Genomic DNA, 126709 nt, shown 5'->3' on the forward strand with positions numbered 1-126709 from the left:
TCTTTTAAAAATTCTATATACTATATTATATATATTCTACCTAGGGTTTTATTTTTAAACATTTTTATTTATATCTAATATGTGTATTTCTATAGTTTATTTAGTTATAGGGTAGCTGTTGCTGTGCATACGTTTAGTGTACTTACTGAGTGACTTAACTGCCCCACTTACAGCACCCCTTGTCGGTACGCGGCCCACCGGGGCCAATTTGGCCGGATACCTCGTATGCCGCCCTGTGCCTGTACAGCTCAGAACAACCCAGACAATTGGGTGCCTGACACGTGGGTGGACCTGCAAGGGTTTGTCGACTTTGATTGCGTCTCTGCCTGGCCTGTTGCGGTCACGAATTATTATGGGAGGGGTGTGAAGGAGGAAAAGGAAGAGTCAAGTACATGGACTCAAGGTATCTCCAAGGGAGCTTACACAGTGACGGGCAGTGTTGTGGAATCGCAACTATACCTCGAGGCCGAGTACAAGACGTGTGTTTTCGGAACCAGTTGATGCCATTGAGATAAGGATGGGGACAGGAGTCGCAGCTCTGCTCGAGTGCTCGAGGCTCGAGCTGTCGTCAGACCTGGGCTGGGGCCCCTGATGACTCTTCCATTGCTTGCAAGAAGCAAAGTTTGCGTAGCGGTATAAAAGGGAAGCCGTATTCCTGCCGCTTCTCCCCGACCTTTTCTTTGAAAGTTTTGGTCAAATGCCCAACCGCCTTTGCTGCAGGCACCATACCTATGATATGGATGTGTACCGAACCCCCCTCCCAGCGAATGCAGTGGCAGGGTGACCTTGTTCGGCTTCACAGCAAATCCTCCTACCGGCCGCTGCCACTCGTACATGCGACGACTAATACCGAGCTCCGTCCGCCCTTCCGTCCATCATACCTCCCGGTCCTCGACCAAGTGTCCGGTACAGGCATCGACGCACGATGATGAGACAACCCTGGATAATGGATCACGATAACAGATGAACAAAACTGCAGGCCGAATGCCACGGTTGAATGCAACGGTACCGGCTACAAGGCGACACGCGGTATTCCGCAGCATGCTCTGGAACGCTGACTGCCGAACCTTGCCGCACCTTGGCCGCTGCTACGGTGCAGTATGACGTTGCCCTGGGAAGCTGAGGTCTCAATCAATATCGCTGTGCCCTTTCCAGCGTCACGGTGTGTCCAATGAGAGCGAGATGCCCAACACCCTCTTCCAGCGCTATTGCCGCCGCTATTCTCGCCGCCGCGTTACATTGACGACGCAATAGCAGGGGGTGGATGTCTGGCGGTGACCGACCAATGGCCCGGCTGCTCGGCCCAAATTTTACGGAGCACAAAGCCGATGGCGGATGCGAAAATTTTTTCCATGATCCCGAGCCTCGCTCAGCTGGCAAATCAGGGTCCACTCTAGCCCGGCTCAGCAATTGACTTGGAACCCTTGAAGAGGCGGCATTATCGCATTTGCTCAGGGACCGAAGGAATGTCGCAAAATACCGCATTTGAGCAGATAACACGGCTTGCTATGGGACGGGCGGATCTGGTCACGCACGAGCATTTGCAGCTGCGTATCGTACAGAGCCGAACCCTGCAGCGAGAAACTGTGCGGTAACGTGCACGAAATACGGATGTGCGCTTGAGTTTTGGTCGCCCAACGAGTCAGTCGAGCTGTTGGCGAAACGCTGCAATGACTCTTACAACTCCAAGGACGAACAGCTGCAATGTCAGGAAACAGTTGTCGGCTCACTTGCATATTCAACTTGATGCAGATTGATATACCAAGTTACCCGAACAGGAATCTTGCGCGCAACCGACAGGTTGTCAGAAAGCTCACCATGCATCAGGGCGAGGTTGCCTTAGGCTCAAGACCAACCAGATGGATCTGTCAATCTGCCGCCTCACCTTTTGCTTTTTTTCCCACACCCCCCTTGTCCTCAGGCATGCATTCATCCCACGCAGCGCGTCTGTCGCAAGGGTCTAGCTTTCCCACTCGCACTTGGCCTTGTTGCAACGTAGCGGCTCTCTTTTTGCTCCGATGTGGAAATTGGCAAGGATGTGCGACAGGCTGGCAGGGGGTCTTGTCTTGTCTCTTTGTTCTGCCTGGCTCCTATCTGACGAGAATTATTCGGGTCCTAAAACTATGGAGAATGATGCGTAGATTTTCTGCCCTCGTGAGATGTTCTATATCGCGCATTGCTGTAGGAGTACATGTTGTATGACCCGAGGCAAGGTCTTTTGTTTCTTGGTCTGACACGATGCGGACTCGTAGTACTTCTTCTTCTCCTTTCTCACATGGTGTCTAACTGAAGGCGGGTGCCCAAGTTGTCACCAAGCCGGCGCGAGAGACTTGAAGAGCCTCCTCGGAAGCCATCTCTGCTCCGTCGATGCGCTTGATTTCCTATTTGAGCGAGTCACAGAGCAATAGGGTTGTATCTGTAGACGTGTCCAGACCTAATTCGGCTTGTTGTGCAACCCTCTCGGGATAGAGCTAGGATCCGGCTGCCGTCTACTACCTCCTATAACATCGGATGGCCAAAGACGATAGTCTATAGAGTGGCATCCAGTTCTTAAGGAGAAGCACGGTAACCTCGCGGGGACCATCAATCAGCCAGCAACGAATCAAGACAGTAAAAATAGCAATCAAGCGAGCAAACGATGTATCAAAAAAAAAAAATCAAAAGGGGGGTATCATTGTAATTCCCATTGCGCCAAGGCCCCATCCGCATCCCTCTATCCTCTATACGCTATCCCCTTGCCGAAGCCTCGTGTCTAGATTCCGCACTTTCGCTGGCTGCCTTTTCCGCCGTCTTCATTGCGTATCCCTCTATGAAGCCGTCCGAATCACACGTCTTCTCCAAAAGCAGCCGATGAGCAGCCACATATCGCCGCACCGCCTCCTTGTCGACCCGGACTCGCGGAACCTGCTTGACGGCCGGCTTGGGCTTTAGCTTCTCATCTTCTACCTCGGCCGATGCTCCTTTGATGTTCTGTTTCGCCGCATCTTCCTCGTTGGCCGCTGCTGCTTGTTTCTTCTTCTTGTCTTCTTCAGAAAGGTGGACTTGCTGGTCCTCCAAAGGCTCTGGCTTTCCAGGCCCCACGCCAGCATCCTCCACGACACCCATGTCTCTCAACACCCCCAAGCAGTCCTCCGGTGTAATCCACGTCGCTTGGCTGCAGTCCTCCACATCGACAAGTGTCTCCTGGCCCTGTTCCTGATCCGTCCGCGCAACGTCCAGGCTAAGCAGCCACCGGGCAATCTCTCCGGCCCAGAACCGCTGATATCCCTTCTTGCCCAAATCAGATATGGGCTTCTCCGGACCGCCCATGATGCCTTCTCTTCGCGAGATTTCGTAGGAGGCGCCCATGAGGAGGGCGCCGAGTCCCTTGCGTTGCCACGGAGGGAATATGAGGATACATGCCAGGTTATTGTTGTCCCAAGACATCTTCTCTTTTGAAAAGAAGCCTGTAATTTGCGGCGTCACAGGGGCGGCAGGCATACCGGATGGCGTTTCTACGCTTGGTGGTGTGTATACCAATAAGAAGTAGTTGAAACCTGTCACGTCGAAGAAGACGGACTTGTTATCTAGGAAGAGCTTCGCAAAGAGGGACAAGTTCTGGCAGAAGAGCTGAGACAAGAAAGGTTAGTTGTTAGCTAGCGAGGAGGCCAATCGTTGAGTGGTGGGACTCACCACATCCTGCTCTCCGTCCACCTCCCAGAGGCTCCATTCTCCCTCATCCTGAACAACTTCCTCGACGTATCGTATGTTTCCTTCTCCTCGCCGCTTTTTCTGTCCCGGACCTCGACCGCCATCCTGCGCAACGTACACGGTCCGCCTGCCTTTGGGATGCACATATATCTTGTTCCCTGGAACATGAGCTCGCTGCTGGCACAGCTTGACGTGACCCCACCAAGCCACGAGCTCTTTGGCGTACTTGAAGCAGCTAGGACAGACATACAGCCTCTCCAGCATGGGCAGGCCGTCTTTCTCCTTCTTTGACGGCCCCTTTCCAGCCGCGTCAAGAAGCCCGTCCTTGCTGCCCCCCTTGGCATTGCCTGATGTAGCTCCCAGAACCTCTTTACCGTAATAGCTTGGATACCACGTACGGAAACATAGGTTCCCCAAAACAACCTTGTCAATGTTACGATCCGTCCTCGGAGGCGGCCGATCAGACACGGGCAACGTCGGCGGCTTAGGAGGTAGCACTGGTGTGATTACCATTGGTGCTGGTCCCATCTTATCTAGTCTTGGAGGCGGCGCCGAAGGCCCGTGAGGCCTCACTAACGAAGACTGTCGGCCATGCTGGTTCGCCTGAGGGACATGGTACGTGATCTCGGGCGCAACCAGGTCCGAAGGCCGCCTACGTTCTTTGGAAGGGGCACTATTGCTCATCTCGGCCATGGCAGCTGTCCGCTTGGGGGGGATGGGGGCAGCAGCCACGGTAGCTCTGGAGCCGGGCGGGAGCGACGAGGGCATCGCGCTGCGGGAGGCAGCTGTCGGGATGTTTAGGAGATTCGGGAGAGGCTGAGCGGCAGCAGGAGGAGGAGGCGGGAGTGGATCGGCCTGCGCGCCAGGAGGACGAGGGCCATTGCGCGCGGCTCGCTTCAGCGGATCGGCCACGAGGATCGGAGGCAGAGGAACGGCGGTGACGGCGGGCACAGGAGCGGTCATCTTGTGCGTCGAGGCGACTGGAGGCGCAGGCGTCGGCGGCACAAGCGCAGAGGCGGGAACCGGAGGAGGCAGCACAGGAGTCTGACGCGTCGCACGGCGCGTGGAGGATGTAGGATCGGGCTGCTGGTCAGACGCAGACGCAGACGCAGACGCAGACGCAGGATCGGGCTCGTCTGGTCGCTTGCGCTTTTGCGGCATCGCTTGATGCTGGGGGCCAGAGCAGCCTCGTTGCTGGGATGCGAATGGTTAAAAGGAGCCGCTCTCGAGACTGGTCGAGCATGGGCTGGGGATGTCACGGGACGGCTGGATGCGGACACGGAAGCGACGAAGCCATCTAGGAGCAGCAGGAGAAAGCGACGGTTCAAATAAGCGTTTTCAGAGCGGTATAGAGCAGTCAGTACAAAGTGATTTGGCGTGTTGAGGGCTGGTGAAGAATAGCCAGATGGGAAGCTTTGGTGGTTTGCGGGAGGAAGAAGCCCGCGTTTGGACCTGTCACGTGGGGTCGCGTAAAGGGCGTACATGAGCTGAGTTTCTCGTGCAGCTTCTGCTTTGTACCTTGATGCCTTCACGAGCATCTCATTGAATGCGCATCTGCATTTCAGGATGGATTCTCACGATCTGGACTTGATGCGGCCTCTTATGGTGGGCAGGTCATCATGCAGCATTTCATGATCGACGTCACACAAGCAGGCATCAGATCAAACTGGGGCATCAAACAAGGCTTTTACAATCGCAGCAATACTCTGATGAAGATGGCAAGCATAGACTATAAAATTCCGGGTTTTATTCATTTTCTGGTTTTTTCCCTTTCTTTTCCATTTTTCAATATTTCAAAACAAAGACACCAACGAACGATATCCCCCCTAAATAGAGACTTGGTATACATGAGAAAAAAAGAGACAAAGCTCATCGCAGAGAACAGCTCGGCGCCCCCTGAGCATTCATGACTCTCTGCAAAGTATCATCGCCCTCTTCCCAATCTTTCACCAGAGTCAGCAAGCGGCGTCGTGCCAGTCCGGCATCTCGGTTGCGATACACGCTGTCGATTTTGCGCACCACTCTGTCATTGACAAGCCAGCGTTTCTCTTCAGCCATGAAATCCGCATATGACATGTCCTGTCCAAAGGTCGCCTTCACATTGGCTTCGAGATGCCCCCGTATGGCTTTGTCTGACTTGACTTGTTCCGTAGAGGGAGCATCTGGATGAGGAAATGCCGTGTCGATGGATGGTATAAAAGCCGCGCTTTTCCGGGATGGGTCGGCAAGAATCGACGTCGCAAAGAAGTACACAATACTAGGATTCTCGAGAATCGCCGGGGTCAACGTGAGGAGACCCGGCGGAGTGGTGGCGCAGTGTCCCAAGTTGAAGTACTGCAGCTGAGGCGTGCCCCTGAAGAGTCGAGTCATGGCTGGGATTGCGTCGTCTTCCACATAATTATACGCTTGGTCAAGATCTTCCGTGGCATATGCCTGGCCGATATCCAGAGATCTGATGCCGGGGTGCCCGGTCAAGGCCTCGCACAGCGCCATGGCACCTTGGGTGCTGACTCCAACCGATTGTACGAACAGTCGAGCCAGATACGGTGCCTCGGGCAGTGCGGCAGCCAGGGCCTGAGCACCCTCGTCGCCGATGGGATTGCAGGACATGTAGATGGACGTCACGCCGGAATGTGGCGAGGCGAGGAACTTGCCCACAGCAGCAGCGCCCTCGGTCGAGATGCCGAGGCCGTTCATGTAGATGTGTCGAAGGGGGAGCTTGCCGCCATCAGGGGGAGAATAGGCGGCCAGGCGAGTAAACAACTCGGCCACACCACGGTTTCCAAGCTCAGTCTGATCAAGATCCAGCGTGTGCAGATTCTTCGTCTCAGTGATGAGACGATACACGTCCTCAGCAGCATCCGGGCCAAGAGGATTCCGCTTCAACCAGACGTTGGACACGGCCCGCGACTTGATCAACGCATTCACCAGCATCCTGAAGCTCTCCCCTCCCTGGATGCAGTTTCCAGCAAGATACCAAGTCTCCATGCGCTCTGGAAACTCGGTGATGAATCGAGAAATGGCATCAACACCAGCTGGGCCAATGATGTTATTGCCCAGCAAAAAGTGTCGGACGTGCTTGTTAGTCCGCAAACTATACATCAGGCGCTCGATATGGTCAGGGCCGACGACCATTTTGCAAAGATCCATCCGGCCATCCTCATACACGACCCCTTTGCGGAACTCTGCGCCGCGAACGCTATAGTACGGCTCTCCATTACCGTCATGAAGCTCGACGGCGCCCTCGACGCCGTCAATCTCGTGGCTGCCGCTGTTGGACAAGTGCGCGAAGAAGGGCGCCAGTTCCGCCTCCTGAGCAACTCTCACCGGCATGGGAATTGCCTTGGGGCCGTCTAACGAAACCGGCTTCCTCGCCTGATCCCATCGTCCCTGTCTGGTGATACGGCTGGCCCACGCAGGTGCCTGAACACCAGCTTCAACACCGCCAGTCATACCAGGAGCCATTTTGCCGTTGCGTTTGGTGGCCTGCAACAGGTCGTAGCGACGCTGCAGAGACGCCCACGCGCGGAGACGAACTCGATCGGCGTCATAACGGATAATAGCCGTGAGTGAGCCATCGTGGACCGGATGCAGCAGCGAAGCTATGGCTACAGCTAGGTTGTGGCGAGTAGATTTGCGGCTAGGCAGGTCGTATAAGATGTCTTCGATCCTGTTCTTATCAAGTGGAAGGGCGAGGATATCGTCCGCAGTGTAACCTTGCGACGGTTTGAGCACATCGACCATGTAAGTGGTCAGGTTGTTGAGGGCAGAACGGCAGAGCCCGGCCAAGTAGATTGCCTCGTTCGTGGAGACGTTGGAGTCTGTGTTGGAACCATTGTCTGGTTTGATTCGAATCACGAGAGACGGATTAGAATCCCCGAGCAGCTCGACTTGTGTGGCGGAAGCCATGGTGAAGAATTGCGAGTGACGATGTAGTACTTTGTCGAGTCGGAGCCAAGATGCTACCAGGGTAGACGATTGATATCTACCCCCCAAAACGAAGCGGCATCCAACCCTCTTATATATACCTATATATATATATATATATATATATATATATATAAACACTTGTATATACTCAGAGAGAGACACACACAGAAACCCTCAAGAAAGGGAAGACAACTGACATTCAACCAGCAAACAGTCATCCGCATCAACAAAATTCACCAATCAGCCCAAACGCCTCCCCTCACCCCTCAGCCTCAATCTCCCAATTTACTCCAAGAATAAAACAAATCCTAATACAGGATCATCGTCATCGCCACACCCGACATATCAAAAGGGCGCATGTACTCCAACTCTTCTCCAACTCCAAAACCAGCTCGCCGATCGAAAAACAAACAAGGGGCTGTGCTGTGCTGTGCTGTGAGTCAAAAAAAAAAAAAAAAAAAAAAAGCCACCAACCCCCCCAGCTCAATCGAATCAGATCGAACATTAACGGCAGTGCATCACGCACGACAGGGCGTCAAAATGTAAGTTTAAAAGCAACAGTCGGCAAAAGGGCGTAAGGCTGCATGCATCCCCTCCCCGTTTGTTCTTGGGGGGGGCTAGCTAGGCAGAAAAAGAATCTCGTGGAACCGATCCGGCGATTATCTTTATTTGCCGTTTTGGCCTACGCTAAATACTGCCTGTTGGCCTCCCGCATAAGCGAGCCTTGATTCGATTCGATTCGTGAACGAGATGAATTCCCGTCAGGAAATTTCTATTTAGAGGAAAGTAAACAAACAAATAACACTAAGCAATGAATCCCGTGGCCAATTGACTGTTACTTGACCCAGAAGGATGAGCTGGCTGCTACTCCCGGCTCCGTCCCCTTCGCCCCCAAACCTGCAACATCACAAAGCATCACCAGCTTCGCTACGTTTCTTTATCTCTGCAAAAACTCTTTATCTAACGTCAAGGAATTCGTCATTTACCCGCCGTGTCCCTGCAGATGCACTGCTCTATGCTCTTAAAAGGCCCAATCCCTGCTACTTTTCACGTCTACCGACCCCCTGGGTATGAGGTTAAACCAACTCACGCTCACATCACTGAAATGCTCCCACTGCCACCCATCAAAACATTTCGAGGCGAGGCACACACAATTGGCATCAAGAAAAGAAACTGTCCCAAAAGATCCCGATTGACAATTCGGGGCTATTGTTTTGATGTCATGGGGAGGGAAAGAGGTAGCCATAGTAAACACATCAGCGGAGTGAAAGAAAAATTATTAAATGCCATCCAAATCTCCGCCAAGGTCGTCATCATCCAGATCTCCTTCTTGAATCTCCTTGGCCATTTCCCTCTCCCGTTCGCGTGCCTCTTGAGCATTCTTGAGCTCAAGGCGATGTTGATTCATCGGGAAGCGCATGGCCTGTTAATCGTGTTAGCTCGCGTAATTATACAAAAGAAGATGAAAGAAAAACTCACCTTGACACTCTCGTCATGAAGGGCAAGGCACGCCCGAATACGGTCGTGGAAGGCCTCTCCGGGCTCTCTTGTGGCGTACACATCACCCACTTCCTTGCTCTTCATGAATCCCTTCTCCCGGTCCAGAGTAGCTTCAATCACGCCATCTCGAATGGCCTTGGCAACAATGTATTCGGCAGACTCTTCGCTGCCAAGATGCAGGCGGATGCAAATGTCACGAAGGGAGATGCGTGAGTACGACAGCGACATCATTCGAATACCCGTCTTGATGACGTTCTGACGCAGGCGGAGGATAAGTGTGTAAGTGCCGTCCCGCTTGAAAATGTCGGCATTATCGGCAATGGTAGTCTCAAAGTCCTCCAAGTTACCCACTCGCACGGCTCGGACCAGCAAGAAATACGGGTGGAGAGCGTCCTCCAGAGACGGTTGTCGGAAGGTAGCTCTGTCGGGGATGTCTCCCATCAACAGTTCGACGACCAGCAACAGCTTAGTGGCGGTTTGTGAGAAGCCCACGGCACAGCCGCTCGACGGCGCCTTACGGGTGGCGGCTGTGAGGTGCTCGTGTGCCTCCGTGTATCGCAGCTGGATAGCTCGGATCCGTCCAAGATAGTACAAGAATCGTGCCACTTGGTTGTTGGCGGCATTCTCGGGGAACTGCGTATGTGAGACAAGCAGATCGGCTTGCTTGATGTGCGACGTCAGCAGATAGTTTCTTAGGAGCAGAACGATGACCGAAGCCTGAGTATCAATGTCCTTGCGCAAGACGGCGGTTCGGAGGACGGCTAGAAGGGTAGGTCGAATGGCGACAATGGGCGATTCGGGAGACGGCGGCAACGGGGCGATGTACTCGCAGAAGAGCGAAAAGTAAAAGTAAACCTTGGCCGAGAGGCTGTCCAGCGTTCGGCGGTTCAGGGTCTGGATACGATCCGACAGGTACTTGGAAAAGTCGGCTCCCTGCTGGTATTTCTTGGCATCGAAGAGATAGACCTGGACCAAGATACCCAGGAACACGTCGATCTCGGGGATGATCTCCTTTACCTCCTTCTTGGAGGAGCCGTTCTTGGCAGCCTTTGCGTCGGTGTCCACGTCCATCTCAGCGCCGGTAGCCCGGCCAAGCGTAACATCCTCTCGGCCAACCGCAGCTAAAAGGGCCTTTGCAATGCTGGCGGACGCCGAGGTGGCGGGGAATGTGTCGGCAATCGCCTGTGCAATGACATCTGGCGACAGGTGTTTGCGGATGAGGGAGATGGATCGAAGAGCGCGCAGGGAGAAGCGAGCGTCGAAGAGCGTAACCGCACGGTCAAGGAGGGCAAAGTTGGCCTTGATGTCTACAGGGAGCAATGCAACAAAGCATGCGTCAGAAAACATGCGCTCATCAGATATACATAACACCACCTTTGCCTGGTTTTGCTCACCTATTACAGCTTGCACAGCCGGGTCAACCTTTTCCTCCTCCTCGGTCTTATCCACGTCCATTGCCACGTCGCCTTCCGCATCGGTCGAGGGAGCAGGCTTCTTGGAGGATTTGGACGGGGGCACAACTACGGTCATACTCTCGTCGCCATCCTTGGCTGCTTTTCATCTTCCATCTTAGCTTCCTTGATCTTCCTGATGTCAATTTTGAAGGGGGGGAGGTTCGTTACCATTGTTGTGGGGTGTTTTGCTAGGCATGGCGGGCAGAATCTTAAGCTGAGGATGCCGCAAAAAGTCTTGTATGCCGCCCCTCGGGGTTCTAGAGGGATAAGAGGAAAAGCGTGTGCGATTGATTCGAAACCGACGGGGTGGATGGACCGTCTTTGTTGTTGGGCCCTTCAGACGTCAACGGTGCGTATGTTGTCTGTCCACGACACGAGGGCGGTACAGAGACAGAGACCAAGGCCAGCAGAAGAGCCAGAGGACTCGAGATCGTGGGGAGCTTCTGGAAAAGCCGAAGCCGGAGGGAGTCGAGCTGCGAACGCTGAGGCTTGTTTGTTGTGAATCTCGGCGTCTGGAGCAGGTGGAAGGTTCGAAGCTTGGGGACGTGGGAGAAGTGCTGGAACAGGTACCTAGAGGTGCCGTATGAGGGACAAGGCTAGCAATGTCGCGGTACCACGAGTTTGGCGGCGCTGTGGGCGGGCGCAGAGGTAGCGTGGACTTACCTAATGCCGTGCATCTCTGATAAGCCGTGCGAGCTGTGGGGCTGGCCACCACCTTAGTGACGTCTGCCATCCTGGTGCCTACAAGCACGAGAGTGGCCAGCAATAACTCACGACATTGGGGTGCATTGAACGCATCACCAGTACTACTAAAGGTGATGATAACAAACAACAAACAACAAGTACCTTATATCAAGTAAAAAGATACCTACTGATTATCAAGGTAAAGATGGAGATGGGATTCGGTATGAGCAACTTTGCTGCATTTCTCATCCACCACGAGCCAAATCAGGCAAGACTGCCATGTTGCGATCCCATTACTAAAGGATTCACCCCAGCCTCACGACAAGAGGTGCCAGATTCAATGCTGCAATTTAGGACTATTTTGACTGCCAACCTCCATCTATATCCTCAAGCCATCTCCCTCCCCGAGCGTTGAGACGAAAAAATCACAATGATTGCCCATATCCCGCAAGACCAGCCAGCCAGACCTTGGCATCCGGGGATGCTGGCCCTTTTAGATGAAAAGCAAAGTAAACTAGTAAATGGCCACCTAGCCAGGTATTGTCCTTTCCTGAAACGCCGTTTCGTACCGATTCTCATTACCGTCCAATCCCAAAGTTCAACAACATTTGCAGCAGCTGCAGCAGCTGTGCTCATGATTGCACCCAAATTCCATCGTGAAATTGACAATAGTTGTTCAATCTCCAAATCCATTACTCGCCCTTTCCGGGCATCACCTTGGCAGCTTGCACAGCACTCATCTTTGCGATCCAGCCCGTAGAAGGCTGAACCTTGCGTACCGTACGTAGCTCATCCGAAGAGTAGCCCGGAACGCGGATGTTGTAAGTTCGCTCTAGTACAAGCTGGATGTCACGTATCTCGAGCACCTTGGAGCCTCGTTCCTTGGAGTTTCTGCATGCCGCGTGCAGGACATTGTCAACAAACGAATCGGCGAGGTTTAGAACGCTCTATCGTAACGGTTAGTCAAGCCCATAGTGCATTCACTTCATTAAAAGAATGTATCCTTACCTCCTCTACTTCTGGAGTCAAGAGGTTGCCATCTTGGCCCTCTGCAAATCCTCCGCAAACTTGGCGTACAAGCTCATCCAGTTTCTTCTTGCTGAGCACGTGGTCACCCTCAGCGTCGTGGTTGTATGCGGGTACCCTAGGAACTGCTGGCTGATTCATGACACCTCCCACCGTTCCTCCGCCTTGGGACATGGTTGGCCGTCCGGGAACGACGCCGCCGCCAACGGCCACTCCCTGAGGCACTGCAGTAGCCTTTTCTGGTAGCTGCTTGGGGATCGGCATTCTCGGCTGGACGGTAGGCTGCTGCTGCGTAGGGTGGGCGTGGGGATGGCCCTGCTGCAGTTGAGCTCCCATATTTGGGTTGGTGGTGGTGGCCGTAACGGCAGCCGTGTTGACGTTTGCAGACTGGTTGGGCAGGGGTGCGCTTCCAGGAGTGCTTCCAGCCGCTCTCTGGTTAGCGAGAGACATTGCTGCTGAGTGGCTGAGAGCTCGTGTTGGCTGTCCTGGGCCAGCGACGGGTGTTGCAGTTTGTGGGGTTGGTACCCGCGCTGCTGCTTGAGCAGGAGATGCAGTCTGTTGAGCAACCTGGGCCTGTGCAGCAGCCGAAGCGAGAGCGGTGTTGACTGGTGCGGGCCGCGGTGGTTCCGTCTTGATTTGCACCTGTGGCTGAGGTTGTCCTTGGGGCTGCCCTTGAGGTTGCACCTGTTGTTGCAGCTGTGCCTGTTGATGCAGCTGTGCCTGTTGTTGCTGTTGCTGCTGCTGCTGCTGCTGTTGTTGTTGCTGCTGTTGTTGTTGCTGCTGTTGCTGTTGCTGTTGCTGCATCTGCATCTGCATCTGCTGCTGCGGTGGTTGCGGTTGCTGTGGTGCCTGCATCTGTTGTTGCATCTGCGGTTGCATCTGCTGTTGGCCTTGCATATGCTGCTGCCCTGTGACGGCCGCGTTCGGAACGGGCCGTGCTTGCGGCTGCTGTGTAGGCGTAGACGCAACGCCATTTGGACCTGGGACTCGATTGGCACCAGCCATCTGTTGCTGGTTTTTGGCGGCCTCTGCGGCAGCATTGCTGGCCATTTGCGCGGCGTTCTGGGGCTTGCTGACAGCTGCTACGGCTGGAGAGGCAGCCGGCATGACTGGAGTAGCGTTGCCTGGCTGAGTTGCAGCATGAGCGGCGCCGGTGACGCCAGCAGTTGCTTGGTTGGCATGAGCCTGTGCTTGTTGAAGAGTTCCCTGCTGCTTTCGAACGCCTTCCACCCACTTGTGGGCTTCAGCGTATAGTTTGAGTTGTTGGTCTTTTCTCAGCTGGATTTGCCGCTGCTCCTCCTCCTTGAGAGGGTTTCCTTGAGCTGCCCGGTCGGTTATCAACTTCTCCCAGCTAGCAACCTTATTCTTAGTAGTTTCCATAGTCATGAGAGCTCGGGCATATCGTTCTTTCATTTCTTCGATCCACTTGGCGGCCTCGACAGACTTGTCTGCAAGCTGCACTGGGGGCCGAAATGTCATCTTATTAACATGCTGCACGTAGGCTTCGGGTATCTTGGGACGTTGCGCCGCAGCAGCAGCGGCAGCGGCCGTTGCCGTCGCTGGTGCTTGGGCATTCTGTGCCTGACCAACTGCGCCAGTAGCCGTAGCTTCATTGTTTCCTGCACCTGGTGGCTTTTGTTGCTGTGCTTGTGACTGAGCCTGTTGAGCCTGCTGTTGAGCCTGTGCCTGAGCTTGTGCCTGAGCTTGAGCTTGAGCCTGGGCTTGTGCTTGTGCTTGAGCCTGCTGTTGAGCCTGTTGCTGGGCCTGGGCTTGGGCTTGCAGAGCGGCATTCGGGGCCGGTTGCGCCTGTCCTTGCGCTTGTGCTCCTGGTGGACGGGCTTGAGGTTGTTGTTGCTGCTGCTGCTGCTGTTGTTGCTGAGCAGCATGAGTTCTCCGCTGTTGAATCTTGGTAATCAACATCTTGGAGAACTCTATAATCTTCAGTCGAGCAGCAATTTGGTCCGGGCTGTTGCTTGGGGATCCATTCATCTTGGTCCAGAGGCCCCGCAATCCTTGCTCGTACTTGGTCTTCTCGTCATCGCTTAGATATGGGAGGTTCTTGATCTGGCCTGGCTGGTACATGGGAGGCCGGTTCTGAGCAGCAGGAGCCTGTACGCCCTGAGGCTGGGGCTGGCCTTGCTGGGCCATCTGGCCCGGGGCGGTATTCATTGTCGTTCGCCGATCGGGTGCGCGCTAATACTCGGCGGATGGGCAAGGGCTGGCAGCTGCGAAATACAACACGACAAGCGGTACCGATGGGACAGATTGATACGCAATATCACTGCAATAAAATCTGATGAGGGAGCACTGGGTGGAAGACGCGTTGTGAAGTTGAAGTTGAGGTTCGCTGGGAAGGCTATCGCAGTTGCCTCGCGATGCGCCACTCCACCAATCAGATTCGCCCCAGCAACGGGTGAGCGTTTGCGTCGGCACGGAGCCGGGGCTTAACCGGCGCGCGAGACGGTCTCGTTATATAAGCCAGCATCACTCTTAAACGCTTAAAACGCCGCAATATACAAAGTTTGTCGTATCAAATGTTGGACGAACGAATCTACATGTCTTTGCTGAGCATAAACAACCCATGTAAATCTCAGCCTGAACAGCTATAATCAATGCGCAGTTTGGTCCCCGATGCCTTTTACCTGCGGTTGTGTCTATTTTCGGCATATTGGTACATTTGACCATATTAGGTCAAAGCTCTGACATTCGCATTTCGCCGTGTAATTGAACTTGTCCTCAAAAGAGTACCGAATCATCTTTTGCCCGTGGACTTGGCAAAACTACAAAACCCAATGAAGAAGGGGGAGAGTAGCATGATGATTTGGCGCATATCATTCCGTGGAGAAGTCTCCTGAGAGCTGCAGATCTACAGCACCAGACTGGAGATGTTTTCCGCGGCAGCTCCTCCTGCTCCCGTGGGCCTTCTTCAGCTTGCTGACTTGTCTGCTGTGCCTGATTCAAGTAAGAGTGGGCGAATCCCCATATCAACTCTACAGGCATACTGTGTAGCATTGGATGCCGACTAAGGTAGGTACATACTCATGCTAGTAGTCGTGGTAGCAGCTTACGAGGGGCACTTGTTCGCATGGAAAACAAAGCAGAGATTAGCACCGATTGGGTATCTAGATATATTACGCGGTATGCCTCATATTAGGAGGCTTGTCGAGACCAGTGCGTCTATGTCTACATTCAAGCCTCTTCTCATGCAGACAAACCCTCCTGAGTGAGCCTGAGCTGTGTTGTCGAGTTAGAGCACATCTTGCCCATTGTAGAGGTATGTACATGCACTGTCACTAACACAGGCCAATGCCCCGAACAACGAATTGATGATGTTTGCAACTACTGGGTACTCACCATGGCCATCCAATCAAGCAGTCCTCGCTTTGGAGACCAACCTACTCCTGTACCTGTCCAGGCACATACATACGATGCCCCGTTTATATGTCAGAAGCATGATGAGGTGGCTGCATTGTTGCAGCGAGGGACAAATCAAGGGGCACCAGCCTCAACACCTGGTATCCAGACGTAATCTCGTGTTGACCCAAAAGAGAGCTGGAGAGAACGAGACAGACATGGGAGAAAAAAAACCCCGCATCGTTTCCTGGCGGATTCCACCGAAAGATGGAATGTTCTTTTCCGATGGAAGCAGGTTTGGGGAGCAGTCCAAGTGGGCAATAAGGCCACCACGGGCAATTCGTCCAAGCATTGCTGCCCAATGCGAGCGACGATCCCCTGTCGCGGTGGATCGAGGTCAAGGTACGAAGCATCATCTAGACGGAGTTGTCAGAACCGCCAGGATGCCGCGCCCTTGCATCCGAGAGGAAGGAAGAGGGAGCGACTGGATGGCATTTTGTCGATGCGCCGGGCAGTAAACAAAGGGACACGGCCAAATCAGTGGAAGCCAATCAACCACAAGATTCGCTGGCGGCCGCAGTTCTCAGCGCTGGCGTCGTGCCACACCATCCGCCCTCGGAAGCTAGAGCAGCCACCAGACGGCACCAATCTGACCCAAATCCCACACGGGTTTCGTTTCGCAGTGCGTTATGCATAATGCAAATTAATCTACATGAGCATTCTGGAATTGCCAGAGAAGAACGAGTTGTCTGCGATAAGCTGGGGAGAGGAGGGAGGGAGGGGGGCACGTGCGAGCGAGGCGTGTTGTACAGGACATGCACCAGATTAATGCCAGATACATTGAAAGACTCTAAATTAGTAGATAGATAGAGTACCTCATGTACGAGACAATCGATGAGATGAGATGAGAAATCGGGCGTCATGCTTTACTATACGCACTCCGTAACTGTAGGTACCTACAAAGTATGGATGCCATGCATGGACCGTTGCAGGATCCCGCTCCCTCTCCCTCTCCCTCTCCAGATGCTGAAACAAGGTTCAAGCAGCCCGTTGACCCGACGCTTCGGCTGATGCACATGGAGTTCCATTTGATGTCCTGCGTTTTAAAGGGGCCTCGCCCGTCCCGTCCATTGATTTCCAGTTCCGTCCGCAGCGCCTCGGCCAGCCATTCACGGCCCGTCATTCGCCTGTCGCCTGCAGCTTCTCGCCAAAAAATTTGGTTCTGCAGCATCCAGGCAGCAGATCGCAGATCCGCCCAGGGCTGAATTGGGGCCCTTTTGTTTAGGTTGCTTTGTTCTGCTTTGCTTTGCCTCTTTCGCATCACTCAAACCTTGTTCCTTTGTACTCGTTATATATCCTCTTCTCTCCTCTCCTCTCCTCTCCCTTCGCCAGGTTGCCTCTCCCACTCTCTCCTCGCTTCCTCTCCTCTCCCCTCTCTCCTCCCCTCACCCCCTTGAATTGCTCCTACACCTCCCTTTTCCATCTCCTCTGCTCTCCCTCGTTTTAGCCTCCAAACAAGCTACCACTACTGTACGAGTATAAGCCGTGTGGGTGCCATCAGGTGTTACCAACACGCCGACCACCCCCAGGCCCTCCAGAAACACTATCATGCTCCCGAACACAGTCCGAGTCACTGCTTCTCCGTGCTGGAGGTTCCTGCTCTGGATCCCGACCCCTTGACGCATTTCGCCCTCTTTCGCATCCGACATCTACTGGCTAGTGTCCATTTCCATCTCGTTTTTTTTTTGCCTGTGTCTGTTTGTCGCCTCTCTCCACCTCACAAAATCGCCACGGGCCCCAGACTGCGCAATTACAAGGACAATCAACGTACGTGCCATGAATCTTGCTGTCTCTCCCCTGCCTCGATGCTGATGGTTGCAACCCCCGCGCAGCAACCGCTTGTTTTTTTCCCTTTTTTTTTTCTCATTCCAAGCGAAAACACCCCACGCAATTCCAAGACCCACGGCCAATTGATAGCAATTTCTCGCGACTCTGATCCGAGACACGAGGGTCATCGACGACCGACACAACGGACCACCCCGTGGCCAGATAAAAAGAAAGACAAACCCCAGTCATACGTTTCACACGGATTGAAATTGCTCACCTACATACAAACATACAACCTTTCTGTTACTTTAATTCCCTCGCCATCGTCGCAACCAGCCATGGGCCGACACAGCAAAAGTTCGCAGAGGCGGGCGTCAACGCCGAATTTAAAGCTCTCGCCAGCTCATGTGTCAGCGCTGCAGACCGCCGACCCAGCTTCACCGCCCGACACTCCCATCACCTCACCACACTTCCCCCGCAAGAGTGCCCAGGCGGCGTTTTATCTATTCACGAATCCCCTGGCCCAAGACCCGAACATCAGGCCCTACGGCACTGGCCATCAGTTCAGCTATCGCCCGCTGGAGCAATTGAGTCCCCGATCGTCGTCGTCGTCAGAAGCTGATGAGGAGGATGCGAGCGATGATGAAACCTCCGAAAGCGCTAGCGTTGTCAGCCTGCCAAACTCTTCGCGACGGCCGCGACGAATCTCGAGGGGGGGAATTGACTTTGATGATTTAGACGCATGTGCAGATGCGGACGCAGAGCCGGATCTGGACTCAGCGAGCTCCGAATCTGAATCTGAATCTGAATCTGAATCTGAGGCGGAGCCAGACAAGCCTAAGCGAACAGGATCCGCGCACGGTCCCGCGACAAGCACCCTCGAAGGCTGTGGCTTTACAATTGAGGACATCGATCCCATGGACAGCGACTGCGAGGGTCTGGATGTCCTCTACCCCATTGAAATCGAGTCCGACATCGAGTCTACCAGAAGTAGATCTACGTCTCGACATAGGGATTTGGACAAGGACATGATGCAAGACCTCGAGAAGCTCAACTGCAGCAACGAAGCATCCGACGATGAGGCGGAGGCCGAAGAAGAGGATGATGCGGAGTCGGAGTTCATGAGGAGGCAGCAGGAGCTGAAGCGCATTCGAAGAGTGAGCATGTCGAGCAGCTTCGGCAAGAGGACTCACAGCGAGCTAAGTGACTCGGATGACAACGACTGTGCTCTCGATGTCAACGAAGCTGGTTCCAGTGCCCGCCGCTTCCACAAAAGAGTCCACCGCGGAAGCTTGCTCTTCCAGGACCCTCCCGCACCTCGAATTGACGAGCTGGAAGAACCCAACTCGGATGAGGATGAATACGTCAGAGAGATTCGTATCGCACGAGAGCTACCATACCCTTCGGCCGAGATAATGGATACTGACTCGAGCTAAAGAGAAGGGCAGAAGGAGAAGCAACAAGAAACAAAAAAAAGAAGAAAAGAAGAAAAAAATCTTATCCACCAAAAACATTCGCAGCTTCGGCTGTCAAGGGGGGCATGTATTAAGACGTTTACGCGATGACGAATGATGTTACGATAAAATTAGAGGGGCGCATCGAAGCCTCAAAGCGAAGTTACTGCCGGACGCTGAACATTGATATATACTTGTACGGCGCAACTATCTTGCAACCTGAACCGTTGGATATCATTTACCTGGGTTGGAGATGTGATGGGAAAACATGTGTCCAGCGGAGGCGAAACCATTGCAACAAGACCCCCTTTGCGCCGTCTTTGGGTTCCATTTCAGCAAAGACCGGACCGGAGTTTCTTCCTTCGATACCTTTTAGATCATTGAGCCTGCGTCAGTTGTTTTATTTGTATTTTCTTAGACGAGCGAATATGTGGAGGTAGATGTGTTTTGACATTTTGCAGTTGATACTTGAAGACATGTGTAGAAGAAATGACAGAGTTGATAGACAATAGAAGGACATTCCTGCCGTACTGTAAGCTGCTGTTTGCTTTACATCACTTGGTCAACCATCATGAAATGTCTAGCTTGAGCGGAACACAGCAGATGAGCCCCGCTGTGGACCGTTGAAGCTCAAAAGCCACCTCGGATCTTGGTGGGGTGGCGCCGCTGTGTTAATCATCAAATCAAAGTACCAACATCAACCTCTCGCCATCAAAACATCATCCGACTCGCCAATCTCCATTGCTACATCCTGCGCTCTACGGACCTCAATCTTCTACATCACTCGGCTTTTTCACAACTCTGGAACAAAGACGAATACGCCATTTGACTGCTCCAATTCTCTCTAGACGCGTGCCGAAATCACACATCAAGCCATGGACTCGTCATTATTAGCAGCTCATCTCGAGCAAATACAAAGCTCCTGTCAGGGAATTGACTCTCTTCCGTAAGACACAGCGCCTCGCCCAAAGAAGAGAAAAGAGCTCCAAAGCTGACAACCCGGCAGTTTCCCACCTCCAAAGATCTTCACCAACGCATTGCTGTCAAATCACGACATCACATGCTTGATTCGAGATACAGAGGCCCACGAACGCGCTCTGTTTTCCGTGCCCCCGCCACCTCCCGCCACTGCCGCCGCGAGCAAACCCTTGAAATCGGTCGAGACCGAAATCAAGCCCAAGAACCGTCGGCAAACAGTCTTCAACGTTGCTTCGGGAGAAGTAACGACGGGCCCTACGACTCGCGGTGCGCCGCATCGACGCACCGCGGTGGCTGCCGTGCTGGGCGGCGAGATGCATGATGAGCTGCGGCGCGGGGAAGCAGATCGGAAAGGCGACCTGGATGTCGAGGTGTTGCTCCGCGGCGCCGAGAAGCTGTGCGGCGTGTACGAGCTGCCGGGGGCGCGGGAGCGGATCACGGCGTTGAGGTCGAGGCATCGGAATGGGAAGAACACGACGGCTTATTACGAGGCCAAGGTGGCGGAGCAGGCGGAGCAGCTGGCGAGCATGAATAAGGACTGGATGGATCAGAGTGAGAAGGACCGGGAGGAGCCTCGGGATGGAGGTGGGGATGAGTGGACGGAGGATGATTTGAGGAGGGAAGAGGAGGAGGCGAGGCAGATGGAGGCGAAGAAGAGGGAGCTGCAGGCCAGACTGAAGTCTATGGAGAAGGACCTCGGAGGGCTGAGAAACATGTACTCGTAGGAGGCAAGACGAGGAGTCGCATTAGCAGGCAGTGAGAATAACGATACCCCCTTTGTTTGAGCATGATGTTGAAATCTTCTCCAGAAAGCTATAGATCCCCATCTACATATGCGTTCACCAGCAGAAAAGAAAGACGCAAATCAATTACCCCTGAATCTCCGTCTTCTCCTTGGCCTCCTTCGCCTTGTACAGCTGCTCAAAAATGGCCGTCACATCATCAGCCCCCTCCACCACAAACTCATCATCAATAAAGATCTTGGGCACGCCCTTCATCCCCAACCTCTCCATCTCCTCCACCTCCAAATCAACATCCTCCCCGCCGCTCCCATCCTCAAGCCACCTCCTCGCCACATCCCTCTCAATCCCCGCCCTCTCCGCCGCATCACTCAAATCATCAAAGCTCGTGATATCCCCTCCCAGCTCGAAAAACATCTTCATCATCTCCGTCTGCACTTTATCCTCCAGCTCCCACCCGCCCAGCGCCCGGCCCAGGTGCGCTAGCCGGTGCGAGTCGCGCGTGTTGCCGATGCGGCCCGCAAACGTGAAGCCGAAGCCCTCCTGGTCGCCGAGCTGCGCCATCCGCGCCCGTTTTGCGGCCAGCCGGTCGGCGCCGAAGCGCTGCACGGCCATGTCCCGCACCGAGGTTGATTGGCCGTGTGGGATGGACCTGTCGAGCTGGAAGGCGTGCCAGCGGATGGCGAAGGTGGAGGATGAGGCGTTGGGGACGGTTTTCTTGAAGAGGGCGATGGCGCGGTCGATGCGGGCGCGGGCGAGGTAGCAGAAGGGGCAGACGGTGTCGGAAATGATTTTGATGTCGTAGTTTGCCATTGTGTCTTTCGTTTTGGCTCTACTTGTGATAAGATTTGAAGAGGCGGGCGTTGAGAGCTGACTCCTGTCTTGGTATATAGGGAGGTGTTTGCTGCTCCAAGACTGAACTCGTCGATGCAAATCTTCACTCTTATATAATATTTTTATGCATCCTCTTCGACAAAGGATCAAAAGTCAGCCTAAACGAGGCCAAGCCTTGTTTTTAATCTCGATTGCGCGTTCAACTCCTTCGTGGCGGCGGAAGTCCCTTCATGTCGGCGGAAGTCCGCCATAGGCAGCAGCCAGAATCTTGACCGAGAAATTGGGTTGCGGAGTGCCAATGTTGGCATTATAAATAGACCATATGTATAGGTACAATATGAAAAATAAGATGGTTTCAAAATGAGGCTGCCTAAATAGCTCCGTGTAGAATCGTCGCCGTCTACTGGTTCTGGGGTATCATTTCCTTCTATCCGTTGTGTCCGAAATATCGTCTTCAGACATGTCATACGGGCCTTTGCTATCAGCACTTGGCCTTTTGCATATACTGTCAGCATCAAGCGCTCCTCTCCCTTCTTTGCCTCTCCGCCCTATAAGGCTCATGCCGCCGTTTTCGCCCATCTTCTCGGTAAGGCTGAGCCGGCCCGGGCCTGTAGTAATCTCCTCTAGGCCGGTCCAGGCCGCGTTGCGTCAAGGATGAACGCCCACGCTGCCTGTGTCCCGGCTCCGGGGCTGAAGAAGAAGCAGGTGACGGATCTCTGGGCACAACTGGATCGTACTGTACTGCTCGATCCCAGTCTTCTAGTCTTGTGAATGGGCTCCTAAGCCATGACCGAAGCTCATGCAAAAACAGCCGTGCGTTGTCTCGGCCAAGAAATTCCGACAGCATGTCCTCTGCCTGGCCGGCGCTGCCCATGATATCCACAGTCTTCAAGATTGCAATCAAGTACTCCAACAAGAACTCAGCGTTGTTTGCTCTTCGCCGCGCCTGCGCTTGGTTTGCATCTCCTGGTTGACCCGTAGACGAAGAAGAGCCAGATTCGTCAGCATTGAGAAACGAAAATACTCGCAGTTCGCGGCGAATCCACATTCGTGCACGGGAAACAAGAGCTTCGTCGTTGCAGAACAGCCTTGGTGTCAGTTCTCGATAAAGAGAAAGCCTGTTTGAGCCGACATGCTTGGAGTATCTCTTGTGTAAGTAAACATCGCGCCGGTGTGCTTGGATTCTTTCAGCATCGAGATCATCGGCCGTAATCCTGGGGATCCTCGCTGTCCTCCTTCGAGGACGAAGAAACGATGATTGATGAGAATATGTCCTTGTTGAAGATGGCTGTTCAGGTCGTTGTGGTTTGGGCTCAATGACAGTCGTTTCGCGGCGTTCAGGGGGTCCTCGGTGCACCTTGGTAACGCCTCTCTTACACAAAGGGCACAGAGGTTTATCATAGAGCCAGTTCAATATGCAAACATAGTCAAAGCTGTCGTGTCCACAGGGGACCAGTTCGCAAGCATCGCTAACAGCGTCTAAGCAGATGACGCAGCAGTTGCCGTCGCCCAGCTGCTCTCTTGCGGCCACCTCCTGCAAGGTGTTCTGGAGGACTTTGCGCTGTAGTTCGTCATTCTCATCAGCCAGTCCGCTTTCCATGGAGGCAGCGCGACGATACTGAGGCTGTCTGCAAAGTGCTGCCAAAGAGCGTGGCGAGGATGCAGAAAAGACAAGATGCGAGGCATCGATGATGTTGCGGAATCGCTGGACTTCGATTGGCGGGGCGCGGTAGCCCAGCGGGCACAGGGCGTTTAGGCGCCCCAAGTGCGCTGGTTGGCGCCTCTACAGGGGGCTTTCAGTGGAGTCGGCCTGTAGTGTTTAAGTGCTTCTGCAAGACGCGCTTTTGTGCTAAATTGATGACAAGCAGCGCGCCATTCGCGACTTGCAGTTCCCCACATTGACGCTTTTCAACAAAGGAGCTTTCCAGCCTCAACTGCCGTCCTGTCTGCCTCCCTTTCCCGTTGGGTCATTGACTGTTTCTTTTTCTTTTGGGGCAAAAGAGATGCCGTTTTTGATCCTATAATTATAATCCATCACCTCCCGCCCTAGGTGGTTCATACGTTCGCTAGAATTCCCACTGCCGAGGCTACCATGGACGAGAACCGAAAGAAAGAGTACGAAGCTAGAGCTCAGAAAGTGCGAGCAGACCTGAAGCAATGGGAGGCAGACTGGGCAAAGACACACGACGGGAAGAAGCCGGGGAGAGAGGACATCAAGAATTCTCCCATTATAGGTGTGTTTACAGCTCTACAATCCCTCGGTATCAAGTGTCCTTGCTAAAACTGCAAAAGCCCAGAAATATAAAGACTATAATAAGCTCCGCGATATAATAGCTGGGAAACTAGTCCCTCCTCCAGACACCTCTACGTCCAAACAGAAACACGAGAAGCGTAAATCGAACGGTGCACCAGTTGGAACTCCTATGAAGCGAGCAAAGCATGCCGAGACCCCTTCGAAGCGATTGGCTCCAAACGGCGAGGAATATATGAATAGTCCGGCAATCTCCAGAAAGCTCTTTAGTCCGGCGCCAGTAACGTCCATTGGACCGACACCTCAACGAGATGGCAAGGTCCTTGGTTTATTCGATTTACTAGTGGAAAGGGAGATGAAAAGCCCAATAAAGGGGGCGAGTAACCCAGCCAGTTCCTTCGCAACCCCCAGTAAGCGCAAAAGCAACTTATTTGCGGATGCTGCAGCCAACCTTGGTCGTACTCCAACCTCGACCAGCAAACGAAAACTGTTTTCAACACCAATGAAGAAGAGAGAAGGGCAGAATACGGTCGGAACGCCTTCGTCCGTATCGAAACTACAATTCGACACTCCCGCGTTTCTAAAGAGACATTCACTCCCGACCCTCGACGAAAACACAACGTTTGACGCCCCACCGCTAAGGCTACCGCGGAAGCCTTTGGTTCGTGGCTTGAGCGAAATCGTAGCCAGCCTTCGGAAAGTCGAAGAGGAGCAGTTGGATGATGATCTCGAGGCGCTTCGTGAGGCCGAGGCCGAAGCTGAAGCTGAATTCGGAGGTCCAATTCAGCCTCCTGTTAAGCCGCAAAAACAAGAACCAAAGCAGGACATACTAGAGCCAGATAGCCAAGCTAAACAGCTGCCGTTGGGTGGATTTGATGATGAAGGAATGTACGACAGCCCTACAGAAGACGCTGTAGACCGGGACGGACGACCTATGAAGACATTCAAGAAGAAGGGCCAGAAGCGAACAACACGACGTGCCAACATGCGGCCAGTTCGGACCAAACGGCCGACGAACGTGGCAGAGGGCAACGAAAACGGTGCGGATGAGGACGAAGACGATACCGTTGCAGAAACACAAGCTCAGACGAGCAGATCAGATGTCGCAGGCGAATCTGACGGCGATTTCATAGACGGAGATGAAGACGATACCCCAGGCACAAAGGCTAAAAAGCCCGCCAAGGAGGAGGGAGCTGTAAAGAAGACGGGCCGCAAGGTGAACCAACTGGCACATGCAAACTTTCACAGGCTGAAGCTGCGTAACCATGGTGCCAAGGGCGGTCCAGGCTATAACAGCCGATTCAGAAGGAGGAGATGAAGCTGGAGGGAAATGGGTGAGCAATATTTGGGATCAATGGGAAGAGTAAGATATATTATGACGTGGGCTGTGACGGGAAATGCATACCGGGCGTTCTTCATGGAAACCGTAGACACACTTGGAAGATGTTGGAATCAAGAGCGATATGTTTGCGTTTAAACGACCTATCTTGGCCTGTAGTGATCCAATTATAAAAACGGGTGAAATCAGAAGGTGAAAATCAAGGCTAACCTTGGATAATCGAGTGTGAAGTTGTCGTACTTTGCTTCTTATTATAACAATCGAACTCTGAGTCACTGAAGGGCTGGATGGCCCCTCTCCTTTTGATAACATCTGTAATCTATCTATCCACCGTTCTGCTTATTGCGATGCTGTGAATAATAGCCCTGATATCAATGTTTTTCCAGTGTGGGCATTTAGAATGAATATGCTCAGAGACGGGGTTCTTTTCATCTAATTTTCTCTTTTATTCTATATCAAGCTCTTTTGTTCTTCTTGAGTCTCTTTTTCCCCCTCGACCTCTTTCATCCTTTTCTTCCGAACAAAGCCCAACAGCCAAAGCGCCAAACTCCCAGACCAGGCTATACAACAAAGAATCTCTCTTCCTTTTTTACACAAACACAATGCTGCACCCCTTTCTTCTTAAGCGCTCCTCCGTTTTGCTTTGTGTTTTCTTTGTGAGCAGCTTCTTTTGCAGTGTTTATCTTCTTCTTTTAACTCACAACTTTCTTCAATGCCGCTTTTTTCTCCTACTTGGCTAACTCATGTTGCATTTTAAGCCGGGATGGCATCTTTTTCTCTCTTCTCAATTTTGTACGAGTGCTCACTCTTTGCCAGAGATCTCTCCGCTTCTACCATTTCCTCTCTCTACTTTTTGTGAACATGGTTCTCTTTGATCTGTCATATCACTAGAACAGCTGGTAGCCAGGCCGACCTAATATTCGACTCGCCTCTTGTCGCCTATCACTCAATTCAGCCAGCTGGCACTGCTGGCAACAGCTGGCAACATTCTGCTGTGCTCCAAGCACAATATAAAATCTTTTCTTTTCTCTCTCTCTCTCTCTCCTGGAAAAAAAGTCACCCAGTCATCCTTTGTTTGTTTACATTTTTGCCCGCGTTCATTGTTGGTGGGATTTTGATACAACTTCGGGAGTGCGGTTCACCTTCTCTTCTTTTGCTTTCTGGGTTTTTCATTGGAGTTTACTTGACGATATTTGGAGTTTTTGTTTGATTTCATTGTATCATCTTGTCTAGACCTTGATCAGCTTGCCTATTTGCTCATTGTCGACAAATTTTGCTGTTTTGAGTTGCTTTTGCTGCGGAACAGAATGGAGGACAGGGTATCCTCTCAAGATACTCAGGAAATCTTTGCTTTTCTCAACCATAACAACATTGAAAGAGAAACTACAGTTTACACGAGCACCAGCACAACGACGATTCGTTCATGGCGTACCAGCGTTGTGAATCTCAACGGGACTGGCCGTCCATCAACACCATCTCCTGGCTCCAAGCCAGTACAACATACAGAATCAACTGAAGGATCTCTAGATCAATCCACGTCGGAATTCGCATCACCAGCGTCATCATGTTCTACCATCAAGGATTCTCAGACGACCAATTCATTGTCAAACAGCCCCAGCCGAAGTATTATTCGCTCAACCTCAATCAAGCGTTTCTATCCAGCCACTCCCTTGAGTGTTGACGTGCCAGAGTGCGTCTTACTTGCACCGAAATCTTGCTATGAAGACTTCCAACCTCCTGAAGACGTGCCCATTCTGTCAGAGAGGAAGGCTATTCAAGCTCTGTCTCTGATCACGGCGGAACGCGCTCAGACTTTCTCGGAGATGCAGTTGGACGAATTTGCAGTATATATCGACAACGACAAATTTCCAGAAGAGATGCGATCTTTGCATCATCTACACACAAAAATCGGACACAGCAGTTTCTATTTTGACGGCATTATCAGCATTGGCAGTACCAAATTCTTTGTGCGGCGTGTTCCTGTCGTTGCTGTTCCCATTGGCAACTACGGTTCAATCTCAAAACACACTGTCCGAGACAATATTTGGTTGCAATCCTCTTTGAGCTATAATAGTTCGTTGTTCTACAAGTTGGGGAAGCCAGCCAAGGAGTATGCAAGATTCTTCTACCCCTTTCTATGGGTGGCCGATTTAGCCAAACATTTTGTCGATTTTCTCTACGTAATGGCGGAGAGCAAACGCAGTGTTTCCATTCATCATTTTCGATCAACCTTTGCTGCATGGTTGAAGGAGAGCCACGGAAGATGGCCAGAATTCATTGAGTGGCTAAACCAGCATCCGAGCGATGACTACCGAACTTCAATAGCCGCCAATATAGGATTCCTGCACAAGGAGGCTTTGGGCGTGTTGGACCATCAGAAGGCGTATTCTCATGCCATCTGGGCCGAGATTTGGGAATTTCAGGCATTCAAGAGGGTTCCGAATATTCAGGAGGAACCCCCAACCATTGTCACCCAGTATATATACGACTGTTTCAAGCATCTTCCATTTGGAGATCGCCTCAAGGTTGTCCCTTTAAGTCTAAAGACCAAGACTCTCCGAAACGATTTAATCCGACAAAGGCATTTGGAGTATCCGTCAAGGTTACACCAGTCAACAAAAACACTCTCCAAGGCTGCGGAGGCGCGAATCGCGAATATCCGGCCAGGCGATACAATTTCAACCCGTCGAGATGACGCAGCATCCGGCACACTGTGGAAACGAGAGCTATCCGAGGGTTCCGCCGATGTGGACCGATGGTTTGCACTGGTACAGTCTGTTCATGTGAACGAAAAGGGGGTGCGAACGTTTGATGTGATTTGGTATTACCAGCCCGTGGACACTCTCTGTGGCCTAATGAAATATCCCTGGAACAATGAGCTTTTCCTCTCAGATCATTGCTCTTGCTCTGAGACGTCAAAGATTGAAGAAAATGAAGTCCTTGGCGTCCACGATGTTGATCTTTGGGGTACGTCTACCACTGCTGCGGAATTCTTCTGTCGACAAACCTATCTCCAAGAGAGCAGAAGGTGGGTGACTCTGGACCAAAGCCATCTTGGATGTTGTCATACCTCATCGCTCCCGTTGGAAAGCCACTCGTTAAAGGTTAGATCGGGAAATACATATCTGCTTCATTTAGACTTGAAGAGTTCCCGTTCGGAGCCATGCGAATTCATGAGCTTCGTGAGAGAAGACAAACGGAGAGTTTATCAATTCAGGAGACTGTTGCGCCGTCACCAAGTTGACCCAAATGCTCGGGATGCTCGGCCAAACGAGCTTATATACAGCGAGCAGACTTGCAAGGTCAACAGAGACCGAATCACGGGCCCGTGTTCTGTAAGATTCTTTCGAGACGGTGATGGGATTCCTACACCGTATGATCACGATGGCACAGGGAATCTCTTCTACATTACGCACCGTCAGATAGTCGCTGAAGGAGTCTCAATCTGCGTGCCATTAGAGGAAGCACCGAAATCTTTGCATCAAGGCTTTGATCCACTCCAAGAGTTGCAAAAGCTTCGTGGAATCGATTTGTTCTGCGGAGGAGGCAATTTTGGCAGAGGCCTTGAAGACGGCGGAGGTATCGAGATGAAATGGGCAAACGATTACGACGCCAAGGCCATACACACGTACATGGCCAATGTCAAGAAGCCTGGGGACGTTCACCCTTTCCTCGGCTCAATCGACGATCTGCAGCTCGCTGCCATCCAAGGCCAGTTTGCAAACAATGTGCCTCACATTGGAGACGTGGACTTTGTGTCGGGCGGCAGCCCCTGTCCTGGCTTCTCCCGCCTCACCAACGATAAGACGACAGCAGCACAGAGAAAGAATCAGTCTCTTGTTGCGGCTTTTGCGTCCTTTGCGGATCTCTATCGACCAAAATACGGCGTCCTGGAGAATGTACTTGGAATGATACACAAGAAGGAGAGCCGGAATCAAGATGTTTTCAGCCAGCTCATTTGCTCTCTAGTTGGCCTGGGCTACCAGACACAGTTTTTCTTCTTGGACGCATCGTCTTGCGGTTCGCCGCAGCCCAGACCGCGCATATTCGTTGTCTTCGCCGCTCCGGGGCTTGAACTGCCAACAAAGCCGGTGCAAACACACTCTCATCCCCCCAAGATCCGAGGGGTTGGAGTTGGATGGTTGCCCAATGGCCAGCACATGGCAACTCGGGAGATGCCTGCAGCCACTCCGTTCAAGTACATATCAGCAGAAGAAGCGACGGCCGACTTGCCACCCATTCACGATGCCAAGCCTGATATATGCGTGGCCTATCCCGACCACCGCTCGCATTCCAGTACGAAGACGGAGCGAGCTCGAATCTCAGTCATCCCAGTTCGGCCGTGGGGTATGAGTTTTGCGCAAGCTTGGTACGGAGAGGACAAGGCAAAAGGCGGCTCGGGCACGATGACTACAGCTGAGCGTGGGCTGTTCCCTGGGACGAATCAAGAGATGGACGTGTCAAAGCAGCCATTGTCGGTGCAGCCCCAGTCGAATGCGTACGGGAGAATGTTTCCAAATAAGCTGTTTAATACAGTCACGACCAGACCGACGACAAACGATGCAAAGAACGGGCGACTATTGCATTGGCGAGAAAACAGACTGATAAGCGTCATGGAGGCACGCAGAGCGCAAGGGTTTCGCGATGAAGAAGTTCTACTCGGCGATCCAACGAATCAGTATAGAATCGTGGGCAACAGCGTCGCGAGACAAGTTGCCGTTGCGCTTGGAGTAAAGTTTCGCGAAGCGTGGGTGACGAGTTTGAAGAGGAACAGGGAACTCGAGCGTGCAAGCAGCCGAGGAGCTGGAAGAGTTGAAGACTTTGCAGAGGATCGAGTCACTTTGGAGACTATTGCGATGAATGATGGAAAGGGCACATCGGCAAGGCAGCTCAAGGCCTTGAGGATTAGAGCACGAAGCACTAGGGATTTGACAACATCGACAAGTGTGGATGAGGCGCGAGGAAGCGGCAGAAGGGCCTCTACACAGATCCAAGAGACGCCTGTGAGGAATAAAGGGTTACGTTCGACTAGTGTGGTGGTGGAAATACCCCAGTTTTCGAAGAGAAGAAGGTTGAATATGAACTGAATATCATGTATTGGTTGTTGTTGGATGGAGCTCGGCGTTGGACAGTTTTGCGGTTGAGAGTTGATGAATTAATCTAGGTATACACTGTAGAGTATAACATGTACAAGTCTATATCGTGCAATATGAATAATTAAGCAGAGACTCGCATCTCTCGAATTAAGAATGACGGCATATTCTCAACCACATTTCCTGTAGCCATCACAAGGATGTATGCTATTGCAGGGTATGTGTGTATACGCCGATCCAAAACACCAAGACATTGATTGTGCTGTGCTGTACAGTATGAACCTCTCCGCGTCCTTTAGCCTCGAGAGTATTGCCTAAATAGAATCCTTGTCTCGCCAAAATACGACCTGTCAACTTGACAAACTGCAAGAGATCTACGGGAATACACTCAACGCGATGTGCATCGGGAAATGCTCATTTACGAGGTTGTCATTTAGCCTTGCCAAGGTTACTAAGCGCTTGGAGAGGGAGCAAGCATCAAACAAGGGTGTCTGTAATTAAAGTACCGCGTGGGTAGCCTTGCCGTATTTCATCAGAGACAAGCTTACTTGTACGTACATATTACAGCACGAGACTTGTTCGTGTATGAGTGGTACACGAAGGATGCGGACACTTCACCGTCATGTCATGTTCTTACTCGTACGTGTACAAAAGTGAGTAATGTATGCGTGGTTGGCCAGTCATGTAAGAGTAAGACTGACAGACTCCAAACATTGTCAACATTGCCCGCCAAGGGGATCCTGATCATTACCGACAGCTGCATGCACGGTAAGCAAGCAAGCAAGCAAGCAAGCAAGCCATGGGCTGTTTTATTTTAAGCACACAGCCAGCCACAGACGCCGAAGCATCGAACCCGAGAATCCGGCTCTCGGCTCTCAGACGGGTTGAAAGAGAAGGGGGAAAAAAAGGACCGAAACTTGAAGCAAGCTCTTCGGGGGGACGATCGACGAACGACTTGTTTCGGGCGATTGGCCATGCATGTCCCACGACGGGCTGGCTTTGGTCTCATCTGCCAGTGCACTGCATGTTGAATGTTGAGCTACCCTCGGCGCTGCCTTGTCAATTTCCCCATTGGGGAATGCCTTTGGGCTGGGATCTGGTGCTAGCTCTGACGTATCGACAGGACACCCGGTCATCAAACATGGCGGCGGGTTGGCGATATTACCGAAGCCGTGTCTCCATATTGGACTTGCTATAGTACTATACAAGTACAAGTAAGTATATACGCCTGACGCGTTACATGTCTTGGCAGTCAGCCGAATACCTATGACCAAGGGCGGAGGAGGATGAAGAAGCAAAAAGGACGAGAAAGCAGGAAGACGGCGAAGCAACAACCTGCGAGTATGCAGGAGCAAAAGCTACGGACGGCGCTGACTGACTGACTGACTTGGGGGCACTAAACCCTCGCCATGCACACACATGGTGATTTGCAACACGCATGTCGGCATGCATGTGCGTTGCGTTGCTCCGACCTGATGGGTAAGCTAAGCTGAGAGTCTTTGCCCCTGCCCCTGCCCCTGCCCCATTGCCCCTTGTCCCTTGCCCCTGTTCGCTTCAGAAGCTCAATCTGCGACCTCTAGCAGGAAAACGCAATGACGGGGGTGGTCACGCATGCAAAAACTAGCAATGCTCAACTCCATGGGGTAATTCGACGCGGTCCTGGGCACGAATCGGCGCCATCCTCGGTGTTGCGAGTGATGTTCCTGGACAAACCTATTCAAGGCTCCGCACGACACATGCCAGTACGATACAGCTTCACATGTTTTTTACTGCTTCTTCTTCTTTCTTCCATCCTTTTCTTACTGTATACTCCGTATTTGTCTTTTCGTAGATATTACCTAAACTAGCACTTAGCCGCAAACGAAGAGATCCCGTCTTGTCCCCCCCTGTTGTGCGCCGGCGAATTGCGGAAAGTCCCTTTGAGCCAACTTTTTGGGGCGAGTTTCACCGAGGGCGGCACGGGCTGTACAAGTAGCTTGGAAGAGGCTGTGATTTTCCCTTTTACCCCTCACGACCGACTTTATATGCCGCGTCGCACGAACGGTTTGTTCTGTAGGAAGATGTGGTGGTAATACATCCTCATCCTCTGGGCATGATGGTGTGCCCGGAGCAATACGACCTTGTTTATGTGTGTGTGAGGTACGGTACGTACTTTGAACTTTGTACTCCGGGCCCGGGATACAGATTTGGAGATTTGCAAAATGCTACCGTGTCCGTTGAAATACTTGTAGGTACTGTGAAGCCGTGTATAATACCTAGAAAATAGAAATGGAAATCCCTAGCACAGCTGAAGTGGGCGTCCGGATCCGTGAGGACCCGGTGGCCGAAAGTGGTTTGCAATCCCGCCGCCACGTGGGCGACACGGACCGGCATCGGCGTGGGAAAAACAAGAAAAGAAAGACAAGGAACAAGGCTACTGTGTATCCGCCGGTGCGAAAAGGGCAAAAGGGAAGCCTGGGTATTAGGTTAGTACTACATACGAGTATCTGGCTGTACACTGGTAGAGCAAGGTAGCAAACTCGTACAAAGTAAGACGAAAACGAAGATGGCTTCATCGTGCCACCCCGGCTTGGGCCCCATGTCAGGAACCCGAGTCGTGGATGGCAAGCGAGCGCGCAAATCGACGTCGCCAAGGTTCCGAAAGTACCGACAGGGAGCGGAAACTACAGAATCGCAGGGCAACCTGGCAGTGCTAATTAATAGGTACTAGGTAGGTAATACTATTCGTACAGGTATATCAGCGCCTGGAGATGTAATTTCAAATTGTTTGCCTGCATGTCAGTCGGGCCTCTATAGGTAGGTGTAGTAATGCCATCAGGCTGCAAGTATATGTACGAGTACTCGCATGTATACAAAGTACCTACCTTGGGACAATAGCCACGACAGAGGAAACAAAGATGGCATTTCGTGTATTCGATATTCTCCATTTGGTACTAATGTAGCCCTGCATCTGGTACGAGTACTGCTCGGGCACTTGGAGGTACATACGTGTGCATGTGCTTCTTTTCTTTTGTTTGCTTTTGCTTGCCCCGGTCCCTCTATTTAGTCGTCTTACTGTATCATCTCAGCCTTGACTTGAGCCGTAGCTTTACATCATCTGCTGACTTGATCGCAGCTTTAGTAGAAAGAAAAAGGACAAGGAACGTGATAGAATCCCTAGTACCTTTTGTACCTTATTTTGAGCTGGATAGGTATTAGCCGGTTAGATCTGCAGGTACGGGGTTTCTGTTACCGAAGGAGCACATGTGAGCTCCTGACTATTGCATGTCGACAAGGCCGCTACTTTAGAACACATGCACATCAGGCGCTGCACACAAGTACCAGCACCAGCCACGATCCTCTTCCTCTTGTTGCCTGAGGCGGACAAAGTCGAGCAACACCGCAGAGAGAGTGTTTCAGCTCTTCTTTTTCTCTTCCCATCTCCATTTCCCCTCCTTTCTGCTTTCTGGGTTTGATCAGATCAGGCCCTGGCTGGATGCAAGCACAAACACGTCTCAACATTGCCACAGATAACAAGCAACACAACAGACGGCGCCATTTGGCTGCACGAGACCGTCTCCAGAAAAAAAAAAGACGGAAAGATGGGGGCGATGGAGCCGCTCTTGAAACCGGCGACGATTCGGGCATGGCCGACACCTCAATGCGTCGGATCGCTCTTCTTACGCCCAGAGAAGCAACGAGCACTTGTTCGTAGCACGAAGCACTACTGCTTAGCACCATGTGCGGGTACCATGCCGAATGAAGTACCGAGCAGGTATTCATTTTACTTGAGGTTGCTATTGAGAAGCTACGGTACGGAAGAAAAGAACTGCTACTAGCCATGTCACTTTGAAGTAGTCTGCCCGCCGAAAGAAATCTCGATGCTATTACTGTCCGATGCCAAGTGTTGCTATGGAATCAAGACCATGGGGAGCCAACTGACATCGAAAAGGCTCACCCTCACCCATGGGGCCAGTAGCAGGGGCCCGATGCCTTCCCATGAGCCTCGGATCTCGTGAGCACCGCTGCACACGGACAAGGCGAAAGTGAATCAATGCGACAATCAACATGCTCGTACAAGCACACACAGCCTTTGATCGTGGGAAGTGCTCTTTGTGGCCTTCCGAGCCCGACTCCGCAGTGCATGGGGCTGTTAGTTGCAGGGTCTTGCTGGGCCAACGGCAACTAACACTAACCTCTGGCCCTCCACTTGCTTTTCTTTCTGGAATCTGGCAAGGAACGTTTGGTACGGCGACCGGGACCTCGGGAGTAAGGAGACAGTCGCACCGTATTGCCACTAAGACCTGGCTGTGCGAGCTTGGCCATCTGGCTAAAAGCATGTTGCCGGCACAGTTTCGCCTCGCACGGAGTTAATGCAGCCCGATGGAGTCGAGCTCTCAAACAGGCATCCCATGCCATGCTTCTGCCACTTCCTGTTTTTTTTTGCTTGCCCGTGTGTTTTGTGCGTTTTCACGTGCCTGGGCTGGGCGGACCCCCCGGCTTCTGCTACAGTATTCGTGCTTGGCCGCAGCAACTTTACTCATTGCCGTACCCTCGGTTGGTGGTTAAACATGTTGAATGATGACTCCATCATGCATGGCGGCTCATGAAACTCCGAATCTTCTTCCAGCTACAACAAAGTATGGAGAACCGGCTGCCCTCTCATTAAATAGGGTTCAATGCAACGGCCAGAGTTACCTTGGTTGGGCAAAGAACGATCCAAGGAGAGTTTGAGCGAAACCACACTCTAGCGCCTTTTGAGGCCGGAACGGTTCCCTACTCGGCCGTACCGCCTGGGCTGGAGCAGCACAACGGTCGGTGCCGTGTCGTGCATCGGGCATGTGAGAGGGAACAATCACTCGTCCAAAGGGCATTGTGGAATGGGTAAATGAGGAGGAGGAGGAGGAGGAGGAGGTTAGGTCGATGCCGGACGAGATGTCGACAGCATCGAGTGCGAGAATGGAGCACCAAGCCCGAAAATGGAGTGCGAGAATGGGGCACGCACATGTTGTGCCCGTTTGTGGGAGCTCACGCACACCATCCTGTGTCCCGTCTTGAGGTTCCATTGCAGGAACAAGGAGGACCGGCTGTCGCCGCCTCGCAAGTGAGCCGGGCTGCGCCTTCTTTGCAAGCCCGGTCGGTTGATTTCGATCCGATGAGTTCGTGCTGTAAGACTGCCACTGCCGTAACTGGCCATGACAAGCATCATCACTCGTACCGTACTGCAGAGTACAGGACTCGAACCCACACAGCAAGGCAAAGACAAGGCAAGGCAAAGACGAGGCAAGGCAAAGACAAGGCAAAGACAAGGCCGAGGGCCAGGACACTGTCCGTACTCGCACTGCCCTCATCGCTCGCTGGGCTTTGAGCTTGAACAAGAAATCGAGTCGCACAAAGTCCCTGCCAGGTACCCACGTCGTACCACATTCAACCTGTCGCTGCTGCGGCTTGTTTTATGGCTTGCTGCTTGTGCTTGCGGTCTCCACTGCAAGCGCCCAGGCCCCGTCCCTAATCAATCAAGACTGCCGGCCCTGCTCGCACCAAAATAGCGAGCCTCCTTCAATCCAAAGGCACCGGCATCTCATTTTCTTTTCCTGCCAGTTGCTCCTGGAGAGCTCCCCAAGCTTACCGGGATCCCGTCACTCCTCTTTTTCCTTTTTCTACTTCGTCCCATCCATTCCCGTCTCTCTCTTTTCTCTTCCATTGTCCCATCCAACGCATTGGGCCCTCGCTGGCTTCGACGGAATTGACCTCGACTCTGTTGCTATTCTTCTTGGCCTTGGCTACCTTACTTCTTTCAGCACCCAAAGCCGTCGACCCAGAAAGGATCCTCTCTCTTTATTTTACTTTTAATTTTTTCCCCCGTCAACTTTCCGGGTCACGAGATTGCCGTTTTCGACACTTCTCACACAACCCCACACACTACGCGAGACCTTAGACGGGGCCCTGGACGTGTGTTTGAGAAGTCTGTTTCTGTACCAAGTCTCCAAGAGACCGTGTCTCAGAACAAGAGTGAGACTCGACGAAGCGGCGAAACCTGAACGGCCCTGCAGCTGGACGCGCTGGGTGGCGACTGCGACTTACATCGACGCCGGCCGGGTGCCTTTTCTTTTTTTTTTATATGACCAGTTACTACCAATTTGCCAATATTACAGCCTTACAAAGCACCGACGACCAGCATTGGAATTATTCATCCTGACCAGGGCCTCACCATCGAATCCTCGGGTGCGGCGACACACACAAATTGCACGCCAAGTACGCAAAAGGGTCGTCGACGACGAGCGGCCAACGCAACTCCATATCCGTACAACGCATTAGGCTCACGCGCAGGTCGTTGGGAATTCCTTGCAGACGCACCCGCAACGATCATCCGTCGCCAGCGCTGCTGCATATAATCGTGGGATACTTGCACGACAACCATAGGTCTTGGACGTTTTCCCGCGTGGACCGCCTCTTTTTCCGCCTTTGCTTTCGCCGCTCGATATCACAGTACAGCTCAACCGCGTGCGCCATGACATATATTGTAAGTCGTTTGATATCTGCATCCCAATGTCTCTACTGCACATCACATGCATCGATCCTTCTCGCTTCCCTGCAATGCCACTTATTCACTCCCCTCTCTCTCATGCATGTTGCATGCACTCCTCACCCATGCAGCATGTACATATGCGCGACCCAACTGCAAAGCTGCATTCGTTCTGCACGCTTCTCCAATAGCACTGCACCACATCCGGCACCCAACAGGTTGGCGGCTGGCATGGGCTCAGTTTCCCTGTTCTTGTTTTCGTTGCTTTTTCGTTCCCTGCTTCGCTTCTCCCTCTCCTTGCATTGGCTGCTTAGTTAGGCTGCCTTCTCTCTTCCCTTTACTTGGAGCTCCGCACCATGGCTTTGTGTTGGCGATAGGTTGTGGATATGCCGTTGAAAGCCTTCGTCATTTTGCCACCATAACCGCTTGCTTCCCACTGCCAGAGCAGCTGGAGTTACCACGTCATGTCTGTTGCATCTCTCTTCACAAATGTGCAAGCATCCGCACACCGCTTTCAGGCAGTCTGCTCCTCCATCTGCCCGCATGATCTCTCCACGGGTGTTGCTGGAGGCCGCCAAGAGAGCACAAACATTTACCTCTCGATCCTTTCTATGCATTGGTAGTTCTTCCATTGGACGAGTGTCCTAGTCTGTAGTACAGCTTCCCTCTAAACAAGAGAAGAAGGAAGGAAAAGAAGGGGAGGAAAACCACCTGCGACACGCTCGGTCGAGGCTCAGATGGCACAAGCATTCCTGTGCGTGCTGTTGTTCCGCACGCCTCTCAACTATGCTTGATAAGGGATTCAAGGGGTACCCTTCTCAGCAATCTTCTTGACTTCGCTGCGACCCTTCATTTCGTAGCTACTGGCATTCATTGGATTTCATCCTCGCATTGATACACCCCTTCAAAAAGGCACAGTTACCCTTTCATGGTAGTAATTACTGCTTCACCCACTTCCTTTCCTACCCTAATCACCGACTCATCTATTCTACCCATACTCATACGCACGACATTTATTGGCTCAACATGGACCCCACGCGCATGCTAATCCTTCATCTGCAGCTATGTCTGGCCCATTACTGTGACATCCATGGGCCAACTCCCCTGATGGTCACCGAGGGTCTGGCAACGCCCTGTAGCGTCTGCTACGAAGGTTCAGCCGCAGCAAGCGACAAACCCCCACGCTCGGCTCCAGCTACATCGGAGCCGCAGCCTCGGGCGTCTTCAGCCGCAGTTACCGACGGTATTCGAGATTTGAGCTTATCACAGGATGGCCAGTCTCCTCGCCCAACTTTACGTCGATCTCCCGGCACTGGTGCCAGCACCGGTAATGACGGCGGCCTGGACACGCCTCCCGAGAGCCCACGGCCCTTGTCGCAGCAGCCACGGCGAGATTCGAGTTACCGTAGGACCTATGACGAAACTGTAACCCGAAAACAAGGCCCTTGCGACAATTGCGCCATGACGTTGCCCCGCAGGCAGCAAAACGCAGCGGCCGCTGGGGAAGACGCCATTGACCCGCGATCACCAACCTTGCGTACCCGCGCGCCAGCCGAGCGTGTCTTTCTCCCCGTCGACCCAGCCTCGCCCCCAAATTCGCAGTCATCTAGTGACACAGATGCGGATCACGAGCTTCCGAGGCAGCCTCGCAGTAGGAGAAATGTGTCGTCTGTCAGTTCTCGGACTACATCGTGCTCTAGTACGTCTACGACTTCTGAGCGTCACCCCAGCCATGTGCACTACGTGGATTACACATCGACTCATGAGCCAATCCTACCCGACTCCTTTTCTCTGATTCGTGCCTCATGTCTGCGAGCTCTGTCTTTTGAAACTCTCCCGCGAGCTCCTTCAACCGCCACGCCAGCCTCTTCCCCCCAACACCACAACTCTCCGTCCTTTGTCACCACGCAAAGTGCAGGCTCGGCCGCGTCGGGTGGTGCCATCTTCTTTGGCGATTCGTTAGCTGGGTACACAACGGCTTACATCTTTCGAATCCCTGACGTCCACGCCCGAGGCCACAAACGAGTCTATGCCTTCTTAGCCCTGAGCACTCACAAAGAGAGACTGGCCATGAAAACATTTGCCATCGTTTCCTCTGCCTTCCGGGAGCTCGCTACTTGGATCCAAACGCTTGCCGAGTCCGAGGCTGAGCGCACCGCAGAATCTTCCCCTATTGGCAGCGTCTTACAGAGCGGCGGACCTAGCAGCCATGTGGCATCATCGTCCACCATGGACGCACCGAATGTGGATCGCAGCGGCAGCAGCTTTCTGACGGGAGGCAGCGGCTTCACCAGACGCATGGGAGGCCCTGGTGGCGTCTCCTCACTCAAAGCCCGTGGCCTTGCGGAGCTTGTCGGACAGCCAGACTTCTTCATCACCCTGCACAAGAAATTCGTGCAGCTCTTGTTCGAAGTAGGCGTGTCTTTGAACTCATAAATGGAGCGAGGGCTCCACGCCTCTGCGCTGCGCAATCGCCGAGGTCCCCCTACTTGTACAGTTTTTCTTTCCCATAGTTTCTACTGATACCCGCCGAACGGCACTGCGAAGCATCATTCAGGGGGGATCCGGGGATTTACACGACTTGATTTGTTCCCCAACTGTCTCACGAGGCACAATCTCGTGCTTCTTGGTACCGTGTTCATTGTCAGCATAGCACCGGTGTTTGTCCTTTTCTTGTTTACACGAACTGAAACGAGACGTATTGATAATGGTAACGCGAGCAAGCTCGACCATATAACGTCTGGGGGGAAGGATGTCTTTTTTCTTTTCTTTCTTTTTTTTCTTGTTACTTCATTTCTACAACTGTATTGATTTATCCTACTGTTTGCAACGCGATGACTATGATACTGTCTTATTCTCTCAAGTCAATGGGTCGTGTGTCGTTTTTAGTAGCGAGGGAAAGGATCAAGGCTGGATGAAGCGAAAACGCCAAACTAATTTCATAGATGCGAATTAGCGGACTGGGAAAACAAAAATGGGAACTTGTTAGGATAACCAAAAACACAAAAAAAAAAGTATGGCCAAACAACAGAAAAACAAAAGGAACGGAGAGCGGTGGGCGCTCTCTGCTGGAAGGCTTTTACACGCATGGTTTACTAGCGAGAAACGGATTCTTGTTTTAATTGACTGATTGATTTCTATGCTTCATAACCATTTTCTTTGTGAGGGTTGGAGTTGTTGTAGAATGATGTGCTTGCTTTTTATCTACGTGCTTCTTTAGTACTGAAGCATTGCCATCTACCTTGGTTAACCATCTCAGTACAATATCCAATTATTTACGGCGGCTGATTTGTCTTGTCAAGCACTCTTTAATTTGCACATCAACGGCGTTTACTATAATTACAAGCAGAGAGAATTCATGGCAAGTTGTTGCACAACGGCCCTGGACGACTAGATCCCAACGCCGTAGATCCATTAAAGACGGCATCAACTGCTATCTTTTGGTTTTTTTTTTCGGTTCATCTCCCGAGGTTTGATCAATTCCCTTTCTCCTCCTCCCATTTCCTGCCCAGGAACTTTTTTTTCCACATTCACATTCAGAAAAAGAAGCCAAGCCGCCTGTATCTAATAAATAGTTGACGAGTTTCCCCTGTCCACCAACCCCCCCTTCCTTGCCCTCCTTAACATTATCGCATCTCATGTTGGTCGACAACAGCCTTCGTCGGATAGACAAGGGCGGGGTTAGTTTATTTGTAAAAGTCGAATTTGTTATCGTCGCTGGTTCCCTTGACCTGGCTTGAGTAAGCATCCTCAAGATCGGTCTGGATAATGTTGTATCGATTCTTGCGGACGGCGCGGAGACCGGCCTCCTGCATGATGGCAGCGATGACGGCGCCGGAAAGAGGGTCGTTGCGGACAATCAAGCTGTCGAGATCGACCTCGGGGGCCAGGCTCATCTTGCTGGCAATGGTACTGAAGATGAGACGACGCTCGCGGCGATCTCTCAGGGAGGGGAACTCAATCTTTCGATCGAGACGGCCGGGACGCAGCAGGGCGGGATCCAGGGTGTCGGCGCGGTTCGTGGCCATGATGACCTTGACGTTGGAGGTCTGATCGAAGCCGTCCATCTGGTTGAGCAGCTCGAGCAGAATACGCTGGACCTCACGATCGGCACCGGTCTGGGCATCGAATCGCTTCGTGGCGATGGCGTCGATTTCGTCAATGAAGATGATGGCGGGCGAATTCTCGCGTGCCATGCGGAAAACGTCGCGGACCATTCGGGGACCTTCTCCCAAGTACTTCTGGACGAATTCCGAGCCAACGACGCGGATGAAACTGGCCGTTGTAGAGTTGGCAACGGCCTTGACAAGCATGGTCTTGCCAGTTCCGGGCGGGCCGTATAGCAGGACACCGCGAGGAGGGTCGATACCAATTTGCTTGTACAGATCAAAATGTGTCAGGGGCAACTCGACGGCCTCTCGGATTTCCTGCTTCTGCATATCCAAGCCACCGACGTCGGCATATGTCACATCGGGCTTCTCGTCGGCGCCGAGCATGGCAATGGAGGAGTCGGCTTCCGGCGGGAGGATATCGACGAGGGCGTTGGAGTGTCTGTGCAGGGCAACTGAGGAGGAGGGCTTGAGCAGTTCGCGGTCGAGGGTGGATAGGATGCGGACAACATAGTTGGAGCCTGTGCTTGACTGGACAATGCCGGTGCTGCGGGGAGGGTTAGATGAGGAAACTTTGCAACAAGTGGTTGAGTTGGGGGAATTGGTTTACTTCTGATCGATGGCCTCCATAAACTGGCCGATGACGAGGGGTACGCTCTGGATTCGCTTGATCTCCTCCTGAGCTCGTACTAGTTCTCGCTTCAAACTCCTGCGGGGCGGAATCGGAAGAGTCAGCTTTCACCTTAGGTTGCGGGAATGGTGGATGAAGGCCTTCATAGGGTCCAGGGGCAGAATCTAACCTTTGCTCGTCTTTGATGTATTCCTCTTGCAGCTGGATATACCTGAACAGGTGGTTAGCGGCCGTAGTTCCCAAGTGCGATGGTATCCAGAGGGGCGCTTTGCATGGAACGCCACGGCAAAGGGGAAGCATTACTCCAACTGCCTCTGAAGCTTCTTCAGGGTCGCATAGTCATCCTCGCCATCGGTGGGCAAGCCCTCGAAGTCGTCAATGTTGGGAATGGCTGAGGGGGCGGCCTTCTTGTGAGGCGGCACGGTGGTGGCCTGGCTTTCCACGAGGACGTCGCCCATGATGCAGGTCGCGGGGCCGATGCTTGGCTTGCGATTCGGGGGGGTTTTTGAGATGGAAAAGAATGAAAAGAGAGAGATCGAATCGAAGCGTGAGTCTGTTGTGTTGCGATGCTGGGATGCAAAGATTTCGACGAGTTGTTAGCCAGCTACTTCGTTACGCAACCAAAGCTCCCAGCTTACCAGGCGTCAACAGCGAGACGCAGCCTTTCCTGGGACTGCTTAGTCACGTCACGTGGTATGCACGTTATCGCGATAACAGCTTGAGCTTGTGCTTAGGTACCTTGTACCTCGTACTTTGTACCTTGTACCTTGTACTCCGTACGGGTCTGTATCAGACAAAGACGGTCTCAGTTGGTCGATTTCCAAGCTAAGGCCCAATCCGGCACCTTGGTGAGCAAGGCGGCGCTCTATTGGCTCAATGTTAGTGCTTGCATCAACCAGTGCCTAAAACCAGCCCGATCCAAGTACACTTGCTATGAGACCACCACCAAGACAGTACCTACTTGGAGTCGATGAGCTGTAAGAAGCACAGCACAGCTAGCCACGGTGAAAAAGGCAAAGGCCCCAAGCCCAAGCCCAAGCCCGGTGCAGCCCAGCCCAGCTCAGGCGACCTCGAGCCCTCCGATTGGGCCTCAGCCGTGGCGCCGTCATGCATCGGGCGTGGGGAACACGCTCCCTGTCAAGCCACCTGGTACTTGTCGTTGCTAAGGACCTCACCAGCCGTGACAGCTGGCTCTAATGCCGTCAAGGTACCTGCCGCTGCCCAGCGAGCGATAAGGCATCCATCACGGGATGATGATCCGTCTCCATGCGTACGGAGCACCTACCTAGGCGTGAATCAGACCCAGACCCAAGCCTGTGGCAGACAGCCACTGCACTGCACTGTATGTAGGTACTGTACGAGTACGGACATGAGCATGGACCCAGCGCCAACGTCGAGGGGACTCGTCTGTACTGGCTACCCGCGGCACTGTGCATGGCGCCTCATTCCGCCATCGGGCAATGTAGCCGTGACTTGTCGTGCTCTTTCCCCTTCCGATCGCCCACTGTCCGGCATGTACTGCCTACATGGGGCCTACATGAGCGCTGCCTTACATGTCATGTACTCTGGCGCATGTGCGTACGTACAGGAACCGTCACAGCGCATGGGAGGCTCCGGACTCGCGCACCGTCTCCGAGAACAAGGTTTCCGCTACGAGGTACCGCCCAGGTAGTCTGTACGCCGGCTTGGGAGCTGCTTCACAGTGATCAAGGCTGCCGTTCTCCAAATCCCGGGATGCTCATCTCGCCTACCTGGACCTTCTTCGTCACACTTTCGTCTTTTGGCCTCACACCACTTCTCGCAACGCTCGCAACAAGGCTTTTCCCACGCCGCCGTCGGGCTTCGCAAATCCTGTCCGCTTCCGCCTGGATACTGACTTGATCCGTCTCTTGCCTGCCCTACCTCATCGTCCGTCTATTTGCCCCTCTTGGCCCTGCCGTTCGGTTCATTCCGGTGCACTCGACGTGGTTTCATTCTATTCTTCCCGACTCCCCTCTTCTGCGGCATCCAACATTCACCCAGACTTTGGCCCAGCTGCCCTCGCCACCCTCGTTCTCGGCCAAGTATGTCTTCGTCAATCAAGATCCCGGCAGCACTGTCGTCCATGGCTCCGAGATACAGCCTCTCCTCCGAAACGGTCGGCAGCTCGTCCGACAGCTCCTACTCCAGCTCGCCATCGCCCTCGTCACCATCCACCTCCCCCAGCAGCAAGGCAAAGGGCAAGGCAAAGGCCGTAGCGCTCGACAGCCGCCGTCCAAGTCTCTTGAGTACGCCCGCCTCTCCGCCTCGTCCTCGTCCTCTAGCAGTGCATGCCATGGCCGGTCAAGGGAGCTTGCCAGTCGGCACAGCCTGATACGCCGTGTCGTCCGTCTTTGTGTTGCACCCGTTTGCTGACCACGTTGCACAGGCCCGGCTCTCTCTAAGCAGGAGTCCACAGTTATCAACATTGGGTCGCCTGATGGCCCTCCTCGACTCGTAGGTTTCCTTGCCGCTGTTTTCTGGTGTACATGTACTGACGTTGAGTCATTACTAGATCACCTACCTATCCTCGGCCCAAGGCTTCATGTGGAACCCCGGTATGCTCCCCAACACCAAACCGGCTCAACGCGGACGACGGGGCAAGTAAACGAGTGACTAACTCGGCATGTTGTTTGTAGAAATCTTCCTTCCCTCATACATCGACTGCGACTACGTTCCTCTGGAAAACAGGCGAGACCCCGTACACGAGATCCACCTCTCGGACGAGGAGATGAAGAATATGCTTCCGCACTGAGCATATCGTCTTGCCCTTTCGTCACCACGCACCATACCCGATCTTCTCTCTTTCCTCTGGGACACTCGATTATCTAGATATCCCCCCCTTTCTATTCTTATTCTCACGAGATGTTTTCTTGACTTTGTATTCACCTGTGTCGGTCTGTACCCGACGGCGTCTGGAAGTTTTGGGACTTGTTTTCGGTTGGCCTGTTTTTGCTTTCTCGTATTCAGTGTACATTCCAGGCAGGAAGCGGCGTGTCGTGGAAGATGAACAGCCTGGCATCGCTATTCTTTGGAGGGCAGTGCCTCGGTTCACTCCCCGGGCCGCTTGGCGTTTACGTTCGCATTTGGAGGAGCATGCTGCGGCATTGATACTGGTTCCGGTATGTCAATACGGGTATCTACGGATTTTTGGTTTTGGGCCCCTCGGCTGGACTGGAAGTTGGGGAGGCAATTTGGGGTGTTTTTGCACTTTGTTTTCGTCATGGAAATAGGTTAGGTAGCTAGATAGGTATAATTTCTACTCTTGTATTTTGCACGGCTTATGCTGGGCTGCAACGTGCATACAGATTACAGATATGGCCATGTCGATTCAAGTTACTTTTGTGACGGAGCTTAGCATTATGATTCAATCCCGAGCCTTGTGTAAAAAGGGTTATCCCTAATCAAACTTTGTCTTTATCTACAAGGGCCTTTGCCTACCATATGCCATTGTGTAGATGCAGATGCAGAATCAAGTCGTCCGCCATGCTCTCTGTTAGGCCGTCTTTTTTGTCTGCCTACCTACCTAGGTAGTACCAATACAAACCACGGATGTCACCGAAGCCCAGCAGTTTAAGCGTCGGGCTGCCCCGCATGCCGCTGGGACCACCAAAGCCCCTCCACTTGGTACCGCCCAGCACTGCGTGCTACTGAAGGTACTTTGCCAGTGAGTGAAACTGGGTGGACCCTTTACCCCACAGAACTGCACCCTGTGACGGCCAAAGTACCCAGTACTTGACTCAGAGGTCATAAGGGGGATCGGAAACTTCGTCTCATGCTCCGGATATTCGGGTCTGGAAACGGGCGAGATTGGCTTGCGTTTGCTTTTTGATGGCAAGATTCAAAGATGAGAAAATGCGTACATCATGAACAAGGCCGGGAGATGCTTTACAATGGTGCAAAGTTTGGTGTTTGGAAATGGAACCCACATACCTTGGTACCTTGAGTTGGAGAGCATAAGCCCACATGACTGAGACACTTTTTGGCGGTTTGGCATTGGAAATGTCATGTGCAACGGCGCGAGTAAAAGCCGCATGGAGATGAAGGTTGGACTTGAGTCAGTTGGTGGGTGAGGGGAGAGTGACTCTGTTGTCCGTTTCATTTACATGTGCAAGGTGCCCTGTTTGGTTGGATTTGAAGACAGCTTCGAGCGCTATACGTGCGAGCCCTTACTCTTGGTACCCCGTGCCGCAACATGCTCAGCAGCGTACCTCTATCCTGTGTGATTACCTTGTTACGTAGGTAGATTATGAGGTGGTGCAGATGCGTGTGCTACTGGTGGTTTTACTATCTGCCTTGCCTATCACGGTACATGAAGGACTGACCCCGGCATCTTTCGTCTCTAGGCTACTAGTTGTCTACCTACTTGGTAGCATCCGAAGATGTTGAGACAATTCTAGTTGCTGTTGGTAGCGGTAGGACTTACTTATCCATACATGTACACGTTTGCACCCAGTCTAGCATTCTCGTTTCTACATTCATACAAGGATAGAGGCCCTTGCTGCGATACTCTCTTAGTCTTGCCTCAATCCGATGAGTTACAAGATAGGTATGCGCAGCAACAGACGGCATTCACCAACAGCCTTCAATAAGCCTCGGCACTTGGTCAAGGTGAAGCCACCCCACTCTTCACCGAGCGTCCAGAGTACGTACCGGCTAGCTTCCAGTTCACTTTGGAGATGAGATTCTCGCTTTTCGATCTCCAATCCGTCCCCCACCAACGCGACAACAAGCACACGCGTTTGCGCCACCATAAACGCCGCCTCATCGCCCCTATTTCGTCTACGAACCCATCGGCTGTTTAATTCTTCTTCATACAAGCATTGCAACATCTTGCTCTGAGTACAGGCAAGGCAGACTCGGGCAGATGCTCCTCCCAATGGACGCATAACACAACACAAGCTACTACGAAGAAAAAGAAAGAAACAAGTCGCACATCATCTTCCCCAGCACATGGATTCCGAGTCGGTCGTCTCGCAGGTCCAGCGCAAGATCGAGCTCCAGAGCCCCGAAGATCTCGCTTACCTCATCACCAACGTCCGCAATGCGGCGGTCGAGCACCTCAACGAAGCGTTTCCGCCGGTCGAGGGCGCCGAGGAGGATGAGCTGCGCATCCAGATCGAGTTGCTCGTGAATGAGGTAATGCATTACTCTAGGGGGAAGCAGAGATGACACAGAAGAAGAAGAAAACACAAGATGGAGTAGAAGATGAAAAAAAAAGAAAGAAAAAAGGACAAGACAAAAAGAAAGAGTTGCTGACATTGCGACCAAACGTCCAGTACATCAACAAAACCTTTTCGCTAGCCGCGCCCAACCTCATCATCAACGGCCTTCCCGTATCGCCCGACGTCCTCCGAGGCTCCGCGTCGGCGCCAGACACCGTCTACGAGCCCTTCGACACGCGCAAGCGCCGCCAGGTCGCCGACCTCATCACGCAGGAGGAGAAGCTGCTCGAGGACGTGGCGGCGCTCAAGCGCTCCGTGCCCGCCAAAGTCGCCGCCGACCACGCCGAGCGCGTCCGCGCGGCCATGCGGCAGGACGACGACGACCTCCACGACCGGGTGGCCAGGGACGCTGCCGCGGCGCAGCGCGAGGCCGGCGCGCTGGGGGTGGCCCAGCTGCAGCGCCAGGAGGGCGTCGAGGCCGGTTTCCAGAGCGCCGTTCAGGGGCTGAACCGGCTCAAGAGGGACATGCCGGCCGTCGTGGCCAAGATGGAGAGGGCGAGGGTCGCGGGCGAGTACGTCGTCACCAAGGGGCGGTGATGATGCATCGGGAAACGACAAGACAGGCTCTGTACGAGTACGATGCGGGATCTACAGGTGGGCTGGGATGCTTTCCTGCCCACCGCCACGTCCCATGTGCCTCCATCTCGGTATTTGATTCGGGCATTTTTTTTACGACTTTTTTTTTCCTTTTTCTTTTTTTGGTTACGAGTACAGTATTAGCACCCAACTAAAACCAAGTGGGATTTTCTACCGGGGGGGGTAATGCGTTCAGGCGTCAAGGGCGAAAAAACGACAATGTTCAAATGACTTTTTTTTTGAGAAAGCAGCTGTTGACTAGGACGATGAGCTTTTCTTGTTTTCATGTTTTCCTCATCGCATTTCGTGTTTATCCATTTTGAATCTTTTCTTTTTTTTTCTGCAATTGATGATTTTTAAGCATGCCTTTTATTTCTTTTCTTCCCCTTTATTAATTAGAAATGAAGGAAATTACACCGCGTAAGCAGATAATATTGTAGAAATGGGGCGGGATCCAGAATTCATCAATATGCCCTTTTGATCTCAATCAGGGGGGAGCGGGAACGAGCTGCCTTGGCCGTATTCGGTACTATTCAACGAAATGGCATGTGATATCCATGAAATAGAGAGAGCACGGCGAGCTTCTTCTTTTCGAGGCAGCGTAATCAACATCAAAACACTACCACTTAAAGGTATACGAAAAAGTCTGTTGAATAATTCAAAGTGCTACCTACCTAGGTAGTAGCTTTCCCTGCTCCGCTCCTGTATCTCCCGTCTAAGATCCATCTTCCCCTCTTTAGCCCATTGTAATCATTTTTCTTCCGTCAGATGCCTTCTGCTCCAACAACCCTATTCTTGCGAGACAAAGACACAAAACGAGCCATCTGAGCTTCTCAGAGTAATTTAATGCTTCTCCCAAGCACACCCAATACAAGCGTATTAAAAAAAAAAAAAAGAAACCAACAAACCCATATTAAAAAGCACTATCCCATCTAAGCCGCAGCAGGAGCTCCCTCAGCCTTTACCTCCCACTTAGCAGGCTTGGCCCACTGAGGGTCGTGCCAAGGGCCAGCATCGCTGTTCTCGCAGCCGCCCTCGCAGGTGCAGGTGCCGCCAAACTCCTTGGGGATGTTCTCGGCGGGGATGTGCTTCAACAGCTCGCTCTGGTAGCTGCTGCCGAGGATGTTGATCTTCTTGACGGTGACGGGGTCCAGCCAGCCCTTGACAACGCCCCACACGGTAGAGAAGCCCCAGGGAGCGTTGATGAGAAACAGCTTGCCCAGGCGCTCGGGGTAGTAGTTTTGGGAGATGACCGAGGCCTGGCGGACGTACGAGTACACCTGGGGAACCTTGGTCAGGGTGACGCCCTTGAGGTCCATGATGGTGCAGCACGTCTCGAGGAGGTGGCCGGCCTTGCGGGAGCAGGCGGGCAGACGGGGGTCAGCCACGCGCTCGTATTCGACGGCAAGGTTGGTGAGCATGCGGTCGGCGGTCGAGATCTTGTACATGGCGTTCAGGTCAATGCCGCCGAGGGTCTCGATGTAAACGGGACGGCCATCCTAGTAAGGCCAGATTAGCTTCTGCGCAAAGGGGGAGCCCCACCGGTTCTTTCGTCATCTCACATTATCAATCTTGTGGTAGAATTGCTTGTAGTACTTGGAAATCTCAGGCCTCTCGGGGTAGTCCCAGGTGGGGAGGATCTCATCGAGCTTGGTCTCCTTACGCCACTTCTCCGTCTCGATGAACCTGATGGCGGTCAGAATTAGACACCAGCAGCGTCGGGTAATGCATCAGGGGGAGACTCACATCTGCTTAGCGAGCTCAACATCGAACTTTCGCGCTCGGAGGAATCGCAGCTATAAAGCCATGGCAGGTCAGCCTCGCTCTGTTTATCCATCTGCCGTAGCCGAGCCCGGCTCAATGCCGCAGCCCATCTTAGGGGGGAGGAAGAGGTTCCATACCAGAGTCAGCGTGTCCAGGCGCTCGGTGAGGCCCTCAGCCTCGAGCATCAGGCGCAGCTGGTGGACCTTGGCCTGCTGCTCGGCAGTGAGGTTTCCGGAATGGCCCTCGAGAGGCTCGGCGGCCTCAATGGGGTAGTCATAGTTGTCGTATTTCTCGCTGAGTTCTACGGGCGCCATGGTGGGGGATGGTTCTGTGAGGGGTTACGGGCGAAGCCAGAGAGACGAAGTACGGAGTGACGGAATAGAGGATATGATTTTCGAGGGAAGAGGGAGAGGGAGAGGAGAGGAAAAGTTGCAGACGCCCGGCGAGCAAGATGGAAATTATATAAAAAGGGGAGGAGGTTGAAGGAGAATCCCTGGCTGAATGGGGTTGGCAACGTAACTTGTAATTACCACTGCCTTTACGGCGTGGCGGTATAAATGCTAGCGACGGGTGAGCTGGCGCGTGGAGACTTTTGCCGGCGTCAAGGCGGTGTCCCGAAGCGGCCTAGCGCATGTAGGCCGCAGAGGGGAGCCTAGACTGAAGAAATACGCTTTGCATGTGACTTGTCACATGGCGATAACAGAATCTTCGACGGTTCCATCTCTTCTAGATACCACCTACAGTAGAACTCTTCCGTCTTTGCTTGAACTGATCCCTGCAACCTCGGCGTCATCAACGAACAGCAAGGGCCCTTCAACTCGCTCGCCTTTCCTTTCTCTCTCCCTTCCATGGCGAGCAAACCTCCTCCGCCATGAGGACTTCTCCGCTGCGAATCAGCGTCAATGTCGCTGCCCGCCAGATTCACAGCCTCGTCCCTGCACCGCGCCCTCGCCGGTCCTTTCACCTCACCACGCCCGCCAGCTTGCCCCGGAAGCGCAACTTTTTCACGTCGAACCCGTACCTCTCCTCGCAGCCCGGCAGCGACGATGCGAAGCCGTACCCGTACCAAGGTCAAGGTCAAGGTCGTGATCAGGCCCAGCCCGGCTCTGCCAATGCCAATGCCAATGCCTCTCCCGTAGCCAAGCGGAAGCCCACCAGGGCCACGCCGACCAAAAACTCGCTGCGCCGAGTCGCCATCATCGCCCAGCAGCCGAAGCGGGGCAGCAGTCAGGGCAGCCCCGGCAGCGTCGACGCCGCAGAAGCCGAAGCCGATCCGTCCAACATGGTCAGCGCGACGTGCATCGCCGAGGCCTTCAACATGCCCATGGTGCTGGAGATTCTCTCGTCGCACGGCTTCGCAATCGACCCCGACGGCACCCGCTTCGACGCCGCAGAGGTTGTCCATGCGCGGGGCGTCAACGGCGGCGACATCTTCGTCTTCCCCTCGGGCACCATCGTGACGTGGTCGCTGCCCCCCGACGTCGTGACGAGGCAGATCCTGCGGGCCGCCGAAGAGCCCCACGCTGAACCGCTGCGCGAAGTCGAGGACCTCGAGTTCACCACCGACAATGGCCGGGAGACGAGCACGCTCAAGGGCGACGTCGTCGTGCTGGGGACCCGCAAGGAGCACAAGGACGGCGACTTTCTCGACACGACGCTCGCCAAGATTGCCTTTTCTTCGGGCCTCGCCCGCAGCACCAAGCTGGCCGTCCTCGAGTCCGCCCTCACCTCGTACTTTGAGAGCACCAGGAACATCCCGGCCCTCCTCTCCCAGGGGACCGGCGTCCCGCTCAGCCGCAAGTTTATCCTGCAAAAGACTGGCGAGCTGCTCAGCCTCCGCGCCAAGCTCAACCACTACTCGGAGCTCACAGATAACTTGCCCGACATCTTCTGGGACAGCAAGTCGGAGCTGGGGCTCGAGGGCTACTACGACCAGGTCGGCCGCGCCCTCGACGTCAATGTGCGCATCCGTGCTCTCAACCAGAAGATGGACTACGCCCAGGAGATTGCCACGGTCTTACGCGAGATGTCTAGCGAGCAGCACGGCACCCGATTGGAGTGGATCATCATTGTCCTCATTTTCGTCGAGGTCGTCTTCGAGCTGAGGAGGATTGTCATTGAGTATAAGGGAGAGGGCGCTGGCCAGGGAGCTAGGCCCTGAGATGTAGTCGCGCCTCTCTCTCTCTCTCTCTCTCTCTCTCTCTCTCTCTCTCTCTATTACAAATTTCGAGTAGTACTTGATACACCCGTAGATGACTTCTTCTCTCCTCCACCCCTTTTTTCCACTGCCTCCCCGCCCCCCCTTTTTTTTCCTCTTCCCTCTCCCTTTTAGCTTGTATTAGTACTACTTTTTTTTGTGTATGCGAATCTCGCACATCATTATTTTACGGCACTTAAAATTGATGATCAGAAGGAAAAACGATCATCTGGGATAGAAAATCGACATGGATGACGAAACGATACCCCCTCTCAACTCTGTTATAGACAAAAATTCATCTCGCACCACCATACTTTTTTTGGCATATCCACACAAAATCATTTAAATACGAAACACTGTTCATTAAAAAAACACTCTTCCATCGGTACTATACAGCCTCGCAAGACAAAAAAGAAAAGAAAAATCGGCAAATTCATCCCAGGCCCACCAAAACATGATATTTTGCTGGTGAAGCAAAAACAAAAAAAGGCCCTCCTTTCTGGCGTCTATTGAACCCCAATATTTGTCCAACGATATTTCATACACTACAAGATAAAGAGAAGAAAGAAAAGGAATAACAAATCCATATCCTTCCCTGGCCGCTTTTTGGTTGTTGTTGTAGTAGTAGTGTCTGCCTCCCAGAGTTTCCCGTCTCCAGCGGATTCTCTTCCTACCCTTCCGTCCTTTTTCTCTCGTGTGCAGTCCATAAGCGAAATAGAGAGAGAAAGTAATGATAAATGAATAGAACATGTCTAGAAGCTCTCCGTCCCTTCTGACTAATGTAGTTAGATGGGCTTCATGGAGCTATGCCATGACCTTGCACTCAAGTCTCATATCACAAGTGCCCAAGTCTACATGACGATTTTTCAAAGGTTCCTCATAAACGACATCTCCCTCAAGGGGCAGCCTCTTTGTTCTCTCCCACTGCCATCATCTCATCACTTCCCGTAGGGAAAAAGGGAATAAAAAGAGGAGGAATAAAAAAAAGGTATTAAAAATAGTCAAAGTCATTTCTCCCATATCAACACCCCCACCATCCCCCCCAAAGGTCTGGGAGATTTGCCCTTTGCATTATCGTCTTCGAAAGCGTGCCATCATTCTCTTCCAAGTTCTTTTTGCCGAAAACTCCTTTATACGAACCCTAGCCCTCTTAACGCCGTTCAACAACGCCAAGGTGTTGCCAGTCACAAAGCGTAATTGCCCCTTCCATATCCGAGACGTTTCATTTCCTGACTTTTTTTTAACCTAAATTTTCAAGTCGGCTTGCGCTGCAAAGTAGGGATGACGGGCACAGGCACAGGGGTCACCTTGTAAGGCACATGCCCCGTTCCTGAGTTGCCGTTCATTCCAGATTTTGGAGGGGGCGGCGTCTGTGGTTTGTTCTGGTTAGCCACGGTCGCCCGGATGGCCGCGAGCCGACTAGCATCAACTCCCATGCCTGCGAGGCCCGACGGAACGCCACCTTGCGACAGCCTGTCGGTAAACATGGCCGATCTCTCTTGGGCTGCCACACGAGCCTTGGCCTGGTCCAGTATCCGCTGTTGCTGAGCCTCAGGGATGACTGTATGATATCCAGTTAAGCCGGGACTCTGGCCTTGGCCCGAGCTTGGAAACCTATTCATCTGGCTTGCCATGCTTGGGGCTGGAGCCGAATACCCCTGGTTCTGCGGCACGACAGGCGATGGGCTGAATGTTTGCCGGCTTCCCACCTGCGGGGACATGGTCCTGGCTGGCACGGCACCCGGGCTATTAGTGTAGGCGCCGTAGTTTGGGGGTACTGGCGAGGCCGGCTGATGCTGGTAGGTTGGCTGGAAGGTGTATCTAGCATTTGGGGTGCCTTGCTGTGGCATCTGACCATAATTTGGTCTCTGCTGGGTCGCATACTGTTGCGGCAAGCTTTGGTGGCCATATGGGGTTTGGGCTTTGGCAAGCTGGGTGGCATACTGATTAGGATAGCCATTGGTACGGGTATACTGGTTCGGCTGTGGCCTTTGCTGGTGGGGAGCTGGCGGCCCCAAGTTGCGAGGCTGCTGCTGGTAGTTGGGGGCCGGTGTAGGGCGGTAATACTGAGGAGGCGGAGGGGGTGCGGCCCGACTCGGCGTGACATACTGGTTCGCTGCCGCCGCCGCATACTGGTTAGGATACGGGACGGCGGAGATGCTGGGCGTACGTTGCTGCGGAGGCCTGACATTAGCTTGGGCCGCTTGGGCAGCCTGCTGTTGCGCTTTGAGTCGGGTTTGCGCGCTCGCCTCGTCTTCATCCATCGTGCCCTTGTATTGGTCGGTGTGAACCATGATCTTGGTGCTGATGAGGAGATCGTCCAGCTGGTCGCCATTAAGCTTGGCCACCGCGTAGGGTGGTAGCGTCTTGATGATGAGTGCCAATTGAGCCTTGAGCATGTAGTAAGTAGCATGTTCTTCTTCCGAAGGCTGAGGACCGGCATTGGCCAGCATGTCCCCGTTGACAGGGTCGCTGGACTGGCGGTTTTGTGAGTTGGGCAGCGTCAGGTTACGGATGCGCTGGTAAGAGGCTAGAGTCTCGATCAAATCGGTGACCTCTTCAAGGATTTCGTCGGCCTCCTTGTCCTGCTCATCGTGCTTGGATCCCATGATGTCTTCTAGGGAGGGATCGATGGCTGTCTCATCCCAGTTATCAATTGCGTCCTGCACTGCTGATTCGTCCACCTCCATTGATTCGGCCTCATCGACGGGTTCTGCATCTTGGAGGTCGCCATAATATTCTACCTCAATCATTCTCTGGAAGCTCTGCTTGCCGCTGCGCTGCCACCAAATCCGGCCGGCAACGCTGGACGGCACCACTGCTGCGGCATCATCCTTGCACGGTGCAAATGTGGAAAAGGCCCCTCGGAAAAGAGTTTCCATCTCGGACATTTCCAGCTCGGAAAGTGAGGGTTTTCGACCAGCAAGGCTTTGCGCACGTTCATGTTGCTTCGTCTTTGTCTGCCATGAAGGCGTCGCCTGGCTGTAGTCTAGATAGTATCCGGTAGACAGCTTTGTGTTAAAATACGAATTACCCCGATACCGGGAGCTGTCGGTCAAGTGGGGGTGATAGAAATCCAACCGGTTTCCCTTGGCCTGTGTTTTCGGCTGCTTTGGCGGCTGGAGAGGCGGGAGAGGACGCGGCGGAGCAAACAGCTCGCCGAGAGTTTGCGTCCGGTCCTGAGGATTAGAGGGAACAACTCGGGTGATGGACACGCCGGGCGGGAGGTTAACGTCGGACAAGTCGACGTCTTTAGACAGCGGTAAGCTAGAAAACAAGCGCCTTTCTTGCGGCGCATAGCCGACCAGCGATAGAACCATTTCGCTCTTCTCCGAGGCAGTATGCGACTCGGCCTCTCCGTTTGCAGGCTCCTGTCGCGTTTTCGGATATGCTTTTTCGCGGCGGACGAGGTCCGATGCTCTCTCCCAGAATCCGTTGATCTGCGCAGCCCTTTTGACCGTCATGGCTCTCGCACCAGGGTTCGAAGATGCCGAGTCCATTTCAGACAACGATGATTGAACGGCAGAGGAGATGTCCGCTGCGATGGCATCGAGGGAGACGTAAGCGTCAGCCGTCACCTTGTCGGCAATGCTCTGCTTGATGGGCGGCTCGACGGATTTCTGGCGCTTTGCCTGGGGTTCATCTTGGGAAGCCGGCTCCGGCAGCGATAGCGGGCGGTCGAGGATGGAGGGGCTGACGTCGAAACTGATGCCGATGGTCAGCCTTGGATGACGATGACTTGAAAATTGGGGAGGGCTGTTTGCAGGCAGTGGTGAGTAATGGTAATGGGTGCAATCCGTACCTTCGCAGAGCCTCGAAGACGGCCTTGACAAGCTCCCTGTTTTTGGCCTTGTCCTCGTGCGGCTCCGATGTCCGGTCGCTGTGGCTGTCGTCGTGGGCGTCGTCGTCAAGAAGCTTGTCTACGTCGACGTCCATGCCGTCGCCGGTGTCGTCGCCATTGTCGCGCTTTCGCTTGCCCGACGCAGCAAGATGGCCGCTGGCAGGGCTGTCGGGCAGGACGAAGCCATTCGCATCGTCGGGCGTGGGCTGCGCCATTTTGGCTGGGAGCCTCGTGAGCGTCGTCGTGGTGCTGGCCGCGCCCCGTCGCGATACGCGGTTGTAGAGGGCTGACTGGTGCTGGTGCGACTCCAAAAGCTTTTCATCAAGACCCGGGTAGAGCGTCTGCATCCACCAGACGCAGTGCAATCAAACGCCGCGCCTGCAAATCGCCACGACAGGCAGCCGGAGGCGATGGTGAGCAAATTTCCGCGAATTTCCAGGCGGCTGCACAGATGGATTGCCGTTGTTGAGCCTTACTGAGGAAGAATGTGTCCGTCCTGGATCGCCAAGTACTTCCCTGGGGCCAGGATCACGCTAACTCTCTCGAGGGAAAAGTCTAAAATTGCCTGCACGTGATTTCCTCGAATTCCCCCCCAAACAGCCAAGCAGCCCCTCTTGTGCTGTGATGCCGCTGTGATGGCCGCTGACCCGCTGCGGCTCCGCTGGAAGATAGCCCGTAGGATTGAAGCTCCAGTTACCCTACGAATGGAGAAGACGGCTGTGTTGCCATTGTGATTTCATTGTGATACCAATTTATTGCTCGTGTATACATGAAAAGTCATCAATATCTCAGTAGGTGTTACTGATCTGGTATCTACTAATGCATGGAACTGATTTAGTCCCGTATGTGCATGCGCTCTTTATTGAACGAATGAATGAACAGTAATATCAATACTTGGGCACTTACAAAGAACCCGCCTCATGCATCGGTAGGGGCAAAGCACTACAAAGGCATCAATCACTCAACAGACATTGATACCCTATTTACAATCGAAACAGGCATGCAGCTTGGATTCTATTTTAGCCCACCATTGTTCTATTCACCAGATAACTCCCATTTCCCAGCCTCACCACACCAGGCCAGCCTCACGTCTTTAACGCCCCGATGATTCAAATTGTCACTGTTCGGCAGTAATGCAGGGCAATGGATCCCATGCGGACTCTACTCTACTATACCAACCGAGCTACTTATTTAGTATGGTGCTAGCGATGCATATGATCGTACGTCTTGATTACTTAGTACTACATACGATCTAGCAGGCAGACTTACGTATACTCGTACTCGGTCTGGCTGTTCTCAAGACAGCCCCTACAAGACATCCCCGAATGAATAGTATGCGTACGCACATTCGCTCACAACACCCTTCAGTACGAAATCAAGCATTCACCTATCCAAAGAGGAGCATCATGCAAAAGTTTAACATCATCGAATTAAAGCGTAGCAGCAGACTGGAACTTGGTAGTATCCATTATATTACATAAATGACGTTGCAGTCTTGATCCATACTCCCCGCGATACTGAATTGCTGCACTCAAAGCTGCCCAAAATAACCAAAACTGGCTTCTGCCAACATACAAGCAGTGCTCATCTTAGATACACCCAATCCCAGCACGTGTCGTTGATTTATTTGGCCTTGGCAAGACCAACGGCGTTCTTGCCGAGATCGTAGACAGAGTAGTAGCGGCGCAAGAAAGCATCGCCGAGAATAACAAGAGGGCCAACGGGCGCGGGGAAATCCATGCCCTGGAAGGAAGAAATACAGTTGCCCGACATCTCGATGATGTAGTCGGTGGCAGGGAGGTTGTACTTGGAACCGGCCAGGGTGAAGCTGATGTCGGGAAGAGAGTCGCGCTTGGAGCAGTCGACAGTGTACTGGCCACCGTAGCCCTTCTTGGCACCGATCTGAGCATTGAGAAGCTCGGCAAGGTCAGAGGGGAGGACGTTGAGAGAAGTACCGGTGTCAAGGATGGCACCAGTGTTCTCAAGCTCAGCCTCCTGGTCACCGAAAGAAATGGCATCGAGGTCCACCTCCCAGTAGGCCTTGCGGCGGAGAGGAATGTACTCAATCTTTCCCTCGTAGTGAGATTCATCGACACCACCGAAGACGGCCTCGGAACCCTCGTCGCTGCTTCCCAAGTAGAAAGCAAAGACGGGCTCGTCAATGAGCTTTTGCTTGACCATCTGGTAGAAGGGAGGGACAATGCCATTCACGGAAATGGTATCGTAACCAAGGCCGAGAATGCCATCGAAGCGGCCGAAAGCAAAGGCAAGGCCGGGCTCGCTGGTAGCCTCGGCAAAGTCCTGCTTCTCGATCTTGAGGTCACCGATGGTGACGACATCATTGGAGATGAAGCCAGTCAAGCTGCCTGATCCATAGTGGATCTCAAAGTCGGATCCATTCTGCTTGTACGTCTTTGAGGAAGACGAATCGTACGTGGAGTGCAGGAAGCAGGCAATGCTGTTGCACGACTGGGAGGGAACCCAAAGGTTGGAGCTTCCAGTGTCAAGGACCACCTTGAAGGTCTGAGGGGGGGTACCGATGGTAATCTCGGAGAAGTCTAGCCGACCGAGTTAGCAAACCCGGACTCCATTTGGGGGAGATTTGTCGCGGTGTGCAGGCTGACTTACATTGGGCATTCATGAAGTTGGTGACGGGCACTGGGTGACCGCCCTGGACCTTGGGCACCTTGTCATTGAACATGACATCGGCACGGCTAGTAGGGCGGATGCCCATGTACTTCTGGCCGAGCTGCTGGACCTGGGACTCGATGGTTGAGCCCGCCTAAAGAAGAGGGAAATGTCAGTCTGTGCTCATGCTCATGCTCATGCTCGTGCTCGTGCTGCGGGTTGGGTCTGTCGTACCAGCTGCTCCTCGAGGGAGACCTTTTGCAGCTTCATCTTGTGGACGCCAGCTTGGGCGGAGCCAACAAGCGCCGCGGCGGCAATCAAGGCGCTCTTCATGTTGGGCGACGCTTAGATAGAGATGTGTGATGTGATTTGGGAGATGGGATGGGATGGATTGTTGGAAGATGGATGGAGGATTGATTGCGGCCAGAGGAAGAGAAAGGATGACGAAGCTGCCTTTGTAGTGGCCGTAGCGGGCATTAGATAAGAGGGTGGCAGGCAGCTTAGTACCTTGACTGGTACTGGCCCAGCTGGCCAGCGTGCTCCAGGTACCAAGGTAGCATTGGTGGCTGCGATATCGAGGTCACTGGACTTGGGCTAATCAAAACAGGGCGGGCTTCTGGCCTCGTGCCACCGTTTGCGTGCTGGCCGACGCCTATTGGTGCCTGTGCTGACGACCCGATGACGCACAAGCTCCCTGCAAGGGGCGCTACCAGACGGCCGCGGAAGTACCCTTGCACCTTGGAAGGCTGCTGGAGGTACATCCGAGTAGGTACATGGGCTTTACCCCAACTTTGACCAGGGCCGAGCCTAACTGGCTGATGGGGCAACCGAGATCAACAAACGGTGGTCGCTGCCTCAGGCTTAATACGGCTGGGCCAATGCTTGGTACGGAGCACAGAGTACGGGTTGAGGGATGAGGTACCATTTACCAGCGTCTCAGGCTTGTACGATACTGCTTCCCATGTTTTGCTACTTGGTCCTAATCGGGACGAACCAAGAAACCTGCCACGGGCGCTATGAAATCCTTTTTTCCTGCGCTGGTTTTGCCCCAAAACTGTACCTATTAGGAGTCGTCTCCATCGGGTACATGTTCCTATCTACAGCAGTGAGTTTCGACTCCAAAGTGTAAGGCAGCCCTGCCACCTAAATGCCTGAATGGAATTGGAAGTCAACTTTGCGCCACCACAGAGCTCTGGCCTTTGGTACAGGTACTTGTGGCGGTCAAACCATCAATTTCGTGCTCGGATTCTTATCCCTTGCGTCCAGTACCTGCGTAATGACTCACCAAAGCGCCAAACAATAGTCGAAGCCAAAATTAATACCATCGTCCACAGCGGCTCAAGTGCATGTATATGTACATCCACTCACCGTGAATCTCTACCTTAGGTACCTTAGTATTGAGCGCAATAGATCAAATCCAATCTGCGGCATTAAGGGCGTAAAAGGAACACCACTGTGAGCGCATCTGCTACGTATTTGGTGTTTCAGACGTATGAGCAAGGCTCGCGAAGACATGGCAAGGGTTACGAATGTGGCAAAACTGTGCTCACCGCACCATGCAGTAACGGCAGAACCATGCAAGACACTTTTGTTTCTGCAAATGGCGTCAGTCATTTGCGCATGGACCTATGCATCATCAAATGCCTGGCCTTGAAAGTGAAACTGAAAGTATAAGGTGAGGTTTAAAAAAGCCCACGGCTTTACCCGATATCTGTATAGCGGCATCACGAGTGGCGGCTAATCTTCATGGCAATGCCCAAGCGTGTATGATGATTGGGGAATCTTGTTTCCACATAAGTACATACTTTGTCTTAAATACCTAAAATGCAACAGCATCTGCTCTGTATCTAACCTGGAGCTTGAATTATTATATTTCGCATTGTCGATGTATCTGGAGAATTGTTCGCCAGTATTGTAATGCTCATATGAGTGACTGTTCTCCATTTTATAACGGCTATAAGTTTATTCAATCTTCCGAGAGTACTCAAATATGACATGTATCGAGTAAATTACCCATATTGGCATACTTCAAATCTACTAGAGTGACGTAAGTTGTATCCAAGTGAGCGCGAATCGACATCGATATGTGCAATACTTGGCATTCTATACACCAAGCCTCACCCAATTGTAGCCTATAACATTGCTTATTTCAACAGATGTATCACATTAGAGGATAGGACATAATTAAGCCACTTCTGCTGTTGGTTTAACTAACAACCGTCTGTTTACTAACGAGTTGTCTTGAGAATATATATACATGTCAGAGACCTCACTAATGAGTATCACGAGAGCAAGCGTCGTTGGTACGCGTTCCAGAATTGATAGCATGACAGCTTGAGCTAGCTGTCATATTACAATCCCACCATGTAGAGCTGGGTGTCATATTCTTATAGCTTGGACCCTCCGACTTAGTGAAGACGCTCTCAAGGCTGTCTGGGGGCCTTTATGTGAGTAGTGCACTCAGCAGAGTTTCAAGAATGAGAGCCATCGCGGTCCTGCAATGGAAATGATATCATCTTGTTCAACATTAAAGAAGTAGCGAATATGTTGTAGACGAACAATCATTACACGGCAAATCGTCATGAGAGGGAGCTGTTTCAATCACGACTTGGCTCTAGCCCAACACGCGTCGTAGCTCGGTTCATGCCACATAGACCATGCTGTGAATTTCCCTCTTACTCCAGGAAATTTCTTCTCCAATGGCAGCTTTGAGTTAGGCACCTTGCCTAGGTATATATTCTCAAGACCCAATTTGTATGGTTTCTGCAAGTATCACGACTGACTCCAACAGAGCGGCCCTTTTTAGATATACCAGGCAGCGTAATTTGTCATGCCACCTACCTCTTCGTATACTGTAGGAAATTGCTCAACATTTGCTGGTAATGACAGAATCCCTAATGTATAAGCCACCTCTGTTTCGCCCGTCTTGGTGATATTTTGCAAAGCACGTACGTGCATTCTGTCCGCGGTAAAGGAATTGTCGTATTTTTAGAGTTATCCATCATATCTACTTTGACAAATACGTGCGGAGCGCATAGAACGCCGAACGCCTTTGCACATTTTCGTGAAAGAAACATTGGCTCTCCCGGTGGCCAATGCGAAATGAGAATGGCTCCGGCCAAAAGCTGCCGATTTTGCCCGGGCAATGGCCAAGGCTCCATCCCTCACCGATGGCAGATGTTAATAATTCACGGAACGCCCGGGATTCTTCACGGAAAATGGAGTATTCCCACGAGCTGGGAAGCATCGGCACTACAAAGCAGTAGGTACTGCTTGTGCTAGTACGAGCCTCGGCCAGCATCTCATCTTGCCAACCATGTACCTAATCGATCCCGTAGCTGTCATCGATTTAGGATGCCGCCCGGACGCCGAGCTGAAGGGCAAGCCCTACCTGTACACATGATGGATGGCCCATGTACGAGTAAGCATTGATGTCTTTGATGATGAGGCAAATGGGTGGCGCTCGGAATACGCGAGTTGTGATGCCACGCGTAAAAGTCCCCGAGGCATTCTGCCGGAGAACAAAGCCTCGGCGGCTTATTCTAACCATCGACTACTGCTCGTATTAATCGCTCAAATTCATGTTTGAGAGTTCCGGCACAGGTACATGTTCAAACTGCTCTGTACGGGGCGCAGAAAACAGGTTTTCCTGCATTGATTCAAGCTACAAGTGTCACCACTTATCTTAGCACTCTCCATCTGAGACGTGCGTACGAGTATACGGTACAAGCACGGCACAAACCAGAATGCGGTGAGGGTGAGATTGTGGCTTCATCGAGCAAAATGCCGTGGACTGAATCCTTGTGGCCGTGCCAGCTTGGGGATAGAGGACCCGCAGCTCTGCATTCTGTTAGCAAAGGAGGATTTCCCGGCATGAATGCGAAAGTCCAGATCGTTCGAGAAGACGATGAGTAAGGAGACCGGAGAACAAGGAAGGAAAAGGAAGACAAAAAAAACGAAGACAAAAAAAAAAGAGCGGGCTGCGCAAAGCAGGGAACAGGGCTTTGAGGGCATTGACACTTTCGATGATACTCCAGACTAGCGGAGACAGACACGTGTTGGACGCTGGAGTAGAGGATGAAGCATCGGCCTCCAATCATTCGGGACAAACATCTCGATCGTCGCCTCGCCACGGTGATGTGTAGCGGGAGTCTGTAAATCGGGCACGGATAGACGATGACATGAAGCGGCCAAGGAACTCATCGTCGTCGCAAGTTGGCACAAAGGAGGGTCACTCTGTCTCAGCTTTGCGACCATCACGACGCCAAAATCCGACGTGGCTGCGGCAGGATGAACCAAGTGGCGCTCCTCACATGTAGCGGCCGAATTATGCATGCTTGCACACGCCGGGATCATCGACCTTGTGTGCCGTGGATAAAATAATCCACGACATGAAACACACTGCTCTCCTGTTATTATGGAGCCAACGGGACTCTGCCAGTTCCCTTTTTTCGCTCGGCGGAACGCGAATTTGTGGCCTTGGTCGCACGACGACGCATCAGCAGCCGACTCTGTGCCTTTAATATCAACCGTGCATCCAGGCGAATCCCTGTCGAGAGCAAGCGGCCGTTGGAGAGGCCGGGCAGTGCGCGATAACAGGCCGCCATTTCCTCATTCGCTCTGCGTCGCGTCTCGACATGACACAGCGTCGTGGCCGTGTCTTCCGGATCACACTCGAGCGCGGCTACAAACCGGGAAGGTTTATGTAGTCACGACGAGGTATTGTAGGTACGATGCTGTACTGTACGGTGCAGTACGGAGCGATGTGATGCTCGTGCCCGTGTTGCCGTGATCGTTATTATTGGAATGTCTGATGGAGGGTCGCATTGGGTGGACGAGCTTTTGATTGAGGTGGAGTTGGGAAATAGGACGGAACGCCACTCGGACGCCGTCTGCAGGAGCTTGGGAATGTATTCGCGACACCGATAGCTTGCCCAATTCAGGGACGCCGTTAGGGCTCGTGCGCACATTTTGGCGCCCAGCAGTAACAGTGCGCAGACACAGCCCCCGTATCCGCTACCTCAGGTGCTCTGGGCGCTCCACGCGTCCCCTTGTTCCCCAGCCAGTAGCGCAGCGGTTCCTGAAGTTTTTTCCCTCCCTCTGGCAGTACTCGGTACCTGCGCTGCGTCTTTGGGCGCCACCGCGACAGGTTCGGGCCTTGCAAGCCTAGCCTGGGAGAGGCCTAGCGGGCGGGTGCGGACGCGCTGGGCAGCCCAATAGGCCTGCTGCATTCCAGCGTGACGGCTGGGATTGGCTGGGCGATGCAAACGGACAGGGATTGATGGCCAAGCACAAGACTTTTAGCCAGGGGGTTGGCGGTCCAGGAACGAGCATCACAGCCAGCTGTTTTTGATGCATGTACAAGTACGAGTACTCGGCAGTACAAATACCTGTACTCGCATGGACGGCGTGTACCGTGCACGGCAGCGCTGGCAGTGGCAGTGGCAGTGGCAGTACGGTACAGTACCTGCAAGAAATAGGTACGGGTACCTTGGTTTGGGAGCTCTGTCATCAGTGCTTCGATTCATCCATCACTCCCTACATTAGCAGCTGTCTGTAGCGTTACCTCCACATCGATGGATGGATTGAAGGAAGCAACATTGAATCAATACATTGCTGAATACCGCTACCTGCAGAAGACTATTACCTACCAAGTGGCCTGCTGCCTTGATATTTTCGAATGGCTATTGGTGATCAGGTGAACAAAGGCATCCATGGATCAAATATCAATACAGGTACTAAGGTAGACAAAGAGCTCATGCGTGCCATCCGCCCAGGCAGGGTACCGGCGTGACGAGCATCCATGTACAAATAAATACAAGTACACGTACGCGCACCGGTACCTCGCCGGCGCTGCAGCTCTTCGTATCCCAACCCGGTACCTGACGGCGTGCAGCGACCTGCATTAGCACATCCAGCTTCCTTCATTGGCCACACCCGCACCAGCCAGCACACTAATTTCCCCTTAACCACACCAACTGGCTTAATCCCAGCTCCCTGATCCGGCAGTACAGTACGTACCGCTGCTCTCTTCTCTTGCTGCCTTTGCCCATCCACCCCCCGTCCTGCCTGTCGACCGCCCCCCCCCCCAAATCTGTCGTTTCTCCTTCTCGTCTCCTCTCCCTTTCAACAAAACAAGTCACGCCTTCAGGACGCTCGTTCCAGTCCCTCCTTCTTCCGACGACACCGATTCCCTACAGCGTTTCTCAAAGCCCATCGGGTCCAAGGAATCAGATGCTGTCAGCCTTTGCTCTGGCATCTTGAGAAAAGCTCACTTTCCATCAGACCGGCGTCTGTCGAGTCCCTCGTTCAGCAATCCAGACCTCGCTCGCCGCCATCCGCAACCGAAGCAGGTCATCGAATTTTAGATCACAACCTCCCTTCTTAGAGTACGCAGCATCGCCCGGCAAAAGGCAAAGGCGACGCCCCCATCGAACAACTCGTTTCTTCTGCCGAAAAGCTCGTCTCGTCTCTTTTCTTCCTTTGACCAAAAACAAACTCCCCGGCGGAGCCAGCTTGATATTTAATCGTTCATTTTCTTTGCTTGTTTCAAGCCAAACGTTCAAGCCACGGCCTCGACTTCATAGGCCTCTTTTTGTTTTCACTCGAATCGGCAACTTCTTCAACGCCTTTTTTTCTCCTTCATACGCTCGCTATATCAATATGAAATCGTCAACACTTCTTTCCGGCGCCTTCATGGTCGCAACTCAGGTGTACACGGCACTTGCCGCAACCGCCGTGAGAGGATCTAACGATCTTACCCATGTCATCCGAGCCGCCCCATCACAAACGCCATCACAACTGCCAGTGCCAAATGCCGTTCGATCAGCGGGCTGCTGGAGCTCCAAGGGAAATATGACGCAAGCCACCGACGTTGTGAGCACGTCTGTTTCATCGGGATCGTGCAACAAGTATTGCACACAAAATAAGTTTCCCGTTTCCGCCCTGCAAGGCGATGAATGTTTCTGCGGATTTGCCTATCCTCCCGATGGTGATCAGGCCGACGATTCCAAATGTACTTTCCCTTGCCCGGCCTTCCCCCCGGAGGCTTGTGGTGCGATTGGACATCCAGGATTTTATTCCGTTTTCAACACCGGTGTCAACATCAACCCTCCTTACTACGAGCCCCCCTCGTCATCCTCGTCATCTTCTTCATCATCTTCTACTTCCACGACGTCGTCTGACTCTCAGAAGTCCTCGTCTGCAGCATCTCCTTCGGGCCCTGCCAGCCAGTCTGCGGAACCAACCCCTACAGATGCACCGACTGATTCTAAGAAGAAGACCAACGTTGCCGGTATCGCTGCCGGCACTGTCGTTGGTGTTGTTGTCCTGGGTGGCCTCCTCGGGGCTGTTTTCTTCACCATGAGGCGGAGACGGAATGCCGAAATCGAAGAGGAGCATCGCCGGAATGCCGCCGTCAATGCCTTCATCAACGGCTCCAAGCCGCCCTCCACCAGCGGCAGCATTTCCATGACCGACTCCCGTCTCGACCCCATCATGGCCCACCGCAGGCTTAGTGACGGCAGTATTGCGGATAATGAGGATTACTCTCGCCGCATCTTGAGGGTATGTAGTTGCCTCGCTAGTGGCTCGTTTATAAGAATTTCCATCTGATTAGCTAACCGTCTTCCAGGTCACCAACGCATGAGCAAATGGCCATATATCCACTTAACGACAAGCGAATCTGCCTATACTCAACTTACAAACATCTCCTTCAATCATGGGCATTTACGGCGTTATCGGGATGGTAGCTCATGTCCATTTGGTTGACTCCCGGGCCAGATGGCCAAGCGGCGTTTTGACTTCTTTTCTTTTCTCTCTCTTATTTCTGGCGTAGGGATAGACTTTTTGATACGGAGGGAAATGAATGAGTTTGGCCATCTTCAACATCATACCCTGGCTTCCCTACGCCGTCCACTCTTTACGTGTCCGATTGAACCTTACAATTTAATTTTGGCGATTAGAGAGCGAGGAATGCAACGGCATTGGCTCCTCATCTTCACAACCCCCTTTTATGAAAGCAAAAGGGTGCCGCAAGGCTATCTGACTGACACGCTTTGTGTATTCAGCCTGGCGTGTTATTTTTTCATTTTTTTTATTTGCAATTCCCATTTCCAGGAACCTCCTGTGTATAAACCTGTTGGCGTGGGGAAAAGGCATTGACCGAGCTGTTGGCACGATCCACGCTTCGGGTGTATGTATGAAAGGGATAAAGGCCAGGAGGCGCGTGCGGGTGTGAGAGACACGGGGGCTAGAAGAAGATAAAATATGGTTGCTACCTGTGTTGTTTACTTCCTATTTCTTTTCGGACGTGGGCGATGGATCTTGGGCGGAATTGTGTATGTAGGGATTGCGCATAGTAACCAAGCACGTCATGTCAAAAAACAAAACAAGAAAAAAAAGATCCACATCGAGATTGCGAGTGCTATTGATTTCCTTTGTTCAATAGGAGAGCGAGGGAAGACCACTTTCCAGTGAAGGCGATGCCTTTTGTCGTCTTCTTTTCGTCTTGTTGTGGGATCTCTGTGATTTCGAGGGCACCTCCGGGACTTTTGAGGTTTTCTGCTATGCTGGCGTTGAGGTAGTTATTGAGTCTGTTGGTGCATTGTTGTTTCTAGTCGTGCTATATCTTTTTACTATGATGCATTTTATACAGTCTATTCCAAGCTTATGATTCAATCTGTAGGTGACGGTGTTGATAAGTTGGGATATCAACTCTGGTTTCTTTGATGAGTGGTGTTAATACTTTCTCGCGGGGCCCCGATTCCATGCAATTCCGTCGAATTTATTCTCTACATTGATTCGATACACTTTGAAACAATACATGTAATCAGTCACCCAACAATACAAAAAATCTCAAAGACGCAGCGAATATGTCAAGATAAAAAGGTGCCCTCTCCGCGAAATCGTTAGTCGCTGTCGAAGTCCGGCACATCACGTGACATGAATTTTCCTGAGCTTCAGCTTGCTGTTGGCAAGTCGCGTCAAGAAAAGTTCCCCATACAAAACGCCTGAAACCTATTGAGATTCCATCAATTCATCCTTGAGCCACAAATAATGCACCAGAATCGCTGAGCGCCAAACGACTAGAGCTTTGTAAAATACTGCTCCCACCTTAGGGTGCGTAGCAGCTACCAGGTCTTTTCGCCATGGCCCCAACCACCACACCCAGAATCCGTCGCACGGCGCAGAATACCCAGTTTACGTGAGTCTGCAAGCTTGAATCCTTGCCTCTCTTACAGTATGGAGCTAATGCCGGGACTCCAGATACAATCTGTCGCGCCGCGTAAACGATGTTCAAACATACCCCATCCAATCTCCTCAAGGAGCTAACATTTTAATCTACGGACACGACAACGGTGTGACTTTGGTCTGGCGAGGTGGTCGACGATTCAAAGCTTCCAAGGAGGCAGCGCCGCAGCAGACAAACCAGAAGGAGCAGAGAAACGGAGCTACTGATGATGCTGTCATGATTATCGATTCGGACGATGATGAGCCACCAGCCAAGTCACAAGCTGCCCAAGGCTATGTCGACAAGCCTGAATTCGAAGATGCCGTTGAAAAGACACCCTACCCCGAGATTGTCCAGACACTGGACCTGGCATTTGGAACTTCTGTATTGAAGGTCGCTGTAATGCCTCTGGTGCCCTGCTCGTCAGCCGAGGCGGGCTCCAACGGCGAGCCGATCTTGGCGGAAAGGATGATATTCGCGGTTTCTTGTGCCACAAACGATGTCTATCTTGTCACGCTACCTCTGACTCCACCATCACCCGAAAGCAAGGCGCGGCCGGAATTGAGAGCGGACCTCTTGGCTGGACAAGCTGGCTCTGGTTCCTGGGGTGAGTCGCTGACTCTTCTTGGTGGCCAGACAAAACACAGTGAGGGATTGGCCATCACCATGGTTGCTCCAAAGTCTATTGATTCATCAAAGAAGCCGCTTAGAGCGGTGGTGGCCGCCTTTTCAAGGCAGGCGTCGGGAGTTTTACATCTGTGGGACCTTGCACTGGACGACAGGTCACCCTCCCAGCGGCCCGTCGAGCCCTTTCAGAGCGAATTCTTACCTGCTCCCCTAACCAGCATCTCATTCAACCCGACAAATACGTCTCAGCTCCTTGCGGTGTCGTCGCCACATGCTGTAAGGATATATGACTTTGCACAAGCTTCGTTGCCCTCCGACCCAGATGCCCGAGGCCCCTTCCCCACCCAAGGCTCGTGGCTGCTCTCGCTATACCAGCCATTTACTAAAACATCTTCCTCACGAAAACCGATATTGGATGCTGCATGGATAGCGCATGGCCGAGCAGTCTTTGCTTTATTGACGGATGGCATGTGGGGTATCTGGGATATTGAAGGAGCGAAACCGCTGCAATCGGGAGCTGCATTGTCAAACAAGCTGAAGTCGGGTGTTCAGGGGGCTGCATTGACTGCCTTTAGTGTCTCGGGATACGTCGAAGGAACTGGCTCCCTTCGCACCATCGCGACGCAGCAAAAGGAGAAGCATGCCGGTGAATTTGCACCCATGACACCCCATACCCGCAAGCAGGCTGCCGCATCCCTGACAAGCACCACCGCCGCAAGTGTTGATCGTCTATTCGCGGTCCGCGGTGGTGTAAAGTCTATCGGACTCCCTTACACTCCCGGCAAGGCACTCCAAGACGAAAGCCTGGCTCTATGGATAGGAGGCTTAGAGAACGTCTGCGTCATTCCGGGTGTTTTAAGATTCTGGGACTCACAACTTCGAAGAGGATCCGGCGGTGGGGTTAACTTGTTCAGCGGCGCTCAGCCTACCAGAATGCTGAAACTGGTTGACCTTTCTACAGGGCTTTTGGGAGAAAGATGTTGTGGAGTTGGTCTGATCCCAGACTCGTCAAAGAATGACGAGGACATTCCCGATGATGGCGGCCTCCCAGTGGACGTCTTGATTCAAGGAGAGTCGAGGATCGTCATTGTGCGAGAGGGAGAAGACGGCCCGGGAAGAAAGATTGGCGCCGTCGTTGCTAGCCACAGGAAACGTCTGTTCTCGAGGAGTGACAAGGAGGCCATCATTGTTCACGGAAAGCAAGATAGATCGGCAGGCCTGTCGTTCAACCTGAGTACGGTGAAGCCCGGAACTCTGAGGCTGAAGCCGTCTGCCAGAGACGAGCTTGATGGAAACGGAAACGGCAATGGAAACGGAGCCGGTGATAGGTCGGATGACGCGCCAACCCCGACAACTAGGGCGCGTGCTGGCTTTGGATTCACCGACACCTTGAGCGCAGCAGCAGACATCAGCGCCGATTTCACTACCCGAGATGTGGAGGCGGAAATGCTCGATATCATGGAGATTGACCAAGCCCTTAACAACATGGAAGATTACAGAGGCAGCGGGAGGAAGAAGGTGTTTTTCGAGGAGGACTGATTTTACTTTAGACATTTTGAGGTGACTGATGAGAACAGGAATACCAGCGGCATTGTCAAATGACATATATGAATGAGAATGCGCCAGGATGACGCAGTGTACGATAACCCCCGAACTAATAGGACATTTAGGAGCCCGAGAGAGAGGCATGCAAGATTGTGCCTGGCCGTGAGTCTTGCTCTCGACTCGATTTGATGTCTGTCAGATACTCTGCCGTGCATGTGTCCACGGATGTTTCTCCCTATATGTGACTGAACGGATGCTCCTCAACAGAGCAACCCTAGTTTCCGCACGGCAAGGTGGAGCGCAAGGCGAGACTCATCCTTGACAGCTCTGTATTCCGAGCGGTAGATTAAACATTTTCAACTCGATGGCATCTACACGGGAGGGAGAGGAAGGGGATTTATCAAATGACCATTTGCTTTCCTGACCTGAGTGATGTCCTGCTATCTGCTGTCGACTCAAAGGCTGGCGGGTTTCTTGGGACGGGCTTGTTGCTTTTGTCTTGGGGATTGACTGCTGGCTGTTGAAGATGGCGGGGGGCGTGCTGCCTTGGTTAGGGGGTGGTGACTGTCGAGACATTTTGATAGGTATATATGCATCAGAATATGGATGTGCATGCGCATGTACTGTTTTTATCTCTTGTAATCACTTTAATTTCACTTGTGGATTGGATATTGGTCACCCAGAGTTTGAACGTGGAACTGGAGCCGAGAAGAGTGGCATGGTATAATGAAACATTTGGTTTTACATGGATGCAATTACTCCGTATACATTATGTAACAGAAGATTCTCCCGACATGTAATTAAGAAACATTTGCCACACCTTTCTTTTTTCTGCCTCTTTATATTTGCTTGCTTCCTTTATTACCCAATACTCGAAAACTGAGTGTTGCTTTGGATCTTGGAGCAAAAGACGGCAAAGTGACGCGCTGGCTCGGAAAAAGTGGAAACCACTTAACATCCCAGCTATCGATTTCGCGAAAGGGCGCGTCATTCACCTTGTTCCAGCGCGTCCCTCAATTCATTCAATCACCCGCTACGAACCGACATTTATTCAGGCAACCGCACGACCGCCAAAGGAAGGCTTTAAAATACCTGTCGGTTGGTTGGGAGCCAGAGGAACCTCGTATCAGGACTTCAATTTGTTCTCTTCGTTTCCTTCTCTCTTTCTTCCAGTGCTCGGCTGCGAATTGGCTTTGGCACCGTTACCGTCCCGCCGCCATCATGGGTATCAAGCAGCTGTTCCAGATTGTCAAGGAGGAGGCTCCCGAGGCCATCAAGGAGGGAGAAATCAAGAATCAGTTTGGGCGCAAAGTTGCCATTGTATGTCGGCGTCTTGCTGGAGCTTCCATCGCAAACGGGCATCATTTCTAACCAGCTGCATCCATCTATCTAGGACGCCTCCATGAGCATCTACAGCTTTCTGATTGCAGTTCGATCCGATGGCCAGCAGCTCATGAACGACAGTGGCGAGACAACGTCTCATCTGATGGGCATGTTCTACCGCACGCTGCGCATGGTCGACAACGGAATCAAGCCTCTCTACGTCTTCGACGGTGCACCGCCCAAGCTCAAGTCTGGCGAGCTGGCCAAGCGATTCCAACGCAAGCAGGAGGCTACGGAAGGTCTCGAAGAGGCCAAAGAAACGGGTACTGCGGAGGACATTGAGAAGTTTTCCAGGCGGACGGTTCGGGTGACGAGAGAACACAATGCCGAGTGCCAGCGATTGCTTAAGCTCATGGGCATTCCATACATTGTTGCGCCGACCGAAGCCGAGGCGCAGTGTGCGGTGCTGGCAAGGGCTGGCAAGGTGTATGCTGCTGCGAGTGAGGACATGGACACATTGTGCTTTAACACACCAATTCTGTTGCGTCATCTTACTTTCAGTGAGCAGAGAAAGGAGCCCATCCAGGAGATTCACCTGGACAAGGTTTTGGAGGGTTTAAACATGGAGCGAGACCAGGTATGTTGGCTCGGTGGATATTCTACGATCGGGTGGCTACTAACATTGTCTTCCTCTAGTTTGTTGATCTCTGCATTTTGCTGGGTTGTGATTATCTCGACCCAGTTCCCAAGGTTGGGCCTACTACCGCCCTGAAGCTCATCCGAGAGCACGGATCCTTGGAGAAAGTTGTCGAAGCCTTCGAAAAAGACCCCAAGAAGAAGTACACTCTGCCTGACGACTGGCCTTACAAGGACGCGCGGGAGCTCTTCTTCAACCCGGATGTGCGCCCGGCAGACGACCCCCTCTGTGATTTCAAGTGGGACAAGCCTGATATCGAAGGATTGGTTCAATTCCTTGTCGCCGAGAAGGGATTTTCCGAGGACCGCGTTCGTAGTGGAGGTGCTCGACTCGAGAAGAACCTGAAGAGTTCACAGCAGGCACGCCTGGAGGGATTTTTCAAGCCGGTCCCCAAGTCGGACGCGGAAAAAGCTGCGCACAAGCGCAAGCTGGATGAGAAGAATGAAGAGAAGAAGAAGAAACTCAAGCAGGAAAAGAAGGACAAGGCTGCGGCCAAGGCAAAGCCTCGTGGTGGTGCATGATTCAGCGTGAACCGGGAAATCGAAAAAAGTCAGGCGGGATGGAATAAAATTTGCTACATTGGAACCATCTTCAAGTGTAGATGGAATCATTAGACGCGTGGCATTGGCACCGGAACCCAAGGGTAGGGACATTTTCATGGCTTGGCTTGCTTTAAGGAGTGCAGAAGCATGGAGTTCTCGGCGTGTAGGGGAGGAGAATATTACGCCATTATATCTGGAATTAAGTAAGACCAAGGGCTGTTTTACAGAGCAGATGAGCTTTGATTGAAATAACAGGAGAAAAAAACAAGCAAAGAAACTTAAAATCATGCGATGCCATGTTGATGTATCTGCTCTTTTGCATGCGTTGGTGGTGAATACCAAGGGGACTTGCATTCAACGGCTGCTTGAGAAGGGTGGCGGCAGGCTTTGTTCGGCCCCTTTGATCCACGAAGGAGCACATCTGTGAAGAGTGGACTTGGACAATAGGGGAAATCACTTGAATCATTTGCATTCACACAGGCAAGCCAACCGCTCGGAAATCCATGTCCGCCAATGTCTCATCCCCGGATGCAGAGCGCACGCTTCATTCTCGAACGGCTCTCGAACCACATTTGGGTGCGTGGGGGAAAAAGCCGACATGGGGTAGAAACGTTGGGGATTCGGGGCAAGTAGAAAAGCATGAGATTATTTTCGGATGTAAAATACCACGCTCCTGACTGGCTTGGGATTAAAATACAGGCACGAAATGGACTCTTTTGATGGGGCGCATGAGGATGGACGGACGGGTATTTGACATGTGCCTCGGCATCTTTTCTTGGGGGTTGTCAGAACGAGGTTTGGGGTTGGTCCGCGGCAGCGTCGGGGGCATGACATCAGGGCTTCCTTTTCACATGCCGGGGGGTGGCTTTTTGGGGAGAGGCGTTGGGCTGGCACATGGCTCGGTACAGAGGGTATGTAATGTAATGTACCTAATGTAATGTAATGTAATGTAATGTAATGTAATCTAATGTGCCCATTGAAATCCCACTAGGTTAGATACTAGGCAGGGCAAAAGGCGCGAGGGAAACGGAATCGAGACGTGCCCTGTTTTTGTTTGGCTTATGTATGTACGGAGTTGCTGTACTGTAGGATTTCAAGGGACCGGACGCGGGCAAGGATCTGTGGAGTGGCATGTGGTTCGTTTTTGTGGGGGAGAAATCCGGAGGTCAGCATTTCGGCTGCTGCTTTGGGGGGAAGAAAGCAGATTATTGATGTCTCTGGCCTAGTGGCCTCGGAAGGGCCAAGCTGAAAAAGCGATTTGGGGGGCCGCTGGTTGGTTGCGATTGGGGAGACGCACGCGCTGCCCAGTTGGCCAAAGCATGTGATTGAGGGAATGCCGATGTCTGTTTAAATACCGGCAACGGGGACGGCGGGGAGCCTCTTTTTCATTCGTCTTTTTCTTTATCATTCTGCTTTGTGTTACTGCTGATAGTATTAATTAATTTTCAATATTATATCCTCGCCATGGCTAAAATCTTCACAGCTGGCGACGTGGCGTCGCATAACAAGCCCGATAGCTTGTACATCACCATTGACGGTGACGTCTATGATTTGACCACGTTCCAAGACGACCACCCTGGTGCGCATTTTCCCGCCCTTTTTTGTGCCCCCCCGCCCTGCTTGATGACGGCGTTTCTAACCATTGGATTGGATGACAGGCGGCAAGAAGATCCTGCAGCGAGTCGCCGGCAAGGACGCCTCCAAGCAGTTCTGGAAGTACCACAACGAGGGCATCCTGAAGAAGTACAAGGCCAAGCTCCAGGTCGGCTCCCTCGACACCAAGCCCAAGGAGGAGCCCAAGGAGGAGCCCAAGCCGACGCCCGCCCCTGCTCCCAAGGCCGTTGTCAAGGCGTCAAGTAGCAGCGAGGACGAGTCGGAGCCTCTGGAGGCGTTTGGCGACCAGATCCCCTTTGCGGACCCCAGCTGGTACCAGAACTACCACTCTCCCTACTTCAACGAGTCGCACGCGGCGCTGCGTGCCGAGCTTCGCCAATGGATCGAGAGCGACATCGAGCCTTATGTGACGGAGTGGGACGAGGCGAAGCGCGTGCCCGAGGAGATTTACAAGGAGATGGGTCGCCGGGGGTACCTGGCCGGCCTGCTGGGCGTCAAGTACCCGACCGAGTACGTGCCTTCGGGCATCAAGTCGGTGGCTCCCGAGCAGTGGGATCTCTTCCACGAGATGATCTTGACCGACGAGCTGTCGCGGACGGGCTCTGGCGGCTTCGTCTGGAACGTCATTGGCGGCTTCGGCATCGGCGGCCCGCCCCTGTTCAAGTTTGGATCCAAGGCCCTCAAGGACCGTCTCGCGCCTGGCATTTTGAGCGGCGACAAGCGCATCTGCCTGGCCATCACGGAGCCTGATGCCGGATCTGACGTGGCCAATCTCACGTGCGAGGCCAAGCTGAGCGAGGACGGCAAGCACTACATTGTCAACGGCGAGAAGAAGTGGATCACCAATGGTATTTGGGCCGATTACTTCACTACTGCTGTGAGGACTGGCGGGCCTGGCATGAATGGCGTCTCGCTGCTGCTGATTGAGCGCGGTCCTGGTGTGACTACGCGCCGGATGGATTGCCAGGGCGTGTGGTCTTCTGGTACGACGTATATTACCTTTGAGGACGTAAAGGTTCCTGTTGAGAACCTGCTCGGCAAGGAGAATCAGGGATTCCGAGGTGAGATTTCCCGAGTATCTGATATGAAGCAAGTTGGCTGACAAAACACATCTAGTCATCATGACCAACTTCAACCACGAGCGCATGGGCATCATCATCCAGTCCCTGCGCTTCGCCCGCGTCTGCTACGAAGAGTCGGTCAAGTACGCCAACAAGCGCCGCACCTTTGGCAAGAAGCTCTATGAGCACCCGGTCATCCGCATGAAGCTGGCGCACATGGCGCGCCAGATCGAGGCCTCGTACAGCTGGCTGGAGAGCCTCGTCTACCAGTGCGAGAAGATGGGCGAGACCGAGGCCATGCTGCGCCTCGGCGGGCCCATTGCCAGTCTCAAGGCGCAGTCGACCATTACCTTTGAGTTTTGCGCCCGCGAGGCCAGCCAGATCTTTGGAGGTTTGTCGTATTCTCGTGGTGGGCAGGGCGGAAAGGTCGAGCGGTTGTACCGTGATGTGAGAGCGTATGCTATTCCTGGTGGTTCTGAGGAGATTATGCTTGATCTCAGCATGAGGCAGTCCCTGAGAGTTGCCAAGGCCATGGGCATGAAGCTGTAAGGGGGAAAAGAGTTTTTAACATTTTTTGCTCCCATGTTTTTGATGGGAATGCGGGAATTGCTGGGGTCGATATTGTATATGACTTGTACGAATACGTATTCCCAAGTGTTGGGGGTATTTTTTTGTGGTTTTGCCTTGGTTATCATATCATAGATTGAATGACTGAATTTGAAGCAACAGTGAAATTCTTACTCTTGTTTGACTTGTGCCTCATGGGTACCTAGTAGAGTTTGGCTCATGACTTATGGTTACCGACCAAGGTAACTCAAAAGCTGAGGCTTTATCTTTATAGTGAGGCACCTGTCAGGATAAGCCACCCCTGTATGTTAGTTCAATATGGAGTGGCCCTTGGTTGCACTGCACTCGCATGGGCCGTTATGCAACGGTCGAATTAATCGAATTCCTCTCTTGTCAGGCTCTTGTTGATCCTGGGCTGCTTAGTGCCCTTGTTGTCTGGGGTAAGATGCAGCTGCTCAGGGATACGAGTACAAGTGCCGATATCGTTGTGCTGTGCTTGCAATCCAGCCCATACTTTAATCCCACCACCTCTCAGCTGCCGTATTGTGTTACTGGTCCCGGCCCTAGCCGTGCATCTATCCAGTGCTTTGTATTGTATTGGTAGCTTTTGCACTTGTTCCATGGCGGTGAGCCTCTCATACATCCTCATCTGATTGAGCATTTTCTTTGTCCATTGCCAGCGCCTACCTACTGTAAACGCCCAATGCAGCGGCTGAAGCGCTGAAGCTGAAGCTGAAGCCATCCATCCAGGCAGCCCCGCCGGCACGTGACTCACACCAAACCCGGCATCCTTCTGATAACTACCTGAGTAGTACTTGCTTCATCTGCCTTTTGCCTCTGCTCCCGAGCCTCTCTCGCCAATTCTCTCTTCCCATCTCTCACAGACTTCCATCCGTTACCATTTCCATGCGATCCTAGGCCCTCGCGCCGCAATAATTCATAGACGACCATCACACTGTCGATAACTCACCGTCAACCGCCCGGGCTCCTTCATCACTGAACTGCCCTCTTCTCCTCTCCCTCCTTCTCCGCTGCTACCCAAAGTCGTACCATTGTTCAAAGAACAGGCTCCGACTTCCTCGACCCAGCGTCCCCCCGGGCTCGAGATCGAAAAAGAGCAAAGCCACCTCTCCGCTTGCAGGGTTTTTTCTTCTCCTTTGCAGCGGTCTGTCGTATCACCCCTCGCACGACCAGGAAAACAAAATAAAAAAAAGACTTCACCTCGTGGACGCGAGGTCTAGAATCAGCCGAGCATGGCCAGCCAATTAGCAGATCAGTTGCAGAACACTCAGTTAAGGTAAGGAAGGATTGTGCCTTTTGTCTTGCTCAGAGGGACAAGAAACTTGGTCTCGCTGAGCGTGGAGGGTGTTGATTTGTTTGCTAACTCCACGTTTGACAACCAGCGATGGCGTTCCTCCACGAACTGAAGACTGGAAGCAGACCCTGAACATCCCCGCCAAGGACACCAGACAACAGACAGAGGTTTGTTCCTTCTCCTGTGCCTGAAAGCTAATCTTGATTCGATTGATGGCTGATGCTGTGATACTTTTCTGTGTCGGATGACAGGATGTCACAAAAACAAAGGGCCTCGAGTTTGAGGACTTTGCGCTAAAGCGAGACCTGCTCATGGGAATCTTTGAAGCTGGCTTTGAAAAGCCCTCTCCAATCCAAGAAGAAGCCATCCCCGTTGCATTAACCGGCCGGGACATCCTGGCCCGAGCCAAGAACGGCACTGGAAAAACTGCAGCCTTCGTCATCCCTGCTCTGGAACGCATTAACCCCAAAGTCTCAAAGATTCAATGTCTTATCCTGGTCCCCACACGCGAACTAGCCATGCAAACATCACAAGTATGCAAGACGTTGGGTAAGCATCTCGGCATCAATGTCATGGTCACAACCGGTGGTACTGGTCTGCGAGACGACATCATCCGTCTACAGGAGCCCGTCCATATTGTGGTCGGCACTCCGGGCAGAATCCTCGATCTTGCAGGAAAGAATGTCGCCGACCTCAGCGAGTGTCCCATGTTCATCATGGACGAAGCCGACAAGCTTCTCTCCATTGAGTTCACCCCCGTCATCGAACAGCTGCTCCAATTCCACCCCAAGGACCGACAGGTCATGCTCTTCTCCGCCACCTTCCCCCTCTCTGTCAAAGACTTCTCCGACAAAAACATGACCAGCCCCTACGAAATCAACCTCATGGACGAACTCACCCTGCGTGGCATCACACAGTACTACGCCTTTGTCGAAGAGAAGCAGAAAGTCCACTGCTTGAACACCCTCTTCTCCAAGCTGCAAATCAACCAATCCATCATCTTCTGCAACTCGACCAACCGTGTCGAGCTTCTGGCTAAGAAAATCACCGAACTTGGCTACTCGTGCTTCTACAGCCACGCTAGAATGCAGCAGCAAGCCCGTAACCGCGTCTTCCACGATTTCCGCAACGGCGTCTGCCGAAACTTGGTTTGCTCAGATCTTCTCACCCGAGGCATTGACATCCAGGCTGTCAATGTCGTCATCAACTTTGACTTTCCCAAGAACGCCGAAACCTATCTCCATCGAATTGGTCGATCTGGTCGATTCGGTCACCTCGGCCTGGCTATTAATCTGATCAACTGGGACGACCGCTTCAACCTCTATAATATTGAACGAGATCTTGGCACGGAAATTCAACCCATTCCCGCGAGCATCGACAAGAGTCTCTACGTTTACGAAAACCCCGAATCCATTCCTCGCCCCATCTCCAACCTTCCCAAGGGCGCTCTGCCTCAGCAACAGTCATTCCCTGCTCAGCCTCTGGCCCAACCATCCTACCATCAGCCCGCTCAAGGAAACTGGCAAACCCAAAACGGTCAGCAGAATGTCAACTCGCAATTCAATGGAGGGCGAGGCCGAGGTGGCCGTGGCCGTGGATACCGTGGCCGAGGTGGTGGCAGCGGCGGCAACGGTCGAGGTCGCGGCCAGCCACCGCGAGAACCCCAATCTTAACCTACTTTACCCCCCCTTATATGTTAAGTGGGTGTAGGTGGATGGTGGTCGCAGGTGTTGATTTTTTTTTTCCTATGATTTTCCTATTTATTACCTTCTTTTCTGATTTCAACATGATTTTCTGTAGGGCTTTGGGGCAAAGTTTTTCATTGTTGGATTGTACATTATCCGCACGAGTATTGGCGCACGAGCGGAACGGCGAACCGGACTTGATTGCTGATGAAGCTCTGAGCACTCCATGTTCATTGGGAGGGTGGTTCCTGATTCGAGCTTTTCCCCCTTCTCCCTACACAAAGCGCACGAACAATTTTCAGAAGGGGGAAGAAAAAGAGAGAGAAGCTATGCTTTGCACCAAAAAGCGAGCTCATTGTTTATATCCTCTTGGGCTTTCTTTCTTTTTCTGTTTTTGAGCGGCGCTCTTTTGTCAACATTATACATTCTGCCATCGACTCTGGAAGTCATTTTCTCTTCTTGTTCCTTGCATGACTGATAGCGTTGACGAATGAAAGAAGGGGCCGGATGGGCTGGAGATCGAGGAACTTTGTGAGATGGAGCGAGGGGAATAGCATTTCCCGAGGGACGGGCAGCGGGAAGGGTTTGTTGCTACGGAGTTGGCGTAGTTGGACGCAGGGAGCGGGAGAGGCATGCATCACGGCGTACCCGGTTTTCTTTCTCAGCATTTTTGTGCTGGCTCCTTGCATTTTGGGAGGAGAGCAGTTGCGATTTTCTGTTGAAAGGATCGGTCAGGTGCATCCATGAGGCGGCTATGATACCTTTTTTGACGATTCATCACGTTGGACGAACAGGACCTTGATGACGAGGGTTTGGAGGAAGTCAACCTTCCAATCACATTTTGAGTGTCGTCCTAAGAAGAAACAAGGGTAGCTTTGGAAGGCTGGTTGGAGGGCCGAGTGTTTTGCATCTTGTCAGCTCACGCTTTGACGAGTCTATCCGTCCGTTATTTGACAACGATTGCTTTGAGGCACAAACTTGGACGATTATCGGCAGATTTCAGAGCACTCGGCGGGTGGAGGTGAGGTAAATGGATAAAACAACTGAAAAAAACAAAAAAAAAACATTTTTTTTTGGGAGGGGGATTGTGAGCGCTTTAGCTGGGGACTTTGATGGCTTTCGGACTAACTGAAGACTCATTCATGCGTCTGGGGTAAATGTCTCTAGATGCCGGATACGGGTATTGATAGGTAGTGAGCAGATAGTTTCTGGCTAGGCAGCGGGACAATTCCAACAGTTTCTCTCTCAATTCATGTCCACGGGTTGCTAATGTGACTCGACGCGTGATGATGGTAACTGGCTTAAAGAGCCCGGATGATTCAAAGCTGACTTGTTCATGATTCCTCAGGAGATGCTCTGCTAGTCTGTAACGTGGATGTAGACACAGATGCCTTTGTTGCATTTCAATATCTGGGAAATAACCTTTGATAAGAAAGACTCAAATCTGGTGACATTCATCTCGTATTGATAGAAGGCTATAGAAATAATCATACATGTGCCCCCTTTCCCAGTCATGTAGCCCCGAAAGTAGTCTGTACATATTATGCCCCCTTGGTCGACCTTGTGTTTTAAAAAAAAAGTATCCCAATCAAAAGGTTTCCTTACTTTCTTTCTCCTCCCTCCCCCTTATGCACCAGCCACGACGGCCAGATTATCGTAAATCGCCCTCTTCACCTCGTACAGCGTGCTCCTTTTGCCGCCGAGCGGTAGACCTACGCTCTCCACGTCGATGCGTCCTTCGGCCGTCTTGCGGACTGCCACTGAGCCATCGACGACGAGCGTGCCCTCGCCACGGAATTCAGCCGAGTGGCCCGCCCCTTGCATTGCGCGGCGTAGATCGGCAAGGCGCAGGTCGCCGACGTGGAGGGACTGGGCGGCTGATCGGGCGGCGGAGATGAGATTCACGGGCAGGACGTCCAGAGTGGGCATCGAGGCCGTGTCGGCTGCGTTGGTGAGCGCAACGGCGGTGGATGTTGGCGGCTCCGTCTTTTGCCTCTTGTTGGCGACGTCGTCGTGCGTCTGCCCGTCTGCTTCCTGGGCCAGGGCCGAGGCGAGGAGTTGGCCTGTGATGGTGACGATGCCGAGACCGCGGACGTTTTGCCACTTGAGCTTCTTCACCAGAGGGTCGGCGAGCTTCACCACCCAGGCGTTTGTGTCCATGCTGGCGTCTACCCACGTGCCGACTTCTGGTGTAAACACATCGACGGAGCGGTCTCCGTCGGACGCCAGCGCGGCTCGACAGTCTGCCGCGAGGGCTGTAGTCTCTTCTCGATTGCCTCCCACGAGAATCAGCTTTCGTGGCTGGATTAAGGGGATCAGCATGTTTAGACTTCGCTTGTCGTGCAGTCCGCTAAAGTCTATCATGGCAATCCGTAGGTTGACTGCCACTGTTTCTGTCGTGTACACCAGCTTGCATGGGCCGTTGGGTTCCTCCGGCTCGGTATCCTCGACCGAGTCCAATTCGTCCGTGGCGGCCCCGTCGGCTAGGTCCATGGCATCGGCATCATCTGCTGCGACTGCTCGGTTCGTGTTGGGGCGTTTGTTGGCACCGGCTGCCTGCTTGGCGACATCATCCCACTTGCGCTTCTTGCCGAGCTTGTCGTCTTCAGCGGCGATTTGGGCATTGTCAAGAGCCTCGTCTTCCTTTTCTTCCGCTCGAAGATAATCTTCTGGGCGAATCAGCTCGCCAAAGTCGTCGTTCCTCTTCCTTCTAATGGCCATGGGGAACGAGCGTTCTCTGCCCCTTTTACCACGTGTGTCGAAATCGAAGACCGTCTTTTTCTTGATCAAAATATTGATACCTAGGTCCTCATCTTTGAGAACCACGTTCTTACGCCCCGCTTGGCCCATTGTAGCAGACACATTAAGCGCTTTACCCTGTTGTTCACCTTCGTCTTCGGAGTCGGATGATGATTCGGATGAGGCATCATCAACAACATCAGCAGATGCTTCCAGCGCACCTGCTCCACCGGCCTGCTGCGTTGCCTGCAGCTGTCTCTGAGTTGCCAACCATTGTTGATAGATGGCGAGATCGTCTCCTTCCAGAGGTTCACGGCGAGCTTCACGAACTTGTAATTCACGACCGCCGCTGTAGACCATTTCCAGGCTATCTCCGCTGCTGGCCTGCTCTGTGGAAATGCCATCTCTTCTTTCTCTCCACCATTCCCACAATGTCCTGGAAATGGAGGGAGCATCATCCTTGGCTAAGTTGGGTCGCTCTGTTAAGATGACCAGATTTCGAGAGTCCTTGGCCAGACCCTTTACCAAATCCTTGGAGAATCCCCAATCCATGCTAACATCACTGGCGAGGATCACACGTCCCTGCATTTCCCCATTCTCAATATTTTGACTCAAAAGCTTCGTAATTTGGGCTTTTCGTTCCAGCAATCGCAAGTACTTGAAATCAAAGGGAGCTCCCTCTTTCTTCTCACTACCTCCGTTGACCTTTCGCTGCCCCTCTGCGAAGGCCTCAAACTCCTGAACAATATTGTTGTCCATCCATTCCAGCATGCTCCGCGCGTATCTCATGGTGCTTGAGACATTTCGGCCTGCTAGGTATAGCTTTGAATACTTGAGGACGCCGTCCTTGTTTGCGGCATCAGTCCTCCAGGCATACTCGAGGAGATAGGAAATCTCCAAAACTCTGGCGCTTGAGTCTACGGGGATGAGAACCGTGCCGCCTCGACTAACACACGTCTTGATCATTTCGATCAGCTGTTCGTCTCGCTTCGCACGACCACCGGCCTGCGCGGTTTTATCCGCACCACGAGAGCTGCAGATCAAAGCTGTAGGCTTGCGCAGCTGCTCAATGACTTCTGCACCGCCACCTCCGGCACCACCAAGCCAAGCAGCTCCAGCAAACACATTCTCACGTGCTTGATTCCAGTCGACTGCATAAACAATGGATTCCAGCCCGTGCTGGATGTGCCATATCGTGCCACCGAGGGTGTGGCCAGAGTTGTACGCGGTAATGGTCAGCCCATTCAGCGGAGGAGAAAACGGCGATGAGAGAGGTTGATGGGGTTGTGAGTATTTGAGCGGCTGGATGAGAGAAAAGAATCGAGCAATTTCTTCGGGTGTAGGGGACTGCAGAAGCAGGTTCTGGGCCGTCGTGACGGTTTGTGAGTATGCGTATGCCGTCTCGGAGAGCGAGCTCTGGCGAATCGTCGTGGCGGCAGCGGGAGTAGAAGAGTAGAGGTCTTGGGTGAGCGTTCGGCCGAGATCGATGACGGGTCGAGTCGCATAGACGGGGATGCGAGTGAAGAGAGCGATGTTCTTGCAGCAGTGGGCATATGCGGCAAGATGCGACACCGTGGCATGTGTGAGGAGAATCAGCGAGAGGGTGGGAACCTGTCTAGAAGAAGCTTCATGTCAGCTCTTGTTGCTCAATTGACTCTCTGTTTCGACTGGTTGTTCCGCCTATTGTGAGAGTCTTGTGAGGAGAACCCCCGACTGGAGCGTCCGCGCCTACTTTTCCAGCTCCTCGAGCTTATCGCTGCTAAACAACTCGTCCCATCCCATGTCAACAAGCACTTTCACCCCTCCATCGAGCTCCAGGAGAGATTGCGACGCGAGCGACTCCGAGAGAGCGCCCTGGAGCGGGCAGAAGGTGAACATGGTTGGATCTGCCGCCGCGATGGCAATGATTTAGTCGAGTCTTTTCTGCAGCATGATTCGTCGGATGCCGAGTTGAGAGTCGCCCAGGGTTGGGAATGCGAATTGGCTGTGAATCGTCTGGAAAATGCTAGGCAAGCTCTACAGGGCGGATCGCGTCGCTATATTATTTGATGCAATTCTCTGGCGCGGAATTGAACATGATGGACAGGGGTCGGATCGGATCACGGGATCGGGGATACTTTGATCCTCGATTACACGATGGTTGCGCAGGCTTCCTTTTTAGGCAATTTTGGTTTTGGCTTTGGGTACCCCCACGTTCAAAAGCTTGACAACAGGCTGTGTCAACTCATGACAACTCATGATACATTAGATAGGCATGGATTAGTATCTACACAAGGAGGAATTTTCTTTATTCTACTGTAAATGAGTTAACAAAGAACTTCCTGCAGCAAATGGTACAGCTTGATAGGATGCAACCATAAAGTGTAAAAGTATAAGGCGTAAAAAGGTAAAGAGGCTTACAGAGTTCAATCAGGCTACAAAACAGACTACAAGTAGATTCCTTGACTAGGTACCTGGCTGCTACTATCGTTGCTTTCTTATAGTTTCTGCTACTACCTTAGGTACATCTATATACCTCTGGTATCTGGTAATATCGCGAGCTCTAAGTACGCCACTGAGTTCAAAAGAAAAGTGGCATTTCCCCAAACTCATTTCGTAGAGTTTCGGTTTCATGGTAAAGTTTAGTTTACCCAAAGGGATTGCTATATAAACATGAACTGCCTCCTATTCATATTCGTTCCATTGCTATTCCTCCCATATTTATTTTGTCCCATACACCTTTCAAGTCATCGATATCACCAAAACCACCGCCATGGCTCTCACCCGGTTGCTGCGCGGTCTTAAATTCCGATCCAGGCCTAAGCAGAACTCGTCCTGCCATATCCTTAATCTCCCTAAGAACATTCTTATTTTGATCCTCGAGCATCTTCCACAGTATCAACAGGTAATCATCGCTCAAACCTGTTATCCATTACGCTGCAGTATCCTGGATCACAACAAAACTCTCAAGAATGGTGATGAGCTTCATTTATCCACCAACCTCGACCGGCATCAGCGATTAGAGTTTCTTTTTGCTCTAGCCCGCAGTCGACTCAGAGTCTGGGCCTGTCATAGATGCAATAAATTCCATCATAGAAGAAAACTTGGTATTCTGATGCATCAAGAGGCACCAAGTAAACTTCATTGTCAGAAGCGGAGCGATTACTATACACAGGGTGTATATAAGGCCTGCTATGGTCATATTCAACTCGCCTTGAAGTATTCCCGATTGCAGATTGAGAACGAAAAAGCCGTATCTCGAATGAAAAAGTCAGATAAGTGGTACCTCGATAATCTCATGCGGCCGTTCTCAGCACCGATTCGCCCACATGAATACGGCATGTCAGATAAGATAAAAGGAAGACTACATGTCTTCTCAAAGATTATCGATGGGCGATTTCTCATTCATTCGGTCCGGACATTCACTAAAGACATCGGAAATGTCTCCCGCCAATCTATAGGCCGGTTCCGCATATGTCCACATCAAATTTGGGATCCTTCGGGTTATTCAAATTCGACGTTGCTAGATATCCAGACCTATGCTTTCCGTCTTGGACGTGAAGTCTATCATTCATGCGACTTTTGCGAAACGGACTTTTCTATACAGGCCACTTCTGAAGTCACCGTATTTCGTACATGGCAAAATCTTGGGTCGGAGGCCAGTTACTTGGAGAATCATTCGTGGCATTGGCAGGCAGATATTTGCCGCCGTGACTTGGTTTGTTCTCAGCGCGGAAGAATTAGGGAATTATACGAACAAGACACGGTCTGATGGCATTCTTTAAAATGATCATTCGCAAAAATAGCAGACTAGTTGGAAATGAGAGATTATTAGTTATCTATTCGGTGCCAAAGTAGTGCACATATCCGTCTGCCTTGGCCGTGGGGAGCTCTATTATCGCTGAAGTCGTCATAGCAAGCGCTTCGCCGTCCCTTATTTTTGGAAGACAAACCATGCTGCGTGTGTATAACATGCGAGGATCGTTGCACCCTTCTGGCGGATCATCATACTCGAGGGTTGGAAACTTGGCCTCTCCCTTTTCCCGTGCCCATTTCGTCTCCCATACTTGTCTCATGTGCGTTTTCCACTCTGCGGACGTATCTTTTTCTGTATCCTCCTCCTCTTCAATAGAAGTGTAAAACATGCGAGACATAACAACGACATTGGCGTTAGGGTTTCGCTCTTTCAGACGTGTCTCAAGATCCTGGCGTTCGGAGCCTGGTGAAAGTTGGCGCAGAGCTTTACACCGACCTTGATCAAAATCGTAGAGATAGAGGACTTGGAACGTCCCAAATGAAGAGTGAGAAGCGTGGTATCCATGGTAGTTGTCTTCATCGTGTTCATATTCCTCAATGTGTTCCTGCACGAGTAATTTGTTCCCGACGAGGCTTGGGAGTCGATCAAATAAACTGCCGTACAGCGTCCGTGCGTTGGCCTTGTCAGAAAACACATGAAAGAGATCTTTGAAGAGATCTTTGTCCATGAAGTATCCAGGCGTCGGTTGTGCCTCGGACTGCACATTGTTGTGAGCTTTACGCACCCTTTGAGCAAATTAGTTCAACTTACCGGGATTTCACCAGTGAGTAAACCCACGTCTGCAACTGTGAAACGACTCTGGTGCTGGTGATGATGAACTACAACATCATTGTGGGCAGAACTCCCGGGAATTGCGATTGCATCATGGTCATTTCCGTACTCGAAATTCTCATGTTGATGGAATAACCGACCCTTGTTCTGCTCTGAGGTTGTAATTGGGATTGATCTTTGGAGAGAATATGGTTTGTCATGCGATGGATCAAGGTGGCCACCAAGAGCAATATGTGAGGGTGTAGCAAATTGAAAGTTTCCCCGGTGCTTTGGAGACAATAAGTAATTGTAGTGAGAAGTGGCGTCTTGGAGTTGCTCACACATTGAGGCGCGCGCTCATCTTGAGGTATGTCTATCCTCGTGAGGTTTCCGGATTCGGTATCCCAGATTGCAATCTGATTTGATTTACCAAGGCAACTCACAAATGAGTTATCTGAACCATCGTATACGCAGATGGCTACAGATGAGCCGTGAAGGGCAATCTCGCCATCGGTAGCCTCTGCAGTCAATGTCCTTTCGTTATTGACATTGCCGGTCAGGTCGTGAGTGCGCAGTATTAATTTACTCTCGCTAAATATCGTCTCAGTAAGATATTCACAGACTGTTCTGGATGTTAATGACTATATGTATTCACTCTTTTCTGAATTCTGCAGTGACAAACCCCGCTTGGTTGCCTAGCAGTCTTGAGCTTGTGGCATGGTATGGTAAATCCACGACTCGTTGAAACTCGACTATGTTGTCTTCTGTTCCCAAGCTGGCGTTGATGTCGGCCATAAAGATCAGCGATGGAGATGTAACGCTGTTTGCTGACGGTAAAGTCAACATGATCTGGTCGTCCATGACGCTCCATTGCGCGCAATACTCCATGTTTGTTGACGAGAGTTCTGCAGGCCGGCGCAAGTTGAGAACTCGCTGCGGCCGGCCACTTAGCCAGCTCATCCGCGCTTCGTCTTCCATTTCAATAGAGGATGTGTTGAATTAGACGCAGGTATACTCAACCTTGCAAACTGGAATGAGTTGAAGAGGTGAAAGAATTCTCGCTGCTTAGTTGCTTAGCGCAGTTTAATTTAGACAAAGTAAAGAGAGCCCGGTTTTGAGGGTAAATGGATCGTGAACCCGACGTTAGCGCTCACCGCTCGGTGAACAAACTTATTCGACAAAGAAAGCGTCGGGGAATCAAATTTGAGAATAATCGCGGAAACGTTCGAGATCATACATACTGGAAGAATGTGTCTGTCGCTTCTTCCACAAGAGGATTCGGGAGAAACAAAAGAGAGTACATGTAGCTACATCTATGTGAGATGTAAATTGTTTACTAAACATTAAACTACATCTATGTGAGATATAAACTGTTTACTAAACAAATATACTCCGAGAGACAAATATGTGACACCAAGATCTGTTAACCACTGTCATCGCTGTCTTCACCCGCAGACAAATCGGACGTCTCTTCATCTGACCCCTCCTGCCCATTTTCTTCCTCATCCTCATCCTCATCCTCATCCTCTTCCTCTTCCTCTTCCTCTTCCTCTTCATCCTCATCCTCCTCATCCTCCTCTTCATCCTCATCTTCCTCCTCTTCATTGATATCTTCGTCTGAACTTTGGTCTGCGTTTTCATCTTCTGTACCTTGTGAATTCTCTGCGCTTATGGTGGAGGGATTCTTCGCAACGCTTGTTTCTTCGCCGTAGGGGCAGAAGAGATTCTCATGGCCGGGGTGCAATATCTCTGGGCTCAAGGCGCACTTCCAACACAAATAGAAGTCGGCGGCACACACTGTCTCCTGGCATTCGTAGTCGATACCAACGCCCCGCTTGATCAAGAAGAAGTTAGCAGAGTGCTGTTTTAGGGATGACAAGTGGGTTATATTGCCTCCATAAGCTGTGAACCTTCTGATGATATTCGAGGGAAGGCCCGTACAAAGGTGAGCGCCATATCCCCCAAAAAGGGAAAAAGAAAAAGAGCCACATGAGGGAATAAAAAAAGGAAGGGGGCTACTCTACCGCAAGACAAACATCACAATACGCTGTGCGCCTGTAGGTGCCACGTCGGTCACACTCCTCATACCATAGATCCTTGGACTCATCATCACACCTTTTCAGCTCTTCTGGGCTTGGCCGGAGGATGTCTAAAACATCTAAGCCGGAGTAGCTTGCTAGTTTTACTGGTGTCCAGAACTCATCATGAGCCCCTTTACCTTTAACAAATTTGCTGGCGCCCTGGTTTATCAATAGCTCCAATATGTCCTTCAACTGATCCTCGGACATTGGAACACAGATGGGTGACAGAGATCGCAGCGCCCATAGCAAAGGCGTCCACCCGTGGATATCAGGCTCGTTGAGAAACTGTGGCCGCTCACGAAGGACAAACTTGACCACGTCCAGCCTCCGGCTCTGCACGGCAAAGTGAAGTGCATGCCGTCCGATCTTGTCTTTTCCATCCAACGTGACACCTTTTTCTCGTAGTAGTAGCTCTGCCATCTCCACGGACTGTAAGAGTGCAAAATGGATTGGCTCCCGGCCTAGGTGGTCGGAGTCATTGGCCACGGCACCCATCTCCAACAGTCGTGTGACGACCTCGGGCTTGCACTTCATGGCGGCAAGGCTCAATGTAGAACCCCATGTACGACTCTTGATTTGGACGTCGATGCCATCAGTATTCAGGAGGCAATCGAGTATTTGCGATTTCCCTACAGTTTTTCCATCTTCGTTTCTCAACAGGGCCGAATGTAGGGGAGTACCCGGATTTTCCGAGTTGGTTATGTTGACGTCTGCTCCTTCGCTGAGTAGGAATCTGACGAAATCAGACGATGCGTATCTACAAGCCCTATTGAGTACAAGAGGCTCGTTTTCTAAACTGTTGATTTTGGCACCCCAGCGCACGAGGCAGCGTGCCACGTCCAGATTGTCCGCCAAGGCCGCGTACCAAAGGGGCGTCTTTTTCGACGTGCTCCGGACGTTGACATCAGCGCCATTGGCCGCGAGTGTGCGTATGGTAGACACTTCCGTGCTGCGAGAAATTCGAAACATCGCTCTGATTGACCATTTTTTGCCCTTAATAAAGTCTAGGTTCCGGCAATGATGAAGAATTAACTGGATATGAGCGGCGCCGCCTGACCTTGAGGCGGCTTCTTCCAGCCATCTTCTGGCGTCAGACGATTCAACTGTTAGGTCAGGGTCATGATCAATGAGAATTTTGGCAATCTCCGTCTGTCCGGTTCCAAGTGCAATACTCAAGGCCTGCTCCAGTGTATCTCTCCGAGGCATCTTCTCCAGTATCGCCTTCACGACTTCACAATGGCCCCATTTCGACGCGAAGTAAAGGGCTGATAGGTTTTGTTTATCCTTTAAGTCAACTTGGGCACCGTACTTGAGGAGCAGTATAGTGATCTCTGGACTGTCGTATGCACAATGCAGTGGCGTCCAGTCATCTCCTCCAACGTCGACTTTTGCACCTGCGGCAAGTAGAGCACGAACAGCCTTAAATCTTCTGCGGTAGGCCGCATGCCCTAATATTGAACGTCCAAGGGACGGGATTTCCATGTTGGGGTCGAACTTGTGTTCCAGTAGTTGCGCCATTAAGCCGAATATAGTCAGTATTTTAATAAAATTCCCCGTGAAATTTTTTTTTTTTACCGATGGGCTATTGATGTCAATTCCTGACCGTGCACCTACACTGCAGGCAATGTTGAGTAATTTTTCGTTTGCTCTATATCCAGCTTCCTTAAGTAAGTAACAAAATACGTCTTCGTCAATAGTTATAGGGGGTCGCAGTAGTTCTTGAACTACCTCGATCACCTTATTTTCGAAAAAAGCATACAGTAGTTTCTTAAAAGCCGTATCTTCTGTGGTTACGTTATCCGGTCGTAGAACAGGAGATATCAGAAGCTTTATATACTTCGGAACAGACAAGAAGACGGTCCATGAATCAACGTTCTCGTTTATAAGGACCAAAGAGTTTCGTGATGCCCAGTCCAAAATGCAAGATATTACAGCAGATTGACCATACTCCTCGGCTATCTTAAGAGAGTCCAGGCAAATTGAGAGTAGAAACTCAGATTCCGGGGCGTGTGCGGACTTGAGATGATTCAGGAATGGCTCTATAACCGCACTGCTTCCGTAACGACAAATAATATCCAAAGGCTGCCGCCAACTTTCGGTGTGATTAATAGGAGGGCTGATACCGAGTTGAAGCATAGCGAGTAGTATATCAGGCGTTTTTGTGTAACAGGCCAGACCCAATGGGAATGAAGACTTGACAGAGTCATCGAGAGACTTGTGTTTGATGACCTTCTCTTCCACGATTTTTATAGCGACAGGGTTGTTAAGGGATGCCGCCCGGCATAGAAAAGCTACAACGTCACTAAAGACTTGTCCAGTTCGCGTGCAGTGTCCGATAACCTCCTCAAGAACCTCATCGACTCCAGACTCAATCGCCGCCAAGATTGCTTTATCTGCATCATATCGCTGGAGCCTAGCTTGTTGTGCTATGGCACGAACAATCTTGAGATGGCCAGAAGCAGCCGCAGCAGTGAAAGCGGCCGCAAGGTTTTCCTCAGAGACGTTTTGACCTCCAGCCGCATCAATCACAACCTCAATTGCAGAGAGAAGGTCATACTGTGCCAGTATTGAGAGCGCCGAATTCCTCCCAGCTTTGGTAGAAACTAAGGGATGATTCTCCATAGATTTTGCATCAGCCCATAAACTCAAGCCCGACTCTTCGTTTGCAAGTAAAGCTTGGAAACTTCTCTGTTTAGGGCTCCAACGACCTCCGCTACGTCGGGCATGTTCAACCCAGTAGTCGACTGCGTACCACAGAAGGCTGTGGCTTTGATCCCGACCAAAAATCCCCATTTCTCTACCGTGGGTATTATTTAGAACATCCTGGCTGGTTGACAGCTGTAGGTAATCGAGACACCAACCTGCCAAGGCTGCATGACATTCGCGTTCATCCTTCCACCAGGAGACACCTTTCATTTCGCTGGGTGATTGTAAAGCTTCTCTTATCATGTTGCTAGCCAGGCATACATGATCTCGCTGTGTAGTTACGAGACCATGAAATAAAGACGCCGCTTCTTCATACGTTGATACCGTGGTATTGGTCAAAGTATTCATAGCGACGTCGAGGAGCGTTACAAACTCTCTCTTGTTCAGCGGCCGCATACCCCACAGGATAATTGTCATCACCGACATTGCCAAGAATTTCTTCTCGGAGAATGAGTTGAAAATCATTCTGATGACTTCATAGTCATTGGCACTCGATAGAAAGTCATTTATTATATCCTTAATACCGGTGTGATTGGAATTTTCTTCTATCCATCGATATGTAACTTCTCGTAGCCAAGGAGCGAGGCTGGCTAGTTTTGAGCGCACATGTTGAAGGGGTGGGTGGTATTTTGCAACTATATGCCAAGCCGCTATGTCAATAGACTGCAGCTCTTGAGCTTCAGGAGACGTCTCATCGGACTCTGGGGCCGCCAAGATCTTGCTCGAGACTGGGGCCAGGGCTATTGTTATTGGCGAGCATTCTTGGGCAAAACCAAGAGACTCTCTAACGAGGTCTATTCTCGGGCTTGTTATGAGAACTTTGAGACGCAGCTGGCTGTCTTGAAACGCTTCATGAAGCTTCTTGACCAGCCAAGTTTGCCATGTTAGGCCGGCATCGAGATTGTTGAGAACGAAAAGTGCTGTAAGGTTTTTGTTGGCGCTCAGGTTGTCCTTCAACGAGCACACGCAAATGCGGAAGAGATCTTCATCTCCTAATCTGTATACACTGCCCACAGCGTCAAGGTGTCGCCTGAGCTCGTATGGAGAAGTTGGTTTGGGACCAGAATTCGAAAGCCATAAAGATTTACATCTGAACAAGAGTTGCGATAGCCATGTCGATAAGAGCGCATTTAGCGAATTGTATTGGGGGCAGCTTGAAGATAAATCGAAGGCAAAGTTCAAAAAGCTTTCGCCCATGATTGTGGATAAAGAGCATGAAGTACTGGCCGTGTCCGCACAAGGTGCTATTCTTTCTCCTGTAAGTTTAAAACTTACTCCCTCACTATGTATCCATTCAAGCCAGGCTTCATTAGATACTCCGTCCGTAGTGTTGTCGGTGATATAAGGGAATGGAGGCTGCGGCGCGGCGTAACTCAATGCGGCTTGAAGATATGGATTGAGGCATAGCGCAGCTACAAGTTAACAGTTAGGTTAGCTGCAATTGCTTAATGAGTTGATACCTTTGGGTATTTTACAAGTAGTGACATGGATATCATACCTCGTTGGTCACGCTCCGATCGGAATATCGGCAGGGTTGAGTTCGCTAATATTTCCATCATTTCACCAGACGAAGTTATTGTCATTCCTAATATCTCGAGCGGGTGATACACGCAACACATGGTCCTGGAAATGGATGCCTACGATATCCTGTTAGGCTGATTGTTCAACAATTGATGATGTCTATCAAAGGCTCTCGACATACCTCGGCCGTGGTGGAGTCGGAAGGCAAGACGCTGTAAATGTCACCTAAGGAACCCTTAGACTCATGGAATGCGTTGTTGGCCTCGATGACTACATCTGCGAGCCCTTGCAAGTGGTGGAGAGCCGCTGTATCTTCCATCCCGTTTCGGGACGCCAGTATTTGTCTCAGGGCCTTTTTCAAATCATCTTCATCTTGCCATCTGCCAAGAGTACACACGAATACCTTGAAAGCTATGAGTTAGCTAGTGCATATACCATAACCAGTTATGTTGGAGGTTTCTACTGTAGCCCTTATGTGTGCCCATATATCATTGAGCTCTTCGATAGTTCGTGGTAGCTGAGCTAAAGCCTACTGCCAGTTATTATTCTGTATTTCTTTCCAATTCCTTCTCTATTCAGACATTGAGCATTACTAAAGGAAACGACGTACCTGTTTCAGTAGGATGCCACCAAATCCTTGGCCAAGAAACAAAATTGACGGTTTCTTTCGTGGGTTTAGATCAGTAATTTTCTTTTCTTCTTTTCTCACGAAATGGGTCTGAGTGGCTGATGCTTCAAGACAAAGCTTGACATACATTTGTGTCGTGTCGCCGAAGCTCCAGGATACACTCCAGCAACGCTGCGGCCTCGGCCTGGACTCCTTCTGATGTATAGATCCCATTCTGTGTATCGTCCATCCGCAAGAAGAATTGTGAGATGCGAGAGTTCTTGGAAGTGTGAGAGCTAAAAGCCTCAGCAGCATCATCATTTTCGCATTCGGCTGCAGACCATGCTTCGAGAATGAGAACAATGCTAATGACATGATTCACGTGTTAGCCAGCTGGGGCTTTTTTTTTGGTATATGTGTATGTGCAGAGGAGAGAAAGGAGGGGAGAGTGTTTGGTTATTGAGCTATGGGTAAAGAAAACTTACTCATCTACGGGCTGGTTGGAGTCGTCGAATGACTCTGGATTTAACACCCTTAGCCTTTTCATCATCTTTTTGGATTCTAGCGTTGTCAAACAAGGAACTTTGGAAACGAAGAATGAGGTATGTGATCAATTCAAAAATATTCTCGAGCAGTAGGTAAGTTTATACTAAATGATGCCTCACCCCTCAGTTCAGGATGGATTAATTCAGCCTAGTGTCAGGAGTGGCGGCTCAAAGGAAGAGTGAAAGAGTCGAGGATGACAGCGCACAGTCACTATCACGGACCACGCAGCTAGGGTTACACAAAGGACTGTATTTATCTCTGACCTTCCTAGAACAAAGGGCCTGGGGCTCCTTCTCTTTATACTCGTTCAGTCCCCCCGGCCAGCTAGTGTATTAGCTGGGAACTCAGAAGCCTTTATCCAGGTTCAACGGGGAGATTCCCTTCTTTGTGACTTGACCTCTGACACCTAGGCAATTATAGAGGTGACCTTGCATGAAGAGCTCTGAGCTGTGACTGCGGGGCTTCTCGAATGACCAACCGCGCCCGTTACAAAGAGCTTCGACAAGGATTAAACAATAGTTAGGTGTGTACGCAAGCAATAAGTATCGTGTAGGGAGTGACTGGCTGCTTGTATAGGTACAATATCCTTCAGCCGTGCAGCCACGAAACAAGTGTTGAATTGTCCAAGTATCTTAGATGTCATGTCTTATCAGTTGGGTATTTAGGTCTCTTTCCAGGGCTTTCCAGGTTAGATTCAACCATGGAATCGGGCTTTATCAAGACAATACTATCGTACATTGTGTTTACCTATATTATTAAAAACTACCTCGTGAAATACCAGTATCTCAATGAAAGCTAATACAATACAATAGAGCTTAATGAAGAGAGGTATTTCATAACATGGTATCCAAGATATAAAGAGGGGAAGTGCGTAGGTACTTTACACCTCCCACTCCGCACATGCATGGAACTAATATGTATCGAATCATCAAATGTGGACGACACCGAAATTGACCACGAGATTCATTTCGGTATCTATTTGGCCTCGCAATTACTCGCTCTTACTATGCTATTACCATGTAATTTATGAATTCTAGGGCTTTGAGAGTGGCTGATCTTTGGGAAGGGCACAGTATCATGGAGAGCAAGGTCAAGGTTGGAGGCCAAGTTGATGAGAATAGGCAACCAATCAGAAGTCCTATGTAACCGCGCGCATGTTTTGATACACAATCACATAAATTCGATCAACAACAATCTTATTCAGACAATATTTGTGTTTCCTTCGTTGAAATTATGGAGACATACGCAGAATGTGTAAACATAACCTCACGTATGCTTCTCAGCGCCCTCCCATATATTACGCAATGTTATATCAGTCAGACTTCGGTCATTTAGATTGATGCTGCCTAAACTTGCCCGAGCCTGATTATCGTAAATGCGCAATTGGTTGGTTGGTTGACGCTTGGGGTCGAATATGATAGGGTCAACCTTGCTCGGCTGGGTGAAGACACCACGAATCCATTCCTTGGCAGCAGTCGGACGGTCTGCATGTACGGTGACTTGGACCGTTGCACTGAATTGCTCCTCTAAAGCTCGGCGTTTCAGAAGGATGGCACACTGCATAGAGGCTGCAACTCCGTTCTTCGTATTCGGATTCTCCATAAGCGTCCATGAGGCACTATTGTGAAGGCCAAAATTACGGCCTTCGGTATCAGCAGAGCCTCGCACAATTCCCATGCTCTGAAGTTCGCGTTCCACTGATTTTTCCCGCGATAATTCAGCCCCCACCTCGAAACCTGCAAACCCAGCAGTCACAGAGCCCTTGCCTCCAACACAGACCGTCTCCGTCCGCTTTGTAGGAAGAATGGCGTAGCTTTCGTTGGGCCAGATCCGTACTACTTCTGGATCAGGACGATCGGTTGATGACCCTAAGAAGGACAGCTTAATGCGGGCGGTCTTGACGCGGCGGCCGAGGTCATCGGGATCGAAACGAAAGAGCAAAATGAGGAGCGTTGCCTCCACATCGCTGTCCTCACCCCATTGGCCATGAACAATGTCTCTCACATTGCACCGAACATGAATGAGGCCTCGCCTCTCGATCACATTTGTACGCTCATAAGGATCTGCTGGATCGTTCTCAAAGTGAAAGCTGGAGCCATCGTTTGTTGAGTCGGATAGGCCAAAGTTAAAGGAAGGGAGCTCGTCGTCCATGTTATGTTCCATGCTAAGCCTGATAATTTAGGACCAGGTACATCAATGCTTTCAAAAGTGGGAAGAATGTCTAACAAGTTCTACGAAAACAGTAACGATCTTATTTAGATCCATACATCGAATATATACTGAACTTGCTTAACGCATTCATTACTTATTATCATCCACCTTCAGTCTCATCGTATGACAAATACATACATTATATTATACATTATACATCATCTCCCATATGTAGCAGCCAATATCGAGTCATCGATATGACGATGATAGAGGCTCAACTGCACTTGTCCAGTCTTACGAGTAGGGTTACATGCAGCCTAATCTCGCCGATTGTTAACTTACCCCGCTCGCAGGCTGTCACACATCACTAGCATTGTCGCTCGCTTCCATCTTCAATATTACATGCATCTCTGGGTTTGAGACGGCTCGTCATTTGCTGCCATTAGGGAAGTACCATAGGTACAGGTACACGGACTCAATTCACATACATCCTTGTAGTAGATGCTGCCAACTATTAAATACCTGGTAGATACTAGTAGTATTAGGCTCTAGGGAATCCTAATAAACTGCCTGTTCACACAATCGTCTTGATCAACCCATGTAGGTACATGCAACACCTTGCACACGCTCGATATTGATTCCCACACCACTGTCTGGCTGTCTCTATCGTTATCAAAAGTTGTGTCCCTTTCAAAACACAGACAGCATCATTTTCTAGCACTTTTGGCAGCTCACTACTGCCCCTCATGCCGCCGCAAGGATATGACAGTGATCCCAAACTTCATGGCACTGCTGATCAGGTTTGCGAGGGTCCTGAGAACATGGAGGATTCAGATGACAGTCTAAATGATCCTACTTATTCGCCAAATGTAGTGGGAGAAGCAGGTGAGGATGACTCTGGCTCTGGCTCTGACTCTGACCTTGAGGAAGATCAAGAAGAGGACGAAGAGGACGAAGAGGAAGAAGGCGATGAATACAATATTGACGGCTACTCCGCATTTAAGCGTGATGAGGAACGCAAAACGCGAGAGGCAGAAGAAGCCTTGCAGCGCGCAAAAGAGAAGGAATTAGCACTTACCAAGATTGAGGAAGAAATCAGGAATGCTGCGTCAAACACAAAGCATCTGAACGAAGCCGAGTTTCTCTCCTTGTACGGAGATTCTCTAGACTACATCATGCCGGAGTCTGCGAACAAGAGGAATGTGTTGCACATGCTTGCTAACAACAAGTTTGAGGATCCAAGTCAATTCCCGGATTGGATCATCCATTACATCTACCGTAACCATACGAACATCCCTGGAAACAATATGCGGAACAGTTTATCAAGTCTACTCACCGACAAGTCTCAGGGAAGGCCCAGTCTTGCTCTAGCAAGGGCAATTCGCTGGAGAAACGAGCCATTCATTAGCACCATTCTGTCTCTCGAACTACAAGCCAATGACCAGAGCCTCAAAGACAGCCTCAAAGATAGTCTCGGCGAGAGGTTTGACACCGATACTACGTCGGGTAATAGCATACACTGGTCAATCGATCAACTTAAACCGGACCTGACAGTGCAATTGATCGAAAAGGCTGCCGGCGATGAGTGTCTGCTAGCAATGGACAAGAAAGGATACACGCCTCTCCATCTTGCTGTTCAGTATCCTAATTGCCTGAAACGAGTCGACGTCATCAAAGCCCTGCTCAAGTACGGAGACAAGGCGCTAGACCTGCGTTGCGGCGAGGGATTGTCTGTATACAAGTACTATCAAAAAACAAAGGCAGCGTTCCAAGCTCAGAAACAGCAGGCTGCTCTATCGCTCAAAAGCAAGAAGTCTCTTGGGGGAAGCCGTGATAACTCAAAGAAGCCTCTACAAAAGCCGGCACCTCTGAAAATAGAACGAGAAGATCAGAGGGAGAAAAGCAGTTCATCACGATTGGAGGATGGTAAGGGGGGTGATGGAGATAACAGACAAGACGCAAAACCCGAGGAGGTAGCATTACGACATCGAGGCGAAGGTGGAGAGCCAGTACAGCCACTTCAGCGGAAAGGATCTGCGCTGAAAGAGGCATCGAAAGAATCGAAGACACAGCAGGCTTCAAAAGTACCTACAAAACCGAAAAAGGGGGGAACAAAAAGAAATGCCAATGGCAAGAAAGTGGCCACTCTAACTAAAAGTTCTAAAGAGGAAAAGAAAGCGAAAGAGATGGAGGACGACATAGAAGATGAGATAAAGCTTCAATATTTGCGCTCAACCTTCAAACAACCCAAATCAGACGTCAAGTCTATAAATGGTTTTCTTTACGCCGAAGGAAACGGTAAGTTTGTCGTACCTTTCAATACCTTTGTCACTACATCCTTTCCCAAAACCCGGATTCGGGACTCCACAACATAACAGAATAACGATCCCTCCACTTGTTTGTTGAGCTTGATGCTAATATTCCACTGCTCGAACAGAGAGACCGTTTTCCTTGACGATGCTCCAAGGACCTCCATTAGTAGATGAGTACGTCTTTACAACAGTCTACAATAAAGAGAAGTTCGACCAGACACTGCACCACGTAGCAGTCCGCCGTATCATTTTCAAGCAGATGAAGAATCAAGAGGTGGCAGGGCGGACTGACATGGAAATACTCTTTAAGTTGTTAAGAGATAAGGGTGTTCGTCACATTGTCAAGGTAATTATATTCGACCTGGAAGCCCCGCCTCACAGCGACGAGTCAATCGAAAGATGTCTCTCCGGGTTTAAATCTATTGAGATTCTTGACTGGCGTAAGGTTGACCTGTGTCCGGAGACGATATTTGAAGCCTGCAAGAACGTGGTGGAGCTACACCTTTGGTGGAGTGGTAACAATGGTATCCTAATGGCATGGAGTGCTCCGGGTGGCCTGGCTAAGTTTCCCCGATTGAAGGAAATATATATCCACCAGACTCAGGTAAGTCCCAATATGTTTCTATTTGTTATAGCTTTCTACAGGCTATGCAAGGCTTCCTGATTCAATCGATCCTAAGGAAAGTCATAGTATATCGAATCGGTCGAACGGGATAAAAAGAATCTACAACGTTTTAAAGAAAGACTCGGAAAAGAACGCACGGCGTCACGACCACAAGAATACAGACCGGAAGAGCGGCTAAAGCTAGCAAAGTCGGGTCAGACGTTGCCAGTGACTGTCCTTGAAATGTGGCCCGACATTAGCATCAATGATTCGGACACCAGCTATGCCGCTCACCCAAGCCGTTCTCTGGCTACTTACAGGCCGCAACTGAATCAGACAGCTTCGCGGTACCGGAGACATCAATGGCTAGAAATCATGGATAAGTTTGCGGCTAGCATCGACCTTATCGACTTAGCACCTGTCAACCCACCCGATATCTTCTCTCCTGGAGATGTGAGAATTGCATTAATAGATGACGGTGTTGAGATAACCAACAGAAACCTCACTAATCGAATCTACAATGGTTGGACATGCGATACCGGGTATGAGGGTGATGGGTTGGAAGGCATTCCGAGGCCTTACACAAGCTCCGAAACGCAACACGGCACTTTCATGGCCTCTACAATATGTCGCATCTGCCCGAAGGCAAAGATCTTTGTGTTTCGCCTTGACGTGGTATCTACGCCTGGGAAAAGGGCACATTTCACTGCTAAGAGTGCAGCAGATGTGAGTTATTTCTCTCGATCCCAATTGCTCCCAATTTTTATATATATGCTCTTATATCGTTAACCATTTATCCAGGCGCTTGAATTAGCTATCGATCCCAAACGAAAATTTGACATCATTTCAATGTCGTGGACTATTGCAAAAAATGACCAAAATAGCGTTGACCTCGATAGACTTCAGGTGGCTCTGAAGAAGGCATGCGATACAAATCATGTGCTACTCTTCTGCGCGTCTCCGGATGGTGGAGAAATGGCAAAGGCACAAGCAGAAAACTTTTATCCATATGGTTGTAATGATGCTGGCCTCTTTAAAATAGCAGCCGCCACTGTAGATGGCATCCGTATCCCCATGGCAGGGTCTCACCATGATTATTCTCTCCCAGGTCACGAAGTTGAGGATACAAACCAATCAGCTGCCAATGGTGTCTCTGATGGTCAACAAATAGCCGATCATGAGAATAGTGGCCTTAAAACGGGATCGTCCATCGCAACGGCCCTCGGAGCTGGCCTTGCCGCGTTGATTATCCACTGCGTCAGACTTGGTGCTGCTTATATGCACTCAGAGAGCCATTCGTCCGCTGCCGTCACGAGTAATGAAGGCAGCAAGGGGACTGAAGCGACCTATAGCCGCCTATTAGGGCTCGAAGCGCTGGATCAAATCAAGCGGCCGGCGCATATGCGGCGTGTCTTCAACCGCATGATCAGTGACAACAGCTCTACTGACCGCTTTATCGAGGTATGGGAGTTCTTCGCGGGATGCGGAGACGAGCTTAAGAAGCAAGGCAGGCAGATTAAGACGCTCAAGCTCAATATTGAAGATGCAAGGGAGATGGAAGCCCCGGATGTGGATGAGATGGTAAAGGAGCTGCAGAAAAAGAATGATGAGAGGATGATGGAGATTGTCAAGCTAGCATTCAGGTTTATTAGCATTTGATCTATGAGCGACATTTTATATAGAGTATACCTCTTGCTCGGAAAGGGGATTCCTCTCTTCGCCCTGGCAATCGTAAATCAGACGCCTTGGAACGTTGTAACCCTATTTGAGGCTTTTCCCTTGAACTTTTAAGCTGTTCAAGTGGAGGAGCGAGAATGTCACTGCCAACCAGCTCAAACTTCTCCGAGTGAGCCAGTTTCTCACACAGCACGGTCAGAAAGTGTCAGTCATTAGTCGCGCTGTTGCATACGCAGGTCCAAACACGATTATCAGCATATTTAAGAGATGTAAAAAAGTATCCAATCACCTTTCATTTATGGAAACGCCTTATACCAGTCAATGGTGGATGTGATGTTCATTCTGGCCAATTGCTCAACTTTGGCTTCAATATTGGCATAAATATCTTAGTTTCATAATTCCCAAAAGTCATATCTGCTCTTGTGTTTCCTTGAAATGACCTTAGCAAAATCCCAAATGCCATAACTGCTGGTGTCGGCAAAATTACAGCATGCTTCGAGAATCACCAAGGGATTTTTGGGGTGAGTCAGAAGTTGCAGAGTTATGGCGTCAAAACGCTTTACGAGAGCTTTATTGAGGGTTTATATAAATCAGGCAATCTTTTGAGAACAAGTAGACTATGGTGCAACCCAGATAGTAGTTCATCTAGATACTTGGTAGGCAACTTACTTTTCACTACCTACACAACATAGCCACAAGCTCCAGAAATACACCTAGCATGTGTGGAGAATTTTTTGATACGGAATTACCGACATTCAATGCGCCCGAAACTTCACTACACGATATGCATAAAATGTCAGATGTCAAAGTGGCAAGTACATGGCGTAGATTGTTACCGACACTGAGGATACAGCAGATCCTTCTTCACCGTCGACCATAAGAACGTTACATAAGTGGGAAAGCCGCACATCATCACAATTCTCCGTTTAATCGTATAGCTAGCCAGTGCAAAAAAGGGCTTCGTTAGTCTTAACTTAAAGACCGCGCTGGGCTTAAGCCATCTACAACATCCTCCAACCGGATTGATCACATCTGGCTGCCGTAATTCGCTAAGCTCCGCGGAGATTTAGTGACAGTATTGTGGCCTGAATGTTCATGCCTCTTCTTGTTTCGTACACATTAGTTGGCAATTCGCTTCATCATTGCCAATAGGTGGACTCCACTCTTCAACCACAACATGGCACACGCCATTACTGACACATTTACCGACAGGGAGGATCAAGAATCCTCATGGCTGAGCATTTAGACTCTTCACTAGAGAGCTCCGGAGAAGACCATACGGTCAACCCCATATCTTATGTAAACCCCAATGACATCGACTCTACAGTGCATGAATGAAAGCCAGAGCCACACTAAACTGTAGAGCTGAATTGAACAAGAACGGCGCCCAAGCCAGTGTTGCCACATCTCAGTTCCTGCATTTGGGGTTCTTTGCTATTAATCAAAGCCCACTGCCGTAGTTTCGATAGATTTTCCCCATAGATCTTCTGTCATTGCTCTTGCCAACATTTCCATCACTTACTATGCATTCGGACGCCCGATTTTGGGCTGTCTCTGCTTCAGGTTTCTTAATATTGAGACGATGAACGCACGACGCAGCCCCTGACAACGTCAACATGGCCGGATTCAGTTCCGGCGTAGATCACACATCGCTTGTGTTTCAAATCCTCATACCCGTCTTCTTCTCTCTCGCCCTATACAACGTCATCGAACTTACGTTTCTTATCTTCCATACCTTTAAGCGACACTCGGGTCTTTACTTTTGGTCATGTGTATTTGCCACTGGGGGTCTTCTCTTCCAAACTGCTGGTTTCTTCCTGTTGTATTATGCATCTCCATCGGTGGCATATCTGGCGGTGACGGTATCGCTTCTAGGATGGATACCAATGGTGACGGGCCAGTCCTTTGTACTATGGTCTCGATTACACCTCATTTTACACAATCGACGGCGTCTAAGGATGATCTTATGGATGATTATTATCAACGCCATACTATGCACTGGAGGGATCGCCCCAATGATATACGGTTCCCTTGCCAATCCAGAGCTATTCCACAAGCCTTTTTCCATCATGGAGAGGATCGAAGTCACCGTTTTCTTTGTCCAGGAACTTATCATATCTGGAGTTTATATCTTCGAAACACTCAAGCTCATGAGAGTACAGCAATCTCTGGGGATCAGCCAGTATGGGCGCTCTCTCATGAAACATCTAATTATTGTCAATGTCATAATTATCATACTCGACGGCACCATCATCGCTCTGGAGTATGCCAATCAATGGGAATATCAAACTGCCTATAAGACCTTCGCGTATAGCGCCAAATTAAAGCTGGAGTTCACGATTCTCAACCGTTTGGTCGACATGACAAAACAAACCAAGGAAGCCCGCGCTCCGCCACAGGAACCAAGTTCAACAACACGAACGACAAGTCAAACTGGATCCTCTATTGCGCAGAAAAGCTTGATCCAAGCCCCAGGTGAGGCGCAGACTTGCGACGTCTCTTTTCAGGCAACTGCTACGGCAGATAAGGACGGATCTTTCAGGGGGGGTCGGCCATCTATGCCGGATCAGGGAGTTCTGTGTACTACTGAGGTTGTCGTTCAGCGAGAAGACCGTTGCACTGGGCCAGACACATGCACACATATACAGTCTAATCTTACGCCAGGCGGTTTCAGCAAATAGGACAACTACAGCTGATAATACATTACACCTTTTTCTCCAAGTTCTTGTTCCTCTGTGTGATTGAAGTCTATCATTGTGTCTTCGAGTTTGTTTGTGCATAAGAGGCTCAACTTGGTCTACCTCTCACTTCTTGAAATCCGCATAGGTAGCAGCCCAAGTGCCAAGGCTGAGGCTGAGGCTGAAAGCTGAGAATCCGGCGACATTCTCAGTTACACGTATTCAGAAAAGCAAAGAAGATGTCCCATGAAATACGAGTCACGCGGCATCAACAAGCAGGGGTTTCCTTGGCGACGTGGGCCAATAGCAGCAATAAGATAGTTTCCATTTCCCCAGCTGAAAAGTGCCACCCGTAGTACAATGAGACAGGCTGGACGTCCTCTGATATATAGACACTACCATCACGAAAACATAGTTGAAGACACGAACATGGTATGAAATATCGACATGTAGCGAAGATGGACAGCAGTGAAGATACATTCAGCTAATAACTGCATTCAATCACACTTTCATATTAAGCATCAGCTCCGCGATATAAATCACCCACTGCGGATAATAGTTCCCACAGAGCCTCAGACACTCAAGTTTTATGCCTATCGTATATCAGAACAGTAGTAACAGTCATTCAATGTTGCCAACAATTATTCCCATGAATAATTTAAATTTCAGTTGCACAAATATGCCAATCAATATGTGGCGACTTTCTCATTGGAGGTCGAATATGCATGTCTCAGTCCTTACCCTTGCGTATTGATCGTCTAACAAGGCGAGGGGCGTCTTGGTGTGATACCCTCCATTCGGTGATTTTGTAAATAAGTTGACACATCGTGTAGGTAAAATTATGTCAAGGCAAGCCATGTCTAAATGATCGAGAAAATGACGAGAAGCTACTTGTTGTCAGATTGCAGGCTTTTGGTCGCGCTTTAAGCATCAATGCGCACGAAAATGTTTTCTAGCTATAAATATTGGGCTTCTGGCATTGATCAGAATGCAAACAGCTGATCAGCAGTTCTCCATCAGATCTTTTATTTGGAATTAAACACTTGTTACCTTTCAATATACATCATTGATATACTACCTCTTTTGTTCCTTCTAGCATACCATTTAAGCTTTGTCTCCTAGAAAGAACGAGGTGAAAGCCAAAATGATTACTTTTAGCCCAAATTGTACGCTTCCTGAGGCGCCTGGTGTATTTTCAACGCCTCAAATGTCAGATCTAGCATGGAAATCATCTGGAGCTGTATCGGAATAATTATTCTCTCAACATGGTCTATCCTTCATCCCAATATTCCGCCTGACTTTCGAAAACAGGCCAAATGGCAACTCTGTTTATAAAAATCATATTCGATTGCTCGAAAGGCTCTGTGGATGATTGTCATGTTTGTTGCACCCGAGGCCCTGACTTCCTTATACGCCCACAAGATGTTCAGCGCACGCCATAACCATACATTTCTTGAAACGTTGGCAGCTAAGCAACAAGTTCCATGGAGCCGCACGCATACCCTATTTGCAGACATGGGAGGATTCGCTATCTATTTCTCAGACAAAGAGTTTTACTCGCCATTTCAGAAAAGAGACTCCCACGAAACTACATTTGAACGTATATTAAAATACATCAATGAATTCAAAGAAAACTTCTTCAAAAGAGTGAAGAAAGACAAGATTTGCAAATTACTCACGCGACCAAAGAGAGACGACCCTGACTTTATCAACCGTTTCAAGTTTAAGCAAAAATTCTTTTTTTGGCTGGTTTGGATCGATTCTTTGGAAAAAAAACCCAAAACATATGAAAATTGCCACCGACATCAAAAATGGGCTGAAAGAGGACCAAATTACGTATGGGAAGCTGCAAATACTCGCAGCATTGTCTGGGGATATGTGGGTGTTGGACGCGGCACAACTCATCGTTGCAGCGAAAGAGGGAATCATCAAGCTCCCTAAAATCACAAAAAAGGAGCTCCTAGACAAAAGTAAATCCGACGCACTGGTCAAGACCTTGGCCATTATGCAAGTGTTATGGCTCATTATCCAACTTGCCGCCCGGAGATATTACGGGTTGGCCTCTGCACCGTTTGAAATCAGCACGGTTGCCCTGTCGGCTTCTGCAATTATTTTGTATATCCTTGAGTGGAACAAACCAAAAGACGTCAGTGTACCCATCTACGTTCTTGCAAATAAAGTGAACTAAGACGCAGATGAGAATGACTCTCATGAGACGACTACTCCTCAAGAAACGACCACGCCACAAGAAATAACTGCTTCTCAAAGAATGACTATTTCTCAGGAAAAGACTACTCCTCAAGAGAAGACTGTTTTTCAAGAAGATGTTACTTCTCAAGAAAGGAATATTCCTGAAAAAACACATATTTCTGAAAAGGCCTTCAAAGAAGCTTTCAAAAAAGTCTTCGAGGCAGCCCCTTATATATATCTACGATTTCCCATCATACCAACCAAGCTTTATCAGATCCCTAGCTGTGCCTTTCACGTTACCCATGTTGACAACGACAACGACGATAGTAACGATAACAATGGCAACAGCAGCAATGGTAACAGCAGAGTTTGGGGGAAATCGACTCTTATTGCAGTCGTTCCTATTCTTTCATTTGGGGGTATTCACATCTTTGCATGGAATTTCTACTTCCAAACTAAAATCGAGCAACAGTTATGGAGGGTCTGCTCGGTGTCAGCTACAGTTTTGCCATTACCATACCTTGCTACCCACTGGTCCTTTATGAAACACGACACAAACGTTGGGAAGACAAGAATAAGGCAAATCAGGACAATCCAAGGAGTCTTGGCTCTCTTCTATGTTCTTGCACGATTGTTTATTATTTTTGAGAGCTTGAGGTCATTTTACTATTTACCACGCGATGCCTTTGAATCTACATGGAGTGTGAATTTCCCACACCGGGGGTAAATAGCAAGGTGCTGCATAAGATACTGCCTGATTTCTATATTATATACATTATTGAGCGCCGTTTTGTTCAGTCTAGTATTCAAGGCGTGAAGTCTACTGTTACCTGCGTACACGTGCTCGAAGCTGGGAGGGGACACTTTGATCTGAATTACTACAAGATCTTCCATCCTATCCCTCCCTTATCCAGTAAATTTGACATAAACTTGAAGCGCAAAATGATTGACTAGCGTTTCTCGCTGTCGAGATTTCCCGTTGGTTTATGATTCATATCTAATATCAAACAAATCTATACATTTCCAAATATAAAATAGGAGCGGAGAAATGCAACACAAAAGCCAGGTTTCCGTCTTACCATACTACATATATCCCAGCAGCCTCCTGCCAAAGCCGAATAGTAAAACACATTTTCCGATGACGCGGCCAAAGATGAGAGGCAACCCAAACCGATACCAAGTAATAGGCCGCCATAGTCTGGCTTCCGGCAGTATTATCTTGTCATTTGTCTTTCTCCTGGCTGCTGCGTTTTCCACTGGCTTGCCAATAAACGATTCGATAGCCTCAATCATGATCTTGACAGTCTCCTGCGGTTGGCTCAAAAAGGGCGAATGACTTGTCTGCAGCTCTCTATGCATGACAGATGCACCCATGCTCCTCGCCATTCCTACATTCATGCGCTGTACTACCACTGGAAGCCCCTGGTCCTCGACGGTGCCGATATAACAAGATGGCACATCCCTCCATCCAGCATAAGAGTATTCACCCCCTTCAAACAATGCCTTGAGACTCTGCGGAGTGAGCAATGAGACCCAGTATCTTGCCTCATCTTCTGGCACGTCATGATAGAAAAATTTGCGTGGAGAAACAACGAGGTCGGCAAATCCAGTCTCTTTATTGATGCGCCACTGGGGGGGAGGATGTCCAAAGAAGGGGTCCATGAAGGCGAGCCCCGTGAATGTAAAGCCGGACGCTATGAGAATAAGGCCAACGACATAGCCGGTAGTTGTACGTTGAGCATTTTTCGCAATCGTCCCTCGGGGTCGAGCAAAGTCTTTGATAGCACTGTTTCCAACCAAACCACCGTATGAGTGGGCGACAACTATCACATCGCGCCCGCAACTTGTTTCGTCCGAAATTGCTTTGCGTGCGGCGTCAAGATCGTCTTTGAAGGTCCGGGTTGGGTCACCGGTGGTCGAAGGGAGTGTGACAGCGACGCATTTCAGCTTGTATTTCTCTTGTAGGGGTTTGATGATCAAATTGTAGCAGGCAGGCGAATGCCATGCACCAGGAACAAAAACTAGCGTTGGAAACTTGGACATTTCAGAGCACAACTAATAGCTTGTGACGGCTCTTATCCTCAACTAGAAGCAAAAGAAAGAAGACTTGCAAAACTATGTCAGTCAGTATATCGTAGAGCCTGAGGCATATGGGTATACAAAGTAATTAATCGCCCCTTGACTCGGCCTTCGGTAGCCGACTAGTTGCGCTACGCAGTTGGTTGGCTACCGAAGGCCGAGCGAATTGGCGGGTTTACCTACATGCGGTTATAACCGTTACTCGCTACCCACTGATTTGGAAAGCCATAAGACGCTGTAAATGCCTCCCACTGGTGGAGTATCATCTTCCTAAATTAACTGGAGAATATACGAACATACGAACATATTCGGTTGTTGCCCAGGATGATTGAACCATGCCACGATTCTGCAGAACCTTGGGTGGCTGTGTTGACAGCATTGAGAAACTGCTTTGCAGTCACTGACAAAGGTTGGTCAACATAAAACCGCATTCTTCAGACTGGTTTACAGCGGCATGCCAACACCCAATTAATTATACGAAATCCCGGCTTGTCAAACATTGTAGTAGTATTGCTCAGAACCCCCCCACTGACCATCATTTATCTCATCAACACCTTCTGGATCCCAAGAAGCTCTTGCGGTATAGGATCCCGCGAATCTGCATCCGATTTATCTTCTTCTCCCCAGTGAAAACACCACCTTGACTGTTCATCTACTCTGCGGTCAAGATCGGATTATTTCACCTGGCGAAATTAAAGCTCTCCATATCCGTTCTCACGCCTTTTCCCGTCTTTAGATAGCTCGGGATCGGGCTGTAGCAACTTACCGATATAGCTCATCTTACCAAAGGGTTATGAAAGTCCTACATAATGGGTGGAAACAGTGGTAGTGTAACAGTGTAGATGATGTCTCATTCAATTGGGATCTTTAAACACTTGAATGGACAATCCTCGTTACATCGACACACCAAGTTAGCTGTTCAGCATTCCATAACTCAAGTTCAAAGCTACCGAGGTAGTGACAACCGCAGATGCCAAAGGAATAGAGCGACCGTGGCAGAAAGCAGCGATAGTGGCGGATACTCAGGGAATCGAGTATCTACACAAGTAATGGTAAATAAAAGATCTTAGCTCTGCATCTTGTCATGACAACTGAACACCACATAGTCGCTAGGATGCTAGAGAGCCAACTTGGCAAGCTGAAGAGCCACCCCATGAAGAAATAATGACTAGTATAGCTTGCGATTCCATAACTCCTGGGACAGAGTCTGTACGAAGGCCACCTCAGTACAGGATTCACCTCGTATAGTTCTCTCTCTGACCGCTCGGCTGTGAAGCTAGACGGAAGGATTTGGAACCTTAAGACCAGTATCTGCTCCAAGTTCAGCAGGCATTGCAGCTAAGGTGGCAACAGCTGGTTTAACCATCGTGATACTTTGGTGTTTGTCCAGTGCCCAGACGATGCAGTAAGCTATATTGGTCACCGCAGAAGCTACTACGATCAAATCAGGAGTATATAGATAGAATGATGTCGCTAATTGAGGCTGACCAAAAGAATAATAAGGCGGAAAATACTCGGGACTCATGAGTAATCAAGAAGTCATCTCGATCCTGGCTTGTGTTTAAGAGTGAGGGAGTCTGTGTGCAGTGCCAGAAGCTTACATGCGGCTAGCTCGATCCCCGCATAACGGTTCATAACAAAGCACCCACCAGGGGTGTAAGAAGCAATTTAACCATAAATCAAGCTTCAATCAATTGCTGCCCGCTAGCGGAGACCAAAGCCTGAGGCAGCCTCACCTCGTCAGTCAACAGCAGGCGGATCGCTAGTCATATAGGCGGGGTGGAGAAGAAACAGGGCTCGATAAATGTGCTCTTACGGCTTCAGTCCTTTGGCCCGAGGGTGTATAGCGCAGACCGTTGTCCAAGTGAGCTCGACGTGCAACAATCTATCTATACGTATTGATGCAAGACAGGTATTCCAAGACATATACTTTCTGCTTTGCCTCAATCCGCTTGACGATGTCTCATTTATCGACATATGGTTTGTTTCGTTCGGTCAATATTCAGTCGTGAGGTTTGTTGTATTTGGCGCATACTTTCGGTTTTAGTGTGAAAGAGCCTCACTATTAGCTCTCCTATGTTAATAGCAGTTCTACCTGTGTCTCGTATGATACGCATATGTACACCTCACAGCTTCTTTAGGGCGGCGACGTTACTGTAACGGACAGCGCAGTGTGTTCCAACATAATAAAGCCATACTTGACAATATCAACTGCCTTGACTGCTTGGGCGGCACGAGTACTCTTAATCCCATCACCGTTCATTTCGCTTGCTACATGAGTAAATCACCAAGGCAAAAATTAAAGCCACAAGGTGATGCCTGGAATGGTAGTTTAGACATTTTGGGGAAGGCTAGTTGCAGAGCAGCTGAGGAATTGCTGTTTCTCGACCAAATGGAACTACGCTTGAGAATTCCTCGGTGGACGGCACAGTAGGGTCTGAATTGGCCGCTTGAATTGAGCTATCAACTCGAGGGTGAGAGCGTAAGGCCACGGTTGAGTACTGATACACCGTCATTTTCTGGAGATCAATTAGCTTATAGCAGGAGTGTGAGAGTAGCCTCGTCCTCTGGGACGATTGACGATTCTACCCCCGAGAGTTTAAGTTATGGCATAACGAGAGAGCCGGTCTTTAATAGTATGCCCTAATCTTTGTATGCGTACAAGTTACTGCTCTTGGGTGTACCAGTATCAGACTCGAGACCGTAGCAGGCATCGGGCATCAAGAGCCAGCAAACGCATGGGAAGGCATGGGAGAACGTTGTCATTAGCCAGACTGTGTACAATAAGTGCTTACAAGTTAATATATAGCATATTAAAGCTCATAAGGGGTATAGAGAACGCACGAAAACAAGCTCTCGAATTATACTCCCCGTTACATTATTCCACGACATTTGAAAGAGATCGCCAGTCTATTTTACTCGATTCAAGCCTGGGACATTACAATTCCATCTCTTAGAAGATAACTGTGGCCTAACATCAGGTATTCTATTAGAGGAAGACTACTGCAATAATAAATAGAGCTGCTGCGTTTAACCAGCCGCCTCAGACTTAACCCGCAACGGGCCACTGGCCAGTGCAGAGCATGTAATCGCCCAGTGATGTCAATAGGTAAAGTTTGAGGCTTTCCACTAGCGCAGATACGCTTTTATATTCAATATCTCAAAATATACCACGAACCAGAGGAGCAAAGTCTTCTTCACCAGACAAATGGTCTGCTACTCAGCCGGTGTGATGCGCGGTCAAAATTTACTGAGTTCTAACCAAAGAAACCGTCATATGAAGTGATTGGGAAGCAAGAATAACATAGTAAGCCAGCCATATCAAAACTTCGAAACGCTCCCAAATATGACCTAGAGGAAGAGTGAATTACACGGTACCTATGTCAATACGGTGGTGAATCTCAGACGTCGCCGCTTGGTGCACTATAAATTAGCCCTTATAATAAAGATTAATTCACGCTGTTCTCAACAAGCGCTTGAGCTGGATCGGGATCTTATGGTTTCATAAGTATTGCCCGGTTAGCTCAATCGGTAGAGCGTGAGACTCTTATGAGCACACGTTCTGATGCAATCTCAAGGTTGCGGGTTCGACCCCCGCATCGGGCTCTTCCTATATTTACATACCCGAGACATCAAAAGCGCATTTCTTTTTTGGCATTTGCATAAACTGCTTTTTTTGTGTTGTTTCCAGTTTCCCCCAAAAGCCCATCTTTTTACGTATGTATATGAGTGAGGAGATGGCTGCCCTCGTGAGCTCTTCTTTCACTGTGGTGATATGATGATCGAGAATGACTTCATGTTCAAAAGAATACATGTACTATACACTATACTCAGCCCTCGCTTAATAGAGTATCCGTATAGTACTTCTCAAGCATCACTCTCGAAACAAGCCGTGCCGAGACTTCACTTTTAAACGGGAGTTTTCAGAACAAGCTCGTGACTATACTTTTTTTCTTTTCCTCTGCGCATATCGCGCACATGTAACTCATGATCACTCACTCACACTCAACCCAATCCCCGGCCGGCATTCAGAAACACACTCCAAACCGGTTCCCTGTCACATCGTGGCCCTTTTTAGGTGCCCCCAGAGCAATATCGGCAAAAGGCACACAAATCTCTTGGTTAGTACTACCCCAAGTATATCTAAGTCTTAATCTTGCCGAGAAAGAATGTAACCTCCCACGCCACCCATTTCCCGTTCGTTTCTCATGAAGATCATCATGTTTTCCCGGCTTCAAAAAACAACTCGCATACTTCTAGACAATGTAAAATCCCCCCCCCCCCCCATCATCATTCTCCTTCCGAAAGCAAGCAAGCTGATTAGCGCCCGACGGCTCTTCATTCTCTCCGCCATCCTTATTCCACTGCTCTTACAAGCAAAATCATCCGCGACTCCCCTTGTGCAAATTAAACACCCCCCCTTCTTTTTTTCGGAGCTCTAACTCGGCATTTCCTTGCCGTGGGCTCACACCAGCGTTGGCCTAATGCGGATGGTATCAAAATCATCCCAAAATGGGGGGTGACGCGGCCTCTCTTGGAGATAGTGAGCAATAGTCCACATATTACACTTCCGCGCAAAAGCAGCACCAAGTGCGTTTCTGCTCTTTGTTCGAGTACGTTAGAGTACAGTGTGTGGTTGATCTGCGACCACTCATGGCGTTTGCGAATGACACCAAACGTTAAATCCACAACTTCTATAGCTTCTTTGAGTGTACAAACAGGGCGACAAAAAGTAATCCGAATACGCCGAAATAAGAATAAAACAGAAAAGCCATCAATTCAATAACATCGAATCTTTATCTTGCTTTAGAAATACTATGACTCATTTCTTCCTACGAGTTTCTGAAACGTAGTTTCTGCCAGCAATCATTGTGGTGGTTTTTGTCCAACGCACTCAAGATTGCCATCTATACTTGGCAGCCGAGTAACCGCTCATGATTCCAGCCATGAAGATAAACAGGAAAAGTCATGCAACAAGGTTAATCACAGAATAGTAGAATCAAGCTTTTTTTTAGTCCATTGTTATCGGGAACCAGGAAAAAGAGCGTGGGGAGTGGCATGCTGCTTGTGGCCGAACGACGGATTACGACATCTGTTGCACCTCTGATATCATACTGTATGACTTGAAATGCCACCTCTTTCGTTTCGGGACAAGCTATTCTTAGCAGGTCACTACACTGTCAATATGTCACTGTTGAATAGCAGCCAGCTACGAGGTACTCTGCGTTTTGACAGCATCGGTATCATCCGCTATTCTCATACATACAAGAAAGCACTTGGTTTAGAAGTGACAAGTTATACTTCACGACACAGGTGTTAAATAAACTTAAAAGAAAGGTTTGAAAGAGAATGAAATACACCATTCAACTAGACTACTTATAAAAATAAGTATAAAAAAAAAGACCCAATCATTTCGGTCGACAAGTCTTTCCTTTTCGCCAAAAAGCCAGAAATTCCACCGGCTCGTTTCCCAGTCCCGACCAAAACCAAGCCAACCCAGAGATCCACACACAAAGGAAATAAGCTCCTTGGAGCAAGTGATACAAGTTCGAAAGCTCCACAAGTCGTTCAAGCCAGCTCCTCCAGACGCCAGAGCAATGCATCCGATGAAAACACACACACAAAAATCATGACTTGTATATAGCCTCCCAAAGCCCTAAGTGGTTCTAAGTAGAAAAGAAAAAGAATTGGATCATAAAGAAAGTACGGGATAGACCAGCTCCGCGCTGCTCTAGATACAAAACTTGCGATCGAGCATCCTCAGGGCACGAGTATCTTCGCTTGCGCCTCCCTTTTCGGCGAGGGCAATGTTTGATGTCCTTGGGCTGCTGTGTGCACTGCCGTTTGCGCCAGCCTCCGAGTTTGAAGACGTCGTAGGGTGCAGGAGAACAGACAGGCTAGCCTTGTTACCATTCGTGCTGTGGACCTCCAGATGAGAGCTTTGAGGCGGGCTCGAGCTCAGTGGCCGCGTAGGAGGGGTGTGCAGTCCGCTGTGCGCCGGAGCAAGAGGGCCATTGGCCATGGCACCCAGCGCCGGGAGAGGTCCTTGGGGCTTCTTGTCGGACATGGTTCGTGAGTCTCCGATGGCAGCTTGCGCGGCAGCCTGCAAGGTGTGTTGGTGAGGAGAGTCGTGGATACGGGGCGGCGTCGGTCCCTGCGAATACTGCTGGCTAGGGTACGGAGGCAGTGGAGCAGCAGGCCTTGGGGCGTTTTGCAGAGGCGGCAACGCAGGGCGCTCGTAAGCCGAAGGGCGATCGTAAGGAACCGGGGCATGCTGGTAGTGATGTGACGGTGGTGGTGCCGCTGGTGCCGGAGGTGGAGGCGGCGCATACGCATGGTGTGGCGGCGGTGGTCCTTGGGGAGGGTATGGAGCTGGGAGATGGTGGCCGGGGGGAGGATGGGAGTAAGGGGCCGGAGCGTAGTGGGCATACGGAGGCGTCGCAACTGGCGATGGAGGCCACGCATATCCTGGCTGCGCGTAGTGGGTTGCGTATGGTTGGTGAGCCGGGTGAGGAGGGTGATGCTGAGGAGCAATCATGTAAGGCGGCTGCTGCATCGGCGCCCTGGTGAGTGCCGGTGTCTGGTTCGTCTCGCCCATGCTTGATTCGGGGTACATGCCCTTGACAGGAACGATTGCTCGCAAGTTGGGGTCGGTGGTTGGCTGAGGGAGCTCGGGCTGGCCGGGCTGGGGTCGAGAGTAGTAGGAGATGAGGTGGAGATGCTGGCCGCTCGAGGTCGTAATGCTGAACGACTGCTTCATGAGACCATCTGCCTTGTATCGATAACCCTCGGGTTCGCCATCGTCGTGATCCTCGTCACTGCCACGGCCGGATTCTGGTGTCTTGCCATTCCCTCGTCTGCTTCCGCCAAAGCCGCCGCCTCGCTTGCCCTCCATTTCGCGGTAGGTCAAGAAGCTGCCTGATACTCTGCTGGCGCTCCATGACTTTCCATCGGTCCATCGCCTCATGCCTGCTTCCCGCTCGTCCCATACGAAAACTGACCCGGATCGGATGGACTGTCTCTCCTTTTCTGAAAGTCGACGCTGAACTCGAGGCAAAAGGCCCAGCCGACAAGCTTCGAACAGCTTGATGGCATCCGCCGGAGTCCGTACGTAGCCGTGATACGTCTCCATCTTCTCCGAAGCCATTGGCTCGGATTTGTACATGTGTAAACGTCCGATGAGACGGACTAGCTTTTATCCCAGATAAGAGAGGTGTAGGAGGGCCGGATCACTCAGACACAGTGGCCTGAAGCGATCTCTCGTCAGCCCGGGGAATCAAGAGACTTTGATATCAAGGCGTGTGATGTCTGCTGCAGAATTCAACAGCAAATTGTCGCCAGAAGAGTCGTAGTTGAGAGTGTGCTTCCAATACGTTCTTCAAATACCACTACAGGATATGGGTTAGTTGATTACGCCAACAAAGGTTTGCAGTTGAGAATATAAGCGCAAGCAAGATTGTGCTTTGCAAGATGGAAAGGGAGGGGTGAGACGGTGGACGCCAAGCTGCCATGCATCAATCTGAGAGGGCTCATCTGCATCATATGTAGCCTTTTTGACTCAGCACGAGCTGGCAGGCCCGCAAGACAAAAGTGACACATTGCGTGTGAAGCAGCGGAATGGTCGAATACGCTCAACCTCTGTTCGAATCCAATCGAGCTACCCGTTGGGATACAGTCGCAAATCGACCTCGCTCGTCTGATTTGGTGGCGATGCCGCTCGGCGATTTGCAGGACGGAGCACTTGCAACGACCAAAGGATGCATGCGTTTGCGGTTCCATCGAGGCCGAAACTGATGGACAGCTTCCGGCATGTGCTGGAGGGTGTTTGTGCGGCCTGAAGCGCATTCCCACAAGGCAGCTTCCCGGGTCGCATGCCGAGCTCTGGCGTCCCCCCCTCTCTTATTTTCGCTCTCTCCCTCTATTTTTTTACTTTTTCCCATGTTTCCCGTCTCTCTTTTTCCCTTCTCACACACAGCTGTTCCCAGGCAGGAGAATGGTTGAGGCGGGAAAACACCACAGCACAAAGGGAGCACAGTAACGCCTCAGCATGGGAACACTAGATCCATGCAGGCAGCCTCGGGAAACAAAATCACCAGTGCCATGGAGGCACGCGGATATCGTCGCAAAGGAGGGCAAGAAAAGGCAAGAGATGGAAGGACAAGGGAAAACTCGGCTTACCTGTGGCGGTGGATAAGTAACGTACCAGAAGGTTAAATGATGTACTCGTAGCCAAGAACAAAATCGGAAGAGGCCAGCAAGGGGAGGGAAGGGGGAAAAAAAAAAAAAAAAAAAGGATGGCCGAGCTGCCAGTCTTATGAGGTTGCCAGTACTCCGAACGGCCGTCTGGGCGGAATCGCAAAAAGAAGCACGAATCTGCACACGGAACAAGGTTAAAACTAACACATATAAGCCACAAAGGTAAAAGGAAGAGGACAAGAAAAGATGGAGGAGAAGAGGGAGAATTAAGGTTGGGCAAGCCAAGTGAACAGGGTGTGGCCATGGATGGATAAATCGGCTCGTTTGACGCAGGGACGTGTGGGGATTGGCGACAGGGGGGAGGGGTGTGGTTAGTGGGCAGTCTCAGGTGGAAATGCGCTGGAGTTGGTGAGATTCGGCCGTTTTTAGTGGTGGCTTTTAGCGATGCCTGCGTAAAGTTATAGCGATTGATGGGTTGAGACTTTTTGGCCACCCAATCGACGGGGCTGAACCGTTGCCGATTGATAGGGAACCGTTGGATTTGCGCCAGGCGGAAGACGAAATGAAGAAAAGAATATGCCAAGAAATAAACATAAACGCAAAAAGAAAAAAATTAGAGTAAAAAGTGAAAGCAAAGCAAAACTAAAGATAAGAATTTAAAGCCGCAAACTTACAATAAACACACAAGCCGCCTACGTATTCCCCCCTCAAAATGTCAAATCATCAGGTAATCAAATCAAGTTTCAACCGCCAATGATTCGGGATCCCATACGGAATCTCAGGTGCCGTACTAGCCTCCAACCTGCGTGCCGAAGCGCCGTTCTGCCTGTTTCGCCCAAAAGCTGTGGCGGCAAGGGTCCGACTTCCGCTCTACTGCTCTACTTTTTTGTTTCTCGCCTGAATGAATCCGCCGGCTCATCTAAAGGCCCTCGTCCCCGTTTCACAAGGTTTGAGGGCGAGTTGTACCAAGAAAAGAAAAGAAAAGGCCACGCGTTGCGATTCTGTAAACGAAAAGATAAGGGGGAGGAAAGTTCCTTTCTTCCTACAGTACATGCGACGGTGGGAAAATCGGATCAAGCGAGATGGAAACAAAACCACCGTCTAATACAGGTAACCCACTGTAACTGTGCAAGGAAGAAAGGCAGGGATTTTTCAAAAAAGAGAGATGGCATCTCATCTCATATCGTGTCATTCAAGTCACCCACTTGCAGGCAGATGTCGAAACGGCTCCGTAGCCCGTCATGCACAGCCTGGTCATTCGCTAGCCCAGCCATGGAAAAGACGGCAAGCCAAAGGAACGAAAGGGCCACAGCAGCGACTAATAGCTCCAAGTGGATGAACCAACACAAAATGAAAACCTATGGAAAAAGAAAAAAAAAGTCCGTGTGGGGTGGACGGAATCGGCGTGGGCGGCCGGGAATAATGCACGGGGTTCAATCGGCCAAGCCAAGAAACCAACCATGGGAAATCCCAACCCTGAAAGGGCACCACAATTTATTTTGCCTACCTACCTGCTTCTGCTCTGCTCAAAAAAGTCCGGTCGTCGCGGTGCCGGGTTTCCCAGAGATGATGACTCGTGTCGTCTTTTCTTTGCCCCCAGTTTGGTTGAGAGTTGCCAGAAGGCGACTTTGTACTAGGTTAGTAGTATATCTCGCTCGACACGCTTCGGTGTCAATTTCTACCGCCGGGGAGAAAAGAGAAACTTCAGCTATTAAACTTACGATGAGTAAGACGCCAGAATTGTAGCCTCTTTTTCTTTCCTCGGTACCGTCCAGCTAAAGATAGAACAGCCAAGAGCCAGTACGAGTACGAGTCAAAAGAACGGCAACAAATGACCTTCTCTGCATTCGTACGAGTAGTACTACTGTAGTTCCATTCACCGAACCCAGCACTAACAGCAGAAAAGAAAATGGTGCAAAGTCACTCACAATCGCTCATGACAAAAAAAAAAAAAAAAAAAAAAAAACACCGCCAAAGGGAGCCCACGAGAAGCGCCGCGCCGCTCTGGGACTGGCTGGTATAATAAGGTCATAGAATTCCTCCTAAGCTTATTTTCAATACTCGCTGACGAAAAGGCTTAGCATGCCACCACTGGCTGCATAGCGTCAATTCTCGACATGGGGGGGGCCCTGTCCATTCTACACCTTTAAACCGAACATCGTTGTCGCTGCACCCACGCCCCCCCTTTTTCCCTTGCTGTGCTGTGCCGTTTTGCCCGCTGATCCGCGCGCCTTTTTGTTCTCTCTGCTGTAATCAACCTGATCTCCATCTCTTTTTTTTTTTGCTCGTCTTCTTGGCCAGTTGATCTCCTAAAGACGAGATTCATGTACCTGCTGTACGTACTCGTATCTTGCACCCCCTTCCTTGCAGCAACCCCCCCTTAAAACCAACGAACCGCCGAGGGGGGAGCCCATATTCTGGGTAAGTCGGCACGGGGGCTGTCATGGCCCACGGTTACGTGTTGCGAGGCTTTGACGTTGGGGACGATTGAGGAATTCGGGATTCGTATGTACAGCTGTCCGAGCGGAATTAGTACCTGTAAGTAATACTGACAACTATATCAAAAGCCCGTATTCGTCATTGACGGCATGTTGTTAAGGCTTGAAGCATAGGTAGTATCTGTAAGTATGTGCTGATGTCTGTTTCAGTTTCATTGCAACGACTGGATCCTCCTCCTCCACCAAAAAAAATATATATATAAAAGCTTCAAGCGATAGTACGAGTACACGTACCTCCCTGCTAATTCATGAGGTACGAGTACTGAATGTACATGATGCCCTACACATGGCCAACAAGCATAACAAGCATCGGTGCTCCTCTCGGCGATGCTACTGCAAACTATCTCAGCGGCTGCTATTGGCAGGTACTTGCGCGGATGTAGCGGCTATCTGGCCTCATTCTTCACCAAGCGCTAAAAGTCGCGTCTCCAACATGATTCTTCGCCAGCCAAAAAGTTGCCGTGGCTGCCGTGAGGGGGCTTGCGCAAGAAGCTTGATTTGCCCTGGATTCGTTCGCCTTGCACACGAGCTTGATCCTATTTCCCATCCTATTTTGGTGCTATTTTATCCTTCATCCTAGTTTCGCTTGGGCGCCCCCCCAGCCGATGGGGCTTTTTTCCATTTTTTCCATTCCTGATCCCGAGCATTTCTTTCTCTGGCCGGGCCGGAGCTTGCGACGCCGAACTTCCGACAAATGCAGACGTATTCACATATTCACACACCCCCTTTGCGCTGAAGTAAAAGCTTGGTCATGCCGTTATATCCTAATACGGGGTGCAATGACGAAGCTGGCGCTCGTATAGGTATACGCATATAGGAGAGAAGAAATCGAGACAAGAGGTCGTCTTTGGTGATAAGACTGCGCAAAGGGGCGGGGGTTTAATTTTAGCAGTCACGCTGATGGAAGCCGGTCCTCGAAATTCACCGCCACACCTCAGACGGCATCATGAGTTTCTGTCGATGCCGAGTTGAATTCCTCCGAAGCGTCAGCCGTGGTTGTACAAGCACAGCAAAAAAAAAAAAGCCACATAGAAAACGCCCTTATCAGAGCAATCGGCGGGACAAATTAGGCCATGCAGATTAGGCCTTACTAGGCACAGATTAAGGTGGCCGCGTGCTACTAACAGCGTGAAGCTAACAGATCAATGGATTCATCATGTCAGCCGTACAAGGAAGGAGGACCGCCAAGCGGCATCTCGGCTCCCAGGAACTACAGCACCTGTCCTTGTAGTGCGGCTCCCCACGATATCAATTATCCCGCAGAGCAAGATTGGCTATGCGTATTGCCTCGAAACGGACAAGAAGCCAGCCTGGGATCCCTTAGCTGGAGCCGCGCAGCCAACCCGTTGTAGCAGTTGGGGCCGGGCCTCGAGCGGGTGCCTTGTCGCATGTAACCGTCGCCGTCCAGGTACTGCGAGTGCTAGGCAAGTCGTGTGGCCTCTTGGTCGTATGGAGCAGCTGCTGAGCATTCGGGACTCATTTGCCGTGCGGGCTGTTTCGACAAGCCGTGTGTGGTGCCGATATCCAGAAAGGCGCGGGCCAGTCACGCCCGTTTTTGTCCTGATGCCTCTGTCTCCTCCCACCACGGCTGGTTTCTGCCAGTAAGAGTGCTGGTAAGAGTAAGAACCCAGCAGTCAATGGCTGTACCTACTCGTATGGGGTCATGGCACGGAGCAGACTCGTACATGCGAAAGCACGGGAATCGGTACTTGATACGCAGCAGAGCGCGCAACGCCGTGGGCGATGCGTCGCGCCGATCCCGCGAGGTTAACAGGTAAGCATGTTTGCACTAGACCGGTAGAGGGAATCCCGCGTCGCACAAGGCATGCACACACGGGATTCCCATCTGAGATCTCGAGAGGTTGTTTCGCCCAAGCAGCAGGCTTTGCCTAGAGAGGAGGCATTTTAAACATGCTTATCCATGCCGTTGGGTTGGTTCTTGTTCCTGTATACGAGTCCAGGCCAAGACAGGACAGGACACAACACGCACAGACCGCCCAAAAGGGGAAAAAGCAAGTCGTTCCAGTACGGAGTGCTCGTAAAATCCCAAGGTAAAAATACCAGCGGATGACGTGACCACAGATACGCCGTACAAGAGTCGTCAGCGAGGCGCGAGGTTCGGTTGAGTCGGCCAGCCTTGCCCTGAGGGCGGATGCGCACACGCCCCTCCCATGGCCGCAACGGGCCTAGAAGGATACCGAGGGTTTGTACGGAGCACGCACGAGGGAAAGAAGCAACCACCGTGCCTTCTCGCAGCCCCGTTATGACGTCGCCATCAGCATGCCGAGCCGGCTCCGGCGGCGTCGAAAAGGCTTGGGAGGGCTGCTGAGACATGCTTCCGGGTCTTGGCTTTGAACGCTGCAGGGCTTAGGCCTGGTACGAGTATGAGACAGGAAAAGGAACGATGAAGAGTTGAAAAGTCGGAATTGCGATACTGGCCAGTAGTTGACAAGTGCAATACAGGGAACGACGACAAGGTAGGCATGTAATGTAGGCTAATTTGACAAACAGCATGAACGAGTTTAATAGTTGCAATCAATTATTAGTTACCAGTAATCTTCTAGGATCAGCGCGAGCACAGTGCGATTCCGATTCGACCGGCGCTGATAAGCTGCTAGTCTAGACTCTTGATCGGCCTGGCTGTCCGGGTAATCGGCTTCCAAACATCGCTTCCATCCCACAGTCTGGTTTCAGAAATGGAACTGGAACTGGGCCTGCTTCAACCGGGCAAGGGCGAGACGGATTGACCTTCCCAATCTCTTTGTCGTTGCCGAGAAATTGCACGACGTCTTGCCCTTTTGTATTTTTTGTATGCGATGCCGCTGGGAAATGGCGATGCGAGATGCGCTGGTGGTGAGCAGAACAACGCCAAGCGAAGATGTCGATCCAGCGTAACCCCGGGTCCAGGATACATACAGGTAGGTATTGTGGAGGCACTCAATTTCCACACGGCAACTGTTCAATTTCCACATGACATTAAACTATATTAGGAAATCGCGCGCCCCCCATAGTTAGGTACTAAGTTATTAATAAAAGCTACAAACTGTTATACTTATATACCTACCTTGGGTATAGGTATTATTAGGTCCAAAACTTACCGCTGCAGATGAGGATTCTCATTGATAACCGCTCTGGTCGACAATCCAGCAACACCTGCACTCCCTATGGTTGTTCCGGACTAGATTGCTCCCGGCGCTATAAATAGTGGTTAATAGTGATCTATTTTATAGTAGTATAGGTATTTATAGGTAGTTAATAGGAACTTAAATATATAGAATAGATAGTTTGTATTTTTGTGAATACCTATTACTATGTGGGTTTTGCCTTCCCAATGTGGTTTAATGTCGTGTGGAAATTGAACAGTTGTCGTGTGGAAATAAACTGCCTCGGTATTGTGCAGCATCTACCTGGTGCAACTTCCTACCTACTAATGTAGGCAAATACATTGTGTTATACGAAGTAGTACAGTATGTAGTACTCGTATGTAGTAATTGCCTGATGCTAGGGGGCCTGACACATATTAGTATGTGGCATGTTGCTGAAAATGGCCATGCTGGAATCAAGACCAGACGACTTATAATGTCCAATACTGTACTTGAGTGCTGGCACTCATGAGTACCACAGGGCAAGTACGAGTACATTCCGTACAGTTACAGTACAGTACTCCATCGAGGTACTCGTACCCTCTCAGCCAAGTGTCGTCGACAACACTATCCCATGACGGAATCAACCCCGAATCTTCATCATCTCTCATCACAAAATAGTTGAAAGCACCTTCAGCGGCCGCCTTTGCATCCAAAACGGTCATCCAAGTTCACCAAAGCCCCCATGTCATGTCCCTCCCCCCTTCCCACAGGCTACGCTGGACATGGCCCGAAACACGAGCGGCCATTGGACAGGGTTGCAGGGATTTGTGGAGGCGCTACGGCAAAGTCGGCCGGGGAAAAAAAGTCTCTTTCTTCTTTCTCGTTGTGCGGCGGCCCACCCAGGAGCCAAGCTCGCGCGTTTAAGCATGAATTTAAGCGTTGTCAGCCACTATGCTTGGCGCGGCAGCTATCGTCCAATGTTGCCTTTTGAGGGGGGGGGGGCGTGTTTGTATGATTTCATTTGTGAGCAGAGTTTTCTGCTGATGAGCGGCGATGGAGGACGTAGGTCGGCTTATTGTCTGTCAGTTCACGTCGCAGCGCGCCCTCTCAGCGTAAGTTCCAGCCAGCAACCGCAAGTTTTCCTCACAATGGGCCACAGCTTCCCTCCTTCTCAGTTTTTGCCCTTTCCTGGTGGAAACGGTGGCTTGCTGGGTGTGGAGCCGCTGGAGCACTTGGCGCAAATCTAAGATGCCGTGCTTGCCGACTTGGCTCCCAGGGAGGGGGTGGAGTCTTGGCTCGAGTCGTTCCTACTGGAAGCTGGCAAGGGCGTCTCGTGGCATTGACCAAGTGCTACTGTACAGTAATGGCCGCTTGGTGCTGGGCTTGGCGGCCCATGTTTCTAATCACGGGCTAGCCAGTGCGGATTCCGGAGTGCATTGCAGCGTTTCATTTCCGCCCGCCGTTTTTCGACAGCGAAACAGCGACGACGCCGCTCAGTACGAGTAATCCTCCGTAGCCCGGGTTTCGAGACACGCAGTCAGATGAATGATGCGATTATCCGACCTGTGCGTCGTGCCGTGGAGAGAGAGACTAATGTACTCGTATGTACGGGTGCAGTAAGTAGACTCGGCGGGCGGGCTCCTCTTTCGCATAAGGTTAATTCGTTGGTCTGCCTCAGCGCATGGCTCGTGACCGATGAGCTAATTCAACACGTCCATTGGTATCCAACAAGTGTTGCTTGGGCGTACTCGTATACATGCCCGTACGAGTACATTAGGTACTGTATGTGGCAGTATGAGCGAGGAGGCTAATTAGGTAGACGACCATTTGTAATGTGAGTCGCTAGTCCTGTCAGCTTGGGTTCAATATGTGGATGCCTAGAGCGGAAGACGAGCGAATGCTACGGGGAACCTGGACAGTAGTTTTTTTTCTTAGTCTTCAGCTGCTGCAAAGGTGGAGTGGAAGGATCACCACCAGCGTTTACTTTGTACGTCCTCCGTCCTCTGCTGGATCTGGAAAGCCGGGGGACATGAAGATTAGTTTGTCTTGTCCAGCCTGGGCCTTGGCTCGACAATATGCTTATCCAGCCCGGCGGGCACCAACAAAGTGCTGACTGACTTCTATTAATGCTGCCCCAGGTTGTTGATATTAGATCTTGTTGTCACACTGTAGGGTAAGCAAGGAGGCGGCCTGTCTTTTTGAGGTTGTAATACGGCCCACCCCGTGCTGGATTGTATTGTACCGTGCTGTACACGCAATGGAAAGCAAAAAGCCATCTACGGCACATCGGTGTGACGAAGAAAAAGGAAACACGCAAAGAATCGTGCATCTAGAAAACACATGCAAATTTTCAAAATGGCGTCGCTCAGACACAACGCACTTACGCATAGATTAGAGGGTTGCACCCAACAAGCCCTCGCCTGGTTTCCGGCGCATAAAAAAATAAAAAAAATAAAAATAAGCAAATAGCCCAGACGCGAGGCAAAAGCTTGGCCCTTTAGCAGCCCAGGTGATTGGTCAAGCGCTCTTTTTGCTTTTTGGCCCCTAATAATCACGATGGATACATGTATTAATGGCTCCCATGCATTAGCGGCCATGGCGTAACCTTACGCTTAATCCTATCGCCGCCAAGAAATGCGTATCTGGGATGACGATTTATTGCCTCCCGTCGGGTTTTGCAGCTTTGCGATGCCGCCCCGTGCATACGACGTCGTCATATGCCGACATGTGGCCGTGGCTGCTGCTGTTCACGCACTCGTATCATGATAACTAATTCCCCTTTTCTTTCCGCGTTTCCCTTTTTTTTTTTGTCTTTGTTCAGCGGGATGGGCGTGCGTATGTTTGCTCGTTTCTGGATGCTATTACAGGGACGCCGCGCACCGCAACGGGTCGCCCGGAACAAAACCATGCCATCATTTGTTCCTCTTCTTCCATCTGCCTTTTCGCTTCCTTAAAGTTTTCCTTTTTGCTCTGCAGATGGCATGGATAGCTACGAGAAGCATCTACTCGTACATATGCACACGCCCCCAGCCTGTCTAAACTCCATCGTTTGCCATTTGTCACAGAAACCCGGAGACAAAATATCGTCACCGTTCGGAGGTTGTGCAACTTGATTGGAAAACACCGGTTTCGGTGGCTTGCCGGAGAGCGTCTCCCCCTTGCGATTAACTAGTAGGTCTGGAGGCAAGCCCATGGGACGTGGCTGAGAAAAGCTGAGCTGCAACCTCCGTAGCAGGTGAAGCTATTGTATTTCCGTTTCCGCGGACTCTGTATACTAACACTTTAGCATGATGAGACAGAGCTAGTGCAAGTGTAAAGATTATTAACAATGCCGTTGAGGTTACCTATCGAGCCAATGCCTTAGGTTGTGATGGCCGTGTAGGCGTAAGAGTACATGCCATACCTGTACAAAAAGCAGACTAATGGTTTGTCGCCGGGTTATTTCACCCATTGAGTAATTTTTACGCCCACCCGGAACACATGAAGCGCGCGGTGCGGCTCTGACGAATTGGTCTTGTGCAGGTTCTCGGGGCAGTCATCCCTGAAGCTGCCTAGTTTCGGGATATCGGCAATAGTGCAAGTCGGCGATGGATTACGACGACGTATGCCGCTTTTCTTATAACCAAACAGTTGGTTTATAGTTGTTCTAATAATACTATTGAGAAGGGTGATGGAAGTTGTCTTTGGAGTTATGAATTCCCCCTATTAGAGTGTCAATGTATATTCACGGCTGGATATGTAGTTTCGGACAGACATTCTCCGCTGGCGTTGCCGCACATACACACCGGCCAGAGTCCATCGACGGGGAACATTCCAAAAACCGTTTGTAACAGTACGGAGTATATGTTTGTGCAACTAGCAAGCCTTTCAACAGCTACGCAGCACCGTTGTAGTTATCTACATGACATCTCTTGCTGAACTGCCGCTGTCAATGCCGACATATACCCCAGATCCAGAGGTCCACAGCCTTTCCCGCTCACTCCACAGAGGGAAACACGTACCTACTTTCCTCCGTCGTAAGCAAAGGTGAGCGTTGCATATAATACTACGTACCAGTAATTTTGACAACTCGCATACTGTTTCTCTCCCCGGGATACGCTTGATAACGTGTTATCTCCCCGACAGCCGCAACAGAGCTAGCCAACAATGGCATCAATAGTCGGAGTCGCAACGGGATACCATCTCCGGGAGCTGGACTTGTAGCCCTCCGCACCCCTATCCCCGGGGAGATGGCAAGGAGAATATCTTGGATTTAGCCTTGTGCGGCCCTCAAGATGACAACCTATCTGGAAGGTTGCCCTCAGATATGGTGGCCGCTGATGCTTCGAAACTCGCCGAACAGGTGTTATAGTTGTTCTAATCTGGGATATCCGAGAATGGAAAAACCCCCTCGACCCATGCTAAACACCCTGAATCTTTATAGAGAACGTCATCTTGTTGAAAGCTCCATCCCTACCTTGTTCGTTTGCTCACAATGACTCACTTACATGTCGTTGATTACATTTACGCAAAAAGTAACGTTGGAAGTGGTACGCTTGTTCAACTGGGTCGGCGACCACGGAATACGTAATCGGAGGTTTACAACCTCTCATGCAGTGTGGCGTTTGTCAGGGGCTGCCTATACCTAGCTGATGGGATATAGGCCAGGCTCGAGGTAAGCATGAAGCCTAAGAAACGAGAGTCGTCACCTCTCAACCCAGCCCAGTCTAGAAACCCTATCTCGTTATTTAGGACCGAGTAATGCCGTCTTAGTCGTCCCTGACCAAACATGCTCGTACGAGTATAGTCCATGTAATCGTCGCTGACATGCGTCAAAAAACGGATCAAACGGCAAGCTGCTATAGGCACATACTTCAACATGGCCAATCCCGATCCAAAAAAGTTGCCAGCTTTTTTCCGCAAAGGGGAAAAGAGAAGCTCGCTGTATAAAAAAAAAAAAGGCTTGTGCCGAGATGTCGCACTACTGTATGTACGAGAGTAGTCTCTGCTGCTAAGAGAGTTGATGTTTCATTGGCAGCGGAGACGGCATTCTGAGCTTGCGGCTGCGACGGTGGCATCCGCCCTTTACACATCTTACAGACTCACGACAAAACATGCCCTTTGGCTACTAATCCGTAACTTACAAAGTACAGGGCTGTTTAGTGTGCAGGTATACACGTACAGATCCCGTCAAAAAAAAAAGAAAAGAAAAGCACGGGTACGCTTGTGGGCACCCAAATAGACTTACTGGATCCATGTCGACGGGAAGCTCAAACTTTGGCTGTGCTCGTATGATGAGCCCGATACTCCGGGCATTGCTTTTCTTCCTTCTTCCATCTTTCTGCTGCCCTTTCCCTCGCTGGATTCAAAGCATAATTTTCCCTGGCTGCCTCAATCCCCTTTTACTCGCTCTTCCTCTTACTCGCACCCCCTCCTTTATTTCGTTCTGTATTTCCCATGCCCACCCCCTCCCACGCCATCTCGGTTCTGACGGCACGACCCTCCAGCTTCCCCTCCGTTCCCAAGATTCCATCTTCTCCAGTGGCCTAAATACTGGTAGTGCGTATAGTACGAGTATGCTTGCACATACCTCGGATTCTCAACCGGATTACTAACCGCAAGACCTGGGAAATACCCACAAGGCGAAGAGGGGAGAACGAAGAGCCGCATCGTCAACAGCCCTGGAAAATGTCCCCTGTTTGCTGTTACTATACGAGTAATCCTCAACGGTGATGAACGCTCCAGAGTCTTCCAGACAGGGAATCCTTCCTTCTTCCTGTTCAGGCTGAAGAGAAAGAGGCGAGGCAAATAAAAAAATTACCAACGACATTCTTCCTCGCCCGCTAGCCCCACGCCATTTTGCTGCCATGTGGCCTCGTCAAGATATGGTTGATTATGCTTACAAGTATGCGAACCAGCCCCCCCCATGTCAAGTCCAACCGTTGAGCTGAGCCAACAAGCCCATTTGGCCGCCTCCTTTTTTGCCCGTTTGGAATGCTGCTTCTGAGGCGTCTGTAGCGTGCGCCACGCCTTCGCTAGTACAGTGCGCCAACGCTGGTCTATTGTCTCACGGCCCCAGAAACCAAGCGGGAAAATAACAGATCAAGGCTCCCAAGAAGAGGGGGTCAGCGGACTTGGACCGAACGTCTCTCTTCAGCCCTGGCTGTTAATATCCGAGGGCCTGCAGCGCTGTCTTTGTTTAGCACTGCTGGGGGTCTTATCAGCACTTGAGGGGGAATGAGATGACAAACCTCCAACATGAGCGCCCTTCCCCCCCCTGTCGCGACCAATTCTGCAGTTGCATGGGAACGGCATTTCCCGTTTTACCAAGTGCCTTGTTGCTTCGTCATTTCGCTGTGTCGGCAACTCGTCGCAGCACAAGGAGGCGTCTCGGCTTCCATCTTTGGGGCGTAAATCGCAATCCGGCATGGGCACTCGCCATACCGCAGCATCCATTTCAATGTTCACTTTCCTGCTGGTCATGTTCGCGATTAGCTGCTGAGCTGGGCCGGCTTCTCCACAGCGGCTATTGCGGATGCCGACAACCGCAGCGGATGTTGCTTGTGCGAAGGCGCTTCTTTGTGCCCCTGTTCGGTAACCCGGCAAGACTGCTAATAAAGATGCGTGTTGCGAAAGGCGGCCAGGCTTCCGTGAGAA

At 50.9% G+C, this 126709-nt stretch overlaps 33 protein-coding genes across 33 annotated transcripts; 16 read left to right on the top strand and 17 right to left on the bottom strand.

Annotated features, from left to right (window-relative positions):
* Positions 1 to 2727: 2727 nt before the first annotated feature.
* On the bottom strand, positions 2728 to 4851 carry Triagg1_6791 (uncharacterized protein; the record flags this gene model as incomplete). Its single annotated transcript, XM_062901454.1, has 2 exons — positions 2728 to 3609; positions 3673 to 4851. The coding sequence occupies 2 exons, from the start codon at positions 4849 to 4851 to the stop codon at positions 2728 to 2730; spliced, it is 2061 nt and encodes a 686-aa protein (XP_062754119.1).
* A 708-nt stretch (positions 4852 to 5559) lies between these two features.
* Triagg1_6792 (uncharacterized protein) lies at positions 5560 to 7599 on the bottom strand (the record flags this gene model as incomplete). Its single annotated transcript, XM_062901455.1, has 1 exon — positions 5560 to 7599. The coding sequence occupies one exon, from the start codon at positions 7597 to 7599 to the stop codon at positions 5560 to 5562; it is 2040 nt and encodes a 679-aa protein (XP_062754120.1).
* A 1300-nt stretch (positions 7600 to 8899) lies between these two features.
* Positions 8900 to 11251, bottom strand: Triagg1_6793 (uncharacterized protein; the record flags this gene model as incomplete). The annotated part of the gene is made up of 4 exons (XM_062901456.1): positions 8900 to 9043; positions 9100 to 10670; positions 10891 to 11144; positions 11238 to 11251. The coding sequence occupies 4 exons, from the start codon at positions 11249 to 11251 to the stop codon at positions 8900 to 8902; spliced, it is 1983 nt and encodes a 660-aa protein (XP_062754121.1).
* A 699-nt stretch (positions 11252 to 11950) lies between these two features.
* On the bottom strand, positions 11951 to 14453 carry Triagg1_6794 (uncharacterized protein; the record flags this gene model as incomplete). Its single annotated transcript, XM_062901457.1, has 2 exons — positions 11951 to 12205; positions 12267 to 14453. The coding sequence occupies 2 exons, from the start codon at positions 14451 to 14453 to the stop codon at positions 11951 to 11953; spliced, it is 2442 nt and encodes an 813-aa protein (XP_062754122.1).
* A 3350-nt stretch (positions 14454 to 17803) lies between these two features.
* Positions 17804 to 18901, top strand: Triagg1_6795 (uncharacterized protein; the record flags this gene model as incomplete). The annotated part of the gene is made up of 1 exon (XM_062901458.1): positions 17804 to 18901. The coding sequence occupies one exon, from the start codon at positions 17804 to 17806 to the stop codon at positions 18899 to 18901; it is 1098 nt and encodes a 365-aa protein (XP_062754123.1).
* Positions 18902 to 19794: 893 nt separating this feature from the next.
* Positions 19795 to 20622, top strand: Triagg1_6796 (uncharacterized protein; the record flags this gene model as incomplete). Its single annotated transcript, XM_062901459.1, has 2 exons — positions 19795 to 19865; positions 19926 to 20622. The coding sequence occupies 2 exons, from the start codon at positions 19795 to 19797 to the stop codon at positions 20620 to 20622; spliced, it is 768 nt and encodes a 255-aa protein (XP_062754124.1).
* A 144-nt stretch (positions 20623 to 20766) lies between these two features.
* Triagg1_6797 (uncharacterized protein) lies at positions 20767 to 21450 on the bottom strand (the record flags this gene model as incomplete). Its single annotated transcript, XM_062901460.1, has 1 exon — positions 20767 to 21450. One exon carries the CDS (start codon positions 21448 to 21450, stop codon positions 20767 to 20769), a length of 684 nt encoding a protein of 227 aa, XP_062754125.1.
* Positions 21451 to 21985: 535 nt separating this feature from the next.
* On the bottom strand, positions 21986 to 23071 carry Triagg1_6798 (uncharacterized protein; the record flags this gene model as incomplete). Its single annotated transcript, XM_062901463.1, has 1 exon — positions 21986 to 23071. One exon carries the CDS (start codon positions 23069 to 23071, stop codon positions 21986 to 21988), a length of 1086 nt encoding a protein of 361 aa, XP_062754126.1.
* A 492-nt stretch (positions 23072 to 23563) lies between these two features.
* On the top strand, positions 23564 to 25040 carry Triagg1_6799 (uncharacterized protein; the record flags this gene model as incomplete). The annotated part of the gene is made up of 2 exons (XM_062901464.1): positions 23564 to 23705; positions 23764 to 25040. The coding sequence occupies 2 exons, from the start codon at positions 23564 to 23566 to the stop codon at positions 25038 to 25040; spliced, it is 1419 nt and encodes a 472-aa protein (XP_062754127.1).
* A 1328-nt stretch (positions 25041 to 26368) lies between these two features.
* Positions 26369 to 30148, top strand: Triagg1_6800 (uncharacterized protein; the record flags this gene model as incomplete). Its single annotated transcript, XM_062901465.1, has 1 exon — positions 26369 to 30148. One exon carries the CDS (start codon positions 26369 to 26371, stop codon positions 30146 to 30148), a length of 3780 nt encoding a protein of 1259 aa, XP_062754128.1.
* Positions 30149 to 34827: 4679 nt separating this feature from the next.
* Positions 34828 to 35560, bottom strand: Triagg1_6801 (uncharacterized protein; the record flags this gene model as incomplete). Its single annotated transcript, XM_062901466.1, has 2 exons — positions 34828 to 35299; positions 35352 to 35560. The coding sequence occupies 2 exons, from the start codon at positions 35558 to 35560 to the stop codon at positions 34828 to 34830; spliced, it is 681 nt and encodes a 226-aa protein (XP_062754129.1).
* Positions 35561 to 37685: 2125 nt separating this feature from the next.
* On the top strand, positions 37686 to 39095 carry Triagg1_6802 (uncharacterized protein; the record flags this gene model as incomplete). Its single annotated transcript, XM_062901467.1, has 1 exon — positions 37686 to 39095. One exon carries the CDS (start codon positions 37686 to 37688, stop codon positions 39093 to 39095), a length of 1410 nt encoding a protein of 469 aa, XP_062754130.1.
* Positions 39096 to 40345: 1250 nt separating this feature from the next.
* Triagg1_6803 (uncharacterized protein) lies at positions 40346 to 41857 on the bottom strand (the record flags this gene model as incomplete). Its single annotated transcript, XM_062901468.1, has 4 exons — positions 40346 to 41315; positions 41379 to 41477; positions 41569 to 41610; positions 41703 to 41857. 4 exons carry the CDS (start codon positions 41855 to 41857, stop codon positions 40346 to 40348), a joined length of 1266 nt encoding a protein of 421 aa, XP_062754131.1.
* Positions 41858 to 42912: 1055 nt separating this feature from the next.
* Positions 42913 to 44172, top strand: Triagg1_6804 (uncharacterized protein; the record flags this gene model as incomplete). Its single annotated transcript, XM_062901469.1, has 6 exons — positions 42913 to 43067; positions 43111 to 43462; positions 43521 to 43737; positions 43807 to 43874; positions 43933 to 43975; positions 44057 to 44172. The coding sequence occupies 6 exons, from the start codon at positions 42913 to 42915 to the stop codon at positions 44170 to 44172; spliced, it is 951 nt and encodes a 316-aa protein (XP_062754132.1).
* Positions 44173 to 46370: 2198 nt separating this feature from the next.
* Triagg1_6805 (uncharacterized protein) lies at positions 46371 to 47179 on the top strand (the record flags this gene model as incomplete). The annotated part of the gene is made up of 2 exons (XM_062901470.1): positions 46371 to 46556; positions 46697 to 47179. 2 exons carry the CDS (start codon positions 46371 to 46373, stop codon positions 47177 to 47179), a joined length of 669 nt encoding a protein of 222 aa, XP_062754133.1.
* Positions 47180 to 48150: 971 nt separating this feature from the next.
* On the bottom strand, positions 48151 to 49296 carry Triagg1_6806 (uncharacterized protein; the record flags this gene model as incomplete). Its single annotated transcript, XM_062901471.1, has 4 exons — positions 48151 to 48717; positions 48781 to 48904; positions 48965 to 49014; positions 49120 to 49296. 4 exons carry the CDS (start codon positions 49294 to 49296, stop codon positions 48151 to 48153), a joined length of 918 nt encoding a protein of 305 aa, XP_062754134.1.
* A 557-nt stretch (positions 49297 to 49853) lies between these two features.
* Positions 49854 to 51143, top strand: Triagg1_6807 (uncharacterized protein; the record flags this gene model as incomplete). Its single annotated transcript, XM_062901472.1, has 1 exon — positions 49854 to 51143. The coding sequence occupies one exon, from the start codon at positions 49854 to 49856 to the stop codon at positions 51141 to 51143; it is 1290 nt and encodes a 429-aa protein (XP_062754135.1).
* Positions 51144 to 52432: 1289 nt separating this feature from the next.
* Triagg1_6808 (uncharacterized protein) lies at positions 52433 to 55367 on the bottom strand (the record flags this gene model as incomplete). The annotated part of the gene is made up of 2 exons (XM_062901474.1): positions 52433 to 54935; positions 54982 to 55367. The coding sequence occupies 2 exons, from the start codon at positions 55365 to 55367 to the stop codon at positions 52433 to 52435; spliced, it is 2889 nt and encodes a 962-aa protein (XP_062754136.1).
* Positions 55368 to 56643: 1276 nt separating this feature from the next.
* Positions 56644 to 57981, bottom strand: Triagg1_6809 (uncharacterized protein; the record flags this gene model as incomplete). Its single annotated transcript, XM_062901475.1, has 3 exons — positions 56644 to 57578; positions 57649 to 57802; positions 57883 to 57981. 3 exons carry the CDS (start codon positions 57979 to 57981, stop codon positions 56644 to 56646), a joined length of 1188 nt encoding a protein of 395 aa, XP_062754137.1.
* A 6330-nt stretch (positions 57982 to 64311) lies between these two features.
* Triagg1_6810 (uncharacterized protein) lies at positions 64312 to 65296 on the top strand (the record flags this gene model as incomplete). The annotated part of the gene is made up of 2 exons (XM_062901476.1): positions 64312 to 65214; positions 65282 to 65296. The coding sequence occupies 2 exons, from the start codon at positions 64312 to 64314 to the stop codon at positions 65294 to 65296; spliced, it is 918 nt and encodes a 305-aa protein (XP_062754138.1).
* Positions 65297 to 66797: 1501 nt separating this feature from the next.
* Triagg1_6811 (uncharacterized protein) lies at positions 66798 to 69046 on the top strand (the record flags this gene model as incomplete). The annotated part of the gene is made up of 2 exons (XM_062901477.1): positions 66798 to 66853; positions 66916 to 69046. 2 exons carry the CDS (start codon positions 66798 to 66800, stop codon positions 69044 to 69046), a joined length of 2187 nt encoding a protein of 728 aa, XP_062754139.1.
* Positions 69047 to 70273: 1227 nt separating this feature from the next.
* Triagg1_6812 (uncharacterized protein) lies at positions 70274 to 71593 on the top strand (the record flags this gene model as incomplete). Its single annotated transcript, XM_062901478.1, has 3 exons — positions 70274 to 70372; positions 70446 to 71012; positions 71072 to 71593. 3 exons carry the CDS (start codon positions 70274 to 70276, stop codon positions 71591 to 71593), a joined length of 1188 nt encoding a protein of 395 aa, XP_062754140.1.
* Positions 71594 to 73078: 1485 nt separating this feature from the next.
* Triagg1_6813 (uncharacterized protein) lies at positions 73079 to 74838 on the top strand (the record flags this gene model as incomplete). The annotated part of the gene is made up of 3 exons (XM_062901479.1): positions 73079 to 73193; positions 73273 to 74289; positions 74345 to 74838. The coding sequence occupies 3 exons, from the start codon at positions 73079 to 73081 to the stop codon at positions 74836 to 74838; spliced, it is 1626 nt and encodes a 541-aa protein (XP_062754141.1).
* Positions 74839 to 76109: 1271 nt separating this feature from the next.
* On the top strand, positions 76110 to 77844 carry Triagg1_6814 (uncharacterized protein; the record flags this gene model as incomplete). Its single annotated transcript, XM_062901480.1, has 3 exons — positions 76110 to 76153; positions 76260 to 76338; positions 76423 to 77844. The coding sequence occupies 3 exons, from the start codon at positions 76110 to 76112 to the stop codon at positions 77842 to 77844; spliced, it is 1545 nt and encodes a 514-aa protein (XP_062754142.1).
* Positions 77845 to 79482: 1638 nt separating this feature from the next.
* On the bottom strand, positions 79483 to 82473 carry Triagg1_6815 (uncharacterized protein; the record flags this gene model as incomplete). Its single annotated transcript, XM_062901481.1, has 2 exons — positions 79483 to 82210; positions 82328 to 82473. The coding sequence occupies 2 exons, from the start codon at positions 82471 to 82473 to the stop codon at positions 79483 to 79485; spliced, it is 2874 nt and encodes a 957-aa protein (XP_062754143.1).
* A 1940-nt stretch (positions 82474 to 84413) lies between these two features.
* Triagg1_6816 (uncharacterized protein) lies at positions 84414 to 86119 on the bottom strand (the record flags this gene model as incomplete). Its single annotated transcript, XM_062901482.1, has 4 exons — positions 84414 to 85088; positions 85142 to 85429; positions 85483 to 85732; positions 85824 to 86119. 4 exons carry the CDS (start codon positions 86117 to 86119, stop codon positions 84414 to 84416), a joined length of 1509 nt encoding a protein of 502 aa, XP_062754144.1.
* A 445-nt stretch (positions 86120 to 86564) lies between these two features.
* Triagg1_6817 (uncharacterized protein) lies at positions 86565 to 92606 on the bottom strand (the record flags this gene model as incomplete). Its single annotated transcript, XM_062901483.1, has 8 exons — positions 86565 to 87002; positions 87166 to 90958; positions 91017 to 91150; positions 91204 to 91340; positions 91427 to 91565; positions 91631 to 91852; positions 92205 to 92421; positions 92542 to 92606. 8 exons carry the CDS (start codon positions 92604 to 92606, stop codon positions 86565 to 86567), a joined length of 5145 nt encoding a protein of 1714 aa, XP_062754145.1.
* Positions 92607 to 93868: 1262 nt separating this feature from the next.
* On the bottom strand, positions 93869 to 94765 carry Triagg1_6818 (uncharacterized protein; the record flags this gene model as incomplete). The annotated part of the gene is made up of 1 exon (XM_062901485.1): positions 93869 to 94765. One exon carries the CDS (start codon positions 94763 to 94765, stop codon positions 93869 to 93871), a length of 897 nt encoding a protein of 298 aa, XP_062754146.1.
* Positions 94766 to 95499: 734 nt separating this feature from the next.
* On the top strand, positions 95500 to 99328 carry Triagg1_6819 (uncharacterized protein; the record flags this gene model as incomplete). The annotated part of the gene is made up of 4 exons (XM_062901486.1): positions 95500 to 97051; positions 97191 to 97669; positions 97757 to 98395; positions 98471 to 99328. The coding sequence occupies 4 exons, from the start codon at positions 95500 to 95502 to the stop codon at positions 99326 to 99328; spliced, it is 3528 nt and encodes a 1175-aa protein (XP_062754147.1).
* Positions 99329 to 100962: 1634 nt separating this feature from the next.
* Positions 100963 to 102027, top strand: Triagg1_6820 (uncharacterized protein; the record flags this gene model as incomplete). Its single annotated transcript, XM_062901487.1, has 1 exon — positions 100963 to 102027. The coding sequence occupies one exon, from the start codon at positions 100963 to 100965 to the stop codon at positions 102025 to 102027; it is 1065 nt and encodes a 354-aa protein (XP_062754148.1).
* Positions 102028 to 103810: 1783 nt separating this feature from the next.
* On the top strand, positions 103811 to 104212 carry Triagg1_6821 (uncharacterized protein; the record flags this gene model as incomplete). Its single annotated transcript, XM_062901488.1, has 1 exon — positions 103811 to 104212. The coding sequence occupies one exon, from the start codon at positions 103811 to 103813 to the stop codon at positions 104210 to 104212; it is 402 nt and encodes a 133-aa protein (XP_062754149.1).
* Positions 104213 to 105297: 1085 nt separating this feature from the next.
* On the bottom strand, positions 105298 to 106257 carry Triagg1_6822 (uncharacterized protein; the record flags this gene model as incomplete). The annotated part of the gene is made up of 1 exon (XM_062901489.1): positions 105298 to 106257. The coding sequence occupies one exon, from the start codon at positions 106255 to 106257 to the stop codon at positions 105298 to 105300; it is 960 nt and encodes a 319-aa protein (XP_062754150.1).
* Positions 106258 to 112024: 5767 nt separating this feature from the next.
* Positions 112025 to 113440, bottom strand: Triagg1_6823 (uncharacterized protein; the record flags this gene model as incomplete). Its single annotated transcript, XM_062901490.1, has 1 exon — positions 112025 to 113440. The coding sequence occupies one exon, from the start codon at positions 113438 to 113440 to the stop codon at positions 112025 to 112027; it is 1416 nt and encodes a 471-aa protein (XP_062754151.1).
* Between the last annotated feature and the right edge of the window lie 13269 nt (positions 113441 to 126709).

This window comes from Trichoderma aggressivum (genome assembly GCF_033847375.1).
Source record: "Trichoderma aggressivum f. europaeum strain CBS 100526 chromosome Unknown scaffold_028, whole genome shotgun sequence".
Lineage (NCBI taxonomy): Eukaryota > Fungi > Ascomycota > Sordariomycetes > Hypocreales > Hypocreaceae > Trichoderma > Trichoderma aggressivum.